The sequence below is a fragment of the Lynx rufus genome, unplaced genomic scaffold (assembly GCF_022079265.1).
Source record: "Lynx rufus isolate CCGP_SWC_20201006 ecotype Redwood Valley unplaced genomic scaffold, mLynRuf1.p SCAF_9, whole genome shotgun sequence".
Lineage (NCBI taxonomy): Eukaryota > Metazoa > Chordata > Mammalia > Carnivora > Felidae > Lynx > Lynx rufus.
This window is the reverse complement of record NW_025814897.1, coordinates 21,819,629-21,945,802: the sequence shown is the minus strand read 5'-3', so window position 1 is coordinate 21,945,802 and position 126,174 is coordinate 21,819,629. Positions and strand designations below refer to the sequence as shown.

Here is a 126,174-nt window from a genome sequence, read left to right as displayed (position 1 = left end):
CAGGGGACAAGGTGCCGAGTCCTGAACCGGAGTCCTGCTTCAGACGCTCTAATCTACTAGTTCTTGCAGGAGGCTAAGAACAAGAATAAAACCGGAGGGGGGCGGAGCCCCAGGCTCCCAGGCATTTAACAGCTATATGCATACCTCTGGCATCGATTTGCATACTTTTGCATTACTGTGCTCTGACATTGTCTATTAAATTGTTTTACCTTCTTGAGGAGACTGAATGAATCAGATAGTCCAGCACAAAGACAAAGAGAGCAACATTGTTTCTGTAAAGGCAAGTTCAAGAAAAGAGGAGGGGTTGATGCAAAACTCGTGCACATCCTGATAACGGTCTTTCCCACGGGAGCAGTGGGGAGAAACCATGATCCCCTCTCCTCCGTCCAGACTGCTTCTGAATTTTCTGCAGTTCTTTTTACCTGAAGATCTAGTCCCCCACCGCCCACCCACCCGTCCACTCGCGCGTGTACACACACACTCACTCGCTCACTTTCCTAGGCTGGAGATAGCATTGGGGTGTCAAGGGAAGAGAGACCGGGGGTTTCCGATCTGGGGTAAGGTCGTGTTGATGGCTGAGTGGTGGAGTTCTAGCTCAGTCATCAGTTTCTGTATGATGAGATCACCTCAGTGGGGTCGCTGCTTCTGACCTGGGAGGGGCTAGGTGAACAGGTCGAGATCCAGAGAGGCGTCTGCTATACGGTCGTAGAGTTCCACAGTAAGCACACTCAAGTGTTGGAGTATTCGGGCAGGCAGCGCTCCAGTGAACCAGAGACTTTGTCAAAGGATGGCAGGCTTGTCCCAAAACTCCACCCTCAATCCACACGCTGGCCCCTGTGGCCTCAAACTAACAAAGTAACAGGTGTTTAGGTATCTTCCTACCCTCTCGAGTCAGCTTTGCCCTGAATTTAGCAAAGCCGGAAGCAAAGGTGCTGGGGGTGTTGGGGGTGCTGGGGGTGGTGGGGGTTGGGGCGCGGAGACAGAATTGTGGGAGGCAGCGCCCTGGGAGCTGTTCTTTCAGCACCTCCTCTGCCCGTGCTGAACTTGGGGTCTGGCGCCCCACAAATGGCTTAAATCCGAGCAGACCATGAGGCTGAAATGAGTTGGGGTAGATGAGAGAGGGGGTAGCGACACATTCTCTCTAAAGCACCAGGATACTAAAAGATGGGATATGACGCCTGCCGCTTACCCCAGGGCCAGGCTGCATTCAGGTAAGATAGAATCTAAGGGATAGGTTTCCCTCACCAGAAATCAACCCGTTCAGGAATGACCAGCCCAGAAATGCGTTCCGATCCCATATATGCCAATTAGAAGACACCATCGCTCTGGACTTCAATTTCCTCATCTGTTAAGGAGAAATTGTACTACTTTCTCTGCTCTGATGCTTCAGATTTCTGGCTGGGGGCCCTCTGCTCTGCCTCCTGCTGACTGGGGTCACCCAGGTTCCATCACACCAGGGCTAAGGCAGGACAGAAATCCGGGGTCCTGGCACCTGGCCCTGCTGTGGGGCGTGGAGGGTTGCAGCAGACAGGAAACTGCATCCTGCCATGTGGCTCCTGCCCCATCCTAATCCCCTGATTTGCTCCCTGTCGGCCTCTCAGCAAACACAGCGCCTGCCAGCGTCTAGGGGCTTGTCACCCTGTTAGCGGATTTGTTCCCAGAGACGGCGCAGTTAATTGGCCCTTTATGTGGGGATCAGGGCGTATTTGCTCAGGGTTCCCTGAGCGGAGGCTGCAATTCAGCCCATGGGCGAGGCTGCTTCCTAATCCCTGTCATCCTGATTTGGAGGTTTGACAAATAGTGGGGCCACTCTCCTTTCCGGGACCCTCCTGGCCTGAATCTCCCATTCCTCTTCTACATCTCACCCCTTCTTGGTACATTCTTTTTCCTATCCACACCTTTCTTCTTGTTTCTCTCTGTTCTTTCCTTCCTTTGTACTTCTCTGTATCTCCAGAATTCTCTCCCATTAAACCAACTCAGACCTAATGACAAAAAGTAGGTGAATACTCAACTGGGGATATACTGGAGAACAAATACCTCCCAAGTCTAAGTTCCCTCCCCCTGCCCAAGTGTTCCTAGAACCCTAGAACCCAGAGAAAAGACAGAGAAGGTCCAGCAGGGTTCACACCTTCCAGTTCTGCAGCCCACTCTTTCCCTTCCTTTCTTTACTTAAAGTCAAAGGGGCAGCATGAAAACTGGCCCTGCACCTTTTCAAGTAAACTTTTCTCTGGGCTATTTCCAGAGGCCATTATAGAAGGAGTTTGCCTCCTATTTGTCTCCTCACTGGCTGCCCCTCTCCTCCCACAAAATACTAAACTCTGGCTTCTACCTCTTACGTAGAGAGAGTAAGTAACTCTACCTCCATTTCCTGACTTGTAGACTGTAGGTGCTTGTGTAGCATCTAAAACACTATGTGTGCATTGCAATCACAGGGCCCTTGTGTAGGGATCCATTCAATTCATTTGTAAGTTTCCACCTTAGGCTGAAAAAAGAATCAGAGTCGAGTTCTGGGCCCATCTCTTCTACTGTGTCAGGAGACTACTTCTTTTCCAGAGACTTATCAGTAATAGAGTCTGCACTTTATTTTTTTTTAATGTTTATTCATTTTTGAGAGGGGGGAGGGGCAGAGAGAGAGGGAGACAGAGGATCCAAAGCAGTCTCTGTGCTGACAGCAGCGAGCCCAATGTGGGGCTGAGACTCACGAACCCTGAGATCATGACCTGAGCTGAAGTCAGATGCTCAACTGACTGAACCACCCAGGCGCCCTTAGAGTCTGCACTTTAAAAGGAAGTGTAAGGTAAGGAAGAGAAAAGGAAGTTTGGAAGTTAGCAGACAGAAGAGAGAGTAGCAGCAGGCAGGGAGGTTGGGGAAAGTTAAGCCTATGGAGAAAGAAGTTTGTTCTGATAGGGTTATGGTATCTAGGGGGAGTGTGTGTGTGTGTGTGTGTGTGTGTGTGTGTGTGTGTGTGTGTTGAGGGAGAGAGTAGTTACCCCAGGCCAGCTTGCTTGGCCTAGGGCCAGCACATAGGCCAGAGAATGTGGCTGGGAATTTTCAGTGACCGAGCTGGGGGCTGTATAGGAGGCTTCTTGGTGGTCCAAAGCCTGCATGCCAGCTGGTAGTAGATGAAGCTGCTGGCATGTAATTGCCCAGGAGGGCAGTCTGAGGACAAACCTCCCCCCAATCCACACGGATTACTGCCACTGTCTGTCTCCCCAGTACGTTCACATGTGCACACACACCCACCCACACACCCACACATACATATCGCCCAGTCCATTTACATCCCCCTAGAGCCTGCAGCTCCTCTCCTCCATTACTCTCTCTGCCTGGACCTCTTCCCAGAGCACTGGTACACATTGAGCATATGTGTGTGTTTTGGGGAGGGGCAAGGAACTAACATCTGTCCTCCACCCCTACTAGGCTATGCCTGCAAATGGCCCAGCAGGGTCGCTGGCTTCAGAGTGAGGATGCCAGGGGGCAGTGACCCAGCCAGCAGGGGCCAGAGGGCCAAACAGGAGGGGGGATCAGAGAGCAAAGAGCAGACACCCGGCTGGAAAGCAGACAGCAGGAGTCTGCCCCCGGCAGGAGCCAGAGTTTGTTGGCTCGACCCCTGTAGCTGCTGAGATAATAAGCCAGGGCCCCCTGCCCAAGGGTACCCTTTCCCCCCAGGGCTCCAGTGGAGGAGCTTGCAGGGAGACACTTTGCAACACACTCCAGCAAGTCTGGAAATCTGGAGGCAACTGGGCAGAAATATCCACACCTCAGTCCAAACGGAACAACAATGACTGAGGGAGAAAGAGCTTTCTCAGTTCCTTTTATAAAACTTGGTATGGAGCAAGCACTCCGTAAATACTGGTTTAGTGATTACATCTGATTAACGCCTAGTCCTCACAACTGTGCCCTCAGAGCCCACTAGCCTTCTCTGCCTGGCTGCCTCCACCCTACTCCCCTTCTTATATTATTTCTGAGGCCTGCTGTTACGAAGTACCACAAACTAGTGGCCTCACACAGCAGAAATTTATTCTCTCACAGTTCTGGAGGCTAGAAGTCTGAAGCCAGTGGGTCAGCAGGGCTATGCCCTGTCTGAAGGCTTTAGAGGGAATCCTTCCTTGCCTCTTCCAGGCTCTGGTGGGTGCTGGCAGTCCTTGGCTTTTACAGCATCACTCCAATCCCTGCTTCCATTTTCATACGGCATTCTTCCGTGAGTGTGTGTGTGTGTGTGTGTGTGTGTGTGTGTGTTATAAGGACAGCAGTCATTGGATTAGAGCCCACAACAGTACAGCATGACCTCCTCTTAATTATCTCTCCAAAGATCCTAATTCCAAATAAGCTCACATTCTGAAGTTCTGGGTGGATATCAATTTGGGAGGATATTATTCAACACAATGTGCCTTCTTTTCCTGTTTTTCTTTCCCCCTTTCCCCCTCTACTGTTCCTGATGCTCTCCTAGGGGCCCTATTTTGCTAGTTTTAAAAATAGTTTTGTTATTATAGGTATGATACATACGTGCACATGCAAAAATACCCAAGCAGAATAAGAGAGTATCAGATGGATGGTCAAAGTCCCCACCACTCTTAAGTCGTTCTTCATACTATAGACCCATTTGCCTGGGGTAGCTACTGAAGGTTTCTTGTGTATCTTTCCAGACTTCTAAAAAGCATATATATCTCTATCTTTTTTAAAGCACAATTATCATCATACTATTTGTACTGTTTCACAGCTTGCTATTTTAAACTTATCAATATTTTTAGGGCATTGTTTCATGTCAGTATATGTGTCTCCATCTTTTTTACTTCAATGACTGCCTAATATTCCATCGTATGAATTATCATTCAATTGTAATCAGTCCCCTATTTATGGAAATTTGAATGGTTTCTTCTTTTTATAAATAAGCAAATCGACAAATAAACATACATGTATCTTTTCACGCATGCATATCTGTAGGGTAAATTCTCAGAAGTGAAGTTGTGGGGGCAAATAATAGCTAATGTTTATCAAGTGATTCTATTCCTTCAACCACCCAGCAGATGTTCACCAGGCACCTACTATGCGCCAGATGTTTGGATGTGGGGGCTACCAGTGTGAGAAAGATAAGACAAGAAATCTGGCCTGAGCATTTTGAAAGCATATTCTTGTGCAATTTTCACAGGAAATTAGTGAGGTAGGTACTGTTCTCTCAAATTTTCAGATTAGGAAACTGGGCCTAAGAAAGGAGAGTACGTAATTTTACTTAAGTAAACTGCCCAAAGTCACTCAGGAAAGCTTTTGAGCAGAGGAGTAACGTAATCTGGCTTTTTTTTTTAATTTTTTTAATGTTTTATTTATTTTTGAGACAGAGAGAGACAGAGCATGAACGGGGGAGGGTCAGAGAGAGAGGGAGACACAGAATCTGAAACAGGCTCCAGGCTCTGAGCTGTCAGCACAGAGCCCGACGCGGGGCTCGAACTCACGGACCGTGAGATCATGACCTGAGCTGAAGTCAGATGCTTAACCAACTGAGCCACCCAGGCACCCCAAACCTGGCTTATTTTAAACAGGATTTCTCTGGCTACTATGGTAGGAATACACTGAAGATGGGCAAAGGTAGAGAAGGGAAAACAAAACAGTCAGAACGCTTTTGCAATAACACAGTCAAGTGATGATGGTTACTAGGACCAGTCGTGATGAACAATAGCCAGATTCTGGATGTATCTTGAAATTAGAGCTGGCAAGATTTTACTGAGGTTGGGGAAACTCAGATTCAATGCATAATCGCAGGAAATTTCTCAGGAAATCTCAGGAAACCTAATTTCCTGTTAAGTTTGAGATGCGTGTTCGAAATCTTGGTGGTGTCATCACATGGGCAGTTGGATGGATGACCTAGTCTGGAAGTTCAGAGGAACAGTCTAGGCTAGGGATATGAATTTGAGAGTCCTCATCATACAAATAGTATATGAAGCCACAGAACAAGATGAGATCATTAGAGGAGGTAGAAAAAAAATGGACAAGTCCAAGGACTGGGCCTTTGGGTACTCTAACATTTAGAATTTAGGGAGTTGAGGATGAAGTGAAAAGAAAACTAAAAAGGGACCAGAGACCTAAGAAGGAATCTGGGAGAATGTGATGTCCTGGAACGCAAGTTAAGAAAGGGGAACCCAGGGGTGCCTGGGTGGCTCAGTCGGTTAAGCGTCCGACTTCGGCTCAGGTCATGATCTCACAGTCCGTGAGTTCAAGCCCCACGTCGGGCTCTGTGCTGACAGCTCGGAGCCTGCAGCCTGCTTCGGATTCTGTGTCTCCCTCTCTCTGCCCCTCCCCTGCTCATGCTCTGTCTCTCTCTGTCTTAAAAATAAATAAAAACATTTAAAAAATTTAAAAAAAAAAAGAAAGGGGAACCCAGGGGATGGAGGAGGGATCAACACTAAGTGGGGTAAGATCAATTAGGATGGAGACAAAGATTAACCACTGGATTTAGTAACGTGAAGGCCACTGTTGGCCCTGTGAAAAGCAGTTTTGGTGGGTTGGTGGAGACAAAATCTAATTGGAGTGGATTCAAGAGTAAATGCAAGGAAAGAAATTAGTTTTGCTGAAATGAGAAGATTCATATGGAGATGGCTGGAAAAAAGTGGGATAAGAAATATCTTTATAAAGATATAAATTTGACTGAAATTACCTAACAGGGAAAGGAAATCCATGATGTAAAGAGGGAGAGTTCCTGGAGCAATGTCCTCAAATAGGAGAGAGGATGAAGTCTAGTCCATAAGTAAACAGGTTCAAGTAGTTAGTAACATCGTTCATCCACAGTAACAGACAAAGGGTAGGGTGTGTGGACACATACAAATAGGTAGTAAGGTGTGGTTGGAGCCAGTGGGAGCTCTCTTCTGATGGTTTCTCAATTGTCCATGAAATGGGAAGCAAAGTTATCAGCTAAGAATGAAGATAGGGAAAGAGGTGTGGACAGTTTGAGGAGAGATGAGAGTGTATGAGAGTTGTGTGGGAAAGCAGAAGACTTAACGACTGAGGAAATACAATATAATTGCTAGACAGCAGTAGAGGACTGCTTGAGGTTAGTAATCATGAATTAAAAGTGAGACAACTGTGCATGATTTTGTTTTTTTTTACAGATCCATTCAGGTGCTTGGGTGCAGGTACAGAAGAGGTAGAGAGTTGGATTTGACCAAATTTGTGTGTTAGCCAAACAAGCTTATAGAAGTGAGAGTCATGGGGGAAGCTGAGAATGTATGCAAGAAACCAATCATGATGATTGATGATGGGAATTTATGCTGAGGAAAAAGGGAAATAGAGGGGTGCCTGGGTGGCTCAGTCAGTTGAGGGTCTGACTCTTGATATCAGCTCAGGTCATGATCCCAGGGTCATGGGATCAAGTCCTGAATCAAGGCCCCATGCTGAGTTTGGAGCCTGCTTAAGATTCTCTCTCTCTCTCTCTCTCTCTCTCTCTCTCTCTCTCTCTCTCCTGCCCTTCTTCCCTGCTTGCACGTGTGTGCACACTCCCTCCCTAAAATAAAATTTTAAAAAAGTGAAGTAGAGCCATGAGTTGATAAACCAAAAAAGTGATAGTGAAAAGGAGTTGAAATCAATGGGAAAAATTGATCAAAGGATTATGTTGATGGGGTCTAAGGTTTGTGGGAATTGGAATATCAGAAGAAGTGAACAGGAAAAAATAGGAGATGCTGATTAAAAATGAGAATGCTTGAAATTAAGATTATGGCTAATTAAGACTATTCGTTTATTGGTTATGACAAGGTCCACCAGGGTATGACCACAGGAATTAATGGCTAGGGTAGAGCAGACAACAAGATTGTGGTAGGAGAGATCAAGAGACTGAGCTGCAAATGTACTGGATGGATCATCTAAGTGGCTATTAAAACCACCAAGAATTAGAGCAAGGGAAGAGCTAATGAGGGACAGTAAGCTGGGAGCTAAACCCCACAAGCAACAAGGTGGTATGCCCAGGAGTAGGTAGTGGGTGGTCCTGAGATGGTGGGTAGGTCTTATGACATTAGAGTCAAACTTGGAGAGTTTTTTAGGGAGGAGGGTGGGTGAATGGTTCAGATTCGACAATGAAGAGCAAGGAGTATGTTTATCCCCCTCTAGGACCAGTGGTACAGGTCTGCGGAGGAAAAAAGTCACCTCATTTTTATGTCCTTTAGTAACGTGAAAAGTTTTCATCATGTAGATCTTGAACACTCCTTGTTTGTTTATTCCAATGTTTATTATTGTTGTGTTTCAATTGTATACAGGATCTTTCTTTTAAATATATATATTTTTAACATTTGCTTAATTTTGAGGGAGAAAGAGTGTGAGTGGGGCAGGGGCGGAGAGAGAGGGAGACATAGAACCCAAAGCAGGCTCCAGGTTCTAAGCTGTCAGCATAGAGCCCGAGTCAGGATTCGAACCCACAAGCCACATAAGCCACATGAGCCGTGAGATCATGACCTGAGCCAAAGTCCGCTCAACTGACTGAGCCACCCAGGTGCCCCAATTCAGGATCTTTCTTTTGAACTCTTTCTAACTTCTTCATATCCCCCTTAACTCTGAACCCCAGGATGCTTGGGTGGGTCAGTCCATTAAGCATCTGACTCAATTTCAGCTCAGGTCATGATTTCACGGTTTGTCAGTTCAAGCCCCATGTCAGGGATTCCACACTGACAGTGAAGAGCCTGCTTGGGATTCATTCTCTCTCTCTCTCTCTCTCTCTCAAAATTAATAAACTTTAAAAAAACCTCTGAAACCCAAGGTGAGCATGCCACTGCCGTGAGTTTTTGAGAGGCATTTCATCAGTTCTATACCTCCTGCCCATCTCCAGTGCCATGGCCTCACTAACTTTCATTCTGACAATTGCAAACGAACTCCCTGCATCTACTCTCCCAGTGAGAGTCCATTATCCACACTGCTGCTTAGGGGAGTTGTCCTATGGTTGTTCAACCCCCATCTAGTAAGCACCTACCAAGTACCAAGCTACATACTTAGCTCTAATGTTCAAAACTGATCATGTCGCTCACTCGAGAATTATAATGGCTCCTCAGTTCCTATGGGGTAGATCCCACATATGTGGCACACCATTATGGACATAGTCTGGATGCTATCTGTCTTTCCTCCTCCCCCCTGGCCATCTATATCCCACCACCAAGCTACCTTATTTCTGTAAAGGGTGGTGTTTCCCATCACCTCTTCCTGAAATGCCCTTTCCTCTCCATCTCCACCTGCTGGATTCCTTTTCTCCTGGCAATCCAGCTTTAGTCACCTGGTTAATGAAGCCTTCCCTGACTCTCCCACATAGACTACAGTGTTTCCCCAGACCACTTGGTTTATTCCCCTACTGTATAACTTAACATACGATCTTTTAATTATTTGCTTACATGTCTATCTTCCCCCATAAGCTCCAAGTTCTCCTTAAAGAATAGGGACTATATCTTACTATCTTTGCACCGCTGGTGCCTAACTTAATGGGTAGCATATAGTCAGTGTTCATTTAATGTTAAGGAAAACATGAATTACAATAGATAACATTTATTTTTTTTAATGTTTATTTAGTTTTGAGAGAGGGAGACAGAGCACGAGCAGGGAAGGGGCAGAGAGAGATGGGGACACAGAATTTGAAGCAGGTTCCAGGCTCTGAGCTGTCAGCACAGAGCCCGACACAAGGCTTGAACCCATGAGCTATGGGATCATGACCCGAGCCGAAGTCTGACACTAATTGACTGAGCCACCCAGGCGCCCCACAATGGATAACATTGATTGCAAACTTACTCTCACCAGGGCTGTTCTAAGTGCTTTATTCATGTAATTCTCCTAAAACTCTATGAACGGGTACTGTTATTACACTCGATTTACATATGGAGAGATTGAGGCACAGAGTGATTAATTAAGTTGCCCACAGTTACTTGGCTTAACTCAGGCTAAGGCTACAGCTGTGTGCTTAGTATATCACAACTCTGCAAAAGACCTGCATCTGAGGATATCAGAAGGAAGACACCCCCACTTCCTCGTCCAACATTCTATGCTTACGTGTAATTCTAGTAACAGAATAACTTCACACTCGTATTGCTGAGTATAATCAACTAAGACATATCTTTTCCTTCCATTCTGTTTTTTGTTCCTAAATGCCCTAGTCCCTGGTACCTACCATTATAATCCTGCTGCTTTTTGTATTTGCTCATTTCTGTAATTCTGACACTTTTACAGCTTCAGGGAACCCAGAAATGGACTCTGTTCCTCCTCTCTCTCTCTCTCTCTCTCCCTCCCTCTCTCTCTCTCTCCATGAGTATCAAATTCACAAAGGAAGAGACTAATTAAGATCTTCAATTCCTCCACATCCAACAGAGGATATCCCATTTTTCAATTAAAGATGACTGTTCTCTTCCCTCTAAGGATTTACATTCAGAAGGAAATGCTTTTGCATTAAATATATGTGAACGGTTTTCCACCTTACACTACTAAGTCTTTATTCCCTGTGTTACTTTGGTTGCTTGTGTGTGTGTTCATAGATTTGTTTATATTTACCTTGAATACCATAACTATCTCCTGTATTTGCAGAGAGCCCTCTATCCTGGAGTCCCTCCATCCACTGTTCTACATGGATCTTTGGTTTTCTATACCATAAGGGGCTTCTTTTTATGACATATCCTGGAGCTCAGTTCCTTGGAATGAAGATGACGACAAGATCTCTGTGGGTCCCACAAAGAAGCACAGTCTGACCAAGGAAAGTTCAGCTTCACTGTGACCTCATTCCCCATCTCCATGATGAGTAGAGAATCACCTAGATTTTAGGAGCAGCAGAGAAGTCAGTATTCTGACCAGTAATGGGAACCTTCCTTCCTCCCTCCCTCCCTTCCTACCTTCCTTCCTTCCTTCCTTCCTTCCTTCCTTCCTTCCTTCCTTTCCTTTCCTTTCCTTTCATGTGCCCTTCTTCTTTTCCCATGGCTTCTCTGCCATGTCCTCTCCCCTTCCATTTTCTCTACTCCCTTCTTGCTGCCTGTTTATTTTTAAAGCCTTACCTCCTAGGTCCTGATTGCATAGCTCATAAATATTCAACATTTCCTAGAATCAACCTCTGAATGATATTTCACCACTCAGTGTTGTTCCTTCATCTAATCAGAAATGGGGCTAGACTTTTCTCAGGGTCACCTGCCTCCACCCCTGAGCCCTGCACTTATCAGTATGGGTGCCTTACTTTCCTCTCCATGATCTTAATCATAAAGGGATTGCCCACTGAGACTTTGGAGCTCCTCACTGGCTCCAGCCTTGATAGGCTCTGAGACCCCTCTCTCTCAATGTGAGAATTCTCAAATATTCCACGATGAGAAGGTTTACCTATTCTAGGGTAATAACCCTGGCATAAGAAGAGGAGAAGGAAATATAGGAACAGATCTGGAGTCATGATAGGAGTAGAAAAATTACAAGCACTCTGCTTGACCCACAGAAGACATTTAGCAAATATTTTCATTGTGCTGAATGATTTCCTATATGCATATAAAAATGGAAAGAGGGGTGCCTGGGTGGCTCAATCAGTTGAGCATCCTGACTTCGGTTCAGGTCATGGACTCGTGGTTCATGGGTTTGGACCCCGTGTCAGACTCTGTGCTGACAGCTTTGGAGCCTGGAGCCTGCTTCGGATTCTGTGTCTCCCTCTCTCTGCCCCTCCCCCACTTGTGCTTGTTCTCTCTCTCTCTCTCTCTCCCCCCCCAAAATAAATAAATAAACATTTTTAAAAATAGAAAGAAAAATAAACTGAAATATAAGCAATATTTGGTTAGGTGTGAGGGAATATCTACAATGTTTCCATCTTTTCTCCATTTAACAATATTTTGTTAATTAATAGTGGACAATATAAAAGTATCATTTTTAAAAAACAATTAATGTTTATTTATTTTTGAAGGAAAGAGAGACAGAGTGCAAGCAGGGGAGGGGCAGAGAGAAGGAGACACAGAATCTGAAGTAGGCTCCAGGCTCTGAGTTGTCAGCACAGAGTCCTATGTGGGGCTCGAACCCACAAGCCATGAGATCGTGACATGAGCCAAATTCAGATGCCTACTGACTGAGCTACCCAGGTGCCCCTAAAATTATCATTTTTAAAGTGTTAAGTAGAGGAAGAAAGACAGGGAGGTTATGGGTCCAGGACTCTCCTCAGGACATAAAGCCCCTGCTTCAGTGGGCATGAATGTAGGAGCAGCCCAACCCAGGCAGCAGCCAATCTCAACTTTCCTCCACTGGTTTGGAAAAAGGCCCAGCAAAGCCACCACTCTCTTCATGGGGGAAAGGAGCGAACAGAGATGAGGGAATAGGACATAAATGCAAGGAATCCAAGAGTGGTAGGTCCCTTTGCAAATATCCTCCCCAAACCTCCCTCTATGACATTTCAAACAGACCTTATCCAGCCTTGGCTTGAATCCTTCCAGAGACAGGGAGCCTAAAGGCTGGCAGGGAAGCCTAGTCCATGATGAGGCAGCTCCAACAAAGAGAACAGCTCTTGTCTGTGGATATCTGCTACAGACCTAGCTTTGTCTCTAGCTGAAGTATTGGTCAGGAAGTGGTTCGGAAGAGAAATGGGATCAAGGAACAGAGATGGAATCCAAGAATCAAAGGAAAAGAAATCTCTCGTTATGATTTTAATAACAGTTGAGACACTGGAGACTGAGGGCCAAGTTCCCCTTTTTAACATTGCCATGAGCCATCTCTGCCCAAAACCCACAAGAAGACCTAGATTGGCAGAGGTTGGGGATAGTGTGAACAGCAATGACTTGGGCCAGTGTCCAAAGAAGCAGCTTCATGGCCCCCTTTTGGGCCCTATTTTGGCACAGCTTAGGCTGGAAAGGGGAGTGAGGAAATATTCTATGGGACTATTTCAAAAGGCTAGGGCTGCTGTCAGAGGAAGCTGTAAAAGTGTGTGTGTGAGGGGGGAGGGTCGGTGTGGGGACAGGGCCCATGTGTTTTGGGCTCTATTAACTAACTCCCTCCCATCCATCACAGCCTCCCCCCGGGGCCGCTGCAGCCCTGGCAGCTGGGTCACCCCGGGGAGGCTGGGCTGGGGGTCCCTAAAGGGAGCCAGGCTTCAGGCAGAGGAGCGGAGACACATGTGTGCCTGGCTGGGTTGGGGCTGGCGCCTCATTGAGAAGGGGGCTCTCCAAGCTGGGCTTCATTAGGGCAGTGGCACTAATAGGGGAGGGGGTGCAGGGGGCTGGGCTGACAGCCAATTACTTGCTCGTCTGCATTATGGATTAACCCATCTGGGCCTGGGAGATTGGCTCTGAAAGGGGCACAAAAGGGGGGGCGTGACCACAATCACACACTGAATTATCCTGTCTGAGCGCAATTGTCCACCAACAAACGGGGCCTCAGGATGGGTGACCCCCTTGGGTTCTCTCCTTCCCCCACCCCTCACCCCACAAGAAGAGCCAGAGATAAACTGCTGCCTGGTTAAAAGGCAGGGTCTGGGACAAGGACAACAAGGATGCCGGTCCAGAGAGGCAGGCGATTTAGGGGAGGAGGCTGGGTTTGGGATGAAGTCAGAGAAGCCAGGAGCCAAGCAAAAGTTCTCCCAACAGACTTTTGTACTTCACTCCTCTACCTCGAGGGAAAGCGTGACCTAAGAAGTTCCCCCATCTGAAATATGGAACAGAACCAGAGAGTAGAGGGTCTCAGCAGAGTCTAGGGAAAAGAATGAAAGGAAGGGCCCTCAGAGTCAGGTGTCTCACATCTCACCCATCACCTCTTCTAAGGCTAATTGATTCCAGACATGAATAAGGGGTCCTCAGATGGGGTCTTGGAGGACCCCTGCCCTGCTCTGGCATCTCTGATGCTCTCCCAGTGGGAGTGCCGCACCCTCCCCCCACACCTCCTCCTCCAGGAGTAAGCCCACAGAGCAGGGTGAAGGAGAGAAGAATGGGAGGGGGCGGCAGGCAGGGGGGCTCTCTCTGGCTAATCCCCTCATTACCATCTCATAATCAGAATCACGCTTTCAATGTAAATGGGGATGTTAAATATTGGTTTCTCTAGGCACAAGCTCCTTTGGAGAAAATTACTGATGCTCCCCTTTTGCCAGTGCTGGCCAGCTCCCACAGTGAGGGGGGTGGTGTGGAACATTAGCGAGGGCTGGGGGCTTCAGCGTCCAGTTGGTGGGGAAGGTGGAGGTGTCTGACAAGACAGGGCAGACAGATTTGGTTTTCGTTGGCCTGGGCAGCCTCCATTTCCGTGATTCAGCAGAAGAAACTCATCCAGAGGAAACTGGCTCATTTCAAGCTCACCAAGACTTTGTTGGAGCTGGTTGGCTTCTGGTCTCACATCACTCTTGACTGGAAGAAATCAATATGGAGTTGCAGATCCCAAAGTCAGATTACTGGGGTAAGGGAGGTGTGTTCATCAGGGAGCTCAGGCGCTGTTGCCCATTGCTAGACCTGCCTGGCACACCCCAGGGGGAAGTGACCTGGACTCTCCTTCCAGCCATTTCCAGATACAGAGCACATCAAGTTACAAAGGCTTTTAAATGGAAAGCTTCGCGCCTGTCCTTTTACATCAGTCCCATGAAATAGGTATATGGCCGTTATCATTCCCAACTGGCAGGCTCGGCGTCCTCAAGCAACTCACTCAGGTTCACACGGATGGTCCATGGCAAAGTCATACTGTAGCATGATTCTTCTGAGTCCAGCCTCATTGTGCCATGCTCCAGCCTTTAAAACTGAGGCTACTGGCTACTGCTCGTATGCCACTTGTGGGGGCACAGAGGACACTTAGGGTGTCTGTAGTCTGACCATAGAAGTATGTGCCTGGAGGGGTAGGTACAGGGGGCTCATGCAGAGGCCATTTTCTGTTCTTCTCTATCAGCATGGTTAGGACACAAGGCCACAGACCGATGGAGAGGCCATCACACTGCCTGTCCTCTCTGTTCAGGATCTCCATCCCTCATTGCCTCCTCTCTACCCCAGGTTCAAAACTGGGAATGAAAGAACAGCTATTTATTATTTTTAATTATTTTTAATGTTTGTTTATTTTTGAGAGGGGGTGTGTGTGGAGGGGCAAAGAGAGACACACACACACAGAACGGGAAGTAGGCTCCAGGCTCTGAGCTGTCACCACAGAGCCCCATCCAGGGCTCGAACTGGTGAACTGCAAGATCATGACCTGAGCCCAAGTAGAAGGCAACTGAGCCACCCGGGTGCCTCAAGAATGAAAGAAAGTATTGTCAATATTAATAATGGTGGCTTCTTGGGGCGCCTGGGTGGCTCGGTCGGTTAAGCATCCGACTTCGGCTCAGGTCATGATCTCGCGGTCTGTGGGTTCGAGCCCCGCGTCGGGCTCTGTGCTGACAGCTCAGAGCCTGGAGCCTGTTTCAGATTCTGTGTCTCCCTCTCTCTGTGACCCTCCCCCGTTCATGCTCTGTCTCTCTCTGTCTCAAAAATAAATAAACGTTAAAAAAATTAAAAAAAAAATAATGGTGGCTTCTTCTCAGGTTTGCTTAGCATTTTACAGTTCACAAAGTCCTTTTCGTGTGTTATATGATTAGATTCTTGTAACCACCTCATGACCTAGCACCATCGCTTAATGCTTAAGGACACAGGTTCTAGAGTCCCACTGTGGGTTTACTACCCAGGCCTTCGTAGCTGGGTCATCCCAAGCAGGTAGCTAGGTGACCTCAGGTAGGTTATGTCCCATTCCCTGCCTCAATGTCCTTATCTATGGAATACAGATGATAACAACAGCCTACTTCCTAGAGTTGCTGGGGACAATAAAAGAGATTACAGGGGCACCTGGGTGGCTCAGTTGGTTGGGCAACCAAGATTTCGGCTCAGGTCATGATGTCACAGTTTGTGATGTCCCAGCCCTGCTTCAGGCTCTATGCCGACAGCTCAGAGCCTGAAGCCTGCTTCAGATTCTGTGTCTCCCCCTCTCTCTACGCCTCCCCTGCTCACGCTCTGTGTCTCTCTGTCTCTCAGTAATAAATAAACATTAGAAAAAAATTTTTAAAGAGATTACACATGCCACCCGCTTAGGGTCTGGCATATACTAGGTTCTCAATCAGGGTTAGCCAGTTTGAAGGGGGTAATAAGGAGTATGACCCAATTTTACAGATGCAGAGACTGAGGCTCAGATTACCAGGAATTTGTTTAAGGTTACTCAGTTGATAACGACAGAGCTGATTTTTAATTCCAGGTGGGAATGGAATCTGCAGGTGGTCTGGGACTCCTACCCAAACGTTCCTCAAGGTGAAAAGAAAGGGGCGGTCGATCTTCTGGGGTCCTTTGTTGTGTTGTGGTTGGCAAGGGCAGGTTCTTTTTCTGTTTAGCCAGGTTAGGCACACGCGGAGGAAGGAGAAGCGAGTCCCCCACTGTGGCCAGCGTGCGCCGGCAGCGACCCCTCCTCTCCCCGGCCGGAGGCGGTGAATGGAGCCAGGGGCACCATGTGGCTTGCGCTAAGCCTCTCCTGAAAAGAGAGGGCGGGAGATGCCTTCGGAGGGCCCCCTCCGGGGCCTCGGAGATGGCTTCCGCTGCTCAGCTCCCTCCGTTTAGCTTTCTCCTCATTAACTCCCCGGCCTCATTAATCAGCCCCGATGAAATGCGCCCCCGGGAACACTGCCGGCCAGCTCCGCCGTTTGGCGCTTTAATTATCCTCCCAGCGGGAGGAGGCAGGGTGGGCGAGGTGCTCGCGCGGACGGACGGACGCGCGCGCGCGCGCACACACACACACACACACACACACACACACACACGCACACACACACACACCGGTCGGGGCGCGTGCACACACACCGATCCGCCCGCACGTTCGCGTGCACACACCAGCCCGCGGATGGCCAAGCCCAAGCAGGTCCTGGGTCGTGACCCAGCCAGGGCAGCAGACACCGGGCTCGGTTCCCAGGAAGCTCCATCAGCCCCAGGCAGCGCTAGCTTCTACTGGGCATCTGTCGAAGGAGTACTATAGAGTTGTCATTTACATCAAGTCCCCTTCCTACAAGGGAAGGGAGAACTTCTGTCCAAAAAAGTCCTCAAACCTTCAACTCTTTAGTCTAATTTCATTTACTCATCAAACCCTCGCTGCCCCGCCTGCTGTGTGCTGTGGTTTCAGGTGCTGGAGACACAGACACAGTGGCTGGTTAGGCTTCAGGGAGTTCCCACACCATCCAGGAGGGAGACAAATGGAAAAAAATCCAACACAACTTGAAAACGCAGCAGCAAAAACAAAAACCCACCATGGCAAGGTGATGTTCTTAAAAGAAAGCACAGGATGCTACAGAGTGCAGAGCAGGACCTGGAATGCAGCCAGGGCACGCCAAAAAAAAAAAAAAAAAAAAAAAAAAAAGGTTTTCCTGAGAGGATCACAGCTGGAAGTGGGACGAAAAGTCTAAGTGGGAGTTAGCTGGTGCCAGAGTAGTGCAAATAGCAAATACAGAGGACAAAATACAGGCAGCACTGTGTGTGCAAAGCCCTGTGGGTAATTTGATCTGGTTGGAGCACAGGGTCCTGACCAGGGGACAGCACCCAGGTGATGAGGGGCTTTGTGTGCTATGCAAAGGAAGTTGACTTAGATCTAACCTAAAGGCAACGGAGGAGTTACAGACGGATTTTAAAGCCAGACAGTGACATGATTAGACTAATGTTCTCGAAAAACCTCTTTTCCAGCGAGGAAGAGGATTTGGAGGAGGACAGGAATGGAGGCAGGGAGGCCAATTAACAAGTTAGGTGACTGACGTGGTGTGGGAGGAGAAAGAAGAGGGGGGTTTCAAATATTCCCAAGTTTCCTCTGTAAAGGGTGTTTGTGGGAATTGGGAGGAAGATTATGTTGAGATATTCCAAGGTGTCTGACTCAACTCAAATTAGAGGGAAGGCTGACTCCAGCTACTTCTGCCCTCGTGGGAGGCAACCAGGAGATTTATCTTCCAGTCCTAGGTAAGTAAATTACCTCATCGGCTTTCTTGTCCATAAGATGAAACACGGATTGGATCGGGCTTACAAACTCACACCTGTAGGGTCCAGGAAGATAAAAGAAAAGATCTAAGCAGACCAGGGTGAGAATAGGTGCCGCTACGAGGGCAGTGCCCTTCAACCACAGACTACTCCAGCCATGCTGGAAAGAGGCTCAGGATTCCAGATGATCTACAGGAAAAGCCAGAGCTCAGTATTTTTTTTAAGATTAAAAAAAATTGTTAAAAGTAATCTCTATACCCAACATGGGGCTTGAACTCACAATCCTAAGATCAAAACTCCCATGCTCTACAATGAAGCCAGCCAGGTGCTAGAGCTCAGTGTTTTTAATATGGTATCTCCTAATTTAAAAATACCCATGCAATTAAAACATACTTGGTTTGAAACATATCAAATATATTGAAGTCCATGAATTTGTAAAGATATATTTTTAGGTTTATTTATTTATTTTGAGAGAATGCGAACAGAGGAGGGACAGAGAGAGAGGGAGACAGAGAGAATCCCAAGCAGCTCCCTGCTGTCAGCACACTGAGCCAAAGCTGGGGGGACAGGGCTTGATCTCAGAAACCCCATGAGATCATGACCTGAACCAAAATCCAGAGTTGGAGGCTTAACTGCCTGAGCCACTGAGGTGCCCCCATAATTTTATATACATACATACATACATACATACATACATACATATATATATATACATATATATAATTACATTTATATTTATATTTATATATTTAAATCACTGCTCACCTTTAGATGATGCTAAGTAATCAACTTGTTATTTTGAGAAATGAGTGAAGAGAGAATCAAGCATTTATCCTACCTTTCCTATTCAGAATGTATCTCAGGATAAACAAATAGTCTATGACAGGTTTTCTTTTTGCTTTTTTTTCCTTAATGCTTATTCATCAATTTTTGAGAGAGAGACAAGAGCATAGCGGGGGAGGAACAGAGAGAGGGAGACACAGAATCTGAAGCAGGCTCTAGGCTCTGAGCTGTCAGCACAGAGCCTGATGCGGGGCTCGAACTCATGAACTGTGAGATCATGACCTGAGCTGAAAGTCAGACACTTAACCAACTGAGCCACCCAGGCACCCTGATGACAGGTTTTCTTTACAGAAGTATTCCAGCTAATTAATGAAGATGGAATCACAGAATTAGAATGTCACAATTTGGCAATCCTTAATGAAATAATGGGTCTGGGCAATAATCATTGCTGGATGCTAATATAACAACACAACAACAAAACAGACAAGCAGCCATTACTCTTGGGACAAACGATATTGCCTATGAAGTATTCCTGCAACAACAACAACAACAACAACAACAAACCCAGACATTAATTGATTGGGCTTCTATATCTGGCAACCAATTTACAGAAAATATAGGAGCAGAAGAACATGTTAAATGACACCATGGGGATACATTCTCACAAAATCCAGACTGTGGGAAATTCTACAGAACAAATGACTCAGTTTTTCAACAAATAAATTGCAAGGGAAAAAGAGAGAGATTACATGGAGAACATCAGGTTCAAAGAGTCATTGCACAGTACAGACTCATTTGGATTCTAATTTGAATGACAATACCAATGAAGAAAAATAATTGAGACAATTGGGGAAGTTTGAACATTGGTTATAGATGATGATATATTTTAGGTTGATAATGGTATTGTCATTACATTATGTAATGAGTCCTTACTTTTTAGAACTACATTGAAATATTTACAGAAGAAATAGGATTTCCAAGATTTGCTTTCAAATCACGAGGGGAGTGTGGGGGTATAGATGATGGAGGTTGCCTTTCAATGGATAAGTGCTGAGGCTTGGTGATGGATATACAGGGCTTCATTCTATTATTCTCTCTAATTTGGGGTATTTTTATTATCCACAATATGCTCTTATCCATAGTAGAATGTTTTAAAAATACTTTATGGGCCAAAATGTGTCTGTTGCCTCAGTTTGGCTCATGGGCACCAGGTTGTGGTTCCATTCAACTCTAAATTGCCTGTGAACCAAACCATCAGTGGTGAGAACCTTTATTACTAGACCTCATCATCCCAAACCTCTTCCTGGTCCCTTTTCAGCTTCTTTCTCAGAGGTGCCCATCTCCCAGGGAACAGGAAATGGTGTGGCAGAGAGGAGCATCAACAAAGCCATGAACACTAGGAAGAGTTCCCTGGGACAGAAGACACAGGGATTAGGGAGACTTGGAACTGCAAGTTAAGAGCTGTCACAACCTAGCACCCTTCCTTAAAATCCCTGCCTGCGCCCTTCCCATATCCCACTCTTTCTCAACCTTAAAGGTACACACAGCATCCGGCTGGACCTCCCACCGTTTACCTCTGCGTTCCAGAACCCAGACAAAGGCATCCACTGCCCAGAAAAAAAATAAAATAATGAAAGACAGGAATCTCCCCCGAGGCAGTTCAGGTTAGAGAAGTGCGTTGTCAGTATGGGGAGACAGAGCATTTGGGGTGGGGGCGGGGAGCGAGTGAAAGTCCCCTTATCCGCTGGCTCCTGGGGGGGGGGGGGGCTGTGTTGGACCCGGGCTTAGTGCTTTTTCTGTGCAGCCTCTTCTGGTTGCATCCCCTCCTCCCTCCACCCCTACTTCTCCCTCCGCAGTGGACGACCCTTCCCCCGGCACGTGTCTGCGCTGCTAGCTGCTCATTTAGAGCCGAAGAGGCGGGCTGGGAGAATGAATTACGCGATCTGAAGGCTGGGGGTAGCGGCGGGGCCCGGGACGCCAGGCGGGCGCGGACGGGAGACGGACAATAGGCAATCAGCAGACCCCGGGGCTGGGGAGCGGCGGGGGCGGGGGCGGGAGAACGCCTACAGGGAGCGCGCTCCCAGGGCGCGTCCCGGCCCTCCCCAGCCCGCAGGCCTCTATTGTTCCTCGGCTCCTCCTCTCCCGCCCGGCTCTGGGAGCCCAGCTTGGCACCGACGGTAGGGGTTTGGCAAGGGTCGGTTCCGGGCCGCTACCGAACCGGTGTCCTCTGTGCAGGCCTCGTCCCTCCACTGTCGCGCGCTTCGGCCCAGGGATCTGCGAGCAATGGTCAGGAGGCCGGCCCTCCCTTGCTCCCAACTCTTTCATCATCCGCTCCTCTGCGGGTCCCGGTAATGAGCTCCTGGTCCCGCGCCATTGTGTACACGTTAGGGTGAAGGCGGGTCTCCGCGGTGCGATGGAGGGTGACCGCGCGCGCGGCTGCGACCCCCGCTTCACACCTGCTCCCCGCCCCCAGCCCGGGGCCGACGCGGGTGTGTCCTCTCCCTCCCCGCGGGAGGGGTCTCAGCTGGGGCTGCACTTGGTAAAGAGGCCGTGGAGAGGACGGCGGCGGCCGGAGGAGCAGCTATAAATTTGGAGCAGATGCGGCCTGACAGTCACCCAACCCGGGGAGGTGGGGGGCGGGGAGGGCTCTGTGCCCCTCCCAGGCCCCATCTTCGAGTCTGCAGCTGAGTTAGACGCACTCCGGGCCGAGGTTGACCGGGACTTTGGACAGCCGGAACCTGCCTCCTCGACTCACACCCTCGCTTCTGCTCTTTGTGTGCCCACGTTGGGGGGGTGGGGGGTGGGGAGGAGGAATGGAGGTCAGACAGATACCTAAATAAGTTTATTATTTTTCTGCTTAAAAAAGGTGTTTTGTGTTTTTGGGGTTTTGTGTGTGTGTGTTTTCAGAAAAGACTGACAAAGTCTGCGCCCCTGGCTCTGAGCTGGCACTTCTGGGCAGCAGCTAGAGGAAAATAGCAGAAGCATGCTAACGTTGTTCTTTCCACTCTTCTTTAAATCAAGTGCCCATTTTGTGCTAGAAATGCCAGGTAGGGAGGCTCAGGCAGACAGGATGAGGGTAGGGAGAGGAGAGTGGGAAAGGATGGAAAAAAAAAAAAAGGAATAATGCCTGTCCTGAGTATTCTATATACAGCAATACTGTACATTTAAATAGCATTTCCTTTAGTAAGTAGTATTCTCCCCATTCAACAGAGGAGGGAGCAGGGTCCAGAGTGCCACCAGAGTTTTGGTGGGTTACTGTTAAATCCAGGCATAATGAACACTAGTGTGCATGGGGTGGGGAGGGGGGGTGCTTATCACTACACCACACTGCCAGGGAGGTCCAATGGGAAGAAAGTGGAGAGAGTTGGAGCTGAGCATGGGTACCGGTGGCTTATCTTACCTGCCCTGGACGGCTCCCTCTCTAGAGTAGCATGAATTGAAGACTGAGTCTGTGTTTCTAGTGTGAAGATCATGGTACCATAGCCAAGCTGACGTAGAGTGAATTTGGGGGTTAGTGTCCACAACACAGAGTTGCCAAAAGCCTCTGCAACTCTGTCACCCCTCTTTGCAGGTGTTCCTCTGCTTCCTCAAACACTGTGGGGCTAACTGTACTGGCTTGTAGGATCCATTGCTCTTTCTCTTCCCTTCCACTCTCACAAGTCTTGCTGGTCCATGCCCAATGGGTTACTAGACCAGTGGTTCTCAGACTTTAACTTGCATCGAAATTACTCGGAAATCTTAAAATGCTTCCGGTTTCTGATTCAGTCAGTCTGTGATAGGGTGTGAGAATCTGCATTTTTAAAAGTTTCCCAGGTGATGACCCTGCTGATGCCTGGGACCATACTTTGAGACCAGCCTAGGCAGAAAGGAAAAATAGGGGCTGGTGAATAAGGAAAGGACTGTAGTACTGTATGTGTGGTATTGGAAATGGTTATTGGCAGTTCAGGCTCTCAAGGGTACTGGGGTATCTTCTCTCTCTGTGAGGGAAAGATAGACTAAATCCCCAAGGAATTGTGGGCATAGTTCTGAATTAGCCCAGGGTATGATACTTTCCTGGAGACTTAGCACTCCCCCTAATGGACTCTAATGATTCTACACTTTCCTCAGCCTTACAAATGGCAGCAAGAATTACCCTAATTTTCCCAACCTAATTTGGTTCATCCACTCATCTCTTTGTCACTAAAGGAAGAGGGGTGTTGTCATATACCTTTGTTTGCAAACTGGTTAGCATAGGTTTTTGCTATTCAGCAATGAATCAGTGAATGTGTATAATTGTTTTTTTCTTCTCTATACGAGAGCCCTAACACTTACAAGTCCCCTCCTTCTCACCTTTGCTTCTCCCAGCTGTTCTAAAACACTTTAAAGGTGATTTAAGATGGTTGAATTCCAGATATTTGCTGGAAAGTTCTCTTTGAGGTGTCAGTATCTTTATCACCAGTTAGGAGCCTTTGTCAGGTGGCAAGCAAGCAAGTCTTAAGTCAGAGGCTTAAGGATGGGTTTGCAAAAATTGAATTAAGGGTGAGGTGGCTAGGTGGCTCTGTCAGTTAAGCGTCACACTTTGGCTCAGGTCATGATCTTATGGTTCATGAGTTCAAGCCCCACACTGGGTTATGCACTGACTATGAGAGCCTGCTTGGGATTCTCTCTCCACTCTCTCAAAATAAATACATTTAAAGAAAGGGAGGGAGGTAAGGAAGGAGGGAGAGAGAGAGGATGAAAAAAGCAAGTGGCATTTTATTTCTTACCACCAGGTGGCAGACCATGCCTCATGAATGAGAAGAACCCTACATTTGAAGCCCAGCCTAAGCTCTACTTTTTTCAAATCAGAGCCAGGACAAAAGGGCTGTTCTCTAATTAGAAGACTTGGGAATTGAGGCAGGGAGACCAATTGCTTGTAAATACCTTAGTAACTGCTGCCAAGGTACTTGAGTGATTCCCTGAGCTTCCTCATCAGTGAGAAAGGGAGCAATGGAATGTTCTAGTTTTTCCTACCGGAAAAGAGGTACACCCTCTTTGCAGATTTAAGAAAATGGGTTATTTAACTAAGAAAAATACAAAGAATGTCACTTCAAACCAGAGGTTTCTGATGCCTTAAAGACATATGGCAACTCTAAACCACTTTATAGGCACATTGTTTGGCCTCTTTCTCCTGCCCATTGTCAGGGAGGCACCCCTTTATTTCCTTTCATCCGAAAGTTCTTTGTTCTGTTGTTCATACTGAACTTTTTTTGAACATAAAATTAAAGCTTTATTCTAACTCTAGAATCTGCTCAGGGGTTTTCTTACTAAATTCCAGTTGGCAATCTAAGGGACGCGTGGATGGTCTCAAATGATCATGCCCTCAGATGATACTCAACAGTCAACAAAACCTAAATCCTCCAATAAGTAAGCAAGACTTACACACGTACAGCACAAACATATGTATATATCTCTTACAGGAGGGCTCAATGAAAGTTTTGAGAGAAGGGAAGGTGAAGATTTCTGTTTTATACACCTTTCTCATTTCAGGTGTACCAACAAACACTGAAAATACAGTAGTATCCACCACAATGTCAAGGTCAGAACAGATCTATTCCTTACATAGAAAACAGGAAATTGTACGGTTGCCTGGTTAAGCATCTGACTTTGGCTCAGGACATGATCTCGTGGTTCATGGGATAGAGCCCTGCATTGGGCTCTGCACCAGCAGCAGGGACGGAGCCTGCTTGGGATTCTCTCTCTCTCCCTTCTCTCTACTCCTGTACCACTCACTCACTCTCTCTCCTCTCTATCAATAAATAAATAAATAAATAAATAAATAAATAAATAAACTTAAAAAAAGGTGGGGGGGGGGAACCAGGAAATTGTATATACCAGTATCAGGCTCTCTAACATAGATGGGATATTATCCTGTTAGCCTGCAGGGGACATTACTTCTCTTAGTTGATCAACTTTAGGCTTCCTCCCTCATTCGGGAGTGGGAAGATCCCAGGTACACACTGACCATCTCAGACTAAGCAAAGCTTCCCAGCCCAGAGTACTTCATTGATCAATTCTCTGCCATTGCAGCAGCCCCTTGTTCACTTTCAATGTTGATGGATATGAGTGGTAAAGACAGAGACCATAAGAAAAAAATATGATTTAAATGGTACATATTTGGGTTTTTTTTCTTTGTGGGTTAACAAAGTCACTCAAAACATATTTATGGAATGCCTTCAGGGCACATAGCATGGCACTTCACCCTTCATTGAAAATCCATTAAAACAATTACCAGGTCATGCTTGGAAACTTTTTTTCACAAAGGAATTTGCTTTAGTTGTTGGGTTAGCAGAAACTAATTTGAGATGCAAAATTAACAACCCCGTTTGTACTAGGAAGGCCTTATGTAAACCGTCACACAGTGAAAATAATATATGTGAATTTATTATACCTATGTCTGAGCATATGGATTTAGAAGCTACAAACCTAATGAGCCAGTGTTCATATGAGGGAAGAATGATTTTAGAAGTTAATGAATCATCTTCTATTAATGCTCCAAAGTTAAATGTTTACCTGGAAGGTTGTGTCCTGGTTATAGGCCATTAATGACCACCAAAAAATGAAATTATGTTCACATCTATAACACTTATGGAATGTCATATCCTCTTGACTCATACCAGGAATCTAGGCTCAAAAACAAAAAACAAACAAAAAACCCTACTTTTTACTGAGATACTGTTGATCAAGGCAAATACCCAGATTCATCCAAACCAATATCTCGTCTTTGAAATTAATTTATAATTGTTTCTTCCCACAGCTAACTTTAACAAACTTTATTAGCATGTGTACGTATACAAAGTTGGTTCTGTCTTCTTTCATTATTCATTTCACAAGGAATTTCCATTGCCTACATAAGGCGCTGAAATGGAACTTTCCCCCACATCTTGAAAAGCCCAAGTTATCTAGCAGAGAGATGTCTGAAAGAGTTGTGGGGTCTTGTTAATGCTTCCCAGTCGCAGTAGGACTGCCACCATTCTATTTCTGTCCCTTGTTTCTAGTCCCAAATCTTTCTGCAACCAGTGCCTAATCCAAACTTCTCTACTGTATCCCCTGCCTTCTCAGGGCAGGAGGAGAGACAAAAACTAGAGATGGAGAGAGGGTCCAACTCTGCCTTAAAAGAAGGATACAGTTGAGGCACCTGGGTATCTCAGACGGTTAAGCATCCAACTCTTGATTTTGGCTCAGGTCACAATCTCATAGTTTGTGGGATTGAGCCCCAAGATGGGCTCTGTGCTGCCTGCAGAGAGCCTGCTTGGGATTCTCTCTCTCCCTTTCCCTCTGCCCCTCCCCCACTCATACACGTGCTCTCGCTCTCTCTCAAAAATGAATAAACTTTTTTTTAAAAAAAGGAGACACTTTCCATCAAATTGTAGAGCTGACATAAGGTGATTAACATAAGAAAAATAATACAGGTTTAGAGCATAAACTGGTATCAGATAATCTCAGGTTTGAAGTTCAGATCCACCACTGACCAGTGATATGATTTGGGGCAAGTAACTTAACTTCTCTGAGCTTAAGCTAACTTCACTGTAAAGTGAGGTTTAAATAAGGTAATGCATATAAAATGCTTAGTGTAGTGTCTACTAGAAAGCATCAGTGAATGAAAGCTCTTGGTATCCACCAGACCCTAAGCTCTGTGACAACAGCAGCCTATATCACCCCTGTGGCTTCAGGTGATTTCTGGCAAACTTTTACCTGTGATGGAGACAGTGTGAACAGACTAGCAATACAGCAGAAAGCTCATTGAACTGTCAGTAAACCAGGGTACTGCATCATAGCGACTTTCTTTTCTGGGAAAAAACAAAACAAAACAAAAGCTCTGTTGTGAGTAAGTAAGTAAGTAAGTAAGACCCTCTCCCTTTCTTCTAATTGTCAGTAGGTTAGGTGGGTCCTTCCAGAGGTAGACACTGAGACAAAGATTAGAGAGTGAGGAGTTTATTTGGGGAAGAGGATTACCAGTAGGACAACAGAAGCGTGGGAGTGAAAGGAAGGAAGCCGATAAAGGCTGGGTTGCGGGTACCTGGCATTTTATCCCATCAGGGAACTCTGGGAGATGGCACAAGACACATCTCAGAGTTATTCCATGTAGGAGCAAGAAGTTGGGATATTTAGCTACTAACTCTCCATCCAGCATTGGTTAAGATCTGCTTCTGGGAATGTTTAAAAGGACGGACATGCAACAGGACCCTCAAGGTCTATCCTGCAGCCTTCCTAATGGAGCCTGCAAAGGACTAATGGCACAGGTGTCCACAACAAATGACACCAGCCTCCTGGAATCGACTAGTCTTATGGCCTAAGCAGTAAGGCCAGTGAAACTGCAGCCAGAACCTGCTGCAGGGAATCTGCCCTTGCTCTAGGCCCCCCTCAAAACTTGTTCCTCTATACACAGATTGAAGCAGTAATCCTAAGTGTAGTATATGTTGTCTCCAAAGTCCGAAGAGGCCTACCAGTAGGGCAGCTCTGAGTGGTAGCAAAGGCAAGTCACTTGTCCCCAAACTTGGGGTAGACATCTTGGCATCCTTCAGACACCCGGCCTCCTCGAAGCTTCACTGATGTGGTAGACCCCTGACTCATTTCAGCATTTGTTTCTTCCCCTCTGGTATTCAAGTGATCCAATTAACATAATGCCCTCAAAGTAGGGGAACTTTGTGTTGTTATATATACGGTCTTTTGGGCAATAGTTTGAGGCTGCTGTGGGAAAATATCCTGAAGATTCTCAGAAGCCCTAGTCGAGACAGCCCTTTAGACATTACCTTAAATCATTCAGGGTCTTAACAAGGGGTTACAGCCATACTCTTGATTTGATTTTTGGCCTCAGACTCTCTTACTATTTTTTTATTTAAAAAAATTTTTTTAAGGTTTATTCATTTTTGGGAGAGACAGAGAGACAGACTGTGAGGGGGGGAGGGGTAGAGAGAAAGGGAGACACAGAATCTGAAGCAGGCTCCAGGCTCTGAGCTGTCAGCACAGAGCCAGACGCGGGGCTCGAACCCATGGACCCTGAGACCATGACCTGAGCCAAAGTCGGACTCTTAACAGACTGAGCCACCCAGGCATCCTGGCCTCAGACTCTTAGCTTTGAGAAATTTTTACCAGCTGGGAGAACTGGGGGAAAGTTATGTTTTCCAAACCAGCTAATCCTTGGGCTTTCAGATACCCTTGAGATTCTTCTTCTAAGTGCCATAGTTCTTGCTTTTGCTCATCTCTCTCTTCCTGCCCATTGTCATATGGTTAGAAGCAGCCAAATGGCACTTTCAACATTCTGTCTGGAAATCTCCTTAATCCTATTTCTGAAAGTCTATTAGGTATCTTTTCCATCTTTCACGTTTTCACAGGCAACCATTTGCCAGTTACTGCATCACTACACAACCAAAGTTGTCCTCTCTCCGGCCTCTGATAACCATTTTCTCACTGCATTCCCAGCCTCCAGCAACTGTTTGTCCTCCACTCCTCCAGTCTTTGCTAATAGCCTCTTTGGTGTTTCTCCAGCCTCTAACCACCAACTGGTCCAAGGGCAGAATTCCTGGAGCATGAGAGTGGAAGTTACAAAGCGCTTGAGGTTAGGCTCTGGAACAGCATCACTTCTGCTACATTTTATTGTAGCAAGCCACAGGGCCATTCCAGATTTAAGGAGTCTGGGGAAATAGACTCATCTTTTAATGGAAAGGCCTGTCAGACATTGTGACAATGCTTTGCAATCCACAGCAGACATCTTTACACTGTGTGTAGATACATCTTTAGAATAAATTCCTAAGAGTGAACTTGCTGATGAGTCCAGTGCAAATATGTATTTGTGAAATATTGCCAGTCACCCTTCACAGAGGTTATACAAATTTTGAAACTCACCAGCAACATATGAGGATGCCAGTTGAGGTTTCCCCAGATCTCACAACACAATGTGTTTTCCAAATTATTTTCTCTGCCAATCTGATAGGTAAAAATGACATCTTCTTGTAGTTTTAATTTGTATTTTGCGTATTGTGAGTGAGATTGGGAATATTTTATTAAGAACCAATTATATTTTCTCTTCTTGAAACCAGCCAGTCATATGTTTGCCATTTTCCATTTGGTTTGTAGGTATGATGCATCATCTTCCAATGCACTTAAGAGTGGGATACTTGGATACCAACTCTGGGACAGGTTCTCTTGAGTCTCTGAACTAAAAGATTTCTTACATACCCAATTTTGGTCTTGCTGAGAGTAACAAATTTTCTCCCTTGGGAAAGGCAATTACTATGAGGAGACCATAAATGGGCTCTAAGGAAATATGTAGTTCTCTAACTGGAGAAGACCCAAGTTTCTATATATCTTCCTCCAAATCTCACTGCCCCCAAAGGAGAAAATCAGGTGGGAGAGAATCCTAAGTCTGGAGGGACCCAGGTGCCTTCAGTTTCCTAAAAGGTGCTAATGGAGAACTGATCATAAAGATTCCCTGCCCTCTCCTGCATATGTGTTGTAACTGACTCCTGTAGCTTGTGGGCTCTGGTATAAGGAGTTCTGCATTGAAGTAGAATGCCGTGTTTGAGTCTAGTGACTTCGGACAAGTGTCTTCCCCTTCACTTCAGTTTCTTCACGTGTAAAAGGAGGGTGATATTACCTGTTTTGAAGCTCAAATATGAAAGTAATTTGCAAAGGTAAGATGTAAAAATATATGTTATGATGTTTACCTAGAGGTTCTAGATGCCATCCAGAATCTAATGCAACATGTGGAAACTCAGCGATTCTAAACCATCATTGCCTGAAGGACACCACCATCTTTCTCAAGCTGAGATACTAGATATGCCTGCCTAACTTCTTCTAGTGCTACCACAAGTAGCCAGAGTTGAGGGTAAGGGCACAGTCCTCCAGGCTTCCAAGTGTACCCAAGACTCCAGGTACCAGCTGCAAGTTCAGGGACCCCTAAGACCACCTTTACTTCCGATCAGCTGGCTGCAAATTAGGGAGCTCTCATGACCACCATCAGGTTCAATAATTTGTTGGAATGACCCACAGAACTCAGGACTTATGATTACAGTTTTACTATAATGAAAGGATACAAATTAGAATGAACCAGAGGAAGAGACACATATGGCAGAATCTAGAAGTGAGAGGGTTCCGAATGCAAACTTTTGTGTCCTCAAGAATGGGTCTCCCTCCTAGCATTGATGTGTGGTAACATGCAGAGTGTTGCCAATCCAAGACGCTCATCCACATGCCTTGTGTATTCAAGAAACAGCAAGGAAGCCAGTGTGACTGGAGGTTGGAGGCAGCAATAAGAGATGAGGTCAGAGAGGTAACTGAATGGAAGCAGGAAGACCACTTAAGCAGTTCTTGAAATAATCTAGGCAAAACATGATAATGACTTGGAACAGCAGTGGAAGCTGTAGGAGGTCATATTTTGAATTTGGAAGGTAGCCCTAGCAGGATTGGCTGATAGCTTGGACACAGAGTGAGAAAGAGTCAATGACAATACCATGGTTTTTGGCCTTTGAACAGCTGGAATGATGAGGAAGACTGGAAGGAACAGGTTTGGAAGAGAAGATCAGAAGCTGTTTTGTACATTCAGTTTGAGAAGCCCATTATGTGACCATGTGGAAATGTCAAGCAGGCAGCATGTTATACAAGTGTGCAGTTTGGAAGAGAGGCCTTGCCTGGAGATATACATTTGAAAGCCATCAGCATATGGAGAATTATTGAAAACTGTGAGACTGGAGGAGATCACCAAGGAAATGAGTGTAGATGAAAAGGACAAGAAGTCTAAGAACTGGTTCGGAGGCACTAGCAAAGGAGACTGAGAAGGAGCAATAAATGTGGTGGGAGGAAAACAAGGAACCAGGAAAAGTATAGATTTCTAAGAGCGAAGTGATGAAAACATTTGAAGGATGAAGGTGAGATCAACAGTGTCAAATAAGGCTGCCAGTTCAGGTAAGATAAAAATGAGATTGTGCCTATAGAACTTAGCAACATGGGGGCACCTGGGTGGCTCAGTCAGTTGAGCATCCAAATTTGGCTCAGGTCATGATCTCTCGGTCTGTGGTTGGAGCTCCACGTCAGGCTCTGTGCTGATATCTCAGAGCCTGGAGCCTGCTTCGGATTCTGTGTCTCCCTCTCTCTCTGCCCCTCCCCTGCTCATGCTCTGTCTCTCTCTCTCTCTCTCTCTCTCTCTCTCTCTCTTTCTCTCTCTCTCTCTCTCTCTCAAAAATAAACATTAAAAACAAAAACAAAAAAACAAAACAAAAAACGGGTTTGGCAAGGGGCAGGAGGAAGGAGACAGGAATTGAACGTGAAATACTGAAACACTTTTGAGAAGCTTTGCTCAAGAGGGAAGAAGAGAGAGGATCATTTCTGGAATGGTAGTGTGAGGAGCTCTGCGGATGCCCTCTCCAGTGAAACAGCCATAACTGGTGAAAATTATTTCTTAAAAACCAATCTTTCAGTCCCTGTAAATTGTCTTAAGGGCATCAAGCAAACAAATATTTATTCAACAAAAGTGTATTAGATCTCAGTTTAAACAGGGAGAGTCTGTGGCACTTAAGTCACAACACCCCTCCCCCTCTTCACCACTCTCCCATCTCAGTTGGATAGAAACTCTGCATGGCAGCAGTGGCCATGAAGACAGGGCTTCCTTTCTCTCCAGCTCCCAGTCACAGACTGTTATCTCTCTGTGCAGGGCAGGCTACCAGCATTTTCCATACCTCCAAACTCTGTGTGGCAGAGGTTAAATTCCAGGGAAGTGCTGCCAAGAGGCTGGAGTCTCTCCTCCTTCACCAAGCCCCCATGTGTAGGTCGGAGGCTCTACCCAGGCGTGACAGGCCTAGAACACTGGGGCCCTCATCACTCACAGACAGAGGTTCCATATGGCCAGAAGCAAGCCAAGGAGATCAGATGGTTACTACCCCCACCCTGTGCCCTGCAGAGGCAGATCACTTTGAAATACTTGGACAACTGTCCCCGCCACTGGCTCTAAAGCACTAGTGTAAGATTTTGCCCTAGGGGAGAAGTAGGCCCTAAAAACAGAGAGTGCCAAGGCTTTCATCAAGAGAACTAACTTTATTTGGAACACAGTGTGGGGAAGTTCAAGCCTAAGGGCACTTTTGAAAACAATGGAGATTTTGGTGGTAAGCAATTAAAAGGCTGGTACCTCCATGAGGACAATAAGCTAAATTGTAAGCCAACAAGTTTACCAGAGAGAACTGGGGAGTCAGCTAAGAACAGCCCTCCTGGGGTCAGGACAAACCTCAAAAACTTACCTCAAAAACTACCCCTGCAGGGGGAGCCTGGCTGGCTCAGTAGGTGGAGCATGTGACTCTTGATCTAGGGGTTGTGAGTTCAAGCCCCACACTGGTGTAGAGATTACTCAATAAAATCTTACACACACACACACACACACACACACACACACACACACACACACCTACCCCAGCAAAGAGAACCAGATTTCATTGGTTCCCACTGTGGGACAATATGTGCCCCACTCTATTATAGAAAACAATAGACCAATCAGCTGGCAATTAGTGGTACCTAACTATCAAGTGTGAATGTAGATGTGAAAATCCTAAAAAGATAAAAATACTAATAAACTGAATCCAGCAACATATGGAAGGGATTATAATTCATAACCAAGTAGGATTTATCCCCAAAATACAAAGTTGTTTAAACATCTGAAAGTTCATTAATATAAGTCACTGTATCAATAAAGGACAAAAATCATGGACAAATGATCATCAATAAAGGACAAATGATCACCATATCAATAAAGGACAAATGATCATCTCAAGAGAAGCTGAAAAAGTATTTGACAATATCCAACACTCCAATATCCCTTCATAATAAAAATATTCAACAAACTAGGAATAGTAGAGAGTGTTCTTAACTTGATAGAGGACATCTACCAAAAAATCACAGCTAACAGCATTAATGGTGAAAGACTTAATGCTTTTCCCCTTACCATCAGAAATAAGATAAGGAAATAAGATAATTACCTTCTAGCCAAGGTAGTTAGGTGAGAAAATGAAGTAAAAGACATTCATATTGGAAAGGAAGAAGTAAAAATATCTCAATTTTTTTTAAAAAAAAATTTGTTTAACGTTTATTTATTTTTGAGACAGAGAGAGACAGAGCATGAATGGGGGAGGGTCAGAGAGAGAGGGAGACACAGAATCTGAAACAGGCTCCAGGCTCTGAGCAGTCAGCACAGAGCCCGACGCGGGGCTCGAACCCACATACCGCGAGATCGTGACCTGAGCCGAAGTCGGACGCTTAACCGACTGAGCCACCCAGGTTTCCCTAAAAATATCTCAATTTTTTAGATGAAAATCATGTAGAAATTATATAGAAAATAATAAATAATTCACTAAAAAATTATTAGAATAAACAAGCTAACAAGGTTGCAGGCTACAAGATCAATTACATACATCAATAGGATTTCTAGACACTAGCAATGAACAATCTGATAATGAAATTAAGAAAATAATTCCACTTGGAGTAGCATCAAAAAGAATAAACTACCTAGGGATGTATTTAGCCACAAAAAGTGTAAAACTTACACTCTGAAAACCACAAAACTTGTTGAAAGGAATTAAAGAAGACCTGAATAAATGGAAAGATATTCTATTTTCATTGATTGGAAGATTTAATATTGTTAAGATGGAAATTGATGTACCGATAAGTTGCAATCACTACCAGATATATACTGGCTTTTTTGAGGGGGAGGGCAGAGCACAAATTAACAAGCTGATGCTAAAATTCATATAGACATACAAGGGACCCAGGATACCAAAACAATCTTGAATTTGAATTGGAGGACTTACTCTTCAGAATTTCAAAACTTACTATAAAGCTACAGTAATGAAGACAGTATGATTATGACAAAGTGATAGAAGATCAGTGGAATAGAATTGAGAGTCCAGGGGTACCTGGGTAGCTCAGTCAGTTGAGCATCCAACTCTTGATTTTAGCTCAGGTCATGATCCCTGCATTGTAAGATCAAGTCCCATATATAGGACTCCATGCTGAGCATGGAGCTTTCTTAAGATTCTCTCTCTCTCTCTCTCTCTCTCTCTCTCTCTCTCTCTCTCTCTCCCTCCCCCTCTCTCCCTCTCTCTCTCTTTTTCCCCTCTCCGCTGTTTGTGCTCTCTTGCTCTCTCTAAAAATAAATAAATAAATAAATAAATAAATAAATGTCTAAAAATAAACCTCACATTTACAATCAATTGATATTTGATGGAGAGGTGGGCAAAACAATTAAATTGGTAAAGAATAGTCTTCCCCACAGTGTTGGGACAACAGGATATCCAGATGCAAAAAAAAAAAAAAAAAAAAAAAAGGAAAAAAATAAAAGGAAAAAAAGTTGGACCCCTTCCTCATTTAATATGAGACAAACAAAGGCATCAAATAATCTAGTCATGCAGGAGAGTGAGAGAATGAATGAGGGAAATAAAATGATTGTTCAACCATATCAAGGGACTTGAGGTCAGCAATCACCATTTAATTGATAGGCAGACCAGTCATTCTGATTTGTGGTTTTCTCCAACCAACAGCAGCTGCATGGTGCAGGGTTCATAAGCAGACAGTTGGATTTAAACAGGATTGTGATTTTGCCAATGAGTGCTACAAAGACAGAAAAGGAGCAAGTGAATGAAAGATTACAGCCCTCGTTTATAAGGGTTGAAGCTGGAAGCTGGGGACAGCCAGGGTTTACTAGGAGCAAGAAGGTGTACAGAAGGGTCAGAGAAGAAACTGAGGACACAGAGAGTTTTTTTGATCACTGATCACAAATACTGGAGGACACAGGAGTTTGAAGGGGTGGGTAATGGAATCAGAAAAGAGAATTTACAGAGTTTCAGGGTTATTAAATTCCATGGCATTTAAGATGTCCTTATATTCCTGTGAGGAGTGACTTACACAGGGAAAAGGGTGTGATGAGATTAGTTCTGATAGTCCCAAGTCTGATAGTGGTAGTGTAGAGGTAGCAGTCACAAGGCTGTCACTGTTGTATTGGGTCGGGGCTTGGGGTGGGAGCAGCTATCTTCTTTTTTTTTAAGTTTATGTATCCACCTTTAGAGAGAAAATGGACACACACACACACACACACACACACACACACGCATGCACGCGCTTGTGAGTTGGGGAGGGTCAGCGAGAGGTGGAGAGAGAGAAATCCCAAGCAGGCTCTGGGCACTGTCAGCGCAGAGCCCAATGATGACGTGGGGCTCATACTCCCAAGTGAACCATGAGATCACGACCTGAGCTGAAACCAAGAGTTGGATGCTCAACTGATTGAGCCACCTAGGCGCCCCAGCAGCTATCTTCTATTAAGTGCACTTTATCATTATCTTATCTATGCTTCATACATTTCCTAAGAGGTAAGCACTATGTCCCCATTTGGGAACAAATTGACACAGTCCACATTCAGTGTTATAGTGCCCACAAGTGCTACAGCCATGGGAGAGAGGGAAAATTATTGCATTACTTCTTCCAACACTTCTTTTTAAATGAACTGGGTCTTAAAAAGCAGAATCAGACCTGTAAACCCAAAGAACAGACTGATCATTGCCAGAGGGGAGGAGGGGTGAGAAGATGGGCAAAATGGGTGAAGGGGAATGGCAGGTACAGGCTTCCAGGTATGGAATGAGTAAGTCACGGGAATAAAAGGCATAGCATAAGGAATACAGTCAATTATACTGTAATAGTGTTGTAGGGCGACATATGGTAGCTATACTTGTGGTGAGCACAGCATAATGTTTAAACTTGTGGAATCACTATGTTGTACACCTGAAACTAATGTAACATGTGTGTTAACTAAATAAAAAATTAAAATAAATAAAAATTTAAAAATTAATTTAAAAATAACTGAGTTTATTTTCTTAGGTATCACAAAACCATCATTTTTTTTCTTTGTGAGAAAACAAAGATCAACAGCAAAATGAAAACCAGAATTAGATACAGGCAGTATTAAACCCTGTTGCATATTATTTCAACACTTTTAAAAGTTAATAAATTGTATGGAAGCCTATTTTTCAATAAATTATTAATAGACATTTTTTTTTCCTTAGAGCAGCTTTAGGTTTACAGAAAAACTGAACAGAAAGTATGGACAGTCCTCCTCGCCCTGCAGTTTCCCCTATTATTAACATCTTGCTATCCTGGTACATTTGTCACAACTGATGAACTGGTCCTGAAACCTTACTATTAATTAAAGGCCACAGTTTACATTAGCATCTGCCCCTTATGTCCCAGAATTGTATGGGTTTTGGCAAATGTATAACGTCAGTATCCATGTGTATGTAGTATCATACAGAATATTTTCACTGCCCTAAAGATCCTGTGCTCCACCTATCCATCCCTTCCTCCCTTCCTGCCCAACCTCTGGCAACCACCGTTCTTGGTCTTTCCTCATTGTCTCCATTGTTTTGCCTTTTCCAAAACATCATATAGTTGGAATCATGTAGCTTTTCAGACTGGCTTCTCTCACTTAGCAATATGCATTCCTCTATGTCTTTTCATGGCTTGATAGCTCATTTCCTTTGTTCGATGTGTGGATGTACCACAGTTTTTTATTTTGTTTTATTTTTTTCCATTCACCTATTGAAGGACTTCTTGGTTGCTTCCTGGTTTGGACAATTACGAATAAGGCTGTTACAAACATTCACATGCAAGTGTTTGTGTGCATGTAAGCACCACCATTAGATCTCATAGTAAGACTATGATTAGATTTGTAAGTGGTTGTACCATTGCCTTGAAATCCATCGTTTCATATATTTTGTCTGGTTTTCTAGCTACTTAAGATAGGAGGGTATGTCTAGTCCCTGTTACTCCATCTTCATTGATAGTGAAACCTGCCTGACACCATTCTAAGTGCTGGACCTATTAGAAGAGAACAAAATGGACACTCTTGGGCTTCAAACAGCTTACATTCTAGAGGGGGAGGGCAGACAATAAATACATGAAAGCAAAATAAATATGCATAAATAAATAATTTTGGAAAATGTGTATTTTTAAAATTTTTATTTATTTTTGAGAGAGAGAGTGTGAACGGGGGAGGGGCAGAGAGAGACGGAGACACAGAATCTGAAGGAGGCTCCAGGCTCTGAGCTGTTAGCACAGAGCCCTATGCGGGGCTCGAACTCACAGACCGCAAGATCATGACCTGAGCAGAAGTCTGACGCTTAACCGACTGAGCCACCCAGGTACCCTGGAAAATGTGTATTGATAAAATAAGACAGTAATGTGATAGAGAGGCAGATAGAAAGACATCTCTAGGGAGGTGATTCATGTTTGAGGAGATGAATTATGAGAAGGAGGCTACCACTTAAAGAGTTAAGATAAGAGTGTTCTAAGACAAAGGATCTATGATCATCCCAAAGGCCTCAAAACAGAAATAAGCTTGACTTGGTTGATAGGACATATATAAGGCCAGTGTGGCTGGAGTGGGAGATGAGGTTGGTGAGGTAGGTAGATTGAGCTTAGAGTAAAAAGGGCCTTGTAGACCATTGTTCCAATTACCTATCCCTGCATAACAAAACACCCTAGAAGTTAGTGGCACAGAACAACAACAATCATTAATTTTGCCCATGAATCTGGGGATACCTGGGGTCAGCTAGGCAGCTCTTGCTAGGGTCTCTCATGTGGGTACAGTCAGGTGGTGGCTGAGGCTAGGATTGTCTCAGAGCTTCTGCATTCACATGTCTGGCTAGGTACACAATAACTGGAGGCTGGAACATTTCTGGCTCCTTGGCTTTCTCTGTCCACATGGACATAGGGTAGCTCAATTTCTTACATGGTAGCTAGAGATTTTCAAAGCAAGAGAAACTGGCAGAAGCTTCAGGGTATTTCTAAACCTATCCCTGAAAGTCACACAGTGTCCCTTCTACCACTTCTGGTTCATTCAGACAATCACAAAGATTCACCCAGGTCCAAGGGGAGGGAATGCAGACTCACCTTCCTGTTGGAAGAGTGTCAAATAACATGTGAACATGTTTTAAAATCACCATGGTCACTGTGAAGAGTTTGGATTATATTTTTATAATAAGAAGCCATTGGTGGGTTTTTAACAAGGGAATGACATGTAATGATTTACAGTTTTAAAAGACTGTTCCATCAAGATTACTAGGTACAAAATAAACATGCAAGAATCAATTGTATTTTTACATACCAGCAAAAACAATTAGAGAATAAAATTTAAGAAATGATACCATTTATAAGAGTGTTAAAAAATATACCAACCACCCAGGGAAAAATCCAACAAAGTGTATAGGACCTTTGTGTAGGAAACTATAAAATTTTATCGAGAGAAACTAAAGACTAATGAAGGGATATCATTCCAAGGATATATCCCAAGAGATATCATTTCCTTTTCTTTTTTTCTTTTTCTTTTTCTTTAGAAAGAGAGAGTGTGACCCGAAAAACAAATAACCCAGTGAAGAAATGGGCAGAAAACATGAATAGACACTTCTCTAAAGAAGACATCCAGATGGCCAACAGGCACATGAAAAGATGTTCAGCGTCGCTCCTTATCAGGGAAATACAAATCAAAACCACACTCAGGTATCACCTCACGCCAGTCAGAGTGGCCAAAATGAACAAATCAGGAGACTATAGATGCTGGAGAGGATGTGGAGAAACGGGAACCCTCTTGCACTGTTGGTGGGAATGCAAATTGGTGCAGCCGCTCTGGAAAGCAGTGTGGAGGTTCCTCAGAAAATTAAAAGTAGACCTACCCTATGACCCAGCAATAGCACTGCTAGGAATTTATCCAAGGGATACAGGAGTACTGATGCATAGGGGCACTTGTACCCCAATGTTCATAGCAGCACTCTCAACAATAGCCAAATTATGGAAAGAGCCTAAATGTCCATCAACTGATGAATGGATAAAGAAATTGTGGTTTATATACACAATGGAATACTATGTGGCAATGAGAAAAAATGAAATATGGCCTTTTGTAGCAACGTGGATGGAACTGGAGAGTGTAATGCTAAGTGAAATAAGCCATACAGAGAAAGACAGATACCATATGGTTTCACTCTTATGTGGATCCTGAGAAACTTAACAGGAACCCATGGGGGAGGGGAAGGAAAAAAAAAAAAAAAGAGATTAGAGTGGGAGAGAGCCAAAGCATAAGAGACTGTTAAAAACTGAGAACAAACTGAGGGTTGATGGGGGGTGGGAGGGAGGGGAGGGTGGGTGATGGGTATTGAGGAGGGCACCTTTTGGGATGAGCACTGGGTGTTGTATGGAAACCAATTTGTCAATAAATTTCATATATATAAAAAAAATAAAATAAAATAAAAAAAAAAAAAAGAGAGAGTGTGAGTAGAGGATAGAGGCAAGGGGAGAGACGATCTTAAGCATGCCCCATGCTCAGTGCGGAGCCTGACGAAGGGCTCGATCCCAGTGGGGAGCCCAATGTGCAGCTCAATCCCACAACTCTGGGATCATGACCTGAGCTGAAATCAAGAGTCAGACGCTCAACCAACTGAGCTACCCAGGCACCTGAAGACATATCATTTTCAAGGACTGTAAGACCAATTATTATAAAGATGTCAGTTTTTCTCAGATTGGTCTATAGATTCAGTGTAATACCAATCAAAATGCCCATAGCTTTTTCTGTAGAACTTGATAAGCTAATTCTAAAATATATGTGGAAATATTAAGGATCAAGAATAGAAAGCCACTCTTGAAAAAGGAGGAGAAAGAAAAGGAAGAGGAGGAGGAAGGACTTTCTCGACTTGACATAGCCTTATTATAAAGCCAGTGTGATTCATTATTGTGGCAGTGTGATATTGCGGCAGGGAACACAGAAAAATAGACAGACAAATAGACCAATGTAATAAAAGAGCCCAGAAACAGACCCATGCACATATGGACACTCGATTTAAGTCAAAGATAGCATTGCAAAAGGAGGAGGGAAAGGATGGTCTTTTCAGAAAATGGAGTTGGAAGAATTAGGTATACACATGGAAGAAGGAAGAGAAGAAGGGAGGGAGGAAGGCATATACTCTTGACCATATGCGCTGGGAGACATGGACAAGAATGTTTGTAGCAGCATTATTCATAATATCCTAAATTAGAAACAGCCCAAAATTCAATAGTAGGATGGATAAATAAGATTTGACGTATTCATAAAATAAGAGTATTTTACAGCAATGAAAATGAATAAACTGTAGCCTCATACAGAATAGATGACTCTTAATTAAAAACATAATACTGAATGAAAGAAGCCAGATATACAATACATGTGATTTCACTTACAAAAAAAAAAAAATCAAAACCAGGAAAAACTTTTAGTGATGTAGGATACAATGGTAAAATTATTGTTTTGGGGGGGGAGGGGTTCGACCAACAAAGATTTGTTTTTTCTGCAGTGCCATATTTTTAAAAAAATTATGCAACATTTTAAAATTAAATTTAAAAAAATTTAAAAGCCAGACTTCTGGCCTTCCTTAAAAGTTGGAAGCTTGGCAAGGTGGGCCTACATTCCTTTCTGACAGTGCTTGGGTGGATGAGATACAGTGATAAAATTATAAAGAAAGGCAAGTCAGTATAGTGGTTATCTCTATAAGGGAGATAAGGGTTTAACATTGGGAAGGGATTATGGGGCAAAGCTTCTAGAGTGCTATCTACATTCTATTTCTTTGACTTGATTGTGGCTATGCACTATTTGCTTTATAATAAACCATAGTGTAGTTGTACATGTATGTTTCATATACTCCTCTGTATTCATGTTACATTTCACAAGAAAAAAGTTTTAAAAAACCAAATTCACCTTGGCTACTGTGTAAGCAGACAAGTGTGCACATAGAAAGTCCAATTGTCCAGGAAAGACATGATGGAGGCTAGAGTTGAGAAGTAGTCAGATTTAGGAAAGATTTCAGAGGTAACAGGACTTGATGTGGAATATGAAGGGAAAAAAAGATGAAACAGCAAACACACTGACAGTCATAAAACACAGCAAGGGAGTAAGTATATAACAGAATGAATAAAGCTTTTGAAACAGAAAACATTAAGGTGAAATGCTAAATTGTGTGAGTGGGTACTAGACGGAGAACTTTTGTCCAACTGATTAGGAGAGGCTTCAGACAAAAGTTGGAAATACAAACACTGGGCACAGAGGAATATGCACTGGTAAATAGATGGTCTTTTCAACAAATAGTGCTGGGAAAACTGGACAGCCACATGCAAAAAAATGAAACTGGACCACTTTCTTTTAAAATAAACTCAAAATGGATTAAGGACCTAAATGTGAGACCTGAAACCACAAAACTCCTAAAATAGAACATAGGCAGTAATTTCTTTGACATCAGCCATAACAACATTGTTCTAGATATGTCTCTTAAGGCAAGGGAAACAAACACAGAAATAAACTACAGGGACGACATCAAAAAGCTTCTGCACAGTGAAGGAAACCGTTGACAAAATGAAAAGGCTACTACTAAGTGGGAGAAGATATTTGCAAGTGATACATCTGAAAAGGGTTCATATGCAGACTATATAAAGAACTTATACAACTCAATACCTAAAAACTCCACAAATAATCCCTTTACAAACTGGGCACAGGACCTGAACAGACATTTCCAAAGAAAATATACAGATGGCCAACACACACATGACAGGATACTCAACATCACTAATCATCAGGGAAACAGAAATCAAAACCACAATGAGATTATCACCTTATACCTGTCTGAATGGCCAGAATAAAAAAGACAAGAGGGGCACCTGGGTGGCTCAGTTGGTTAGTCCAGCTTCAGCTCAGGTCACGATCTCACTGTCCATGAGTTCAAGCCCTGCATCAGGCTCTGTGCTGACAGCTCAGAACCTGGAGCCTGCTTCAGATTCTGTGTCTCCCTGTCTCTCTACCTCTCCTCCACTCGCATTCGGTCTCTCTCTCTCTCAAAAATAAATAAACATTAAAAAAATTAGAGTAAAAAAGACAAGAAATAAGTGTTGATGAGGATGTGGAGATAAAGGAACCCTCATGCACTGTTGGTGGGAATGTAAATTGGTATAGCCACTGAGAAAAATGGTATGGAATTTCCTCAAAAAACTAAAACAGAAATACCATACAATCTAATAATTCCACAATAGGGTACTTACCCAAAGGAAAATGAAAGCACTAATTTGAAAAGTTATATGCACCCCTATGTTTATTGAAGTATTTACAATAGCCAAGATATGGAAGCAACCCAAGTGTCCACTGACAGATGAATTGATAAAGAAGACATGGTATATACACAATGGAATATTACTCATCCATAAAAAGGATGAGATCTTGCCCTTTGTGACAACATGAATAGACCTAGCGAGTATAATACTAAGTGAATTAAGTCAAAGACAAATAGCATATGGTTTCACGTATATTTGGAATCCAAAAAACAAACCAAACAAACAAGCAAACAAAAAGCAGAAATAGACTCATAAATACAGAAAACAAAGTGATGGTTGCTGGAGGGGAGGGAGGTAAGGAAATGCACAAAAGAGATGTAGGGGAAAGGAAGATTCAGGCTTCTAGTTATGGAATGAACAGGTCATGGGAATAAAAGATACAGCATAGGGAAGATAATCAATGGGGGGAAAAAAAGAACGAAAAGTTGAGAAAACAAATACTGGGCATAGATTGTGGAGGAAATGGAAAAGGGGATGATGCAATTAAAGGGAGGTAGTTGACAGTTGACAGGTTGATTACTCTGTATCATTCTGACCTCTTTTGCACATTATTTTGAGACATTGTATACATTATCTCTCAAATAGGTTTTTCATCTACTCATGCTATCATTTGAATCCACAAAAAGTGTAGTACATTACTTCAAACACATTCCAGAAATTCTGATTGAACTATGAAGCCTTGAACGAGCACATCACACAGCTCCAGGAATCCAGGATCAGCCATGGTTAGCCAGCATGACAAGCACATGATCCAGGTTGCCTATGCAGCAATGCCTCCATACTGTGTAGTACATATTAATGGCTTTTATGTTATTGAATTAATTGTAACCTCAGGATATTACTGGAAATTTTATTTTTGACACTTTTTCTCATTGGATAGACTGATGAGCTGTGGGAATAAAGGGGGGGGGCATATAGAAATAATGTCTAGAAACAGAAGTTTGTGGGAAGGGAGACTTCCCAGTCAACCCACTTTATCTAGGAAGGCTTCCTGCATGAGTCAGAGTTGATTTGAGAATCATCCAGAATTAACAAAAGAAGGAGGGAGGCTCTTTTTCAGGCTCCTGGGAAAATGAGAGCAGGATAAGCAGTGATTTTAAAACTCTTCGGAGTCTCTGATTTAGACATGACTCTCCCCTTTCATGCACATTAAATACCTTATGACATTAAAAAACGTACTGTTGGGTGGAATAAGAGTGAATTTTGCTTTGACAGGTGTTTGAGATGCCATAAGAGCCCTTAAAAGAACTGAAAATGAAGACACTGAAAGCTAGTGGTGGAGAGAAAGCGACAAAGGAAAGAGTCTCTATTAACGAACCTACAGTAGTCCTCCTTATCCACAGAGGATTGGTCCAAGACCCCCCAGTGGATGCCTGAAAGCACACATAGTCCCCAACTCTACATGTACTATGTTCTTTCATATACATACATACCTAAGATAAAGTTTAATTTATAAATTAGCCATGGTTAGAGATTAATGACAATAACAATAGCCCAATTATAACAACGTATTATAACAAAAGTTATGTGAATGTGGTTCCTTTCTCTCAAAATACCTTATCGTACTGTACTCACCCTTCCTGCGATGATGTGAGATGAAATAGATACTGCCTACACGATGAGATGAAGAGAAGTGACTGACAGAGGCATTGTGAGATAGCCTTAGGCTATTGACCTTCTGGCCATAAATCAGGACAATCTGCTTCCTGACTGCCTTTTGGCACTGGCAACTGAAACCCTGAAAGTGAAATCGTGCGTAAGAGAGGACTGTCGCATAGCCCAAATGAGATAATAGCTAATGTTCATCTAACGTTTACGGTGAACCAGGCACCCTTCTAAGGGCTTTACCTGTATCAACCCATTTAATTCTCATAACAATGCTGTGAGGTCATCCCCATTTTATAAATGAAGAAAGCAAGGTACTGAGAGATTGCTTAACTAAATTGGCTGAGGTTGCACAACTGGAATTTGAAGCCAGGCATTTCGACTCTAGAATCCAAACTTTTTTTTTTTTTTAACCCCTTCCCAACTCCCATAGAATCCATACTCTTCACCAAGGTGTTTGACCATATCTTTTTCTTAGAAAAAGAGGAAAATATAGCATAAATTCTGGAACTTCTTTAGGATTCTTCATACTGAAAACTATGGGGGCCTTTTAATATGATAAACAGAGACGGTTACCTCCTCTACTTCATCCCTACTGCTTATTCCTTTGGCTTTCTAAGCATATTATTCTCTTAGTGTGATTCTAGGGTGTAGCTGACCTTAGCTCTATATTTATTTATCTATTCATTCATTCATTGTTTCCACACCGGGCAGGAGCCCAATAGGGGGCTTGAACTCACCACCCTGAACTCAACACCTGAGCTGAGATCAAGACTCGGACACTTGAGGGACTGAGCCACCCAGGCACCCCCTCAGCTCCATTTTCTTTTAAAAACCTAACATATATTTGCTTTCCAAAAAAAATTCCACACATTTGAAAAAGATCCGCTGAGGCTTTTCAGTTAAGGATTCAAGATAAACAATCAGATATTTGGCTTTGAAGATTATTGAAATACCTTACAGCTACTATTGGCTTTGGCGTGCTAATGTTCATTAAACTGCAGCACTTTGAGGAGTATTCAGGAACGGCTGATAAACTAATTACCAGAGGTCACAAGAGCTGCCTTAATTGGCAGTCGTCTTTTCAAACTCCTTACACTCCAGGGTGTGAAATACAGTAGGAAAACGAGGCAACTTCCAAATCAGGGATGATGGAGAATGGTATTGGAAAGTAACTTTTCTGCCGGGCTCCAGAGTTCCTACATGTTTAAACTACAAAGTACAAACGCGATAAAGACATCTAAGTTTTTCTACACATGGTCACACCTACCCAGGCTAACTGGAAAACAGATCTTAACTGGAGCCAGAGTTGCTGTTCCTCAAATAATGGCGCAAGGGTTTCTCAAAAAGCCACAGCGAACCAACTCTAACCCTGGTCCACAACTGCTTTTTAAAGCCTCCCCCAGAAATGCTCTCCTTCAGCCTCGGCGCTTCCCGGAGAAGCCCTCGGCAGGTTTCCCCTGTCTCCGCCCTGGACGTCAGCCTCGGCGCCCCGAGGCCAGCTCAGAGGGAGGGGAGGCAGAGCGGAGGGAGAGAAGAGAGAGAGCGAGGGAAATGGTCAAGTCCTCCTTAACTCTGGGCCCCCTCGCGGGCCTCACCCCTCCTCCCGGGGGCTGAGATTGGAGAGGAAGTGGGAAGGCTCCAATCTGTTCCTCACACCAGCGCCCTCATGCCCCCACCCTTCTCGTCAGCTCGGGGCTTCGGCGCGCCTCATCCCCGCCCCTCACCCCGGGAGAGGAGCGGGCGGCGCGGTAGGGCCCGCGGAGAGAGGCCGGGGGAAGCGGACGGCCTCCGTTCGGCAGCAGGGGCCCGCAGCCGCCCGCCCTCGGGCGAGCCAGGCCCGAGGGCAGCCCCGGAGACCGCGGCGGCCGGATGCGCGGGCGCGTCACTTCCGGGCGGTGCAGCGGCGGCCGCTTGGAAGATGGCTGCGCCCTGTGGCTCGGAGCTGCCCGCCAACTCGCCGCTAAAAATCCCGAAGATGGAGGTGCTCTCCCCGGCTTCTCCTGGTGGCCTGAGCGACGGAAATCCATCGCTGTCCGACCCTTCCACGCCTCGGGGTGCCTCCCCGCTCGGGCCGGGCAGTGCGACGGGCTCGGGGGCAGCGGCGTCTGGGGGTCTCGGGCTGGGGCTGGGGGGCCGCAGCGCCGCCTCGTCCTCGGTCTCCTTCTCCCCTGGTGGCGGCGGTGGCGGGGCTGCGGCAGCCGCCGCCGCCGCCTGCCGGGGCATGTCGTGGACGCCGGCCGAGACGAACGCGCTCATCGCAGTATGGGGCAACGAGCGGCTGGTGGAGGCGCGGTACCAGCAGCTGGAGGGAGCCGGCACGGTGTTCGGCAGCAAGGCCCCTGGGCCAGCCATGTACGAGCGCGTGTCCCGGGCCCTGGCCGAGCTGGGCTACGAGCGGACCCCTTCCCAGTGCCGGGAGCGCATCAAGGTAACCGGCCGCCCGGCCTGGGGCAGCGAACCAGAGGCAGAGAGAAGGCGGGGAAGCGGGCCTCGGGGGCGGGGGCCGGTCTGAGCTCAGGGCTCCCCTCCGGGGCCCGGTGGGCGATTCGCATCTCCTCCGCCTTTTTCTTCTTTCCCTGGGAAGGGGGCTTTTTTCCAGATGGCCGCCAGCCCGTAGGTTTCCTGAGTTTGAAGTTGGGCGTGCCTGCCGCCGCCCCTCTTTCTTGCCAATTGATGTTCCTACGCTCTGAAGTTGGTAGTTTCTCATTGTGCGCTGTGCGGCAGTTCCCGTGTCGCTGGCGCCTCTCGCCCCCACCGCCGGGGCCCCTCGCTTTGTTCCAGGCTGAGGGGCTCCCAGGCCGAGGCTTACCAGCCGGGGCGGAATTGAGGAAGGATAGAAGAGGGGGGCCGGTGAGCCCTCAGTTTAGGAATTTTCAAATGAGTGGCAGTGCAAAGCCACGCAAAAAGCGCCTTTGGACGACTGGCCTTTGTGTCAGTCGCCTTGCTTTTCTAACTTGAGCTTCGAAGGATAAGACTTGAGATGCTTTGGAGAATTGAAAAGAGGCTCGGTTGTAGTCAGATAGTGTATTGTTATCGTGGAGTTAGGGGCACAATTAAAGTTAGCCTGGCTGAGAGTTGGTCTGGAATTTGTAGAGTGTCGATGTCTCCAGAGTTAGGTTGGCTTGAGGCCCTTCTATGTTTCTGACTAAGCTCCTTCACGAAAGCCAGTTTTTCCCTGCTTTAGTTATTGTGCCGGATGTGGTGAAAAGTAAAGCTCTCAGTGTGCATCTGGCTATCTGTGGATCTGAGTGTTCAGGTAGAGGCTTAATTTGGGCTAGAAATGTTTATCACCAGCCAGGTTATCTTTCCGTTGTTTGTTTTGACCTTCAGGCTTTCGGATTTGTATTATTGGCAGAGAGGGAGTTGTCTTTTAGGTAAGCTAGTTCCCTTGTCATAGTAGCTGCTAAAAGATTCTGGTAGGAATCTTTCTCCCAGTTTTCAATGAACTACTTCTTGTTAATAGTCATAGTATCTGTGTACTTCTCTTCTGGTAGGGATGGCACTTTCCCCCCCAGCTCCTTGGGTAAAAACCCAGTGAGAACAATCACAATCAGGCTAACGGAGGAGATTGTTCCAAAGTTGGAGAGATCTTGGCTCAAGTAGTGTTCATCCCGGGACATTGTTGCTTAGGAAATTTGGTCCAGAAACTAAGATATTTCAAACTTATTGACTGTCGTTCAGGGAATTTGGCACCCACTTCTCAATTACAGAATTGAATTGGTTTACTTGATAATGTTTACATTTAGGTCTTCTTACGACCCTCTCTTTTTATACCCCCTTAACAAGGGTGTCATTAAAGTAGTAGTTTATAGACAGGATTAAAGTAGTAGCTAATAGGAGCCACTGTGTTCTGAATCTCATTTATTGTTCTATTAAAGAATAAAGTTATAAATTCAATTTCAAGGTCATTAAGGTTAAATTTCTGGGAGTTTTTGCACCGTGCTGGTTAGCATCCACCCATGAACCTTTCTTGAGTTTAGAAGTGTACTTAGGCATTTGTAACTGTTTTGGCTTGATTGATTTTGTCCATAGAAATTTCCCAATCAAAAGGGTAAAGTGTTGTGCAATCAAAACCTCAATGAATATAAATCTCTCCATAAAACTGTTTCTCAAACAACCAGGAAATAGCTAGTTGCGTCTTTGTCCACTTATGAGAAGCATAACCTAAAGCAAGGAAAGGAGATTGAGCTTCTCTGAAGAATTGTTTTTAATTTTTTAAATGTTTATTTATTTTGAGAGAGAGAGAGCGAGCATGAGCAGGGGAGGAGCAGAGAGAGAGAATCCCAAGCAGGCTCCATGCTGTCAGCGCAGAGTTGGAAGCGGGGCTCAAACTCACAAACCATATCATGACCTGAGCCGAAATCAAGAGTCAGATGCTTAACCGACTGAGCCACCCAGCTGCCCCCTCTGAAGAATTTTTAAAAGAGGATCTGTTCACCTGATGTCAAACAGATAAGACCAAATTGACCTCAAGCTCTTAGAATATTTTGAGAACATGTTGATGACAGTGGATTCTCTGATCAACAGTTGTAGGTGACAGGAGGGCAGATAACTGTATGTATTTTTTTTTCTCTACTTGTTAAGTGATTTCAACCAAGGAACCAGATTTCTTCATTAACAATGTTGGTCTTTCCTGCCAGAATATAAGCTCTGTAAGGACAAGTTCTGGTTTCTCTTATTCACTGCCGTATTTCCGTGCCTAGCACATAGTAGACACTGGACACATATTTATTAAATTTACCAAATACAGTCTAGAAGGAGAACTTTGGAAAGTATAGAGATCTAGATCAGTGTTACTCAAACTTTAACTCAAAGACATAGACTGAAACCCAGTTTGAAAAATTTTGCATTGAATACTAAGCTCTCTCCCTCTAGAAGACTTAGTATAAATGTAATCTTAAGCACAGAAGCAAATGTCGTCACTGAGACCGTAGCCTTACAGTTATGAGGTGGATGTCCCCAAGTAATCCAGAGTATGTTTATGAAAATAAAAACACTTTAAAAAATTCTCAGAGAGTCTCAGATACCTGAAAGCAAATCTTTAGATCCCAGTTTCAGAAATACTTATTCAGAATGAGTAATTCGGAAATCTCTTCTTCTTGTTTTTTAAGTTTATTTATTTATTTTTGAGAGAAAAAGGGGGAGAGAAAGAATCCCAAGCAGGCTCCATGCTGTCAGCCCAGAGCCCGACTCAGTGCTCCATATCACGAACTCTGAGATCATGACCTGAGCCAAGATCAAGAGTCGGACGTTTCACCGACTGAGCCGCCCAGGCACAACCGGAAAGCTCTTCTTTTACTTTATTGTCTTGATGAGAACTGCAAAAAGAAATTCAGCAATCTTTTGTGCTTTGAATTTCACAAAATAGAAAAAGTACAGTAGATATGGACCATGAGGAAGTTTTTGTACGGACTAATGTGCTCACTTAAATGTGAATTCATGTCAGAGGGTCACAGGGAAGGAATATCCTGTGTGTCCATTAAATTTCTGGCTCAATGCATTTGAAATATGCATTAAAATGCAATTATGAAAACTCAGTAAACAATTTCTTCTAAGTTTGAAAGGAGGGAAGAGGTATATAGGAACTTCGGTTTTTCCAGGAAACTTTCCTTTAATCATAGTTTCAGTACGTTGAGGTAGCAGCCTTCATCTCATCACAAGAAGGCATCAGAAAGCTGAGTCCCATCCCAGCCTCTTCCCTGGCTACCTTCCTGAATAACCTGAAAAACACATCACTTCCCTTTTTTGGACTGTGTTTTAGACTTCTTATCTATTGAAATTGTAAATTTTGAAATTAATAGCTCTTGGATTTTGCTACCAAAGTACTATTTTTGCATGCTATCTAAGTGAATGTGTATATTTCTAAGTGCACAGGGTTTTAGCTTAAAGTCAGATATAAACATTTGTTTGTTGCTGCAAAGAGTTTCATTTTGAAGTCCGACATGTCCATTTATTGGTATTCGTTCAGTCATTTGGATAAAATGGATGTGTTTGATGCTGCCTTACTGCACAGATTACTGTTTGGTTCTGAAGTTTTGCTGCTTTTTTTGTTTGTTTGCCAGAAGAAAATCCGTCCACTAACAATTCCAGCCTAATTTTGGAGCCAGATAAACAAATGGGTGGTTTTCTGTCTGGTGATTGCATGATTTTTCTCTTATTCTGTAGGCCTTTTCATCATGTCACCATTCACCAAATAACTTGAGTGCTTACTATGTGCAGGGCTGTATGCTAGATGTTAGGATAAATAAAGAGCTTACAGTGCAGTTGAAGTATGTATAGACACATCAAAGAGTTAAAGCTGGACAACACAAGGGATGGTATGTGATGGCAGTATTTGATTAAGTGTCATATGACTAAAGCAGACAATAAGTGTGATGACTTCAAAGGAGGGAGAGATCTCATCACAGTCCATACTGTAGTAGTTGAAAGATCTATCTAGACTTGGCATTCATGAAAGCATTCACTTCTGAGCCAGATGCTGTATTCACACTTCAGTCAGTTAATCTGATGCACTGCAAAACTCATTCTCAAGTCCCATATTTTTGGGTGTTCTCCAAAAATTTGCCTCTTGAGAGTTGGCTTTATGTCTTTGAAACAGATGTGTACTTCTAGCTCTGCCTCGAGATGAAATGCAAGGTGATTGTATGACCTAAAAAGCTTGTGTTTGCTGGATCAGTACTGGTTGCTCATCAGACAAATTTAAAAGTGGTAGGGAGTCTTCTGCCTAGCAACCAAAATGATCAGTGTTTTAGGGATATTGCTTAGATTTATTCATTAGTAATTGTTGTAATCTTTAGAACAAAATTCATGCTTTAGCAAACAAATTACATATTGACCTTTCGTTTTAGCCCTCAAGCCTTGGCATTTGTTTGTGAGAACCAGTGAGGTAAAGATGGCTTGAAGCCAGCAGATAACCTGTGTCCCTGTGTAGCATTTTAATAGACTCCACCCACCTCTGAGGATTTTTCTCTGGTGTTTGCAGACAAGACATTCCCTCTGTACTGTCATTGAAAGATTTCTGAGAAATATGGTATACCACTCAAATCGTTTGCAAGAAAGATTGGGTCAGATTTGTTTGCTTCCATTTTTTACATGTTCTGTTTCTGTTGTTCCCATGCCACTGTCATCCAGAGGCTTGTGTGTTCCAGAACGCTTGCCTGCTTGTGAGTCTGATAGAGGCTTGATGTGTATTCTAAAGGAATAGACCATCTTGGACTACCGACCATACACTTACAGTCTTTCAGTTTAGGAGGTAAGGGTCTAACAAGCACATGTTAAAACTTTGGATGAATAGTCTTCTGAGTTTATTTCTTGGAATTTGGGGAAATCTAGTGAAGAGTGGAATGAAGTTATTATGGATCCTTCAATAAGATGATACGTAAAAAGAAAAAAGAATTTAGAAAGCAGATAGTACAAACAGTGCTGTGTAATAAAACTTTCTGTGATGATGGACATGTTCTATATCTAACACAGTTCATTGTGATAGCTATCAGTCACTTGTGGCTGTTGAGACCTTGGAACATGGCTAGTGTGCCCGAGGAACTGGATTTTAAATTGTGTTTCATTTTAATTAATTTAATTTTAAATTATAAATGCCACATGTGGCTAGTGGCTACCATATTGAACAGTGCAGGTAAAAAGTTGTTATTTGGAGTATTAAAGAAGTCTATTTTACGAAACAGTTTTCTTAGCTACATACTCAAACCTTTAGGAGAAGCTCAAAGTTCCTTTTTTTTTGCCCTCCCTGTCTCTTTACCCCAGAGTAGGAGGAACCTTGATAAAAGTAAAGAAAAATGGTCCACCCTACTAGGGAGGAAGAGCTTTTAGTGCACAGAATAAAGTCTTATAATCTCAGTTAGCTAGGGCAAACAGTGTCATATTCTTGATTTTCTAGGACAATGCTGTCCGATAGAACTTTCTATGATATATGTGTCCTGTTGTCTGCACTGTCCGTCAGCCAGTGAGCAATAGCCACTAGCCACAGGTGGTTATTGAACACTTGAACTGTGGCTAGTGTGACGGTGTGAAACTGAATTTTTAATTTTCTTTAATTTTAATTTAAATGGTCATATACATGTAGCCAGTGGCTACTGTATTGGCCAGAACAGCTTTGGAATAATGATATTCAAACTTTGTTTGTTTTTGTGCTCCCAAAAGACTTTTTGTACTCTCTTGAACATTTTAAAATGGACATTAAAGTTTTTTTGTTATAGGTGAAAGTTTACAGGATGTTAATAGGATATAGGAAATATTAAATCTATTATGGGATGAATAAAATGAGCATTGACTGTAAAATGTACTCAGTAATGTACTATGAATCTGAAAAATCCACGCAAAATTCGTATCTGTAGATTTTATCGAATGTATCTTGAGAATGTTGATGATCAGACAATATTCCACTTAACATTTAAAGAAAACCAGTATCCCTAACCTATATTGCTTTGGTTATTCTAAATTCAGGGGCCAAGCTTTACACGTAAGAAATACATGCCAGCTGGAAATGCCAGGAATCCCTAAGGTTTTATGATGCCTTGATTAATCATGAAAGAGTAGGAATACCCCAGTGGGAGGCCACTGCTTTAGAACTCTGAGCATCTTTCTGATATCTTTCTTGGCAGCCGTAGCGGGACTGGACCCTTGAATTCCACTGTCCTTAGGAAGCAGGAGAAAGATGTGGAGCTTAACTCTTGGCTAAAGTGCAAGAATCTGTGGGAGGATTTGGAGATCTTACCCATTCCCTTTCATCAGACCCAGCTGACAGATTTCATCACAGGGTTTCTCCAAATACTAAAGTCTGAAATAGGGACTTACTTTTTTATTATTATTATTATTCACCACAAATATTTGAGTGCCTTGTGCAGTAGGTCCTAGAGATGCTGCAGTGTACCATTTACCGTCAGAGTGTCCACCTTCCAGTGAAAGAGTCAGACTACAAAAGCACCAGTTACAGGGTTGTGAGCAAGGTCTGTGTGACACGTTGACATTAAGCTCATGGTGCTTCAGGCATACACAGGAAAGGCATGTCGTCATAGGCTTTCAGGAGGTGGATCCTGAAGGTAGAGTGGACTGAACTGAGTAGAAGAGGGTAGCTAGAGATGAGCACTTGGGGTAAAAGACCAGAGGCAGCATAACCTAGAACAGTGTAAACTGCCAGTATAGTAAAATATATTTTGTTTCAGGAATCTTAAACTGGAAACATCCAAATACCGCATTTGTTCCAGAAAATTTATAAGTGACTATTTTTTCCCCCTTCCCTTCCCCCATGGTCTTCTAAGTTTCTCAAGATCCACATATGAGTGAAAACATATGATATCTGTCTTCCTCTGACTGACTTATTTCACTCACAGAAGATTTATAAGTGGTAAGCTGTTTAAAAAGTCATCCCTTTTGGGGCACCTGGGTGGCTCAGTCGGTTAAGCGTCCCACTCTTGACCTCAGCTCAGGTCTTGATCTCAGCGTCATGAGTTCAAGCCTCGTGTTGGGCTCCATACTGGTCATGAAGCCTACTTAAAAAAAAAAAAAATTAAATTAAATAAAAAAGTCATGCCTTTCAACTGAATAACAGTTTGCTATAGTGCATGGCATTTGGTGAAGGTATGACTTAGAATCTACAAATGACTCGTTAGTGGTGTCTTAAAGAACCAAGAAAGGGTGGAGCAGATAGTTTTGGAATAACAGTATGGTGGGCATACCAATTCTAGACAATTTATATGTTTTGATAGATAACCTTTTTATAGTGTTAGATTGTAGTTGTGCAGGTATCTATTACATATCTCATTCTTATATACTGGAATAAAAAACCAAAGCAATGCATCTTTTGAACATACAGTAAGAAGAAATATATTTTACCCTGTAGCCTAATAGTCACGTAATATATATGTTTAACTGAAACATTTCCACAAAATAATAATGATTGTAGCCAACACTTCTGTAACATTTACTATGTGCCATGCACTGTTCTAGGTGCTTTGCAAACATTCACTTATTTAATCCGCAAAATGACATGCTACTTAACTATGTGCAGTACCCTCTGGTATGTTCTATTATATTCGAGCACAGCTAACCTGGCTCTAGAACCACCAGGTCATATGTCCTCTCGAGTATCATAAGTATACAGCACACGAACACACCCAACACAGTGCCTGTACCTGGTAGGCTCTTTCTCCAGTCTCCTCCCTACAGGTACGTCGTCCTCCTCCACCACCACCACCACCACCACCACCACCACCACACCTCCTCTACCCCAGTACTTGGCAGCATTGCCTCCCCTTTTCACCACCCCCCTCCTGGTACCTCTCATCCTTCCCTGCCCCAGCCACACACTCATTTGTCTCCAGAAGTTCCCTCACCTAAAACTGGTGCAAAGAAAACCTGGGCGGATGGGGGTGCCCGCTCCCACTGGTATTGGGCAGCCGGCTTACTCCTGGGGGACTGGCAGCTCAGGGTCACGTTGGTCCCCACACGGGCCACACCCAGGAGACGGCAGGATGGAGGAGCTGGAGGAACTGGAGCAGGGAGACAGGTTAAAAATTCAATCCCCAGGAGCCAACAGACCCCCACCTCCACCACCTCCTACACTCCCCACCTCCCTCTTCTGTCACTCCATCTGCCCTCCTCCAACCTTTACAGGCAGCCTTTTGGGAGAGACCCGCCTGACCTCCCTGGGGGCTGGGCGGTATTGCAAAGTGTGCGCTTCACACTTACCCAGCACACTGAGTTCTAAAGTTTTGCTGCTGTGGCTCCTATTTATGCCTTGATGGTCTTGCACATTCACAGAGCAGCGGTAGGACCCGGAGTCTTTCTCCCGGAGGCCCTGCAGCCGCAGCGACACGTTGTGGGAGGGCATGGAGTAGACCAGGGATACCCCAGGTTTGCTTGTCGTGGTCCTGCTGATGTATGCCAACACCTGGTGTGGGGCACGACGCCTCCTGGTTATCACATGTATGCACTGTGCCCACGGGCTCAGCCAATCCCCTCCCCCACACCGGCAGTCTTCAAGTGCTCCTCCCCTGCACCCATCCCCTCCAACCTGTACCAGCTCCCCATTCACCCTGTTCCCCCCTAGCCACCCTCACTGGCCCTGGGTTCTCTTTACCATGACGCTTCTTGATCCCCTGTGCCTTGTCTCTTTATCTCCCACTTCGGGTGTTTAGAAAGGTGGTCACAACCTACTAAAATTGATTTCCCAACTCAGCCCACTCGTGGACTATAACCTGCAGTTAGATAAAAGAAAATTAGAAGATACTGAGGTGACATCGGCTTTTTTTTTTTTTCAATCATTGTGCTCTTTTAGATTTAAGGCATCAAAACTTCAGAAGCATTAATTTGGAACAGGTCATGTCCCCAATATTCTGGTGAAATGTTTTATATGATGCAGTTCTAGCTAGCTGGAGCCTGAGGTTAGAGGGAAGAGGGTGAAAGGAGGTGGGAAGTGATCAGAAATGAGACATACATAAGAGGTGAGATGAGGTACTAGGGGGTTTAGACTTGACCCTAGACTTAGTCATCAAAGAGCTGTAAGCTGGGAAGTGGACATAGTCTTAGGTCCTAGGACTGGCTGTAATGTGGAAAATGAATTGGCAAGGGTAAGACTGGAAGGACAAAGATCACTCAGGCTTCTTGCAGTAAGCTAGACAAGAGGTACAATAAAATAGTGGCCATGAAAACAGAAGACAATAGATTTCAGATATACTAAAATCAGCGGGGCTGTTTGGGAATCTGAAAATTTTATGGGGTTTGTTAAATCTTCTACCAGCTTACACAGGATTCTTTGTTGTAGTCCTCAAAGATCATCACAGTGCTTCATTGCCTGAATTTTTAGAGTTGGTTCTAGAACCCAGTGAAATCCAACTAAAATATCATTTCGGCACAGCTCTGTTACCTCTAAGATGTACTCTAGACTCTTGGGTTCTAATCTCCCTAAACTTCAGAAGTGATGATCCTGCCTTCTTTTTTCCCCTCTTTTTTTCTAACATGACCAGAGGGCAAGAACTAAAATTCACATCTCCAATTTCAGATATTGATTGTCATACAGGCACTCTGAAGTTGCTCATACTGCTAGGCTGAGGTAGAAGAGCAGTTTTCCCCCCTTTTGGAAGGTTGTATCTATGTAATGTTTAAAAAAGGCTTAAAAATGGGAGAAAGAATGTCTTGAGTTTCAAAAACAGACCAGGACCACAAAGAGCTTTAACTTTTAAACAGTTGATTGTTGGGACTGCTTTGATTATTGGGTACTCTTTAATCCTGGTTTGGGGCGGGGGAGCGGTTCATGCAGTGTGTTCTTCTCTGCCTGCTGTTGACCATTGCAGAAACAGCATTCAGTATTCAGGATGAATGCTTAACAAATCTGGGCCTAGTATGCATATGTTGCAAATATCTGGAGTTTGTAAACTATGCGGAGTCTTCCCCCTACTGTTCCAAATCATTGGAAAATGTCTGCGAATGGAAAAAGGCATGTATTTAAATCTGTTTTAATTCTTACCTGTTGTAGTTGAGAGAGTCCTTGAGAGCCAGTGGAAATACTTACTTTTTTTCTTGGCACTAATCAAGTGAGTGTTCTCTTGTCACTTAGTGGGATGTGTTGTTATTCCTTAGTATAAAATACAAACCTGTGTTTATTCTCAGACATTTTAGGAATAACAGCCATCATTTTATTTTTATATATGTGCTCTTGGCTGTATTCATAAATTACATATTTTGAGCTACCAAATAATATTTCAGTCAATATAAATTGATACAATAGAATGGAAGTTATTTTCTTAGATACGTCTTCTAGTTGCCTTTTCTCAGCCTATATAAGACTATTTTGTTGTAATAGCCTGAATTTTTGAAACTCACAGTATTATTGTTGCTCTACTATCTACCTTCAGATTTCATTTATTCAAATAAGTCAATTATGTTTGTAATTGGTATTAATAAAACCAGAATAAAGTTCGTATCTATCAAAAACTGCTTTTATTATTATTATTTTAAATTTGCAGATACTTTCTCTAAATGGGAAGAGCTGGTTTATGATTTAGAAAGAAGAGTGTGATAGGTCAAAAAGTACCTCAACCTTACGTTTAATCTCTCAGCTGCCATATAAAATCTTAAGGAATTTTCTTTCTTTCATTCATTCATTCATTCATTCGTTTAGCAAAAACCCACTGAGCTGCTTCTGCGTGCTGGCCATTGATGTAGGTACTGGAAATACATCAGTGAACAAAATTGAAATAAACTCCTGCCTTCAAAGAGCTTACATTCTGGTAGAAACCAATATGATATTTAAAATATGCAATTCAAAACAATTAGCACAATAGAAAGAAATTGCCTCAAATATGATATTACTAGATATCAGCCTTGTTGACCTTAGAACATTAGAGCTCTTATTCATTATATGTTACTTTTGCCTTTACCAAATGTTACCATTTGCCTTTACTTTCTTAAGAATGATTTACATGACTTTATATCTTTTTATTGTGGTATGTCCAGTTGTCACTGGGGTTTGCCCCATCAAGCAGCAAAGTGCAACATTGTTAATAGTCATTCAGTCATTAGATTATGAGCACCCCTATTCAGTCTTCTGTATAACCAGGTAATGTCCCTTCTCTTTTGCAAATTAGAAGACATGGTTAATAGTTGGATTTTGAGGGATCAGATTGTACCTGTTTTAGAACAGTATAAAATATTTTTTTCCTTTATATAAGTAATGTAAACCACATTATAAAATTAAGAGGAAAAATCAAGGGAGAAATTTTAACTTTATAGCAGAACTAACATATCTATGAAACCCTAATTTTCAAGAAGTGGTGGTCAATCTGATTTTACTTCCAGTAAATTTCCATGCACCAAAAAAGGAATGAGAGGTCTACATGTTTTTTGTTCCATTGAAGTCCAGGAAAATATATGAGCCATTCATACTTCACTGTTTGTCTGCCTACAGCTTCTTGTAAGCAGGCTGCCCGGTGAGTGAGGCATGTTCCTATGGTTAGTTAAGATTCCTTGTTTCCCCTTTGGTTTATATGTCAGTGTTAGTCACCATATTCTTGCCAGGACTACAAACCTTTGAAAATGGTTAGATAATTAGCTTTTATAAAGAAAGAGGAAATAAGAGCAAAAGGTTGAAGAAGCTATGCTAGTATAGCCAGGTGTTTCTGAAACTTGAATAATATAAAGCATGTTTATACAACAATGTTACTTGATGTGTAACAAACCTAAATCTAGGTGTAAACTTGTTATTTGTAGATCTCATGTGTTATCAAACAAAAATAACTGTAAAATACTTTTATGTACTAATAAAACTAAAATTCAGAAAATCAAGCTAGCATTCCTTTAACACTAGATGATGTGGTGTAACTGAAACTTGCTTTCCAAACGAGATTCTGATATTGACTGCTACAGTTTGTTATTCCTACCATGTGCTTTGTGATAAAACTTTGGGGTTACCTTTCCCTACTTGAACTAACCTTTATTTATAAGTGGTCTCCATGTGGTGTGACTATTATTTTTGTAACAATCAAAATGACTAACATTTATTGAGTACAAGCTCTTAGGCACTGTTTTAAGTGCTCTGTTTGTATTTTTTCATTGAATGCTCACAGCAAATCTGTGATGGAGGTACTGTTATTAACCCCACCTAACAGATGGAGAAATTGAGGCACAATGAGATTAATTTGTATAATGTCACAAAGCCAGCAGGTGGTATATTGCCCCTTTATGAACCGTCAACCCACCTTTGAAAAATGTTGACAATTGAAGTAAGATTTTGGCAACAGTGTGATTATAAACGGTCCGATGCAATAGCCAAAACAGAGCAGTACAGATGGATGTTATGCTCATACATGTTACTTCTCACAGTAGGAAAACAGGTTTTAAAAATTCTTGCAGATAATTCATCGTGTCCTAAGGTTATAAACACGTGAAAAACGTTTGATTTGGAAGTCCCAAGGAAGAGTTGACAACAGGCGTCAAAACATTTAGAATAGGCTTTTATTGTCAAAGACTCAGTTCACTCAAATCTATATAAATGATGGCATTTATTGAACTACCGACTCCTCTTGAAGTAAGTTTGAATTACAGAAGGAATTTACAAAGTAGAAGTACTTTTTTCTGCAGTAAAAGGTTAAGGATGTGGCTTACCAAAAGGAGGCCATAGAGCGTCCATTACCTATGGCTAAGTGTTCTTAGAGATGACAAAGAGGAGATGGGTTGTTTAGAATATATAATGTAAACGTACTAAAAAAGCATATGCATATGAAGAAAGCTAAAAATAGAAAATGAGAGATCAGAGGGTGCAGTGAGTAACCCAGGTAAATATAGTTACATCCGCTAAATATTAAAATGAGCTGTGAACTTCCTGGCAACTATGGCAAAAAGGTAAACACAGTGACTTTCTAGACTTTTCAATGTCTACTGAAGAGAGGAACACCAGGTCCTAGTTTTGAAACCTAAATTTACATTAAAGAAGTTCTGTTAGTGACTTTGGATAATAAGCTCTTACCTTTCCCTTAGCTCTCTATTCAGTTAAATAGAAATGCATCACATATCTTCCACATACATGTGATATAGTCCCCAGACCCCTCCTCCAGGAATGAGACACCCAGCCCCTCCCCCAGCTGCCTGGAGCAACGATTGGTGACAGCTGCCAGTTGAATTCCTTCGCCCAAGGGAGCTGTCTCCCCCAAGGTAAGGCTCCCTCTCCAGGGAAGCCTGAATCCAGTGACTGGTCCGTGCTGAAATCCAAAGGAACAGTTTCCTTGCCCCAGTTCAGGACAAATCTGAAGGTTCATCCAGTTTCCACACCTCACTTTGGGTTAGCTGAGGCCTTTGCTGCAACTGTGTCTTCGTCAACGTCTTCGTCCGCCCAACCCCGTTCCGGTCAGTCTCTCACAGGTATTCGTTCTCAAGAGCCCTCCCCAGTAAGCCTGCTGCACAGACTCCTCAGTCTGTTTCCTGGGACTCTCTCTTTTAGCGTTAAAGTAAAAATTAGGAATAATAAATATAAACTGCTTAAGTCTCAGCACACAGTAAGTAGGCACTGAGAAAATGGTAGTTATGGTTTTTACCTTCATTGCACAGGACATTGAGCCACATATGGAAAATGTTTGATTTTTGTAGACAGTACATTTTTCATATGGCTATTGCTTTTAGCAGTCCTCGTAAAGGTAAGAGTAAAATATAAAAATGTTACCAAATGAGCTATAAAAAGTATTATGATTGCCTGAATTTCTTTCTAACAACTTTCTAAATATGTTCAGGTTGCCTACAGACAGATGTATACACTTAAAACATGCTTATTTTCAGGTTTTTCATAGAGTATTTGTCAGCATATGAATATTTGTTCTTTTCATGCATTTATGATCTGTAGTTTACAGCATGTAAATGCAAAAACAAAAAAACAAAAAAACAAAACCACTTTTTGAAGTAGAGTTGACCCTGAACAACATAAGTGTTAGGGACACTGATGCCCTGTTCAGTCAAAAATCTGGATATAATTTCTGACTCCCCAGAAACTTAGCTACTAATAGCCTGCTGTTGATTAGAAGACTTACTGACAACATGAGCAGTGGATTAACGTATTTTGTATGTTACATCTATTTTATACTGTATTCTTACAACAGAATACACCAGAGGAAAGAAATTGTTATTAAGATGATCGTAAGGAGGAGAAAATACAGTTGCAGTAATATATTTATTGAAAAAAACCTTGTAGTTCAAATCCATGCTGTTCAAGGGTCAACTTTAAGTCAACATTTACCTTTTTAAAGAACACCTGACTGAGTCTTGACCCAGATTCAGGCAAGACTAATATTTGTACCCAGATACCTTGATGGAGGATTTCTAATAACCTTACTTCTTAGATGATTTTATCTAGATGTCACAGCCAAATACGTAAAAATTACTAATGGAAGGAATTTGTATTATAGATTATCTTTTCATTATAGATGGTAGTTTTTAGTAAAAAAAAAAAAAAAAGACTACAAAACTTTCATGAAAGGAATAAAGTGACCTGTTTTGGAGGGGGTGGGGTAACTGCTCTGCACCATTTCCCTTTTAAACACAGGTCTTATCACCAGTAGAAAGTGCCTTTGTGTTTGGGAAGCAATGTGATGTAATGGTAAAGCTGTGTGAGATGTTATTGTAATGTGTATGCATGCATGTGTAGTTCTTAAATTTTAGACATGGTTGATTATGCACCAGTTAGTGTGCAATTCAGGGTGTTTGTGTGGGAGGCCTTTAAAGGTGAATGATTCTCCCCTGCTGTCCTAGAAATACTGTAGATAATACTCAAATATGTTTTTTTTTCCTCACATATTAGTAAAAGTTAACATTTTAAATAAATATCATCTGAATACCACTTTGGATGGTGCCTGGGGTGTGAAGTAAACAGAAAATCTAACAGAAATGCTAATATAGCAACTTCAGAGGTGGTGTAGGAGGTCAGATGAAAACAACCCACCTAATCCAGGATAATTCTTTACCAGACAACTGGTTCCCACCCCCCCCCCCGCCCCATCTAGATGGGAAGGAGGTTGTAGGCAAATAGTGGTATCTGACTGTCTTTGATGACTGTAATGTATCTGTTGCTGCTTATGTCTGAAATAGTTAAGTAGTTCACTAAAGCCCTAATGTTTTTACCTGTCTTCATGCCTGGAAGGATTCTTGTATCCCAAAGAAGTCCTTAAACAGGACTACGCTTACTAGGTATGGCTTTTATGATATTACTGCCAATAGGAGATATGATTTACCTACAGCATAGGGTTAAAAACTTTATGGTCATATGAATATAGTTCCTTGAGCAATGGAAGGTGTTTGTTTTTGACAATTAGTATTGTCCTCCTGGAGGGTTTTTTTTCCGTTCATAATCTGAATGGACAAGACCCTCACCAGCTAGCATAGAGGGACCTAGAAAACTTGGAGGAGTTGATCCTCACTGAGAATCAAAATTTCCTGAATTATTTGTTCCACACAAGAATCTCTCCCCGATGAAGACAGTACTGACCAGTTGTAGACAAAAAAGTGAGTCGTTCATAGCCAGATTCCGAATGCAGTGCAAGTCGATAGAATTCAATCCTGGACAGTTCCCCACAGAGACTGGGGCTCCAGAGAGGTAAGATCTTTTGGTTTCTGGTGGTCGTTCTGTTTGACCCTATCAGAATCTAGGAAACAATTGAGTCTTTTTCCTTTTCTATCTTTGACAGAACTCTGTATCCTTGAATATATTACTTATTCAATGTGTAAGGCATAAGAAATAATACAATTTGGACAGAGCAACAGAGGTCTGTGTGGCAGGAGACCCCTCTCCCACCACCGAGAAAAATTTTAAAAACAAGAATGGTAGATCTTTTTAAAATAACGTGGCCCTCTGCAGTTATTCCCTTTGTCACAAAGGGAATTTGCTTTGCTAATTTGAGCTGTATCTATGCTTCATACCATTTTCTGCTCCTGCTTTTTTCAAGTAGGAGCCTTACGTACCTTAGATTTATTGATTCTATAAATATAATCTACCATGTGGTTAAACAGTGAGTTTCCTGATTTTCTTTGGTAAGAAAAAAAATTTATCTTCTTGCTAATGATTTGCAATATTAAAATTACCTTAATTCATTTACTTAATAAATGTATATTGAACCCTTACGTGATAGGCACTCTTCTGGGCTCAGAGAAACCGAGAACTAGGCAGACATACCTAGTTCCTACCTCATAGAGTTGATGATCTAAGAATAGATCATCAAGAATATTCTACTAAGAATAGTTCTCTTAGGAAGCATTCACATTATATGAGTGGCATTTGGTAATTTGTTTGTTTGTTTGTTTGTTTGTTTTCCAAATCCCCTTTGAAGAAATACTTGTCTTGGGGCCTTGGCTCCTCATTTGTTAAGTGAGGACTCCGTGATCTCTGAGGTTCTTTTCCATTCAAAACATCCATAATATTTTAGAAGTTTGGAACTTGGTTTGCTATTAGAGCCTTGGGCAGCTCCACCCACCCCCTGTCAATCAGTAGATTATATAAAAGAGATATTTGGCAAGGCTAGTGTCATAGACAGATAGGCATTATATCAGGTGCTGCAGGAAAGTCAAATGAGTTAAGGACAAAGTTTGAGGGTCATTCTTCTCAGTAATTAAGAAATTGCTGACCATGATATGAATGGTTTCAGCAGAATAATAGATCAGACTGAGTCCCATTGGGTTAAGGATTGAATTAGTGTAGACATTGCCTAGTCCTTTCAGACCCTTTGGTCTTTAGGCAGTATTAAAATGGGAAGATGCAAAAGCTTAGCCATCGTGACTACTAAGGAAAGTAGTCAAGACTTCCTTTCCTATGCTTGTTCCAAGATACGTGAATTTCCTTTAGGTAATTTATGTAGCATCTGTATTGATACATGTATCAGATAATGAATGGTCAAATATTATGTGATTCAATTGGGACAGTTAAAAAGCATAATTTATGAATCATTTAATATTGCTTAGTTTCCACTTCAGAAAAAGATTTCTTCCCTAGCAGGTGGAAAAAAGAAAAAAAAAAAAACTCCTATATTTTTGTGAAGAGTAAATTGACATCCCTGTGTGTTCTTACTGCTAGGAATTGTTTCTCTCAAAAAGCATGGGAATTTGACTAATTGGCCTCTTAAAGAAGATATTAATGCTGCTTTATCTAAATGAGCAGAATATGGAGCAAACTGGATAAATTTTACTTAAACTGGTTGTCCCAATCTTTATAATCTCTTGTCAAACTTAATACACAAATTAAGTCTACCTTATTTTAGGGCTTCTGACTAATACCTGTTATATTCTTTTATGGAAGAAACAACCACATGGTATAGAGCAGTTTTTAACCCGAGGTTCTGGTATGGGCTCTTCAGAGTCCGTGTTCTTGAAATTGTATGGAACAGTTTTGTATGTGTGTTTTTTTCTGGGGATGGATCCATGACCCAAAAAAGAAAAGAACTTCTATTCTGGAGAGGAAAAGGAAAAGGAATATTTAAGAATAAAAAGCTTTCTCACTTGCCAAACCTCCCCTGTAGCGCTAAGAACTGGGGGAGTGTGATGCAAGGGCTATATTTTTGGTTTGAGTTTTGTTTTGTTAGGGTTTAGGGTTGGCTGGTTTTAAAGGATTAAGTGATTGGCAAATCAGTTTGCCAGATTTTGATGTATAGAAAACAGGTAGTAAATAGGTAGTAAAACTTCTGCTGGCCCCAGATAGATTTTGCCTTACGTGACTTCCTAATCATTAGTTCTAGCTCGGTGTAATTTACATCTCTATGTAGGAATTTATGCTGTATTCATAATACCCCTCTTACTGTGTGCAGAAATGTGTTTATTTATTTATTCTCCTACTTGGAGTTTTATTTTATTTTCTACCTTTTGTGCTCACAGTAAGAAACTAAAACTAATTAAAGACATATTGAGTCTCTCCAAAAGATATTGAAATAAATTCAATGGGTTTGTTGTTGTTGCTGTTGCCTCATTAAGAGCAACTAGTTGTAACAGTTACAATAAAGCGGTAACTTTAAAGGAAGAAGATTAATGTATTTCACAAAGACTTTTGCTTTAAAAATCCACATCTGCTAAGGCTGAGGTATTGTTTTTAATTCTTTTATAAACAGCTAGTCATTGGAGATTTGCCCCCAGTGTAATTTCCTCTATCTCTTGTGAAATATGATATGTGATTCTTAAGACTCTGACTGCAAATAAGTATATTCTTTATGGAATCATTTGGGTTAAAAAAAAAAGCTAAAATTTATCATATTTAGTTTGCAGAGGGTTAAGATCATCTATGTAATCCATTTCTAGTGTGGCCAGTTTGACAACTACATTTGAAAATCTGTTTCACGGCTTGTTTTTTCTTATAACATTGTTTCCTGCTGTTATAACTAAGCTATCCTGCCCTGCGGTTTGACTTTTTCATCTGACATCTTAGGCTGATCATGCCAGTGTTTTCTGGACAACACATTTATGTAGCTATTATGCTACACATTTCCATTCCTCCTTATTATAGACCCTGTTCCACCTGTAGTCAGTTCTGTTAGAACAGTGGTTTTGTCACGGTGATTATGTTTCGATTGGATGAAATGGGGCAAATTTTGAGAAAACGAGCCAGTAGCAGAATTGGTTGGCATATGCCCATATGATTTATTTAGTTGGCTTCCTGCTTTGCCATACCAGGGAAAAATTCAATTCCTCCCACTTCCTGAAAGTCAAAGGAGGGATTGAAGGACACTGAAGCGAAAGAAACCTTATTTTTACCCCCAAAGTAGCTTATATAATGTCAGGAAGGGCTTTGACGAAACCACTGGCCCTACTTATAGATCTTATTTTCCAAGCCTTTCATTATTTTATTTGCCCTTTTCTGAACTCTACAATTTCCCTCTCTTGTAGCTGGTTCGATGCCCAGAACTGAATGCTGTGCTCCAGCTGTGGCCTCACCGGTGCTGAATAGAGAGGAAGAGCCACCTTCATAGCTTACATGTGATTCCTCTGCTTATACAACCCAATACTGGATTTACTTACTTTGGCAAGATAGCTGCATTGTGCACTGTATTTAATGTTACATGTACTGTAACCCTGGGTCTTTCTCTGCATTGCTGCCGTTAAACCCCCAATCCTGCCAATCTAAAACTCCTACCTTTGTTTACCTGCCCCCTCCCCCGCAGACCTCCCCCCCACATTCATCCGCAATGAATGTCATCTTTATTCTCTCATTTCCTTTCCCTCCAATCTTAAACTTTGGCAGAACTTTCCCTCCGTCTATAAATTATCAGTTGTCAGCCATCTTGTTTTCCTCCCTGCTTTGGTAATGGGACATCTTTTAAGCCTTGTCTCTGGTTCTTTTCCTGTTGTGGTGATTAAACACTTGGCATTTCTTCCAAATCAAAGACCTACGAACTCTTCTGATTTGACCACCTGATCAAGTTGTTACCTACCCTTTAGTTCTTTCTAGATTCTCTTGACTCCTCCTGACCTCTATCCCTCTGACTTCCTTCAAGAATACAGTATTACCTCACTGCTCTTCCCCAGGGAGGAGACTGTAATATTGATTTACCATGGAAACTTCTAGCAATAAGGAAAGTGTTATTCTTCCTAATTGTGAATAGGCTGGTCTTTTCATAATTTTGAGCAAATTCTTCCCCCCCGCCCCCAACTTCCCCCAAAATCTTAACTTTTAAAAGAAAATGCTAGAGGTTAAATTACCATACATTTCTAAGATGAGTGAGGTAAAGAAAGAAGGAAGGGGAGTAAGGTATTTGTGTTGGGTAGGAAACGGCCCTCCAAGAAAGCTAAACTTGAGGTTCTTGTTGGGTTTGGTGTGGCTGTCTGAAGTGGGAGGTGAGGCTTTGCTTTTCCTAGAGTTTGGAGCATTATCGTAACCTCAGATTTAGAGTAGATTTTTAAGTTGGCTTATTTAGGACTGTTGACACAGACACGCAGTCTTTTAATTGCGTGCTTTGGTTCATCGTTCGGGGTGTAGGAAGTGTGACCTTTCTTGATTGGAAGGCCTCCATAGGTTCCTTTTATCTGTTTCTAAAGTCCCTGCAGCTTCACTGAGTTCAGTGTCTCCCACAGCGGTGGTCTTGCTCAGGTTTGAGTTCTCCCTTTCGTTTTCTATCTTAGTTGATGTGTCCTATTCAAACAACCTCTCCTTGGATCCCTGGATCCTTTGCTGAACCCAGAAGGTACCTCTTGTGTGTATTTTATGTCTTGAGAGTGTTAAAATCAATTTGGAAGTCTTTTTAACATTATTCCAATATATCAAATTCCCATCGTATGGATTTAGGAATTACCAAGCATTTTTCCTCCAGACCCCTAAGAGATATTTTTCATATCAACACATGACACTATTAAAGTGTATCACAAAAGTACACTACAAGGAAAGAGGTGGCAAGATCTCATAGCCTTTTTTGATGAAATATAAAATACATCATCTGACTGTTCTTCTGTGTCTAAAACCATTAGATATTGCTATTCACAACTACATAAGCCAAGTGAAATTTTAAGCTCAATTTGGTGGTTTCAAAGAAACCTGTCGTTTCCCACCATGTACATTGTCAAAAGATTGGTGGCTTTGCTTAAGATGCCCATGTCACGACATTCCTTCAAAGGAATGTGAGTTTATTCCTTGACTTCTGAAATGACCCCCAGTGACAGAGGCGACTGGACTCTTGTGTGCTGCATGCACTTCTCGAGGCAGCCAGAAAGTAGTGAGCAGTGACATCTCCATTTATGGCTTTGGCAGGGTGAAAGGGACACGGCCGGGACTCTCCATGTACGGTCCTTGGAGGAGTCGAAAAGAGCAGTTGGGGTGTTCTTGGAGGCAGAAACTAGACATTGTGAGATAAAAATAAGTTGGCAGGAGATGTTTGCAATTCAAATTCCAATCCCTGCAAGGAGGGCAGAGGGCACTGGGAAAGGGGAGTATATAGAAAATTAAATGAGATCTGCTGCTGGCATTTGTCTCCTTCCATTGGAAAAGTTACCCTGTGACGCATTCCCCAAGTTCATTTCTGACTTTTTTCTAGAAAGTTTTGTGTTATGTAGTTGTGACAATCTTTCACAAAGAGAAAGAGGGAACACTTTTAATCAGAAACCTTGGCTCTTTAAGGCATCATTTGAGGCACCAGAGATCTCAAGAAAGGGAGAAAGGCAAATGCTTATGCAGGGGGTAGACTGGCCGGTTTTGGGACAGGGTGACTAATCACCACTCTGTGTATGTCTGAGGAAGATCATCCTATGTGCCATGCTTTTATTACTGCTTTTGCCCATCTGGATTCCTGGCCTCAAGGGACAGATCTGCAAAGTATTTGACAGAGTGTCTTGTCATTTGTCACCTGTGATTTAAAGATACTGAACTTCCGTGGAGGCTCTGTAAAGATTATGAAGAGTTGTTTTAGTTTGGTGGGAATATGTGATATATTGCTATGGAAAGTAATCTCACATTTAGGAGAAACGTACAGTCTGACTAATGCATATAAATTAAGTCTGAAGTGAACCGGTTTTGCACAGTTGAGTCAGAAGGTATATGAGAGCCACCAGGGAAAAGGGGTCTTGTCTTTCAAGAAAATTCTGAGTGAAATTCAGTAAAGTAGAAGGGAGATTAGAAGGAGCAGAAAGAGCAGAGATGGGATAGAGACTGGATGTCAGTAAACTAAACTTGGATGCTGGGACTAAGTCCTTGGTTTATCTTTTGAAATACCATGTAAGACAGAGTAAAAGATGCCAATAATTAAGGAAACTGGGCTAATGATCAGAAACAAGTATGCGTTAGAAGACCACGAAGAAAATGGTTTGTGCAAGACATTAAAATGATCCAGGTTTTCCCTGTGGACTTGCATAGTGATTTTTATTTGCTGCATAGCATAAGGCAGAAAAAGGAGTGCAATGGTATCCCTCCACCTCTCTTTCCCCCCCAGGAAAGGAGATTATTGGTTTGTTTCCTGGCAGTTTGAGTTGGTAGAATAGATTAGAACTGGCTAATCTTTCGATGTAGGAATTAGCACATTGTTTCTTGATAGTTGATGTTTGAGACTGGGGCTCTGTAGCATAATTATTTGACCTCTTTTAAATTTAGCAATTTCCCTAAAGACCGAGTAATTTAGTAAGGACTGTGGACTTTGAGGGTAGTATGTTTTACTAGCTGATTCACTTAGGCGATTGTTTTTACCCTGATTTCCTTCTGAAGAGTAGGGAAGGTTATATTCTTCGCTTGGGAAATTCTTCTTTCTGTCCCCCCTTCCCTCACTTTTTCCAAATTCTGGGCACAATAGCAGCTCTTTCTCTTCTGTGGCAGGTGTGCATCCTATTGGCTGGCTGGTATTTCTTGTTTTCTTTTTTTTTTTTTTCCCTACTTCTTCTTTTTAAATGGGGGTGGGGGTATAAAAATATGTGTTATGGGGTACATGCAATAATGTTGTAATGTTTCTTGTTGTTTAATGGATGATTAATTGCAAAATAATTGTTTGAATTATAACATGTTTGAGTAAATGCTAAATTAGTTTTTTTTCTAATATAATAATGAATTTGAAATCTAGCATTCCTGTAACAATGTGTCTGTGTTTGTCTGTCTGTGTCTGTCTAATAGTAATTAATATCTGTGGTCCGTACCTGGAAGAGGAAGTACAGCTTTAAAGGAATAACAAAAGACTTTGTGTCTTAGACCCTTCGCAGGTGTTACAGTCGGGTGAAAGAACATGGTGTTGGGAAAAGAAAGAGCAGTTACACATTTGAACAGTTGGAACAGGTGTTTGGTCAGGGAGGATGGGATGCTCAGCCCTGCCAGCCTGTACTTATTAACAGTAGTGGCTTGTACCAGGAGCTGGAGTCAGATGGCAGCACTATGGAGGAGTATTCACAGGAGGACTGGGGAAACCACAGTCAGGATCTCCATGGCTATCCAACAGATCAGGAATTGGGTAAGAAAGCCAATATATATGATACTTAATGTGTGTGTGTGTGTGTGTGTGTGTGTGCACGCACGCCCCTTTATATGTGTATTTGTACTTAGTAGTTCAGTTCCTGCTGTCAGCACAAGGCACACAGCCAGCCCATTTGGGGCAATCTGGACATTGTTGGTTTAGCCCTCAATTGCCAGCTAGTGCCTGGTGTTAGTCATTTGGATTTGCGGACCAGCAAAAGTCCTAAAGACCCACAATTCCTAATCAGTGACAGGTGGAAGAATCCTATATGCCGTTTCAAATATCCTACACCTCCTTGTTCTAAGATAGCTGCCAAGAAGGTTAACTCTTGGCTCAGAACTGCTGTAGACATGACTTTTCCTTGCTTTATTCCAAATACTTTTTATTTTCTGTTTGTGATTTGGAAAAGGTCCCCACCCACACTTTAGTCTGAACAAAAAAAAAAAAAAGAAGAAGAAGAAGAGAAGCCTCTGTTTGTCTTGAAAAGAGATGATATTTGAATTTTATCAGTGATCATACTCCTTCAGAATTCATTAAGGATCCCATCTGAGCAGTGGCTGGAATGATTCAGACTTAGCATTAACAATGGAAAATAAAACTCCTGGCCATCAAATCTAAACGCGGGTGGCCTAATTAAGAGGGGATATGTAGTTAGTTTTTGTTTCTTTTTGCAACAGACTCTCCAGTTTGGATTTTTATAATTTGGAACTGCCAATCCATTTCTGCTGCAGTCACTGGGCTTCAGTAGCAAGTTGTGTGATGCGTGTTCCCTTACAAGTAAATGTTTTCTCCCCAGTGAGCTACTCGGGCAAGCTCCAAAGAAGTATAAGTAGGATTGGCACTATGAACGTGCTTCCCTGGCTTAAGATAAAAGTCCACAGGCATTGTTTTACAGAATTCCTGATGATAGAGAAATGCTAATGCAAAAGAAAAAGGATTAAATGCTAATATTTCTTTCAAATGCGATTTCTTTTTAAATCTCTCAAATATTGGAAGACAGGGAGAGAAGAAACTCTTAAACTGTAAAACTAATGCCATGTAAAAGAGAGCCTTAAGGACTGGAAGAATAAAAAGGGCAGATACCAAGTGATCACTACCTTTTAATTTCCAAACAGTAGTAAGGTCTAAATTACTTTGGCATCCTGTAACTCTGGTTTTGCCATGGAGAATTAAGTCACCCAAACCTTTGGGAAAAAATAAAATAACATGCAGAGTATATTGATTCTGATATTGGGGGAATAGTTGCTGTGTAAAACCTACATAGAAAACCTAAATAGAAGAGAATTATTTTTCATTCTTGTTCCTTCAAAAATCATGTTTGCAGTGAAATTAAGCTTTAAGCTCCTAGCTAGAAATCCCACTGGTGACCTTGAAGAATTTTATACTTGTAGAGCTGGTTTCTGATCTTGCATATAAATGTATGCATCTCATTATATAAGAGTTATATTTATAAATCTGGCATTGGACAGTGTTTGACACTAGAATTACGGTCTTGCGTTGGAAAGTATGGAACAGACAGTAAACACAATGACTTATGTACACAAATGTCTGCTACTTAGAAAAATATAATCTCTTTCAAAAACCTTGCTTTTCAGATGAAATACCTGTCACAAAGAGAACATTAAAAATAAAACAAGAGTCTTCTGAAGAAGCACAGTAAGTAGATGCTTCTTTCTATAAAGTGTATTTACCTAAATGTAATGACCATTGGGAAGATCCAGAAAGTCATGGCTGTCGTTAGACTTGTGGTGGAAATTGTAGGCATGCCACTGCATGTAGTCATTGTTTCACATCTTCTTAGCTTAAGTTTGCCAGTGGTTAACCAAAAACATTGAGGATTTTGTGTGCGACACAAAGAAATAAATGTATTACACAAAAATAAGTGTGTTTATGGTGTTTGCCTGTACGTGAATGTGGATGTATGGATGTCCAGTTATGGTACCGAGATGATCCATGGGGCCCTGAGTTTATCTGGGCTTAGGTGAGAGGACAGGAGGGCCAGAGGGACACTTACATTCCTTATGATATCACACTGTAAGAATCAAAAAGCAAGCTCTTAGACAGCCTTTTTATACATCTGGAAAATAAAGCAGTTGCTGGAGGAAAGATTAACCTGGGCCAGGGCCCTTCACCTGGTGAAGTTCAGCACTATCTCTTCTGTAAGGATATCACAGCTCTCTGAATTTCAGTGATACTATATTTGTGGTTCTTTTATTTGTTTGTTTGTTTTTAAGAGAGAGACTGTGAGTGGGGTAGGGGCAGAGAGAAGAGTGGGGGACAGAGGATCCAAAGCAGGCTCTGTACTGACAGCAGCGAGCCCAACGTGGGGTTTGAACTCATGAACCAGGAGATGATGATGCTTAACCACCTGAGCCACCCAGGAGCCCCTGTTTGTGGTTATTTTGAATAGCTTTAAGTAAATCCCTGATTATATCTATGAAATATATTAAAAGATAAATTTAGTGGAAAAGTGGAGGGACACCATTTTTTTTTTAAGCCTGGTCATCACCCATTTTTTCTTCTGTACTTCATTCCATACATTCGATCTTGATGTTTGAGGGATGGTGGAGAAAGGGGGAACAGGCAAGACAGAAAGAGGTGTGATAGGCAACAAGCAATATAAAAAGGAAACTGACGTTTTCATTTACTAAACCACCACCACCACCACCCTTTGCAAACGCTTCTGCCTTTTTCAGAGCATCTGTGGGACCAAAGAATTCCCAATATCAGAAGCTTCCATGACTGGGGAGACGGTGAAAGTTTAGGGATCAAGAATTGTTCCTTAAAATTGTAACCACTCCCCACTCCTTAAAAAAGAAGTTTATGGCTCAAGTCAGTAAGTTTGAAGCCGTCTCTCGTTGGGAAGTAGGTCTGTTTTCAAATTGTGACACTGGAATGTCCCAAAGAAAGGTTAACTTTGATGAGTATTTTTAAAAATGCATTATTACAAGTCCATATCTTCACACCCCTGTTCTCCAAAAAGGCCATTCTCTCCCCTTCATTAAAATGTCCCATCTCTCCCTTTCATCCAGGGGAGACCCAGTTGATGTAACTGGAGATGAAGTGAAACTTTACAGAATTGGTGTCACTATGTTCAAACCATCTGCACTTTTCTTGTGGTTGGAACTTCAGAAATCAGGAAGTATAATAGACAGTTCTCTGGGACCACTTAAGTACCTGGGTCTCGTTTTCACTGTGCTCTGTAGTTTTGCACATGTGATGAGTCTTAAGCCCAGGGACCTTCAGGCTGAGGCAAGAAACTAAGCAGGGCAAGAAACTGACAGGCTATGTAGAAATAGACAGCTTTGCTGCCTCTTCTCGAGGTTTTGGCTCACAGGGGAAAAAATATTAGATTGATTCCTAGTAGGCCATTTATTTTCCAGTGCAAGTTTCCCCAGAACTGTTTCTTATTGATGATTTAGGGCAATGACAGTGCTGAATAAAATAACTTCATTTGGGCATTGGATTATTTTTTTTCTCTAAGTATAGGTGGGATTAGCCTGAGCCCGCTGACATAGCCTATAGTTAAAATATTCCATGCTTCATCCATAAAGAAGAGTCACCTAATCTGCTCATTCAGTCCACATTTATTTGTCAAGTGCCTCCTTTATGTCAGGCATTGGGACACGTCAGTGAGCAGAATAGATGAAAATCTCTGCCCTCCCTCCCAACTCCTTAGCCTGTCCTTGAGGTCAGTGTCACATTTAAAAAGAGGACAAGGAAGGATGTGGCTGTGAAAGATAGCTTTTTTTGAAAGCGTTGACCCATGCAGAAACATGGTTCTATATCTTCACCTCACAAGCACCAAGCTAAATGTGAGAGAAGTGATCACTGAGTGCCTTTGTGTTCTCTGAGAAGAACAGTCCCCACTAATCCAATGGTTTCATCAAGGTGGCCACGCTGATACTTGAAACTTCCATGACAAACTCAAGAGCGGCCGATAAGTCCAGGGCAGTCTTTGGCTCCAAGAAGCAGCTGATAACCAAATATTGGCATTTTGTCATCTTGCAAAGAAAGCCAAAGAGAGTACGAGGACAGACTGAGAATGGCTGTGTGGGAGATTCCCCATTTTGTTCCAAAAGCTCTTCCCCTCAAAGATACAAGAATTGAATAGGAAGCTTTCAAGTATCTGTCTCCTTCCGCGAAGCCATTAGCAACCAATGTACATCCTCTTCTCTTGCCTGTTGGATTGTACATAAGGACGGTAGTTGAGTATTTTTGTAGTTTAAACCTATAACCGATGTAGACTGTGATAGTTGGTTGCGAAGTTAATACATAACAGACTTCAATCTTCCAATATCCAAGTTTTGCCATACCTGAGAAACAAACTTGTAATTACATATCCTCATTATAGTACGTGAATTATTGAAGCAGCAGTTACAATTATAGGAGTTAAGCAGCATGTGAAACAAGAACTTCCCAGCATTTTCTGCCTTACTCCTTAACTATCCAAATCAAAATTGAAATTGTTTCTATGCTTTTGTTCCCTGTTAGAAAGTATTTTGTTAAAAAAAATTTTTTTTAACATTTTTATTTACTTTTAAGAGACAGACACAGAGCATGTGAGTGGGGGAGGGGCAGAGAGAGAGAAGGAGACACAGAATTCGAAGCAGACTCCAGGGTCTGAGCTGTCAGCACAGAGCCCAACACGGGGCTCCAACCCATGAACCACAAGATCATAACCTGACCCGAAGTCGGGACACTTAACTGACTGAGCACCCAGGCACCCCGAAAATATTTTCTAGAATAGGCTTGATTCATTCATTTTCCCCTCTTAAAACCTGAGCTTGATGTAGACCTTTTCCATCTGAATTCTCAGGTCTTAATTTTGTGCTTAACTGACAGTTCTTCTAAATTTGGGAGTAGTAATGAATTTTATTTTATTTTATTTTATTTTATTTTATTTTTTAATGTTTATTTATTTTTGAGACAGAGAGAGACAGAGCATGAACAGGGGAGGGTCAGAGAGAGAGGGAGACACAGAATCTGAAGCAGGCTCCAGGCTCTCAGCTGTCAGCACAGAGAGCCCGACGCGGGGCTTGAACTCCCGGACCGTGAGATCATGACCTGAGCCGAAGTCGGACGCTTACCGACTGAGCCACCCAGGCGCCCCAGTAGTAATGAATTTTAGACAAATAGAAAATGTCATTTTGTTTTTGCATGAGGTCATTAGTCCTAATCAACTGTATATTTTCCTACAGCAAACACATATGGGCCAAAATTATTGAACTTTAAGAATTTCCAGGTTAGAAATTAAGCTGTTCATTATTTTAATTGATACTGAATACCTTTTTGAATACAACATCCTTTGTCTGCTTTTGGTACTGAGGTCTGAAGGCCACCATGTGCATTATAACAGCCACTTTATAAGTCACTCAGAGAAAGGCAAATACCATATGATTTTACTCATATGCGGAATTTAAGAAACATACAAGCAAAGGGAAGGGGTTACCAGAGGGGAGGTAGGTGGGGGATAGGTGAAATAGCTGAGGGGGATTAAGGAGTGCACTTGTGATGAGCACTGGGTGATGTATGGAATTGTTGAATCACTATATTGTACACCTGAAACTAATATGACACTATGTTAACACTAGTGGAGTTAATAATAATAATTTTTAAAAACTCTTGATCCTTGGATTTCTGAAACCCTAGGGTCTTAACGTATCAATAGTTACTAGGTTTAATACAGCCAGACTATAGAAGTAATGGAAAGCAGTTTGTCATTAATTCCTAGAAATTTCCTAGAAAGAGTGTTTCTCAGATTTTAATACTATGATTATCTAGACCTGCACTGTCTGATAAGGTAGCCATTAGTCACATGTGGCTATTTAAACTTAATTTCAAATTATGATTAAAAATGTAATAGTTCACTCACACTAGCCACATTCTCAGTGCTAATGGCTACCATATTGGACAGCACAGATGTAGAACATTTGCATCATTGCAGAAAGTTGTGTTGGACAGTGCTGATCTAGACACCTGAAGAACTTGACTTGTGTTTCTCTTTCCAGGAAGAGAGACATCATGCAAAATATTGTACAGATTTTGGAATCAGTACAATTGAAATGGGAACTGTTTCAGAGCTGGACAGACTTTTCAAGGCTTCATCTTTCTAATAAACTGGCCATTTTTGGAATTGGTTATAACACCCGTTGGAAAGAGGATATCCGTTACCATTATGCTGAGATCAGCTCCCAGGTGCCCCTGGGCAAGCGACTCCGGGAGTACTTCAACTCCGAGAAGCCCGAGGGACGGATCATTATGACCCGCGTGCAGAAAATGAACTGGAAAAATGTTTACTACAAATTTTTAGAGATCACCATTAGTGAAGCTCGGTGCCTGGAGCTGCACATGGAAATTGACTGGATACCCATCGCCCATTCCAAACCAACTGGTGGGAACGTTGTTCAATATTTATTACCAGGAGGCATTCCCAAAAGTCCAGGCCTTTATGCCATTGGTTATGAAGAATGTATTGAGAGGCCCCCCTCACCCCACATGGAGCGACGTTCCCTAGACCCAGGAAAGGAGGGCCGGGTTGACTTGGAGTCCCTGTCAGCACAAGCCTCATTACAGGTGGAAATCGAACCCACCCGAATAATCTATTGCTACCTCGGGATTGCTGAGGTCAGGACTCTCCAGCAATGCTTATTTTTACATTTCCAAGCAAATACCAAAACCTTCAGCAAAGATTGGGTTGGTATTAATGGGTTTTTGTCTCAGAACTGTATTGTGGATCCTGGAGTTTCCCCCAAATCCATCTATATCAAATTTGTCGAAGTAGAGAGGGATTTTCTTTCCGCTGGCTCTTTAGTTGAGTGCCTGGAAAAAGCCATTGGATACCCCTTAAAATTTAACAACTGAATGTCATCCTTCATAAGGATTTGGGCTCTTACCTCCCTCTTCTCTACTCACTTTCCATTACTCAGACTGCCCCTCATCCAGATGCTGCCATCAGACTCTTCATGGGAATTCTTTCCACAATTGGGCCAGTACAACTTCTACGGAATCATACTAGACTTTGGGCAGAAAAAACAGACCTCACCTGAAAATGCTCATTTTGAGCAAGCAAGATACACAGCGAACTTGCATGGTGGGTCAACTGTTTCTTTTTTAAAAACAAAAAACAATTTTTAAATGGATTTTAGAGCCCTAATATAAACAAATGTAGGTACATTCCATATTGGACAAAACTTATACTTTGAGTTTCATATGAAATTGAAAAATTGTATTTTTTTCACAATGTTTCATTTTTACACATCTCTATGTCTCTATATAAGTGTTATTTACAACCCTGAATAAATAAGCAATAGATAATGGCAAGTTAAATCTTGAGTCACCGTAAATAAGACTGTTTTTCAATATCACCCTTAGCTATATTGTATATAATTTAGAGTTTCATTTTTTTCACCAACCAAGTGTTTTGCTATTCCCGATCAGTGTTGCCTGCAAAGACCTTTGTTTCTGTGATGTACCAACTTTATGGTTGTGTTACCATTTAAACTTTTTAACAAAGAAATTATTAAAGTAATTCTTGACCTCTTGGAGTACTAGTTGAGCTTTTTGTAGCAGAGCTGAGAATGTATGGAACAAATGGGGCATTTCATTTCATATTTCCTTTTTTTTTTTTTTTTTTTAAATGACTAGGATATTCCTGCTGACCCTAAGCGTGTGAATTTGTAAGAGGTTTTCATTCCTCATCTTTACACTCAGTAGTCAGGGGCGACTCTCTCAAAGAGTACAAGTGGAGAACTGTCATCATGCTGTTTACAAAAAAGGAGAGACGATCCAATAGAAACACCCAAAACGTTTTTGAAAGTGATCCACAGGGTAGGAGGTTGTAAGAAAGAAGTCCATTAGGAAAGTGGTTATCACATTTCGATCTCTCAGGGATTTCTTTGCATCAACTAGCACTTTACTTAGAGGTTAGTGCTCTTCACTAACGACTAGATTACTAGAAGGGCAGTCAAGGATCACTTTGGTCTTATGGCCAAGACTTGTTAGATTGATGATTTATCTTTAATGAGTCCCCCAACATCTCTCAGGTGCTCTGCTTTACACTGACTGCAAATCCAGGTAAGAGCTCTAATTTTCCCCATTTTTTAATACTATTGAAGATAAAATTGCACATTGATAAAAAATATTCTTTTCCTTCCTGCACCCTGGTCTCAAATCAGTGATTTTCTCATCCTGATACCTCTTGGCTGGTTGAAGCTTATTTTTCAAATGGCTAGAGGGCTTCTAATCAGTGGGATGACTTTTATGAATGTCATTTTAGTCTGGGTTTCAGGAGTTGGCTGTTTTCTGATAGAAGCTGCTAAACAGGGTTTGCTAGTCGGGGTGCCTGGCTGGCTCAGTTGGTAGAGCATGCAATTCTTTTTTTTTTTTTTTTTTTTTTTAATTTTTTTTTTTAACGTTTATTTATTTTTGAGACAGAGAGAGACACAGCATGAACGGGGGAGGGGCAGAGAGAGAGGGAGACACAGAATCGGAAGCAGGCTCCAGGCTCTGAGCCATCAGCCCAGAGCCCGATGCGGGGCTCGAACTCGCAGACCGCGAGATCAGGACCTGAGCCGAAGTCGGCCGCTTAACCGACTGAGCCACCCGGGCGCCCCGGTAGAGCATGCAATTCTTGATCTTGGGGTCATGAGTTCAACCCCCACATTGGGCGTAGAGATTACTGAAAATAATTTTTTTTAATGGATGCTAGTTCAGTGAGAGTATAAATATTCTTGGAATTTGAGTGTAGCACCTCTTCTCCCTAGGTACAGTCTGTAGGTATGGGCCTTATGAAATTCTCATGAGCTTGCTTTTATTTGGAACTTGGAATTACAGACCTAAAGGCTGAGGCTGCACTGACCATCTTATAGCAGTAATTTCTTAATATTTCAGCGCTAAGTGCTGCAGGAAAATGCATTACCAGAGTACCACACGGTATCCCCGAAACTTTGCCACTGACAAACCCCAAAACCAATGTGCTTCAGGCATTTTTTCCACTCTATCCCACTTCCTGCTGCTGTTTAGTTACTTAGCTGGGGCAGATCATTTGGGGAACATTTAGTGAGGATGTTTCAGACTGACCTAACATTGCTGAGAATGGGGCACTACTAGACCACTGTGAGCAGCACGAAGAAGATGACCAAGACTAGATCCAGGATCCAGTATGTTTTCACCATTTGGCTTTGGACAGATGAGCCGTAGCGGCAAGAGGACAAAACTGAACACTGGGAAATGGATGCTTGGAAAGAAAGTAGCTGCTGCTAACTGAATATCTAGTTTCTTTGGCCAGAACAATCTAGAAGAGAGGATAGCAGGGAATCAGATAACTATATGAGCTTTGCAAAATAAAACGGGGGAGGGGGGTGAAGGGGGCTTTAATGAAGCCTTATAATGAGTCAAGGGGGACGGAGACCCTATGTTCAGACATAAGAATCAGCATGAGAAGATACTTTGAGATATGAGATGAGGTATAATTGGAAGAAATACTAGTGACCTGCACGTCTCTTAAATATGAACTATGAACTTAGCTCTTGCGTGCAACATGTTTGTGGAAGCAGGCTCCAGGTCACTCACGGGTTATCTGCCAACATTCTCATTTTACACAAGGGTAGAGAATAGGGTTCGTCCCAAAATGCATCTTGGCACTTTCAGAAAGGAATAGAGCTGCTCTGCTAACTGCTGTCACTTTGACTGGCTCAGGGTCAGCAGAAAGAAGTGGTTGGAATAGGTGTTCCAGTGGGAAATGTTTTGGTTGGGGTCAAGGGCGGTGAAAGAGTCCTCACAGGACTGCCCCTGTGTCACATGGAGATTTTCACTGCCTACACATCTTTGGTTGCAGCTTTACTTCTGATGTTGCAAGTTATTTGGGATCTAAATTCCAAAGGAAAAGTTGGCTACAGAGAGTGTGTATATTGAAGCTCTAATATAGCACTTGATAGGTATGAGCACAGCCTGCCAAATTAGTTGCTTTGGCGTTCCTGAGATGCAGCCGAAAGACTTTGTACTTTCTTGGAGGGAGTTACTTATTTGGGGTACATTAACCCTGGTGTGGAAATGAAGGAGGAATGTTTACAGGAGCTGGTTTGCAGTGTAAACTAAAGGAAAATTTGAGTGTGACAGAATAGAAAAACCAAACCAACAGCCCCCTCCCCTAGTACACACACACACACACACACACACACACGCACACACACAAAACACCTTGACAGTCTAAGCTTGTAGGTCCTCGAATAAAGGTATGAGACTGGCAGTAATCTATTTCTGTTGCCTTTGCTGCCGCTGAGCTGCCAAGTATTAGATTCCAGGGGTTACATGAGCGGTCTGGTGTTTGCATAGGCATTGCTCAAAGCCACTGCATGGCAGGCATTTGAAGAGCAGCCAGCAAAGCCACGCTAGGAAGAGGCATCTGAAAGGGTCTGTGGGGCACTGTGTACAAAAAGATCTTGTGCCGTGCAAGCACAAGGACCACACTCGGTGTTAAAACAGTGCAGAACTGTATGTGGAGTAAATGGAATCGGAGCCCTGACTGCTTTTCTTCCCAGTCCACTGCCACTCGGAGCAGGCAGCACCAAGGATTCTTTGTTATGCTTTCTGCCCCCGGTGACCTTTGCTCGGCGGTTAAGCTGAGCCCGGATGTTTGAAGCATCCGTATTTTGGCTGTTGGACAGAGAAGAGAGAACAGGTGCGTCCCCTTCTGTAAGGGAGCTGCGGCCGCCAGAGGGCGCAGAGGTGCCTCTGGACAGACCCGGCGGAGGGGCGAGAGCGTGGGGGGCGGAACGGTTAAATTAAATTCGCAGCGAACGCGATCTAGTCCCGGGAATTAAAGGATCAGAGCCGGCACGATGACGGATAAGGGGCAGTGAAGATACAAGGATAAAGAAATGGGGGGACTTTGTCCAGTTTACCTTCCCACAGCTGCTCCTTCCTCCCCAGTCAGCGTAAGGCCTATAAACCATTCTGGCTGGAGGTGAGGAGCTGGGAGCCGGGCTCCTGTTTCCTCAGTTTCCTGCTCAGCATTGCTCCAGTCCTTTCCCTGCTAGGGGTGTGAGGCACAAGACCCGGTCACCTTGAGGGCTGGGTTTTAGGGGGTCTCCGAGGACCTGCGGAGAGCGCCTCTCTTCGCCGCCCGCAGGTGCAGACGGTCCCCGCGCGCACCTGCGGACGCGGCCCTAGGCCTGCCGGGTGGCAGCTGCGGGGGGCCCCTGCGAGGCAGGGTGAAGGCGGGGCGGCCGCATCTCTTCCCCGCCCGGCTCCGAGGAAAGCAGCTGTTGCGGGCGGGAGAACCGCGCCCCTTCCCGCCGCTCCGCCCCACACACTTCGGAAGCGCAGTGGCTCCGGGACAACGCGGCTCCCCTCTTCCTCCAGGAAGGCTGTCCTGCTTAGGCCGAGGACGCGGTCCCCCCAAGCCCGGAGCCAGAGCCCAGGCCGGCTACGGTGTCAGGCGTGCGGGTGGCTCCTGGACGTCGGAGGATCCCCAGACCTCCCTCCCTTCCCCGTCTTCCGTTCCCACCCCAAGCGAGCGGAGGGGGGAGGGCATGGCCCCAGTGTGGCAGTTCGGGACCTTCCCGTTTCCCCTGGCCCCCGGCCGGCTGTGGGAGCTGTGGGGACACCGCCACTTACCCGACCCCACCCTGCGTTCTGTCTGGGCGGAGGCCGCGAGGTCCGGCCGTCGGAGCGCGGGAGCCCTCCCCAACCCCCGCCCGCGGAGGGTCACCCGCACGCCCCGCCCGGGGAGACCGCGACCTCTCCGCCCCCTCCGGACGCCCCGCCCCCCTGTCCCCGTCGGTCCCCACCCCGCCGGCGGGACACGCGCGCACAGACTCCGGCTAGAGCCGCCCTTGGTGTCAGTGGCCGGGCTCCCGCGTCCGCCCCAGCTGCGGAGCCGCCTTAGCACCTGTCGGTCGCTGAGTCCCGGAGCCGGCGCCCCTGACTCCGTCGGGGCCAGGAAGGGGGGCCATGGTTTCCCTGCCCAGGTCCCCAGCGACCAACTTGCTGCGGTTTTTGTTCCTGGGGCTGAGTACCCTCGGTGAGTGCCACCCGGGACCGGAGGGGGGGTGGGTAACCTGAGATGGGAAATGGGATGAATACAGCCCCCGAGGGAGGTGGTTTGGGGCACTGGTGAGGAACTGGATGGAAGGGGACTCCCGCCTCTGACTCTCTTCCTCCTCCCCCCACACTCCTCCGCCCTCTCTGCACCCAGGGAGGGCATCGCTGGCTGGTATTGACTTCTGTCTCCGTGTCGTCCTCGACAGCTACCACTTTGGGTGCGGTGTGTGTGTAGTAGGGGAGAGGGGCAGGGCATCTAGCTGGGTAGACCTCTACCGCGAGATGTGGGAACATTCCTCATGCGTACTCCCCACCTCCACCCAGCAGAGCCGGATGAACTGAGCTACTAGATGAGACACTGGCTAAAGAGCTTAAGGACTTAACTCCAGCCCCCCTCATATCCCCCACCCCCCACACAAGCTGATGTGCAAGAACCCCCAGGAATTCCCTGGATCCCAGGCTTAACAAATGCACTTCGTGTCAATTCCCCAGCCCAGATCCTCTCTCTAGCCCCCTCCTGCTTCCTGCCCTGGGAATAAAGGGAGGTGCCCCAAAAGCATGACCGTGAGGTCACTTGGGACACAGGAAGTGGGGGAGGGGTTTGAATGCCTAGAGGAGCAGAATTGTGACCCCCCCCCACGAGGTCCACCACCCCCATTGGTTCCCAGAGCCAAAGGGACAAAGGAAATAGAGAGGAAGTTCCTCAAAGAGTCAGAGAGGAAGGGTGCCTCCTTGGAGCAAGTGCCTAAGGAGTGTTGAGGGCTTCCATTCCTACATCTGGAGGGAAAAGGACCCATCATGAACTAAGCCCATTCTAAGCTCGTTTCACTTACTCCAAGGCTTTCTTGCCATCTTTTTTCAAGGATCCCGAATAGGGTGAAGGGTGAGTTTGTCAAGGTCAACTTTAACCCCTTATTTCTCTCACTTTGGAAGTCACCAGATGCAGAGAGCTATGCAGTGCGATTCAGTCACAGTGATGGGGTCCGAGATGGGGAACACCTAATGCTCACCCGTGCCCCCTTTAGCTTTGTGCTGCAAGGTGTGGGGACATGAAGTGGGTCCCCAGACAAAGAGGGCTCTAGAGCAGCCCACCGGCCACACTGAAGATGGAACATCTTTCTGCCCCTTTAGGCTCCGTGGGCCTACTCCAGGATCCCTTAACTTCTCAGGTCCCTTCTCCCAAGGTCAACCTCAATGCCCCTTTCCCTTCTGCCTTTCCCCCATCTCCCTGCTGGCCATTTGGGAAGCAAGGGAAGAGAAAAGTCCAAGTTCATTGCTTGGGCCTGGTCTACATCTCTCCTGTAACCTCTTCTTTTTCTATCCTAACTTTGAACCCCAGTTTTTACACGACAGCCCAGGCTCAACGTCCCCAGCAGGCCACTGCAGGGGGGCTACTGACCTCTCCGTGGCCGCTCTAGAGTTAAATGGCACTCTGGCCGCCATCGGGCGCTTGGGGCAGGCATCCGCTCTGCTGGGCTAGGCTGCACTGGGCTCTCCCGGAGGCCAGTCTGTTCCCCGCTCCTCCGCGGTTCTGCGCTGCTGCCCCTGGGGCGTGAGAAGCCGGCGGGGGGAGTTTCTCAGAGAAAGGGAGACTAAAAATAGTAGCCCCGGGGAGCGGGCCCATTTTTGTGCTCTTTAGGCCCTTGCCTGCTCTCTCACTCTGGTCTCAGAGTGGGCCAGAAGGGTCCCTTTCTTGGGGTGCCCCTGTGTCCTGCACTCAGACCCACTACTCCGGTGTCCTCTCCCCAGGGCACCACGGACCTTGTGAGCGAAAGGGGCTTCTACTGCAGCGGGCACCCAGACCCGAGGGCAGGGAAGCCTCTGGCCCCCTTCAGCCATTGGTTTCTGACTGGGGCGTGTGCCCAGGCCGCAGTGTGTCCATCACTATCTTTTACCACCCCTAGTTTTCCTTTTGCAAAGTGGTAGGATAAATGCAGGACCTGGGGGAGGTCGTCGGGGTCGCCTGTGGCGAAGAAGCTTTTGCCTCTCCCAGGACCCAGGCAGGGTTCCCAAGGGGAAACGTTCGTGGTCTCTCGGGAGTGTGCTCCAGAAAGGCCAGGGAAGATCCGGCACTGTCCGAAGGCCTCCCGGCGTCCCCGGCCTCCCTGCTCGGCTAGCGGGCCAGGTCCCCAGGGGGGTCAGCGCTCCTTGAGGCAGAGGTTGTTTTCGCCTCTAGAGCCTCCGGTCTAGCTGCGCCTCCGTCATTGTCTTCTGCCTTATCACCGGGCACAAGTTTCCCGCCCGGCCCGCGGGGACCCGCCAGGAAATGGATAAGGGGGGTGCGGCGAAGGCCAAGGAATAGGGCCGGGGGTTCTGTAAAGACGCACAGCCGGAAAGCCGTGGGGGTGGCGCGCATCCTGGCCGGATCTGCGCCTGGCCCTTAGAGACCTTTAGGGCCTGCTCCTGGAGGGCGGAAAGCCGGACCTGCGTGCGGCCTCTGTCCGCGCCTTGGCCGCCTGGTCACCATGTAGAGATGGCATCTCAGATTCCAATGCAGAGTGCTGAGGCCAAGGACTACGGTGGCCAGCATCCTCAGGCCTGGCCGGGTACAAGCCCGAGGTTATCCGCCCGCCCCCGGAAGGGTTTAGGATTGGGCTGCTCCATTGCCTCTCTGAAGGGCAGAACGTGAATGTTTCTGGACACCATCATGCAAGCATAGATTCCATTGTCCGCTCCTTGAAACTGACACCCCAGTCCACCGCCTGAACTCCATACGCACGCAGACATAAGATTTGTACTTGATTATCAGGGGACCATCATGCGTGTTCCCGCTCTGCCAAGAGTTCCTGTAACCTCACAGGACCCGTCCGGATCGCCTGGACCCAAAAAGGGCCCCTTTCTGGGTTCTCAACTCTGGGTCGGGACTGAGCCTGGGGGCCTGGGGAAGCACTACCGTCAGTGGGCCAGGGGGAGCGCTAGATCAGAAGGAGCCGCGCGGGTTAATCGGTAACCGGCAGGCCTTCCAACCCCCTCTGCCCATCGCTGGCGACCCTCAGCAGCATCGAGACCCACTCTGGCCCAGGGAAATTGGGGGAGCAAGTGGGCTATGCAGAGTGTAGATGAAAAGTGTTAAACCTACCCTTCCTCTCAGATGTCTTCCCCTCCCCACTGGAAATCTGCCCCCTCTTCCTGGTGCTCTGAAATCCGGAGCAATTTATGTACCAATAAATGCACAGAAATGTGTCCCTAACCCTGTTATGAACCCAGGAGCTGAGGTTGTGGAGAATAAGGTCTGAAAAAATCCCAAAGCAGGACACTAGGTCTGCCGTCCCTGGGCAGTGTGGGATCTTGCAAGGTTCGTCCTCTCCTCTGCTGCCCTGGGCAGGGCCCTCAGGCAGAGTGGGAAGCCAGCCCTCCACGCTCACACCTGTGGCTCTTGTCCCCAGCATCCCCCTCGCAGGCCCAGCTGGAGCTCCACGTGCCCGCTGGCCTCACCAAGCTGAAGGCGGTGGAAGGAGCAGAAGTAGTGCTCCCGGTGTGGTACACCCTGCAAGGGCAGGTGTCCTCCGGCCAGACGTGGGAGTTGCTCACCGTGATGTGGTTCTTGGAACAAGAAGGGAAGGATCTGAACCAGGTGAGGGAGGAAAGCATCTCAGCCGGAGGCTGGCTACACCCTGTGACTGAGGGCAGGGAAGAGCTGAGGAGAACAGGAGGGGTGGCCAGGGAATGGGGGACAGGGAAGGAGTTTCAGGAAAATGCAGGGTCCCTCACGGGCTCAGTTTTTGTTCTGAGCTTGGAGGCTGCCCCAAAGAATTTTCTTGTCCCCAGTTTTCCCTAGAAATCCAGCACACGAAACACTGGAAAGTGGAAAGGCATTTTGCTTTGCTTTGCTTTGAGGAGGGGCAGTGAGGATTGGGGTTTGAGGAGGAAGGAAGGGTTAGGGCAAATATTCCATAATTTTAAAAAGCTGAGCATCACCCTATTTTCATCTTCTCTGTGCTTTGGACACTGTCACAGGCCACTTCTCTTCCCACGTGATTATTTGTCCTGCTGCCCCTTCATACACTCCTTTGAGAGGCAAGTGGTAGGCTCCTGCCCCACCCCCGCCTCCACCTCCTAACATCAGACCTATTTTCAGAGGCAGATTTACCCAGAAGCCAATGAAATGTCATTTTCAGAGCCCCTTATTTGCATGAGCTCCTCCCTAGGCTCTGAAAAGTATGTTCTAGAAGTCATTTGATAAATAGGGGGTATGTGTGACAGAAATTGAGATTACGGGGGTAGATGTAAGTTTTGCAGGGCCTGAACTTATACATAGGGAAGGGGGGACGTCTTCAAGAAAAAGAAGATTAAAAAAAGATATTTTAAAAATCCTGGATCTATCCCTGAATTCTAAGTTTCTGTCATAAATACCCCCTGTTTACATTATCCCTCACCCATTATACCACCTTTCTAAACACCCCAAGTGGGAGATAAAGAGACAAGGCACAGGGGATCAAGAAGCGTTGTGGTAAAGAAGACCCAGGGCTAGTGAGGGTGGCTAGGGAGAACAGGATGAATGGGGAGCTGGTACAGGTTGGAGGGGATGGGTGCAGGGGAGGAGCACTTGAAGACTGCCAGTGTGGGGGAGGGGATTGGCTGAGCCCGTGGGCACAGTGCATACATGTGATAACCAGGAGGCGTCGTGCCCCACACCAGGTGTTGGCATACATCAGCAGGACCACGACAAGCAAACCTAGGGTATCCCTGGTCTACTCCATGCCCTCCCACAACGTGTCGCTGCGGCTGCAGGGCCTCCGGGAGAAAGACTCCGGGTCCTACCGCTGCTCTGTGAATGTGCAAGACCATCAAGGCATAAATAGGAGCCACAGCAGCAAAACTTTAGAACTCAGTGTGCTGGGTAAGTGTGAAGCACACACTTTGCAATACCGCCCAGCCCCCAGGGAGGTCAGGTGGGTCTCTCCCAAAAGGCTGCCTGTAAAGGTTGGAGGAGGGCAGATGGAGTGACAGAAGAGGGAGGCGGGGAGTGTAGGAGGTGGTGGAGGTGGGGGTCTGTTGGCTCCTGGGGATTGAATTTTTAACCTGTCTCCCTGCTCCAGTTCCTCCAGCTCCTCCATCCTGCCGTCTCCTGGGTGTGGCCCGTGTGGGGACCAACGTGACCCTGAGCTGCCAGTCCCCCAGGAGTAAGCCGGCTGCCCAATACCAGTGGGAGCGGGCACCCCCATCCGCCCAGGTTTTCTTTGCACCAGTTTTAGGTGAGGGAACTTCTGGAGACAAATGAGTGTGTGGCTGGGGCAGGGAAGGATGAGAGGTGGGGGGGGGGCGGGGGGGGTGGTGAAAAGGGGAGGCAATGCTGCCAGGTACTGGGGTGGAGGAGGACGTGGGGAGAAGGGTGGAAAAAGATGACCCACCAGGTGCAGGCACTGTGTTGAGGGCTTCTTCATGCTATGTACTTTTGTATGTACTTTTGTTACTGAAGAGGGTCTAGAGCAGATGATCTGCATTCGAATTCCAGCCAGGCCATTGACTAGCTGTGTGACTCTGTGCTTCCATTTCCTCATTTATTTATTTTTATTTATTTTTATTTTTAAAATTTTTACTGTTTGTTTTTGAGGGAGAGAGAGAGAGAGTGCGAGTGGGGGAGGATCAGAGAGAGAGAAGGAAGGGCAGAGAGAGAGAGGGAGGGACAGAGGAAGGGGGAGGGGCAGAGAAAGAGGGAGACACAGAATCTGAAGCAGGCTCCATCCAGGCTCCCAGCTGTCAGCACAGAGCCCAACACAGGGCTCGAACTTCCAAACCATGAACTCACAAACCATGAGATCATGACCTGAGCCGAAGTCAGACGCTTAACCAACTGAGCCATCCAGACGCCCCTCCACTTCCTCATTTGTAAAACGGGGATATCACAGCCCTGATTTGAACACACTAGCTACAAAAGATATTTGGGGACAATTGGAACGTTTTCAATATGGATAATTAGATAGTTATTATTAGGTATTAGATCATTCTTTTAGACAACTATTAATTTATTGGGTGTGGCAATGGTATTGTAGTTATGTGGTCAGAGTCCTTATTTTTTGGAGATTCATGCTGAAGTACTTATTTTTAAATGTCTCACAAAAATTCTTTGGGGCACCTGGGTGGCTCAGTTGGTTAAGTGTCCAACTTGGGCTCAGGTCATGATCTCAGTTTGTGGGTTCCCAGCTCAGAGCCTAGAGCCTGCTTAGGATTGATTCTCCGTCTCCTCTCTCTGCCCCTTCCCCGCTCATGCTCTGTCTCTCTTTCTCTCAAAAATAAATAAACATTAAAAAAATTAAAAAAACATCTCACGAAAAGAGAAATGAAATAAGTATAGCAAAATGTTAGCAATTGTTGAATCTAAGTAGTGGGTATATGAGTTTTCAATTTGTCCCTTTTTCTACTTTTCATTTGACCAATTTTATAATGGGTTTATAAATATATAAAAATATATTTATTTTTTAAGTTACTTTTTTTTTTAAATTTTACAGAGGGGGAGGAGGGGCAGAGGGAGAGAGGGAATCTTGAGCAGGCTCCACACTGAGCGGGCTCAATCCCATGACCCTGGGATCAAGACCTGAGCTAAAATCAAGAGGTCAGACACACACCGACTGAGCCCCCCAGGCTTCCCAAAAGTTGTGTTTTTTTGTTTTTTTTTTAACAGTGCTTATCTCATAGGTTTGTTGTGAAATTTTCACAAGTTTGTACACATAAGGGACTTAGTCTCTGGCATAGAGTAAGCAACCAATAAACTTTAACTGTTATAATGATTATTTCATATAATGCTTTTAATGCCATCATGGAGGTAATATTACCCCATTTTATAGATGAAGAAATTGGGCCCCAGGAAGAGGAAGTAACTTGTTTAAAGTCACATGGCCTATTCGGGAGCTCAGGTTTTCTGATTCCTAGCCTAATATTTTCTTTTTCACCACACCGCCAATCTGGAACAGAAGTAAAACTGATATTTGGGTTTCTCTGGGCATCAATTCCTCCTTAAATCTTTTTAGATTTCAGTTGGGGACACTGGGCAGAAGAAATGGAGAGGGGCATGGAGCTAGCAGCTTTGTACCTGGGGGGAGAACTCAGCATGGCGGTCACAACTTTTCCCACCATGAGTCTCCCAGAGAATCAAAGAGGACATCCTGGAAGGGGCAGAATTTTTCAGTGGGAAAGAAGGTCCCTGGACTGATGGTCAAATTGTGTCTACAGATGCCATCCGGGGGTCTTTAAGCCTCACAAACCTTTCCAGTTCCATGTCCGGAGTCTATATCTGCAAGGCCCACAATGAGGTGGGCAGTGCCCAGTGCAATGTGACCTTGGAAGTGAGCACAGGTCAGTGAGGGGTAAGTGTGGTTAAGGAGAGGACTGGTCACTGGTGGGGGTGGGGCTGCAAGAGGAGAGGAGGCCTGTCTGCTTGTCCTGGTCAAATGTTTGTCCAAATGTTTGGTCACCGGCTGGCTGACCATTTCCTGCTGACAGTCAACCCCTCTTCTTAACATGGAAAAAGAGAAAAACTGTTAATGGTGGCAGTGGGGTAGTGGGATTGGAGGGAGTGGAGAAGGGCTGGGGATCTCCTCTGACACGAAGGTTTCCCCAGGGCCAGGGCCTGCTGTTGTTGCTGGAGCTGTTGTAGGCACTCTGGTTGGACTAGGACTGCTCGCTGGGCTGGTCCTCTTGTACCATCGCCGGAGCAAGGCCCTAGAGGAGCCGGCCAATGACATTAAGTAAGTGTCCCCAGTCTCTGTCCCAATGGGGTTCTCCTAGCTTCCCCCAGCTGGGAGTTTAGGCAGCTGTCATCTAAAGGAAAAGTGGGCAGTGACTGAAACATCATTCCATTGGGGGATTTTAAGGGAGAGGAGAGTGAACTGGTGTGTGAGGGGGGAGTAAGACAAAGCAGGTAGAAATCCCCCCTCTTCCCCCATCCAGCTTCTGACATCTTATTACTTCTTTGATGACTAGGGAGGATGCCATTGCTCCCCCGACCCTGCCCTGGCCCAAGGGCTCAGACACAATCTCCAAGAACGGGACCCTTTCATCTGTGACCTCAGCACGAGCCCTCCGGCAACCCCAAGGTCCTCCCAGGCCTGGTGCACTGACCCCCACACCCAGCCTTTCCAGTCAGGTCCGGCCCTCACCCAGGCTGCTCAGGACAGATGGGGCCCACCCTCAGCCAACATCCCCCAGCCCTGGTGGGGTGTCTTCCTCCACTCTGAGCCGCATGGGTGCTGTCCCCGTAATGGTGCCCGCCCAGAGTCAGGCTGGGTCTCTGGTGTGATGGTCCAGCCATTTGCTAGCTAAGCTATCTGGTTTATCCCCTTCTTCTAGCGGTCACCCCTAGCACAGAGGCCTGAGTCTTGGGAGACCACCTTCTAGACCTCCAGTCCTCTGCCCCCACCTTTCTTTCCTATGGGAAAACTGAGTCTCAGTTAAGACTCAAATTTTCAGGAGGTAGAAGGGGAAGTGGACCTCAGATTATGAAGAGCGTCCGCCCCCTTGCCCAGTTCTCTCAGTGGCTCTAGTGAATTCTGCTGAGGTTGGCTACCTGCCCACTGGGGCCCTGGTGGGGACTGCCAGTCAGGGAGTCCTCCAGGCCCCCTTGATCTGTACTCCACCCCATCTAACATCACCCTTCACTCCTGAGCCAGCTCCCTGCATTCAGATAACCTGTCCTGCTGGCTTGGCTGGGTTTTGCTGGGGCAGGGGATAGAGAAGGTATTTTTTAAACTAACTTGAAATGTCTGTTTTTGTTTTTATTTTGCAAATTTTAATAAAGATGCATTGTGTTTGTATGGAAAGTGAGAGTCAAATTGCCTTTTCAAACCCAAGAGTGCTTCTCCACACAGCTTCCCAGAATCTTTAAAAGGGTCATTTGCTATCAGGTGGCCAGGGGAAGGCCCCAGAAGCCTAAGGCTGGGAAGATCCTAATCCACTCTGGGGGGTAAGGGGATGAAATTTGGTGCCCTGTCTGCTAGGGCTTGAGTTCCCAAGGCTTGGGGTGTGGTGCTCTTAATCTCCAGCTTCTTCTTAAGGGGTGGGAAGAGTCACCTGACTTATGCCTCTTTCTCCCAGACCACTGAGTCCTTAACAAACACATCTCCTTGCCCAGCCAACAGTGACCCCCTGGTAGTGGGGGGAAGCTGGACATGGTGCAGGCAGGTGCCCCAATTCTGCCACACCCTTTCCTATCAAGAGTGGGGTCTCTCCTCCAAGACTTCTTTGCCCCTGAAATGGAGTGGCTCTGGGAGTGGGGATGTGGCTCTAGTTTCCACGGAGACTTCTACCTCACAGCAAGTGGTGATACAGGTGCCAAAGAAGGGATCTCAGAGAAAAGAAGAAGGGCTTGGAAGGAATAGTCATCTCTGAAGGGATCAGAAAGGGTCTTCTGTTCTGCCCAGATCTCATGCTTGGGGTGAGGCCCCAAAGTGGTGATGTCGTTTGTTATCAGAATGCCCCCCTCTTCTTCCAGGGTGACCATTTGCCTACAGAGAGCTCCAGTTCCGACCCCTTCCCCTTGGGTGCCCACCCAAGCCCAGCCCTTGTCCCAGAGCCTGACAGCTTCATTAGTTGGGGGGAAAGAGGACAGAAAAAGGGAGCAGGGCTAGAATGATTCCAGTATTGGGCCTAGAGGAGGGAGGAGCATTTCTTTACCTGAGGGCACAGGCCTCTCCCCTTGTTTGCTCTGAGATAGCCAGTCTCGCTCCTTCCCAGCTCGAGGAGGCTTCCCTGTGGGTGCTGCCTTCCCTCCCCACCAGACCCAGACGCCCAGACCAACCCATAGACGGCTGTACGGCAGGACTCGGCCATGGCCCGGCTTTCTGGGCTGTTGCTCTGTGGGGCCCTGCTGGGCTTCGCTTGCCTGGGTGAGGAGGCGGCTGGGAGGGACCGCGGTCAGAGCTGGGGTGGGGGTGGGGGGGGGGCGAGGCCTGACCTCCAGGCTCCTGGGGCCTGCTCAGTTCTGCGGGTCGGGCTGGGAGGAGGGGGCTCGGGACGGCGGGGGCGAGGCCGGGAGAGGGCGTCGGAGGCCGGGTGGGCGAGGGCCACAGGCGCGCAAGCGCAGGCGGGCCGGCAAGTTGGGTCTCCCCGGGAGGGTCTAACCACCACCCGACCATTGTTTTCCTTTCTCTGGCAAACACGCCCGCGTACCTGACCCAGTCTCAGTCCTTTTACCCACAAAAAAAACCGGCTGGGGTGTGTGCTCCTCCCTCCCGGAAACCTCAGGTTTCGAGAAGGGATGGGTTGCGGGGAGGTAGGTGAGCTCCGCAGGAGGGAGGGAGCCCCCAGCCTCGGCCTCGGGAGCCGAAGGTGGGGCCGGACCCTCAGACCGCCGGGATTTGGCGCCGGGCCTCCGCCCCACCCCAACCCCGGGCCTGGCGCCGTCGAGCGCCCCTCCCGCCGGCCTCCCTCTGCGTCCCCCAGACCCCGGGGTAGCCGTGGAGGTGAAGGTGCCCGCCGAGCCCCTGAGCACCCCCGTGGGCAAGACCGCCGAGCTGACCTGCAGCTACAGCACGTCGGTGGGAGACAGCTTCGCCCTGGAGTGGAGCTTTGTGCCGCCGGGGAAGCCCCTCTCTGCATCCCATCCCGTGAGTTGAGAGCAATTGCGCTCGAGCGGGGCGGCCCTCCTGCCTCTTGGTGGGGTTGGCTGGGAGGGGCTGGTACAGAGGGCCCACCCAGGATGAGGGAGCGGGGTCAGAGAGGGTGCGTTTGGGGATCAGTGAGCTCCGAGGAAAACATGAGTGGACTCTTCCTAGATCTTCTTAGGACCACAGCCTGCACGACCCTGTATCCCGTATATGGCTCTGTGTTTCCAGCCTCCTCTCTCCTAGCTCCGACGTGCAACTCCCCTATTCTAGCGCAGTCCCAGTTTCCGTTAATAAACCCATTGAGGCTAAGCTCTGGAGACTGTTAGTAGGATCAAATGATGCCCCTTCCAGGAATATTTGCATTAATTCCCCAACCCTCTCTCCCCATCAAGAGCCATGCTTAGCTGAAAGCAATAAATCTAGCTCAAGTAGCACCTAGGAAGGGATGGTATTTGGGGACAGATAGACCTTGCTGGTTCTGACTCCAGAGCATCAGTTTCCCTGTCTGATATGAAGGAAGGGCCTCTTTTTTTTTTTTTTAAGTTTATTTATTTATTTTGAGAGGTGGGGAGAGAGAGGGAGAGAAACAATCCCAAGCAGGTTTCAGGCTGTCAGCACAGAGCCGGATGCGGGACTCAATCCCACCAACCTCAAGATCATGACCTGAACCGAGATGGAGAGTCAGAAGCTCAACTGACTGAGCCACTCAGGTGCCCCTAAAGGAGGGGCCTCTTTGTTTTGGAGAAAGGACTGTAGAGTTGACACCAGGCAGAAAAAGGCACACATGTGTGTCTTTTGCTTCTCCCCAGATCCTGTACTTCACCAATGGCCATCTGTATCCAACTGGTTCTCAGGCAAAGAGGGCCAGCCTGCTTCAGAACCCCCCCACAGGAGGGGTAGCCACCCTGAAACTGACTGATGTCCACCCCTCGGATACTGGAACCTACCTCTGCCAAGTTAATAACCCACCAGATTTCTACACAAATGGGTTGGGGCTAATCAACCTTACTGTGCTGGGTAAGGCCGGCTGGGGACCTACCAGACACCCATGTACCACGAAAGATTGCAGTGGCCCTGCTAAATCTGCTAAATCTTCTCTCTACCGCCCCCCTTCCCCACCCCATATCTCGATTTCCAGCCCAAGCATACAACTGGACTGGGGACCCCAAAGGAAAATGCCTCCTTCCCAAAGTCTTCTAATCTAGATGGTCCTACTCCTGCCCCACCCTCCTTGAAGAATGACTCCTCCCTCGGCCCCTAGAAAAAAAAGATTCATGAGAGAGAAAGCCCTTCCCATACATAGGGATCTGAGTCATGGCCCCAACAACTCTATCTTTGAGAGAATGTCTCATTTGTAGCCCAGGTTCTTTCTCTCCTTAGGTGAGTGGCAGAGAAGGAGAGTGGCCACCACAGGAACAAGGGCCCCTCTCACAAAGCAGCAACTTTGTGCTCAGAGTTTCCATCTTACTCCAACCTAGAGCCTGCTCATGGATGAGCAAACAGAAACTATTAAAGAGGCTGGGGATGTCTAGATGGAAAAGTGAAGGCTTAGGAGGTGTATAACAACAGCATTCAAATATCTGAAGGGTTGTCTTGTGGAGGAGAGATTTTTCATTTCTCTTTGCAGGCCTGGAGGGCAGAAGTTAGGACCAAATGGGTGGATGTTATATTAACACAGATTTTGGCTCAGTATGAGGAAGAATTTTCTAACAATCAGAACTTCCAATAGTGGGAATCATTTCCTGGGGATGCAGTGGAATGTGAACAGAAGTGGACTACTATTTGGTAGGAGTATTGGAGCAGGAATTCTAGCATTTAATGGGAGTGAGGCTAAAAGATTGCTAAGGTACTTTCTGTGATTTTTGCAGTGCCTCCCAGTAGTCCCTTGTGCAGTAAGAGTGGTCAGACCTCTGTGGGGGGCTCCGCTGCACTGAAATGCAGTTCTTCCCAGGGAGCCCCCAGGCCAGTGTACAACTGGGTACGCCTTGGATCTTTCCCTACACCTTCTCTTGGCAGCATGGTGCAAGGTAAGGGCCCAGAACATCTGGGAAGAGAGGACTCAAGACTGGGGCAAATCTGTCTCTAGACTCCATATACCCACACTATCAATTCCATGCCTGTGGGTATGAGACAAATTGCCATACCTTTCCCTGCATCTTTCTTGGTGTCCTGTATTGCTCCCTCCTGTCTATCTTCCTGCAATCTGTGGCTCTACGGTCCTGGGAGCATTTTTTAACTTAAACGTATTCCTGATATCTTAGAAGAGAGTGGAAGGCAGAGGGCATAAGAGTCCCACTTTTGGGGATTTCTTAAGGGTCATGAATCATTGCCAAACTTCCTAGAGAGGAAACTGAGGCAGAGTAGCATGGACTGGCTTGAATCACAGTTTCTTTGGAGGAAACATATAATTGGGTAAGAGCCTTGGCTTCTCAGCCTCCTCATGCTTGCTCCAGCCCCAGCCCCAGCCAACTCCTTTATGGATCCAGAGAACCTTCCAGATCATCTGGTGTATGCTCTGGCTTCTAAAGGGAAAGTAAAAAGCTTAGAAAGACATTTGGGTGAGCTGAGTCACCCCAGAGGCTACAGTTTCTAACAATCAAGACTTCCCCCCCCCTCCAACCAGGAACCTGACATCAGCTAGCAAGCATCCCTCCCCAATTCCTTGCCTTCTCCCCATCCTCTGAAAAGGCAGCTGTGTAGAGTGGAAAGAATACAGAAGTGGCAGTGGTTTTGGCACTTTCTGGGTCACCTTAGACAGTTACTTTCCTTCTTTGAGCCGGCTTCCCCACTTTTAATAAATGAGGTTAGCCCCTTCTTGACAGGATTGTTGTAAGGAGGTAGTGAAATTTGCTTTCATCTTAGGTGCTCACTGTGATTCAAATGAATGATGGAAGGCTTCCTCCTTACCCTCTAGATGAGGTGTCTGGCCAACTCATTCTCACCAATCTCTCCCTGACCTATTCGGGCACCTACCGCTGTGTGGCCACCAACCAGATGGGCAGTGCATCCTGTGAGCTGACCCTCTCTGTGACTGGTAGGGGACACTGGGCAGAGGCCCAGCTGGCAGGCCTGGGTTGGAGAGGCTGCATGGAACTATCTGGGGAGGGGCAAAGGAAAGTCTGCTGCTCTGAGCTTCCTGTGTCTCCTTAGACCCATCCAAAGGCCGAGTGGCTGGGGCTCTGATTGGGGTGCTCCTGGGCGTGCTGTTGTTGTCAGTTGCTGCATTCTGCCTGATAAGGTTCCAGAAAGACAGGAGGAAGAGGCCCAAGGAGACATATGGGGGCAGTGACATTCGGTGAGCTGGAGGGCTGGGGGAGGGTACAGAAAGGGAGAAAAGGGCTTAGGTTATGAGTGGGTGACTCCAGCCCTCAAATTCTGACATCTTTAGGGGTGTTTGGGGGTAAGGAGTGCTGTTCAGCTCTGGGATTTGGTGTTTGGGGGGGGGCAGTACAGCAAGTGCATTTGTGTGTGAGCAGTGTGCAGGGTGGGGAACTTGGTTCATGGCTTCCCTCAACCTCCTCATACTTCATAGAATTTTCAGTTTTTGAGGCCTTTTCATACATATCTACAGGATGTGGATGCCAGGAGTTGGATTTGCCCTGAGCCCTCAGCTGAGTTCAGTTTTTCTGGGTGGGGGTAGTAAGGAAAGGAGAGGCAAAAGCTGCCTGTGTCAACCGCTTTAGCTTGTCAACCTTTGGGTCCTGAATAGGGATCAGAGCGCTAGTTCTCAGAGTGTGGTCCTCAGATTACCTGGACAGAACATACCAGGAGCTTGTTAAACATTCAGATTCAGGCTGCTTCCTATCCCTCCTGAAGCAGAATCTGTGGGGGCGAGGGTGATGGACCTGGAATCTTCATTTCAGCCAAAATTCCACAGATGATTCTCATGCACAGTAAACATGTGAAGTCCTCAGGTTAGAGGATGGGATGGGGGGCGGAGACCTCTGAGGGATGCCGCCAGCCTTCCCTAAAAATTTGCTTATATCTACCAGGGAGGATGCCATTGCTCCTGGGATTTCTGAGCAAACTTCTGTGAGACCAGATTCTAGCAAAGGGCTCCTGCAGAGACCCCCCTCTTCCAGCAGTGTGACGACCACCAAGTCCAAGCTCCCTATGGTTGTCTGATTTCTCCCCCTGTCCTTGAAGGGGAATATCAAGAATTAAAGCCTTTGGGTATCATATGGTCTCCCTCTTCTTTCTGCCGGCATAGCAAATTCCTTTTCACCAGTAGGAGACGGAATGGGCTGGGAGTCCTAGAGATGATGCTGTAGGTGGGAAGTTTGGCTCCAAGGGAGTAGGTTTTAACAGAGGTCCTCTTCCCCTTTGCTCACCTCCACTTTTTGGTTTGATCAAGTGAAATTTGCCCAAGCTTCAGGTGGTGGCCTTGTGCACCCAAACTCCCTCCCCTCTGGCACCCTCTGAATACTTGGACATTCCTCTTTATTGTTCACATTCCAACCCAGCACGGTCACATGCACACACGGAGATAAAAATCCTTCGGGCCACAACCCCAGGAGCCCGGCGGGGGCAGGGCTAGCAGGGGCGGGGGCGGGGCCGCGGCAGACTCCTCCTACCGAGCCTCCCAGGCGCTCGGCGTTTGCATAAACAAGGTGAGAGCTGGAGAGGCGGCTCTCGGGGTGCGCTGGGGGGGTGGGGAGGGGAAGCAGATTACAGGCAGGCGTGGGGTTATAGGTGCGAAATAGGTACTTCCCTTACGATCAGAGCAAGAGGCATCCGGCACCATGAAAACCCTCTTCCCCTCTCTCCTCGCCCCAGAGCCAAAATTCTGGGGCTAGGCTGGGGCGCGAACAGCACAGAGACGCAGAGCGCCCCCTTCAGCTGCGCACAGAACGAAAGGACTGTTTTGTTTTTTTTTTTTAAGTGAGTATACTTGGGCGACGCTTAGGGCGCCCCCCGCAGTGCGCGCAGGGAAGTGCGCGGAGACTGCGGAGGCAGAGCTGCATGCGGGGTGCTGGCGGAGGTGGGCGAGAAGCAAAAGAAGGAAGATGTGGGAGCGCAGGGTTTGGGGCTAGGGTGGGAAGAAAGGGCGAATGGGGACCATTCTAGACTGGAGGACTAACTAAAAGGGCACAGACTTAGCGACTCCTCGATGGAGCCTGCCTGGGAGTGGGAGTCTCTGGGGACGCAGGGAGGGCTCCTGAAGCTGGCAGGTTGGTGGAAAGGAGAGGATCACAAACACGGCAGGGAAGTCTCATCACTGCGAAGGGGACGCGCCATCCGTCTCTCCTGGCAACTGAGGACAGAGAAGGTCTGAGCACCTGCCCTCCCCGGTGCTTCCTCTCCTTCTTCCTTCTCCCTTCCCGAACCAGGACAAAAGGGCGGGAAGGGCCAGGGGACCCCAGTCACCCAGAACCCCCAACCCGAGTCACTGAGCTGAAATAAGCCCGCGGCCAGTCAGTGCGTGCGTGCGCCTCAGTGTGTTTATAGCCTCAGGCCGGGTTTGTGCAGCCAAATGGGGGTGGCTGCGGTTCTGTATAGGTCCAGGTGTGTCCCTGTCGCAGCCTCAGGCGTCCAGATGGATCAGGAAACCCTCAGGCTGGGAGGGGGTGAGGGCGGGCAGAGGGAAGGGTGGACGATTGGGTCCTTTTCTCCCACTCAGGCCTCCCACCCGTTTCCGAGTCGTATTCATTACCTTTGAAAATGCTCAGTTCTTCGGTCCAGGGCGGGGCAAGAGGGAGGGAGGAGAGAGAGGAACAGGTGAGCTCTCGGAGCCCGCAGCACCTTCAGCCTCCTCCCAGCCACCCACCTCACATCCCGGGGGTAAGTCCCCCACCCTTAGCTCCCTCTCCACCTCTCCACCCGCTGCACGCCCTGAGTCCGCACTCTTTCCCGGGGTGGGGGGTGGGGAGCGGGGCCGCTCGCAGCAGGTCCCGGGCTTGGGAAAGGGGAACCCTGCGGCCCGCCGCGCCCCGCCCGCCTCACCTGGCCTAGTCTCCGCTGGGGCCGCCGCCCGCGCCTCCCCGGGCGCCCCCAGCTCCGCCCGTTCCCCCGTGGCCCGGGCCCTTCCGGCCGCGCTCTCCGCTCTTTATCTTCTTCCTTGCCATGTGGCCCCGGAAACTCGCCTGGATTTTGGCAGCGGCCGCGTTGGCGCCAGGATCGTCCAGCGGGATGTCTAGAATGTCGTCGTCCGGCTTGGAGCACGCGCTCTCCTGGGGGCGGGGCGGGGCAGGGGGTACTTGTGGGGTGACTGGGCCGAGACCCCGCGCGGGATAGGGTAGGAGTAGAGCCTTGCGGGGCTGAGACGAGGGAGACGCACGAGTGGGAAGCGCAGAGAGGGGAGCTGCGGGCGCGTCGAGAGAAGGGCCGAGGAAGGGCTGTGCGTGTGTGTGTGTCCCACCTAGGGAACGGCAAGCAAAAAGGAAGGGTCAGAGGGTGGCCACGGCCCTATTCCCAACTCGGGAAAGAGACGTGCACGGTGGGACGGGGTACAAGACAGCCAGATAGCCCTGAGGGAAGGGTCCTTCACCATCAGCAGGGCTGAGGAGCTGCAGAACTGATGGCTGGTGGGCTGGGAGGAGCAAAATAAACAATGAGAGGGACTGGTGGACGTGACTGCCCCTCCCCTTGTCTTCAGAGGGTGCCTCCGCTCAGAAGGGCTCCTTGCAGGAGTCCAGGATTCCCTTGGACAGGGTGTAGAAGAATCAGGCCAGTCCCTTCCCTGAGTAAAATCACACCAGGACTCAGTGCTGGAATTAGGGTGAGAGTGGGGCTAGCCCCTGGAGTCAGCCTCCTTCTCCCTAGGGCTAGAGGCCCAGAGACTGCTTTGCCATGGACTCTCCCTTTTCTAATGTTCCCCAGGAGGCACTCAAACACAGAAGAGAGGAGATGGTCTGGAAGAAGCTGAGAAGGCTTCACTCCAAAAAAAGGCAAAGGAAAGATGAGTAGGAGCAAGTAGTCCTTAGCCTTGTGTGCTCCAGAAGAGAGGAATTATGACAATAGCTACCCATTAAGCACTTCCCTTGTTCCAGGCACAGTAACACAGTGTTTTACAGACATTATTTTATTTAGTCCTGGCAAAGCTATGACGCACCTTTTATTGTTATCCTAGTTTACCCCTACTAAAACAGATGACTTAAGTGTTTATAAACCTTACATGAGGTGATACAGATGGTTACTATGATTTAGATGGTATCTATGATTTAGACCCTTGTATGTCAGAGTCCAGAGGATATTTTTAACCCCTATTCCGTAAAAATCAGCAGAGGCCATCAAGAAAATGACCCGAGCTCTACCACTTGCTACCTGTGTGGTTTGGGACAAGTTATCTAATGTCTTATATCAGCTCCTTCATCTGAAATCAGGATATAACATCTACCTCTGTGGGTTGTGAGGAGCAATAAACCCCATGATACACATAAAGTTTCTGGCACAATCTAGTCACTCAATGTATAGTATCTATTACTATGATTCTTTTAATTAATAAGTTTACGTGAAATAGTTGTTTCTGTAGGCCGAAAGTGGTCATATAAAAACAATTTCATATGGTTCCGCCTATAATAATCACATCCACCCCTACGCCTCAGGTTTCTGTCTCCCATAACCTGCCCTATCTGACAGTGGAAAGGGTTAGGGAATAGATGGCATTGATTTTAGAGGTAAGGCTCTGGAATGGAGAGGGCTTCCGTCCCTGTGCCCCTTTGTTGGTTAACATTACAGCATTAATGTGGGTTGGGATGCAGATAGTTACTATGGAGTTAAAAAGGCATTTTGCTTTTGCTTTGGCCCTCTGGCTTCTAAGAATTGTCCTTTTTTTTCTCTCCCCTAAGGACTATTACTATTTTAAAAATGGCTTCCGCTCATCATGCTTCACAATGCTGTTGTCATTTCCTGGGCTTCAGAGTTTTGCAATTTGTGCTCAAGATGCCCATGATTGATTTAAATGCAGTTAAAAGGAGTTATCCAGAAGCCAGTGTGGTTGTGGAGGGGACTGACACTCTTTTTGTCTTCTGCAGGTCTAGCGCTCTCTCTCTGACATCTTAATCTCCACCTGTCATCAGAAACAACTCTTTTGGGTTCCTTGATTCTTAGAGCTCAGGCCTCTCTTGGGATATCCTTAGGGAACAGTGAAGTGTCTCCTCAACAGAGGGCAATGATCACAAAAACAACAACAACAACATAAACCCATTCCTGACCCACCTCTCTTTGGCCAGTAGCTGTGGAGGAAGGAGTACCTTCCCCCAGTCATGTTAAGGCCAACCTGCTGTCTCTACCCACCCCAGCTGGATACAGAATGGAAACCTGGAACAAGAGGAAAAGCCACCCAACACACTGTTCCTCCCCCAATCAGCTCCTCTCACTCCAGCTGAATTCTCAGGGCAGAACTGCTAGAGAGAGTAAAAGGAATATTCTCAGGGCAGAACTGCTAGAGAGAGTAAAAGGAATCTGGGAAGCGTCATGGTTCCTGGGCTGGTGCCTTCTAAAGCCAAGATCTGATGATGTGTGCCTGAGAGCTCTGTAGGAACTGGAGGTGGAAAGTGCACTAGTGGCTAAAACAGGAGCCAAGGCTTCTGGTCCCAAGTGGGCATATCCCTTCACCCCTGAGGGTCTCAGTTTCTTCAGCCACAAGTGGAATTTAGCCTAGATGAATAAATTCTTCTTTAGGTCCCAAATCCTAAAAGCTTTAAGAATTATCCCTTCCTATGCTTATTGTATGCCAGGCCCTGTGCTAAGTGCTTCGCACATATTACCTCACTGAATCCCCATTTCAGAAGTCAAAAAACAGCCTCAGAGACATTTTGTAACTTAGCAGAGGCCAGCAGAGCTAACAAATTGTGATGGGATTCAGAAGCCTGGCTGTTATGACTGCCTCAGGACAGGTAATTATTTCTATGAGTTCAGCTAGACCTCTAAGTTCAACTAAGACCAAGCGAAAGAAAGGAGTGGGATCCAAAAAAATGTCTTTGCCTTTTCATATTAAGTGAATGTAGGAAAGGCACATATATGTGACTATGTAAATCAGCAACTGGTACATTTGAATCGACAGCACTGCCTCTTAAAAAAAGAGGCAGGTTTTCTTCTCATTTCTGTCTGAGCCTCCTTACCAAGGGGTAAGAAGGAAATAAGGCAGGATTAAGTGTTTCCCAAACACCAGGTCAGATGGTCAGCAAGGAGAGCCCCAGAATGAAAGATGAAGAGAGTCCTTCCTGCCTTGGGGTGCCTGGCTGGCTCAGTGGGTAGAACATGCGATTCTTGATCTTGAGGGGGTTGTGAATTCAAGCCTCACTTGGGCATAGAGCTTACTTAAAAAAAATAAAAAATAAAAAATAAAATAAAAAAAAAAGAGGGCCCTGCCTCTAGACCCCAGATGCACTCTGTTCTCTCCATGTCCCAGCTCCCTTCCAGCTAGGAGTCCACCTCCACATAATGGAGATGAGGTAGGAAGGTGCCCAGTTCCAGCCCTGTCCCAGCCCTCTGCCCCTGTCACCTCTTCTCCCTTTTCTTGCCCTCTGCACAGTTTGACAATCGGGCTGCCTCCTGCTCAGTCCTTTAGCTCTGCCGATCTAGGACAGGGCCTCACAGGGTTGTTGGGATGATTAAATATAAAGTCAGGCACATGGCAAACATTCACAAAGTGACAAATATTACTGATATTATTAAATCATAATAACTATCACAACAATTTGTCCCTAAGTTCTTTCTGCCTCTTGGTACGAAGTCTCACCTCTTATAAACTGGGCTATTCTTTCCTTCCAAACCTCACTTTTTTTTTTCTTTTGTAAGCCGTAGTGTGGAGGGTGGGGGGCAGGCAAAGTCATAACCTTATCATTAGCCGGGTTGACTGAATGACAGAGAAGGCAAGGGCTTTGGAGTGGTCTTTCTCCATAGATAGGGGCTAAAAATAAATAATAATTAAAAATTAAAAAAAATAAACACATTTTATATACGCATGATCACTGTATTCCTCTAGTGTGCAGGGAGCCAGGTCCTGTGCCGGGCGCCTTCATACCCAAGTCACCTTAACAGCAACCTACTTTGGCATTAAGCACTTGCCGCATCCAGGTCTCCGTGGGCGCTGACAAATTGCAGACACTTCCTTCCCTCGCCAGCAGGGCTCTCTCGCGGTCATTTCACCCAGCCCCCTTCCAGGGCTAGAAGGCGTTGGGGGACGGGCCAACCCCTCCCCAGAACCAACTGACTAGGCTCTGCTGCCCAGCATCATTACTGAGCTAACCGATATGAACGACTGTCCCATCCTGCTCTGTACAGTGCACGAGGGTCATGGAGATCATCCCGTCTGCCCACCCACGGCGGTGGCAGTGGGATGGGGAACCGGGCGAGGGCAAAAGCCAGGGGGAAAGGATACCGAAAGGAGTCGCCGCAGCTTCGCTACAGTTTACAGCGCCTCTCTGGAGGAAGTTCCTCTTCTCGTCTAACCTGCAGCTTCCTTGCTGCAGAACCCTGCCGGGTTCCCAGTCCAACCTAGGCTGCCTGGCGGCTGGGCGCCCAGACGCCCCCGCGAGTTGGGGAGCATTTTTCCTAGGGCTCCAAGTCAGGCGAGTGCCTTCCACCACCCACCACCCACGTCTCAGCAGGCACCCCTATGGCTCTTGGGTCTTCTGCACCCTCAAATGCACTTCCATCCCTTACTCTCCCTCTGGGGGGGGGCGGTTCTTGGGGACCCCTTGCCCCAGATCAGGCAGAGTGCCGGTCCCCCCGGCCCTCTAACTTACGGTGCAGCAGTCCATGCTGGTGTTGGGGGTCCTTGGCTGGGGCACAGGCTGGCGCAGGGCAGGGGTGGGGTCTGGGTGGGGACTCTGGGGCCTTGGGGCGCCCGCTGACCAGCGTCGAAACAGCCGCTCTGCTCTCGGGTCCTCTCTCCCGCGCTCCGCTCTGCTCGCGAATGTAACCTGAGCCCTTCGGTCGAGAAGCCAATCAGGATAAGCCTTGGGCAGGGCGGGCGGGGATATTGCAGGGAGGACCACGCCCCCTCTCTGCTCCCTCCGCCTCCCTCCCCCTCCAGCCCCAACCCCTCCGCCTACACACTTCCATCCATTCCTCCTACACACCCCAGCTTCTCAAGCTCAACCCCCTTGTTTGCTGAGGCGGCAGACTGCCAGGCAGATGTATGCCGCCGCGGGCAGAAGGAGGCCCCCGACTACCCGGGCACAAATACACTCACATCTGGGCACAACACCTCTCCCACCCATATGTAGAAAACCACGCACCTCTCACCCACCTCCCCACACTTGCACAACTTAGCTAGAGTCCCAAATATGGCTCGCTCTAACTCCTCCTCCCCTCACCCCCGCCAGTCCTCATAAAAAAGCCCCCTAAGACGTGCGTTTAAAAAGTCCCATCATCACTCTGCTAGGGAACCAAGAAAGCTGTTGATACATAACCTGGGGATGAGCACACATAAACACAAAAGCTCACAAGCCCCACATGTGCATATATGATACTGCCCGGGCTCACTAAAATGTGCACTTCTTCAACAGATTCTACAGACACAACCTACAAAAATAATTGCACAGTACTTGTACACACACGCTGTGCAGATAAATGCAGACGTGTGCATGCAGACATATAACACAGGGGTAGTCACCCTACCTGAGATGTTGCATTACATCTCTATCTATCTATCTATCTATCACCTATCAATCATCATCATCTATCTAATGTATATATTTATGCATAGATACTGGCTTCAGAGAAACATCCTTCCCTTCCCATACTAGAATCTCCCTAACCTCTTGGTATCTTGCTTCAGAATAAAACAAAAATGCCACTCTCACCTTGCCTGGGAGGAAGAAAAATACCCTAAACCCTAGTATTGGGAAATATAAAAAAAACCGTTGTCTTTTGGGGTCTGTGGTGGAGGAAGGATGTGGGCTTTTGTGGGAGGCTGGGAAAAGGAGATGGGGGGAGAATTGTGGAGCAGCAGCCTGACTGGATTGTGGTGGCCAGTGTCCCCTAGCCAGTCAGGGTACTGGAGCTGGCAGTGTGGCTTGTTAAATGGATAGAGTGGGCCATCTCGGAGGAAAGTAGAAAGAAAGTCTTTCTCAGCTAAGCTCCCAGAGGAGGGAAGGAAAGAAAGGATGGCTGTTGCTCAGGCTCAATAACTGAAGCGGGCAAGGAGGGGAAAATGCCCTGTGGTTCTGGTTGGGAGAGGGGATCTGAAAACAGCACTGCAGTGAATCCACAGCCACTGGCCAGTCATAGCATAGCTGTTGCACGCTTTCCTTCCTACCTGAATGTTTGGGCTACAGGCTCTGTTTGCCAAAGGGAAAATGAGTGGGAGGGAAATTCTGGTGGCCACTCATGATGGGAATGGGGTTAGTCAGCTTAGGCTCCCAAACCGAGCTGGAAGCTGGCCGGGATTCCAGGGTTTGGGGCATAGGGGTGTCTCTCCCAGCATGTTTGGGACCCACCCACCCTTGTAACTGAAAATCTGTTCCCCAATCTGTCTCTGGCACATCCTCGATCCCCCCCGCCCCACCTCCACCAAATGGCAGGATGTCCTGGAACTCAGTCCCTTGCCTAAATCACGGGCACATCTGGGGCCTTGGTTTGTGCCAGCTCTTGTTGAACTTCAAATTCAGAATCCAGAGGGGAAAGGGAAGGAGGAAATTGGGGATAGAATGGGTATCAGGCCTGGACTCTGTGCTTTTCTCTTCCCAAATTAGAGCCGAGGAATTCGGGATTTAGCGAGTTTGCAGTAAAGTCTCCCAAGTTGCTAGGCAACATCCCTCTGCAGGCTGCGCTGCCTCTGGGCCCTTCTTCCTGCTGGTCAGAGCTGGAGGGGGGGGAGTATCTTTACAACATGCCCCCCCTAAACTCCCACACAGGCAGCCCAGCCCTTCCCTCTTCCTAAGACGCCCTTGTGTGGGGTGAGGGCGTCTCTGAACACTGGCGGCGGTGGAAGAGCAGAAATGGCAACTGTCAGTTCCATCCGCAAAACAAGCATTTCATCAACAGCCCACTTGAGGCGCCTACGCGGAACTGGCCACTGTGGTTGCCCTGGGGGATGGGCAGTCTCTGAGGTAAGGAAAAGGTAGACAGAGAAAGGCAAGGACGGAAATCAAAGACAGACTCAAATAATCCAGAGGCAGGAGCAGCACCGCGTACAGCCTCATTTAAATGACACACACCCCGACCCAGAGGCACAGAAACACACACTGTTCACACATCCACAGAGATACATGCTGTGGGCACATTGCCACCCACTGCCATCCAAAGATATGCACAGAAGTGGACCCCTTCACTATCATGCATCGAGGGCACATGATTCTTTTTGGTAAGGGGTTCCTCTTCTGGACTAGGTGGCCAGAGTTTGTCAGCAAGACGGGCTGGCTGGAACTCTGAGCCTCTGCTTTTCTTTCGAATAGATGAGCTCAGAGAAGGGACAGGAGCTGTGTGGAAGGCCTGGGTCTGGCTGCTTTGAGGAGCAGGCTGCCTCACTCTGCAAAGCTTGAGAGCTTGGCGGAGCAGTGCCGGAAGACCCTAGTGCCTGCCTGGGCTTAGGACCTGGGTGCCAAGGTCATCTTTTGGGGTGCCACCTATTTACCAGCTGGATATGGGCCCTGTCTGTCCTCCTTGACTCTTCGAATTTCATAAACTCTTCTCTATTTTCGGCGGCCCCCACAGCTCTTGAAGGAGAGGGACTGCAGGCCTGGAAATGAGATGAGCTCCGGAGGGCCAGGTTAGAGAGGGAGCTGGGGCATGGGGGTGAGGTGGGCTGTTTCTAACAGGGAGCATGGAGGTGGGGGGGCACGAAATAGAAGCTGAGGCCAGCAAAGGAAGAGATTTTAGACAAAAGAAAAGAGATGGATTAGTGGGAAGCTTCCGGGGTCCAATACAGATCCATCTGGGGACAGATGGTGGGGGATTTGGAGAGACTTGGTCCTCATAAGCAGAGAGAAAAGCCAAGACACATGGCAAGCTATTTGCCAATACTTGTGGCTTCCCTTCCTTGGAGTGGGCACTTTCTGAACATCATATCCCAGCTTAAGCCCACAGAGGGACTCCGTGGTAAGATGGGGGTGGAAAGTAGGAGGCCTGTGCCTTCAGTGGAGATGATCTGGGGGCTTCTTAGGTCAGGATTTCACCCATTTGAATGGAGGGGGTGGGGGTAGCAGGAAATTCAGTTTTCTCTGCAAATATTTCAGCTTTTGCTGTAGTAGTATTTTTAGCAACTTGGTTGGCAGAGGAGGAGCCCGGGTACATTTTTAAAGGGGCCTCTGCCAGACTGGAGGCCTCCTCCCACCCTCACCCCACATGTCCTAAAGGAGAGGTCGGGGGTGGGGGGGAGTACATGGCTCAAGGTGCATTCAAATCAGCTTTGCTGGTCATTAGCTGATCATTAAGTGGTCTTCACCAATAGTCGTTATCAACCATCAGCGGCACCATTATCATTAGCAGCTTTATCAAGAAGAGGAAATACTCCTTGCACTTCTGTTGTGTGCAGGGCACTATTAGGGGCACAACACAGAAGGTCTAATATACTTGGAAAGATGGGGAAGGACCCAACACTTGTGAGTGAGTCCTAGATGTCATGTGCCGTGCTAGCCACGTTATATATGTGGTTTCATTTAATTCTTATAACAATCCTACAACTTAGTCATTGTATTTCCAGTTTATAGACGAAGAAGCAAAGGGATTGAAGAACTTACCCAAGGTTATATCGCCATTAAATGGAAGAATCTAGATCAAAACTCAGAGCAGAATAATAACATTATCCTAAATCTGGATAGTGCTTTACAAAGTGCTTCCAAATTCACGATTTATTTTATTTTATTTTTTTAATCAAATTCACAATTTAATTTGCCGCTCCTGAGAACTGTGTGAAGAGGTATTAGTATTTTTTAACCTCTTTTTCTGAGGACAAAGTAAGGCCTAGAAAGGTTAAATGACTTGTCCAGAATGAGACCTCTGGTGAACTGCAGAACCAGGACTAAGAGGTAGGAGTTCTAACTTTGAATTCTGTGTTTTCACCTCTGAACTGCTCTCATATCTGGCCCTTGTACTGGGATACATGGACTGGATTATAGTGGTTAGCAGATCAGATATAGTCTCTTCTCTCTTGGATTTTATAGCCTGATGATAAAAGTACATTATGCATATGTGTGCAGGTATCCGTGTATAGATGTATAGTTATAGATGTGTGTATATGTGTGTGTGTGTGTGTGTGTGTATGAGGTATATTTATATCTCCTAAAGTAATAAATGATGGATGTCAAATGAATGATGCAGACGGTAAGTGTTATGGGAGAAATGATTGAGAATTTGGATGATCCAGGAAGGCTTCCTGGAAGAGGAGGCTGGAAATGGGCAGAAGGACATCTTAGGCAGGAGAAGATGTTGTGAGACTTGCACTGCATTTAGTGTCACTGTGCTTCTGCTACCCCAGTCCAGAAAGGCCCTGAGGACAGCAATCGCAATAACTTTCCCCCCACACAAGGTTTTATGTCTGAAGTTTGGTGCCCTGGTTTTATCTATGGCAACATATCGAAGCACTCCAGGACTGGCAGGTGCACGCCAAATGTGTGCTTGTGCCCCCTCTGCAGCCCTGCTGTTCCTGGTGCTTGCACACACGCTTGCCCTTTGCTTGTACTGGTGTGGTACGAATCTGTCTTCTGCCTACCCTACCCCTGCCCCCCTTGTTCTCTGGGCCTATGTAGTTCAAAGTCCTGGATGTAGTTTACTCCCCATTCCTGCATTGCCCTAAACATCTACTGGTTTTGTTCCCCTTCACTTCCCTTTCCTCAGTTTGCTTCCCCACCTTTCCTTATGAATAACAGCTAGTGATGGCTGAGCAATGTGTTGTACCTTCTGGGCTGCCACATCCCATCTGTAAACATGGGACCTACACAGTCATTCTTATAACAAGGGAACAACCATCTTGATAATACTTTGATGCCAAACTCTAGCACAAGCCTAATAACCATCTCAATTTTGGTCCAAATGCCTGTTTTAATTAGTTTTTATAAAAAGGCTTACATGTGGGGCACCTGGGTGGCTGAGGCAGTTAAGCGTCCGACTTCAGCTCAGGTCATGATCTCAGGGTTCGTGGGTTCCAGCCCCTGCACCAGGCTCTGTACTGACAGCTCAGACGTAGGGGCGCCTGGGTGGCACAGTCGGTTAAGCGTCCGACTTCAGCCAGGTCACGATCTCGCGGTCTGTGAGTTCGAGCCCCGCGTCAGGCTCTGGGCTGATGGCTCGGAGCCTGGAGCCTGTTTCCGATGCTGTGTCTCCCTCTCTCTCTGCCCCTCCCCCGTTCATGCTCTGTTTCTCTCTGTCCCAAAAAAAAAAAAAAAAAAAAAAAAACCAAAAAAAAAACGCTGACAGCTCAGAGGCTGGAGCCTGCTTCAGATTCTGTGTCTCCCTCTCTTTCTGCCCCTCCCCTGCTCATGCTCTGTTTTTCTGTCTCTTTCTCTCTCTCTCAAAACAAACAAACAAACATTAAAAAAAAAAAAAGACTCACATGAGGCATAATTCTTACTTCTTCTTTAGTCCACTTATAGACCCTTTCTGGTGTAGTTCAGCCAGACATTCAGATAAAAGAAATTCTTGGTTCTACCAGGAATGAGTCAAGTGAGGTTCGGGTCATTCTCCCTGTCATTTTCTACCTCAGGGCAGAAAGAAACTCTTTTTTTTTTTTTTTAATTTTTTTTTTTTTCAACATTTATTTTTGGGACAGAGAGAGACAGAGCATGAACGGGGGAGGGGCAGAGAGAGAGGGAGACACAGAATCGGAAACAGGCTCCAGGCTCTGAGCCATCAGCCCAGAGCCTGACGCGGGGCTCGAACTCACGGACCGCGAGATCGTGACCTAGCTGAAGTCGGACGCTTAACCGACTGCGCCACCCAGGCGCCCCCAGAAAGAAACTCTTATCCAGGAGATGGAGACCCTCTCACTGTCGTCGAGAATGAGCATCTCTTGGAGTCTGTGTATGCGGTCAGTATCCCAGCCTCACACTTCTTCGTGTTGACATTGTCTAATCTGAGAGCTCGGAGTGGTGCATTTGATCTGGGTCCACTGGCCATGGCTCTCATTCATTCAGCATCTACCAACGCAGTCTTCTTTTTTTTTTTTTTAACCTTTTGTCTTATTTTAGAAAATTTAAACTCTTGCAGAAGTTAAGCAATACATATTGAACCCCACTGTACCTGTTACCTACGTTCAACAATTCTCATCTCATCACCAAACTCATTTAACCTATTTTCTTTATGATTCCCCCATCATCATTTCATTCATAAATATTTGAGTGTGTGTCCTTGAAACATACTAACACTTTAATGCCTATTTTTAAAGCATATGTTCCTTAGCCTGGAAGCTCCATAAGGAAAGAGATTAGAGCTGTTTTCTTTATCCCTGTAGTCTGAGCACAATGTTTGGGACATAGTGGACTCAGTAAACATTTTTTGAATGATTGAATGAATAAGGGGGTGAATGAATAATACTTCAAAAGGAAACAAGAGGTAAAAAAAAAAGTGCATGTATCTGTGATCATGTATGATCTAATTTGCAGTGAGATTCTGTTAGAGGCCAGGTATGTCTTCAGCAAGAACTTAGTAGGTGGGCCTTATATACACAGTCAACTCTTCATCTCTCTGAGATTCAGTCTTAGGCCTGCCATTCTGAGGAGCTGAGACACAGACCCATGTGTTCCTTGGAAGTCCACGCAGAAGTGGACCGTTTCTGGGAACAGCATGGCAGATGAAGCATGACAGGGACCTAAGATCTTGGGAAGGAGCCATGCCTATAAAGCAGTTTATTGAGTTTAATGTTTCTATTTCTGTCTTATTATTTCTTTCATCTGGGCTAAGCATTTCAACTTTGTCTTAGTTATGAAAGGGGGGCATTTAAGGAGGAGTTATATACTCAGTCTCAGACCAGAGAGCCCATGGTGGAACAGCCAACTTGGTGGCAACAGCCATTAGTGAGGCATGTTACAAGGAAGATGGCTCTCAGGGGATCAGAGTCCAGCTTTGTGGTCTTGCTGCCCTGTTCCATTTTGAGATTCTTTTCCCATTGCTAACCTTGGAGAGTTTTGTTTTGTTTTGTATTTTTCAGAGGAGGAAGTTTAATTGGGTGGTCTGACCATGACTGATTCCAATTGCCTTGAACAAGTTTATGTGTTAGTATTTTCTGCCTACCAGGCCAAACCAGTGGCCTGGTCAGTAGATGAAACCAGTCTGCCACTGTCATTTATAAGGAATTAAGGGCTTACCACCTATCACTTTCCTTAAGCCAATACAGATGAGGCATATGGCTTGAGATGGTGTTACCAACAATCATCTTCTACTGCATTTCCGTATGAACTTCTGTGAGAGCAGTATATGTTGGAATGGAAAGGTGTCTTACTCTAAACTTCAAAAGGAAGGAGAATTGACAGAATTGCCCTAGCAGACTGTCATCCAATATGGCCAAGATATGGGGGAACAGATACTGGAATTCAGCCATTGTAAAGCCGGGGTGGCAGGCCATCTATCTGCAAGAGAGGGCTTCCTTAAAGGTACCACCCAAAATGAAAGACACATCACACACCCCTGGAACTGGATGACACAGGAATATGGTAATTAATTCAAATATCTTTCCCTATGTAAAAATGGGGGGAGGGGAGTAGTTCTACCCAGCTTAACGCTGCCTCTAACCTTGGAAAGTGATGTTTGTTTTGTTTGAATTTTTTTCTTTTTTGGTCAGATGGAAGTACTGAAAGGAAGGGATTATTAACTACAAGCTTTTGTTATTCTGTAATTTGGATGGAGCATTTGAGTTTAACGAGGTAAGCACTGGTAGTTATTTGGGGTTGATATACTTCTGTTATTTTTGCTTTGCCTGCCGTGGGATTGTGTGTTGGAGTGGGGTGAGTGGAGAGTGCTGGAACATGAGCTGTTTTGGGACTGGGCTGTTTGTTAGTGGAAATGTTCCTGCTGTTTAGATAGAAGGCATGCCAGGTAAAACTACCCTGTCCTTTTGACCTTGAAGCCTTAAGGTATTTAAGTAGTCTTTCTGTCTGTATTCAGTGTTCACATATATGCAGAAGACAGAGTCAAAGGTCTATACTGTAGACACAATCCTGTGTCGTAGATATTCCTCAGAAGCAAAAGAGTATAAAGCCTGGTCCTTAAAAAAGAACGTTTGTTGTTCTACTGGGAACAGCGTCATGGAGTTATGCTATGTTATGATTTGCTAAACATATGTCAGATCATAACAGCAGGAAAGTTCCGCATTTGGGAAACTATGTGAGGATGTGTATAGATCTTACGAAAGCCATCATGGCAGATACTATTGGCTTCCTAGCCAATATCTACGCATTTCCGCTTCTTGCTTGCTAACAGAACTGCGATTTTGTTGCGAGCAGTCATGGGTCCGGACCTGACATGGTGCCATAATCAGTCTAAGTCTGTTCCCACTTCAGCTTTTATGACAGCTAGGGCTGGTCACAAGACCCAGATATGGCCAATAAGATATAAGCAAATTTCTGCTGAGAAATCCTCTGGGAAAGCTTTTGCTTTCCCGAGAGGAGGAGGCAGAGGCAGCTGGCACCACCAGCCCCCTTCTTTCTGCCTTAAATACAGACCTGAAGTCTGGAGCTACATCCACTATCTTTCCACCATGCAGCAAGTCAAATACTGAAATCACGAAGTAAAAAAAGACCCTCCTTTATATTTAAGCCGTCATCATTCAAACTTTCTATAAGGTTTACACAAATGAATCCCTAAGATGACATAATAATACAAGAAAGGTTCAAGTGCAGATCAAGACGCCTATCACTGACAAGACAGGGACTGCATGTGCAAGTTATTTCCAGGGATTCTTTGATGACAGACCTGAAAATTCTAAGTTAAAATAGCTAGTAATTCAGACACAAGTGTATGGGATCCTGTACAGCTTGACTTCCTAATTGGTTGCCCTAGATCGCCTCTGCTTAATTAAAGGAACCATTGTAGGATTCTAAGTGACCATTTATAGTTCCTGTAGTCACGCTCCGAAGCCTTTGTCCCTGGCTTGTTGACATTGCTATCACATCACCCTCTCTCAGTGGTCCCATGAATGGTGCGTGGGTTGGCTATAATTAGAATTACTGACAATTAAGGAAAATTCCTTTAGGACAGAGACAAGAATCCAGAGATAGATGAGGACTGGACGGGTTTGGGCATTTTATCTCTAGCCGGATGTCTGATCTATATTGGTTTTTAAAAAGTTATAGGTGATAGATCCTTAATTCCTTATAAATGGTGGAGACAGGCTGATCTTCATCCACCCAATAGACCACTGGTTTAGTTTGGTAAGGACGAGTCATTAACATATAAACTTATTCAAGATAGGGGCGCCTGGGTGGCTCAAAGCATCTGACTTTGGCTCAGGTCATGATCTCATAGTTCGTGGGTTTGAGCCCCACATTGGGCTTCACGCTGGCATTGCGGAGCCTGCTTGGGATTCTCACTCTCTCCTCTCTCCCTGCCCCTCCCCTGCTCATGCTATCACCTTCTCTCTCAAAATAAATAAATAAACTTAAAAAATTTATTCAAGGGAATTGGGATCCACCATATCAGACCCCCCAATGAAGCAAGTTCCCACTTCTTTCAGTAAAAATAAAACGCTCCAAGGTTATCTCTGGAAAGAGATAGATTCAAAGAAGAGTAGATATTCGTCCAGAATCTCTGTTTGTACAGACTTCAGAGCTCTTTTCAGGACATGCTCCTCTCCTCCATCATTCCTGCAGACGGTGCTGGTAGTCCACATGAAGTTGCCCGTCTCATCGGGCTGATATTCTGAAGGCTTAATTAGCTATCCCTAGGACGAAGATTCTCTATGAGTCCTTTGGCTAACGAAGGTTGCCTCCTTTAAAATGGGCATGACTTTTAACCACTACAATGGAATGCTTTGTACCTATCAGCAGAAGCCTCTGGGATACTGGAAAGGCACTTATTATTATTGTATACCAGTATATCCATGCCAGGACTCCTGAATTGACCTTAAATTAAAGATTTCATAAGTCTGGAAGGTCTCAAACCATTTTCCTTGGAGCACTGTCTGTGCCAAATATTTATTTTGAGTGTTTATTATGTGCCATCTGCTTCATACGAAGGACATCACATGCTGTATTAATCAAGATCCTCTTGGTTGTAAGGGATAGAAACCCAATTTACATTAACAAAAGCATCAGTTCACTGCAAGGACACAGGTGGAGCTTCAGGAACAACCAAATCCAGGAATATAAAATATTAATAGCACCCTCTTCCCTTTTAATTTCTTCTCTTTGTTTCTTTCTGCATAATGCTGCCATTCTCATATGGCTGGAACTATGGCTGCAGGCAGCTTTGAACTTAAACCATTATAGCCTTGAAACCAAAGAGGAAATATCATTCCTCAATCCCAACGTTGTTAATAATAATTAAAAAGTTCCCAGGAGAGGCCTCTGATTCGATCATACCTCAGTGTCATGCCCATCCCCACGCCAATCCCTATGGCTAGGAGAATGAAGTGCTATAATTGACCCAGCCTGTGGCACAGCCATGTGGCCAGCTGGATTATATGATTGGTGGTGCCCTCCAGAAGTTCGGTCAGAGTGGGGAAGAGCCGTTCCACAAAAGTGAGTTGTTCCCGACCAGGCTGACTGAATACCGTAGGTCTATTTCAGTCCATTAAGTCAGGAAATGCTCATAATAGTCCAGTGAAGCAATTACTATTATCCATGTTTTATAGATAAGGAATATGTGGGGAAACAGAGAGGTTAAGTACCTTGAACAAGGTCACACGGCGGGTAGGCAACAGAGCTGCGATTCCACTCGAGTCTGTTTATCTCCAAAGAGATTCCATCACCTGACCACCTCTCCTCCCTAGTTGAGTTTCTCCTCAATCTATATATCTTAGAGTCATGGAGCCATTAAAACAAATTACCCAAATATCATATGACTTCATGCATATGAGGACTTTAAGATACAAAACAGATGAACATAAGGGAAGGGAAGCAAAAATAATATAAAAACAGGGAGGGGGACAAAACATAAGAGACTCTTAAACATGGAGAACAAATAGAGGGTTACTGGAGGGGTTGTGGGAGGGGGGATGGGCTAAATGGGTAAGGGGCATTAAGGAATCTACTCCTGAAATCATTGTTGCGCTATATGCTAACTAACTTGGATATAAATGAAAAAGAAATAAATTAAATAAAAATACAAAAAAGAAAGAAAGAAAGAAAGAAAGAAAGAAAGAAAGAAAGAAAGAAAGAAAACAAATTACCCTAAGTTTGCACACATGGAAGCCGCCTTCTACCCTCCAACCACCCCCCAGGAGCCCCCATCTCTTGGTACTGCAGGCTCTTTCCAGGCTTTTACTTCCTCTGGAGTTGCTAGCTGAAACAAAAACAAGGATTTAGGGGGTCACTTGATTGAGTTGGCATGGCTGGACTCAGGGGCTTAGAATGGTGTTACAGAACTCTGTTTTCCTTTCCATTTCTCAGCAGTGCTTCCCTCAGAGTCTCTCTGGGTTAGATTTACCCTCGGATTGGTGAGAAGGCTGCAGACACGATCCCAAACTACAAAAGAAAGAGACCATCTCTCTCTATGCGTCCTAATACCAAATTCTGTGGAACGGTTCTGCACTGCCCTTCTTGGGTATGTGCTCACATTGCTACAAATACTTCTGGACAACAGAGACTGGGCCAACCCTTGGACGGGATGCTGGCAGTCATATGCATGGTCACACCAATGCCCAGCAAGGTGGAATCATAGAGAGTAAAGAGTTGTGATCAGTCCTTCCTTCTGTATATCCCCTGGGACATGTGTGTGCTTTATCAGCAGTTACCACACTACTCAGTAATTGTTTACATCTTATCTTCCTCAAAGGCTGTGAATGCCCATGGAATCAGAACTTGGTCTTTGATTCTGATGTCTCAGGATCTAGCATAGTGCCTGAAATGCAGTAGAAATTCGATCAGTGTTTATTGGTTGAATGAATATAATATAATGCTGTGGTTTGCAATGCTCTGGTTAAAAAAACAAGCACTCTCCAGGGGTCTGGCATGCACAGCAATAATAAGAGCTACCACTTAGACGCCACTGTATAATTTACAAAGTAAACGATAACTACTTTGCCGAAAAATGTTATATGTGCATCTCATTTAAACCTAAATGCAATGAAAATGTATGTGCTGCTTCTTATAAGCTTTGCACTTAGCTGGGTGCAGAGGAGGGTGAGGGAGGTTCCAGAAGCAGAGGATGAAATCTGTAACAGAGTTTAGTCTTATGGAGAGGGAAGATAACAAAGTCAATTTAGCAAACTTCTCTGAGACAGTATGCGGTAAATTGATCTTCAGGGGCTCCCTGGCGAGGGTCCAGTGTCTGATCACAGGCCAGGGAGGAAGCTGGAGATATAATCGGAGCAGGGTTAGAAGAGTAACAAGGAGATCAGCTAAAAAACATGACGTGTGTGGCAAGGTTATGACTCAGGTGGGAGAACAGAAGGCCCAGAGGAAATGGAATCGTTTTCTTCAGGACAAAGAAGGGCTCCCTTGCTGGGGGATGGTGACCAGCTGTCCTTCTTTGCCTCTGCATTCAGAGCAAGGGGAAATGGGCTTAGACCGAAGGCAGGGCTAAGATTAGAGAGAAGAAAGAACTTGGCAGTGAGGGATGTTGTATAACCTAGTTTTCGAGACACTTGGGGACTGAGGAGACTCCCACACTCCTGGTCTGGGCCCAGTGGACGTGTATTTGGGGATGGTCTGGCATGCTGGCTGGGGACAGAGGAGGGGGTCCTGTGGGCCTCCTGTATGTGGCCTGATCTTTCCTGGTGTCCTCAATTTCCCGTTGGAAGTTAAGCTCCCCAATTTTGGAGCTGGCAAGGCAGCACCTCCCCGCCCCCCCCCCCCCCCCACCACGCACTGCACCAGTGTTCTGGGCTGGGTAATAATGCCTGTCATTTCCTCTCCCCGGGGGAGGGGGGCTGCAACCGCCCTGACAACCCCGAGGGATTGAAGGCAACTAAAAATAGTGCATTAAATGGAATCTGTTGAGGGGCACATTTGCATTGCTTTTCTTTCCCCCTTGCCTGTCTCTTAGTCCTTTTGGGCAGGCTAGGCCCTGGGTCTAGCTCTGGGCACTGGGAGTCAGTTCTGAGTTCCAGCAGCTCCCATTTTGTTGCAGAAGGGTTGTTTACACAAGAGATCCGAGAGAGCACATCCATAAAGTACAATCGAGGGACTCAGGGGTGTCCAGTACCACTCCTCGGCACTTTCCCTTGGGCCCTCTGGGCCCCGAGGCACAAGGAGGGAAGCTGGGAGTAGGGGAGGCAGTGTTGAGAAGGAGACCGGGCTCTGGCTGTGTTCTCCAGTCAGCCACTTCCGTCTGCTACACAATCTCTGAGGTTAAATATTAATTAAGAGCAGAATGACAAGGAGAGCTGAGCAGTGTCACTTTTTGTCCCAACACAAATGCTAATTTCCTTCCTGGTATAAAGTGACTTTGGAGTGGGATTGGCAGCCCAGGGAGAATAGGTGGGGAGGCGGAAGAAGGGGAGGTAGGGAGAGATGGGTGGCCCTGCGTTAAAACCCCTAAGAGGAATGAGGCAGGGGAGGTACTGGTGCTGGAATTGGAGAGGGAAGTAGATGGCTTGTCAGGTTATTAGAGGACATGGTCACAACACAATCCTAGGTTCCCCCCACTGAAACGGGAATAATCTAAGCAGCCGCGGTAGAGCGGGCTCTCCCCACATGTCTAAAGCAAGGTTCTTTTAAACTGGGGTCCAATGCATTGGCGTCAAGGCTCCCCAAACCCTGGAAATCGTTTGCAAAACCGTGTATACACACACAAACAGCTTTTTGGGGACAGTAGTGAATTTCTATCAGAGCTGTAGAATCATCCTCAGCATGTGGTACCCACCTTTGAGGTCACCTCATAGCCCAAGATGGCTACTAGATAGACTTAGATGAACAACTATCTTCTGGGCAGGAAGTGGAAGAGAGGAGGGGGTGGGCAGAGGGGGGCCAAAAAGATCCACTCCCTTTTTCTGTCCCCCTGTTAGGAAGCTATTCACCTCCATCTTATGTCCATACCCACCTGCAGGAGAGGCTGCGAAGTAGGGCCTTTCGGCTGACTTCACATAAAGTTAGTGTTTCTGTTAATAAGGAAAAGGAGAGGATGGCAGACAACTAGGAATTTCTGCTGCAGTCTCTGTCTCACTAAAGGTCAAGAATCGCGGATTTGGCGGAGGAGATTTTGCCATCTGTCCAAAGGTTGCATGCCCACTGCCCAGACAGAGCTGCCTAAAGATGCTGAGTGTCTGGGTGCCTGCTTTGTTCACCCAGAGTCCTCTCATCCCCTCGTGAGTTGACAGTTGGTCTTCAGAGGCTGGTCCTACCAAGCGAGATTGGTAGGGTGAGCCTCTGACAAAGATGGCTGGTTGAAAGGAGGCTAACTAAATGGGCGCTTGTTCAAGCAAGCACCCACTGAGGAATGTGGCTCCACAGGGGGCTTTGTGGTATGTGTTTAGGAACAGCTTTGTTTGGTGTCTCATAATTATCTTCTTTCTGGCAGCATTTTGCTCCCCACAGCCTGGAATAGGTGGCTGAGGAGAGGGAGGACGTTGTTACTTCTTGAGGAAAGATGCTAATCAGGGATGGATCAGCGGAGTGAGTGTCAGAGAGGTGGATTCCAGCCTGAGATCCCACTTGTCAAGCGCCTGGGTTGTATATTCAATTCAATCTTTTTTTTTTTTTTTTTTTGGTCTTTGAACCTTTACCTGAGCTCTTCCTGATTGAAGTGGCCATCCCATGGTGGATGTTAATCCCTCTTCAAGAGTAAGCTCCATGAAACCGTTCCTGATTTTTCTTGCTCATTTTCCACCCCACCCTTACCCCTGCCTCAGGAAACTTCTTGCGGTTCTGGACACACTTTTATTACAACATTCATCACATTGTTTAAAACTGTTTTCTTGTCTTCCTCCCCGGGGACAAGAGCTCCTAAATGATAGAGAATGTTTCGTGATTACTTATGGTGTGTAAGTCCTGGTAGGGCTCAATACATGCCTGATGGGGCTGAACAAATTTTAAAAGTGTTAATGAACATCTATTGTGAGCAAATATTCTAGCAGTAAGAAGGGGATTGAAAAACAAAAATTGCAAAGACACCGCCTTCTAGGAGTTCAACACTCTTGTGGGCAAGACAGAAGAATAGATTAATGATCCGAAACAAATCATGGTGATGAGATGCAGGTGTTTTTAGAACTGGGAGGGAGAGATTAATTGAACAAAAGGGGATCTGGGAAGGTTCAATATAATGATTTATAAGATATATATATATATATATATACACACACACACACACATATATATATACACACATATATGATTTATAAATCAATTTACATTTATAAATCAATTATTTGTAAGCTATATATCTTATATGATATATATATATATATATCACGATACATAAGATATGATACATCTTTGGTCATTCACATCACCAAAATGTATTCATCAGCTGTATTTGGTCTTCATCCACAGTTTCTGAAAACATTTCAGAGCCATGAGGTGAAATGGTGTCTCGTTATAAATGCAAGTGACTTTTGGACCCCACCTAAGGGCGGGGGCTGGTTGCCAGGAGGACCAACCTGTGATTAAAGGCTTGGAACTTTCATCTCCCTCCTCTAACCTCTGGGAGTAGAGAGGGGCTGGAGGTTGAATCGGCCAATAGGCAATACTTAGTCAATCATGACTATGTAATGAAGCCTCCATAAAAACCCAAGAAGACAATGTTTTGGTTCTTTTTAGGTGAGCTTCCATGCTTGGGGAACCAGAATGCTTCTACATGCAACCGAGCAGAGCCCTGAGCTCCTTGAGGACAAAGCTCCTTTGTTCAGGATCTCACTCTGCATCCTTCATTTGTTTGTTGATTTGCATCCTTTATCATATCCTGTAATAAACTGGTAAATGTAAGTAAGTGTTTCCATGGGTTCTGTAAGCTGCTCTAGCAAATTAATCAAACCTAGGGATGAGGTCATTGGAGCCTCCAATCTGTAGCTGGTGGGCCAGAAGCAAAAGTAACAGCCTGGGGCTTGTGACTGTTATCTTAAGTGGGGGATGGGGGACAGTATTGTAGGACTGAACCCTTAACCTGTGGAATCTGATGTTATCTCTGGGTAGTTAGCATCAGAATTGAGTGGAATTCTCAGACACCAACAGGCTATCTGAGAATTGCTTGGCATTGTGTGTGTGTGTGTGTGTGTGTGTGTGTGATCTCCCCCCTCATTGGAATTGGGTTTGGGAACCCTAAAAGAGAAGGTAACACTGATTTCTGTGAGGTCTTGAAGGAAAAGCCAAGCCTCCATCTTTAAGGCAGGCCTGGAGAGAAGCGGCAAGGGAAAGGAGGAAACAAGCCATCTTTGGAGATGAGGTGTCTTGACAGAGTTGGAAATCCTTATAGGAATCTAGAAGTGGCTTAAAATTTTTTTCATGTTTACTTATTTTGAAAGAGAGAGAACACATGCATGTGAAAGTGGAGGAGGGGCACAGAGAGAGGGAGAGAGAGAATCTCAAGCAGGCACCGCACTACAGGCACAGAGCCCGTGTGATCATGACCTGAGCCGAAATCAAGAGTCAGATGCTTAACTGACTGAACCGGAATCTAGAGGTTTTCATCTAAGATGGGGACACTAGTGCTCTGTGTGTGTTAGGTTGAGTTACATGGCCTAATCTTTTAGGCATAGAAGAAGACTGTTGTTTTGCTCCCGGATAGCTTGGCAATGCTTGTAAAGGTGTCAGCACTGGGAGATGGTGCTGTTCCGGGAAGCGCAAGAAAGAGGCCTGGATGGGGCCTGGGTCTGGGATGGGTGGCTTCTGAGTGTTTTGGACGCCTTTGGGAAGGAGGTCCCATGCGAGGTGCTCCCCTCACCCTTCCCTTTTCTGTCTTTCTTAAAATACCCTGTGTTCCTGCAGCAGTGCGGCTGCTAATCTAAAATAAAAACAGCAGGAAATGCAAATGGTCAGGTTCTCCTAGCAACAGGAGCCAACCCACGCAGGGCGTGTGGAGCAGAGCAGAGCTGTCCCAAGGCTGGGATGCGGATGGCTGGGCAAGGGGCAAGTCTCCTCTTACAGCTTCGTCCTCTAATGTCATGGAGTGGCTGTCTGGTGGGCACCTGCTGCACAGAAGAAACTCTCCAGGAACTGGATGGGGGCAGAGGTGCTGGGGAGCAGGTGCAAGGGTAGGGGAGATAGACCATGGCAGTGGTTGGAACCGGTGCTTCTCAGAGCCTGACGCTAGAGGACTAACTAGGTGCGTGACTGAGGAAGGGCCTGGATTTGTGTGCTTCTTTCTGTGTGTTTGTTTCAATCAGGCCACGGAGTCTTGTCATTCCTAAGGTTATGAAAAAAAAGGAAGTAAGGTTTCCCCCGCTATCCAAAAGTAGAGCTTTCCTAAGAAACCATTCCTAAATCGAAATGGTACAAAATGGTATAAATTGCAAAGAAGCAATTACATGTTAATTTATACGGAACATTTTTTAGCAGTAGCAGACCCCAAAAATAACCTCTCTTAGGACTTTCTGATACCTTAGGACACATCTTGCTGACGGGTGCACAACATAAATCAAGATAAAGCTAGCTGCTCGCAGACACACGTCAAAGCTCTGGTGGGGTCACGCTCACTGTTTGGGGGCACGGATGCGTGCACTGCCTCTTTGGAACAAACACGCAACACTATTTTCGCTTTTGGCCTTTTGTCATAAAAGCGAAAATCCTCTTTGGATTTCTTTCAGTTAGTGAAAACAGGTGCTATGACATGTCTTTGGTAAAAGCAAAGTGGTGGAAGGCGAACTTTCAGAAAGTGGAGGATACCTGTAAAACAGGATCCGGTTCCTAGGTAAGGGGATCAAAATCAGGAAACTGCAAAGAACTCGTAGAGACATCTGGCTCGATCCCCTTCTGTTAAAAGTGAAGAAACCGAGTTCCAGAGAGGTAAGTGACTTTCCCAAGACAGATCTAATTAGTGGCAGAAGTGGTGCTAGGAAACAGCTCGCCAGGCCAAGACTCTTTCCATTTTAAGTCAAAGCTGCTGTTGGCAATCCTTTGTACACAGCTAGATAATTAGAAGCCGTGATAACCTTACTGGGGCCCTGGGGGAAAAAGGTCTGAGGTGCATCAAATAAGTCTAAAGGCATTGGAGAGACCAATGGCTGGGGGGGCGGGGAGCACAACCCTTGTGGAGTACCATGGAAAAGTGAGCACCCAAAGGTGAGAGGCGTTGGCTGGGGGTTAGAGACAAAAGGATGTCACTCAGAGTGCCACACAGCTCCAGTGCTATAGGCATTCCCCTGGCGGCCTCTCAGTGGGAAATGGGAGGAAGATCATCCTTCTGTCAAGGTTACATGGGGGAAAATGGGAGGTGTGGGCGATTTGCTCAAGGGGACAGATCCAAGTGTGGTAGATCTTGGAACAGAACTCTGGAATCCTGGCTCCCTGACTCCCAGAGTGGTCCATGTGGCCTAGACTGTGTGGTTTCCTATTACATAAGCAACTCTTTTCATTACTCACGCTCTGGCTTCCTCCTGCCTGTCTCCAGCAGCATCTCCCCCAGAAAACACAGTGGAAGAAAAACATTCTTCATTTCAGTGGAGTCTTGGTAACTTAAATACATGGTCAATCTTAAGGATTCCAGGGCGGGTAAGCAGGGTGCATCACAGACACAAGCCATGTCAGGGAAAGTGGCTGGTGTGCTCAGAGCTTGATTTCAGAACCACTGGCATAGGAATAATCTACACGTCTGCACGCTTCACTTCCCTGTGGCCCTGTGCCCCCCTCCCCTGCCCCCCACCACAGTCAAAGTCCTGGAGAGGTGCCTTCTGTCCTCACCTTCCCAAGCTGCCCCACCTCTCTGGCCCAAAGCCCAAACTGAGGCAGTCCGTTGATGAACCGAAGAAGGAACATGGGCTTTGGTGCCAGCAGCCTGAGCTCAAACTCTAGCTTAGTCGCTAACTCTATGACCTTAAGCAGCTAAAGTTAGCTTTTGAGAATTGAATTGGATTCTTTATCTGTAAAATGAGAGCAATTGTGTCTACCTCATAAAGCCATATCCCATAGATGTATGTAAAGTGTTAGCACAGCCAGACATACAGGAGGCACGCAACAGATACTGGCTTCTGCACTTCTTACTTATGGTTGCTGTTGCTTAGGGACCAGGTGGGAATTTCAGCTGCGATTGCCAAGGCAAGGAATGCTATTTTCCAGGTAGCCCAAGATGGAGCTCAGAATATAATTCTACCACACACAAAAATTAGTTTATCTTTATTATTGATTAAATAGGTTTTTATGGATTGATCTGAGATTGTAACATCTATGTCTGTTTTTCACCATTGTGTCCCCAGTACCTGGGATAGCACCCGCTCAATAAACAAGTGTTGAGTGAATGAATAAATGTGTTGTTTATGTCAGAAGAGGCATTTTAAATGAAAGATAATCAGCTTACAAAAGAATATTTGAAACATAAGGAGTTTATAAGTTTGGTCTGCTTACAGAATCTCTTTGAGGCTAGGTCCAAAGAAGATAGGTCAGGGTCCAGGTTGGGCACCTGATTTGCCAGTGGGTCTATGATGCCATGACACGTAGCTCCGGACAACTCTGGAAGGTTCCTGGCTCAGACAAGGCCACAGGCTGCAGTCATTCACATAAATGGGTTTTGTCGGGGAGGGTCTTCCCAGGAGATCTCTGAGGGGCTGTTGGGGCCAGTAAATGAATAGCCTTGGCCTTGGCAGCTCCATTGTCTATCCATTCTCCCAGCAAACGAGGGGCATATTCAACTGAGATCTGCTCCAATGTGTGATTTGTTCTCTTTCCACCCAGCCCGGCCCAACCATCTCGTTCTCTCTGTCTCTCTCTCTGTCTCCCTCTGTCTCTCTCTCTCTCTCTCTCTCTCTCTCTCTCACACACACACACACACACACACATTATGTATGTGTATATTATGTATACACACACATATGAGTTTGGATATTGATTTTACCATTTTAACTCCAAAAACTGTTTCTCAAGTGTGGATAGTTCTGGCTTATTCACTTATTGCTGGAGTTGTCATAAAAATCAATTTCCCATTGCTGAAATAGTAGCTCCCTGTGTCTCTTGGGGACTCAGCAGGGAAGATGGCCTCCCCGTTGGACCTCTGGGAAATCACAGAGGCTGTTATACTTGTGGGCTCAGCATGTGACAGTCCCGAGGGGATTACCGGCTATTCCTCCTGGGAGGAGTGCACCTGCTGCTTATTTGCATACTCCTTGAGTCCCCAACTCATTGAAGTGTTCACATCCTCTTCTTTATGCTTCCTACACAGGACACACTATAGACCTGCAGAATTCAGAATCCCTGAGTGAGAGGCCTTAGCTTTTTCCTTTCTAAAAATAAGGGTCTTCGATCCCTGGAAGCAGGCTGCCTGATAGCGGTATCCGGGAAACCGGGGGAGAGTAAGAAATGGGTGGGAAATCAGGTCATCCTCGCCTAAGGTATCGAATACTCCCCCGGGCTGTGGAGAGCGGGTTCTGGTTTCTACCCAGAAAAACTATAGAGGAAAACTGTGGCTGCCTACTACTGAGTATCAGGGGAAAAAGCGGAGATATTTTTAACATACGGAATATCAGTGAACAGAATGCTAAGGAACTAGAAAACTTATTCCAATAAATATGAAGCATATGCTCTGCCTAAAGCAAACCCAGCTTTTGCTATATACAAATTTCATGAAGAAAAAAAAATGTCGGAAATTGCAGAAATATCTGGCCGTAAGTGGGCTACAACCATTTGTTGCGGTAGACCTGGAAGGCTGTGCAGGTGGCATGGCCAAAGTGATTGGGTGGGCCCAGGGCGCGTGGGGGCCTTGGCCATGTCCTCACGCAGGTCTGGGGACTTGTCCAGCGCCCTCTGGAGTCCCCAGAGCACAGGCACCAGATGGACATTCCCACACACGCAACCCCAGCCTGTAATGTCAGGGTGTGCGTCACCGACAATCAGAACATCTTCTCAAGCTCCCCTACCCTGAATCCTCAGACATGGAAAATGCCTGCAGAATAAAAGGCACTTGGGGTTTTAAGCGGCAGGTTCTTCCTCTTGCAGCTAGGAAGGGCGATGTGTACTCATGTCATTAGTGAGGTTCTAGTAATTGGGGGATTATTAATTTCATCGCTAAACCTGACAAATACTGCATTCCCAACAGCCTCTGCTTTTGTGCTGCCAGATGGAAAGGATGCGTATTTGCCATTTTCATTAATACAATTAGTACCTCAGCCTGACGCCTGCCCCCTCCCGGGCTGCACGCTGCCTGCCGGGGACGGGGACGGGGACCGGGGACGGAGACCGGGACCGGGGACGGGGACCCGGGGGTGGGGGAGGAGGAAGCGGGAGCCCCGCCTGCGGGCCGGGGTCGCGGCGTCCGCGGAGGACGGCCCGGGAGCCGGGGAGCCGGCGTGCACAGAGGAGGGAGGCAAGGCGCTGCCACGCGCTAAACCGCGGCAATAAAAACACCACCGCTAACAACTGTGTGGTTGACCAGAAACAGATCATTATGCCGCCTAGAACTCCCCTGGCAGCAGCTCGGCCCCGGAGCGCCTCCCCGCGCCCAGGGCACCGCCGCCCGAGTGGGCGCGCGGCCGCCCGGCCTCCCCTGCAGCCTGGCCGCCGCCGCCGCCCCCAGCTGTCCCCACGCCTGGGCGCTTCTCTCCTCCGGGGCGGCCCCCGGCGAGGTGCTGCAAAGCCTGCAGGGAAGGGGTGCGTTCGCAGCAGGCAGGTATTTGAAAACCTGTTCCTTTTCCTCCAGGAGTAGGAGCCAGAATACCTCTCAGGCTGCCTGGGCCTCCATGTTGCTCTCTGGATCATTCGCTACTCCGTTCCCATTGGGGAAGCTGCTAACTTTGCCAAATATTTACTACGCCCTTGCCCGCCTCCTCAGCCATCACAGGACTCTGAGTGGCAGACGCCTGCTTCTGACACAGTTTCTGTCCCTGAGAGAGAGATGGGGGCAAGGGCAGTCGCAGTGCTGGGGATAGACTTGAGCTTGGGTCTCCAGGTTCCTTTCTGCTGGTCTCGCCAACGACACCCATGATTCTCTGACCGCTCCCCTGAGTCCCCTGGAGTCCTGGCTGTCAGGGAGCAGCTGGGTGCAGGATGCCACTTATTTCCGACTTCGCCAAAGCCAGAGGGAAGGCAGAACCAGACAGGGCGCCTTTTCCCGCCCTTCCCCTTCCTCTGGCCTCAGTGTGGATTTGGGAACCCTTAAGGGAAGTTTCCGGAGAGAAACCACCTCTAAGACAGCCCTAGTCCGCTCCCAGGAAGGAGTCTGTCCTTCAAGGGACTATGGTGGTTACACAATGGAAAACAAGTTTTAAAAAATCATCCTTGAATATATTAGGTAAGAGTGGCCATAGCCCCTACGCTGTGAAGATTGACCCAGGGGTATCACATTCATTTTCCCCATTTTGGGTCGCCTCCCTGTATCATATCAACAGAGTCAGCGTTGGTGGCAAAGATTTACTTTACATTGGGGTCTGGAGGAACTTGGGGAGAATTAAGCCCATGATCCCTAATCCTGGTTGTGTCACCAGAGTACAGGAATCTCTGAACTTCACGGGACCTCTCCAGTTTAGGAATCACACTTCTTCCTGGGACCAGGGTTTTGGAAACAAAGCTAAATGGAAATACACAAACTTTTATTTTATTTATTTATTTATTTATTTATTTATTTAAATTTTTTAAATGTTTATTTCTTTTTGACAGAGAGAGAGAAAGAGAGACAGAGCATGAGCGGGGGAGGGGCAGAGAGAGAGGGAGACACGGAATCCAAAACAGGCTCCAGGCTCTGAGCTGTCGGGTCCAGGCTCTGAGCTGTCGGCTCCAGGCTCTGAGCTGTCGGCTCCAGGCTCTGAGCTCTGAGCTGTCGGCTCCAGGCTCTGAGCTGTCAGCACAGAGCCCGATGCAGGGCTTGAACTCACAGATGGTGAGATCATGACCTGAGCGAAAGTAGGATGCTCAACCAACTGAGCCACCCAGGAGCCCCAGAAATGCACAAGCTTTTAGCTGTTTTCCCTGACTGGGATGGACTCCTGCTTCCTTTCCTCTATAATCTCATAGCTCTTCTTCCCCAAAGAAAAGTTCCTTGGCCCTAAGTGTGCAAAATAATCCTCATGGAGGATTCACTTACCTTTAGACAGCATGTGCTCCATTCACCTAACTTTAGACAGCATTGCTCTATACAATTAAAAGTGGAGGTATATCTTGGTCAGCAACCTGTTTGCAGCGTCTTTTCTTGTTTAGTGCTAGCTCAAATTGATAGCCTTATTATGAGTTTCTTGATGAATGAGTAGGAGCAACACACTCATATGTAGTATATGTCGCCTCTAAAATCCAAAGGGTCCTGTCAAATATTTGCCTCTTTTTTATGGATGGATGCAACCAATTGTCTTTTCCTTTAGAGAGTATATCTTGGCATGAACTAGACCACTAGATCCTTAGGGACTTTAGTGATGTGGTCAGCCCTTGAGCTTTCTATCATGTTAAGAGTGGAATGGACTAGTATGATGTTCTAGAAGATATCAAGACAATCAAGGATTCTCCAGACTATATTATGACAGAAAGCAGGATTATTAACAATGAAGGTGTACCTTCGTCCCTGCCCCATGAAGTCAAATTCCTTCTGCTTATTTTTGTTGATACAGATGGAGAGTAGGGGGGAATTTGTTAATTTAATATCTGCATACCAAGGGCTCTGTTGTTTTGCTCAACAAAGTAGCCACAAGCAGAACTGGCTGTAAATGGCACC

At 45.7% G+C, this 126,174-nt stretch overlaps 5 protein-coding genes and 1 long non-coding RNA gene across 10 annotated transcripts; 3 read left to right on the top strand and 3 right to left on the bottom strand.

The window, feature by feature from the left end:
• The first annotated feature begins 45,303 nt into the window (after positions 1–45,303).
• Positions 45,304–76,380, top strand: MSANTD2 (Myb/SANT DNA binding domain containing 2). 5 transcript variants are annotated; one of them, XM_047070729.1, is made up of 4 exons: positions 45,343–45,876; positions 68,575–68,830; positions 70,429–70,489; positions 74,845–76,380. In XM_047070729.1, exons 1-4 carry the CDS (start codon positions 45,367–45,369, stop codon positions 75,695–75,697), a joined length of 1,680 nt encoding a protein of 559 aa, XP_046926685.1. In that variant the 5' UTR covers positions 45,343–45,366; the 3' UTR covers positions 75,698–76,380. The 5 variants fall into 5 exon arrangements, with proteins under 5 accessions (XP_046926689.1, XP_046926688.1, XP_046926685.1 ...); XM_047070730.1 differs by having other exon boundaries at positions 45,344–45,876; positions 68,731–68,830; XM_047070731.1 differs by lacking the exon at positions 45,343–45,876 and adding an exon at positions 64,815–64,892 and having other exon boundaries at positions 68,731–68,830.
• On the bottom strand, positions 53,763–54,343 carry LOC124505015 (endothelial cell-selective adhesion molecule-like). The gene is made up of 2 exons (XM_047070735.1): positions 54,153–54,343; positions 53,763–53,953 (listed from the first exon to the last, which is right to left on the bottom strand). The coding sequence occupies exons 1-2, from the start codon at positions 54,292–54,294 to the stop codon at positions 53,772–53,774; spliced, it is 324 nt and encodes a 107-aa protein (XP_046926691.1). The 5' UTR covers positions 54,295–54,343; the 3' UTR covers positions 53,763–53,771.
• LOC124505016 (uncharacterized) lies at positions 72,401–79,826 on the bottom strand. Its single transcript, XR_006960557.1, has 2 exons — positions 79,738–79,826; positions 72,401–73,149 (listed from the first exon to the last, which is right to left on the bottom strand). It is a non-coding gene; the product is annotated as an uncharacterized LOC124505016 (long non-coding RNA).
• An 827-nt stretch (positions 79,827–80,653) lies between these two features.
• ESAM (endothelial cell adhesion molecule) lies at positions 80,654–89,634 on the top strand. The gene is made up of 7 exons (XM_047070734.1): positions 80,654–80,858; positions 84,265–84,452; positions 85,517–85,718; positions 85,918–86,073; positions 88,049–88,171; positions 88,437–88,563; positions 88,799–89,634. The coding sequence occupies exons 1-7, from the start codon at positions 80,789–80,791 to the stop codon at positions 89,112–89,114; spliced, it is 1,182 nt and encodes a 393-aa protein (XP_046926690.1). The 5' UTR covers positions 80,654–80,788; the 3' UTR covers positions 89,115–89,634.
• Positions 89,635–90,641: 1,007 nt separating this feature from the next.
• On the top strand, positions 90,642–94,718 carry VSIG2 (V-set and immunoglobulin domain containing 2). Its single transcript, XM_047071672.1, has 6 exons — positions 90,642–90,699; positions 91,256–91,419; positions 92,229–92,436; positions 93,288–93,446; positions 94,334–94,453; positions 94,570–94,718. The coding sequence occupies exons 1-6, from the start codon at positions 90,642–90,644 to the stop codon at positions 94,716–94,718; spliced, it is 858 nt and encodes a 285-aa protein (XP_046927628.1).
• Positions 94,719–95,842: 1,124 nt separating this feature from the next.
• Positions 95,843–102,275, bottom strand: NRGN (neurogranin). Its single transcript, XM_047071673.1, has 4 exons — positions 102,111–102,275; positions 97,363–97,589; positions 97,073–97,090; positions 95,843–96,673 (listed from the first exon to the last, which is right to left on the bottom strand). The coding sequence occupies exons 1-2, from the start codon at positions 102,123–102,125 to the stop codon at positions 97,368–97,370; spliced, it is 237 nt and encodes a 78-aa protein (XP_046927629.1). The 5' UTR covers positions 102,126–102,275; the 3' UTR covers positions 95,843–96,673; positions 97,073–97,090; positions 97,363–97,367.
• Between the last annotated feature and the right edge of the window lie 23,899 nt (positions 102,276–126,174).

What these genes read in the sequence shown, in the direction of transcription:
- VSIG2 (XM_047071672.1), top strand. Translation starts at nt 90,642, where the DNA reads ATGGCCCGGCTTTCTGGGCTGTTGCTCTGTGGGGCCCTGCTGGGCTTC. An exon ending in GCTGGGCTTCGCTTGCCTGG is followed by an intron (nt 90,700 to 91,255) that starts GTGAGGAGGCGG and finishes TGCGTCCCCCAG; the next exon opens with ACCCCGGGGTAGCCGTGGAG. An exon ending in GCTGACCCTCTCTGTGACTG is followed by an intron (nt 94,454 to 94,569) that starts GTAGGGGACACT and finishes GTGTCTCCTTAG; the next exon opens with ACCCATCCAAAGGCCGAGTG.
- MSANTD2 (XM_047070729.1), top strand. Translation starts at nt 45,367, where the DNA reads ATGGCTGCGCCCTGTGGCTCGGAGCTGCCCGCCAACTCGCCGCTAAAA. An exon ending in AGTGCCGGGAGCGCATCAAG is followed by an intron (nt 45,877 to 68,574) that starts GTAACCGGCCGC and finishes TTTGTGTCTTAG; the next exon opens with ACCCTTCGCAGGTGTTACAG. An exon ending in TCCAACAGATCAGGAATTGG is followed by an intron (nt 68,831 to 70,428) that starts GTAAGAAAGCCA and finishes CTTGCTTTTCAG; the next exon opens with ATGAAATACCTGTCACAAAG.
- LOC124505015 (XM_047070735.1), bottom strand. Translation starts at nt 54,294, where the DNA reads ATGCCCTCCCACAACGTGTCGCTGCGGCTGCAGGGCCTCCGGGAGAAA. An exon ending in TTTAGAACTCAGTGTGCTGG is followed by an intron (nt 53,954 to 54,152) that starts GTAAGTGTGAAG and finishes TCCCTGCTCCAG; the next exon opens with TTCCTCCAGCTCCTCCATCC.
- ESAM (XM_047070734.1), top strand. Translation starts at nt 80,789, where the DNA reads ATGGTTTCCCTGCCCAGGTCCCCAGCGACCAACTTGCTGCGGTTTTTG. An exon ending in CCTGGGGCTGAGTACCCTCG is followed by an intron (nt 80,859 to 84,264) that starts GTGAGTGCCACC and finishes TCTTGTCCCCAG; the next exon opens with CATCCCCCTCGCAGGCCCAG. An exon ending in GACCTTGGAAGTGAGCACAG is followed by an intron (nt 88,172 to 88,436) that starts GTCAGTGAGGGG and finishes AGGTTTCCCCAG; the next exon opens with GGCCAGGGCCTGCTGTTGTT.